This window comes from Rhynchophorus ferrugineus, unplaced genomic scaffold, assembly GCF_030347505.1.
Source record: "Rhynchophorus ferrugineus isolate W39M unplaced genomic scaffold, kcgeb_rfMv2 rfM10, whole genome shotgun sequence".
Lineage (NCBI taxonomy): Eukaryota > Metazoa > Arthropoda > Insecta > Coleoptera > Curculionidae > Rhynchophorus > Rhynchophorus ferrugineus.
The window spans coordinates 31,478,010-31,622,188 of record NW_027472589.1 but is presented as its reverse complement, the minus strand read 5'-3'; the positions used below and the strand labels follow the sequence as shown (position 1 = coordinate 31,622,188).

At 33.4% G+C, this 144,179-nt stretch overlaps 1 protein-coding gene across 1 annotated transcript; it reads left to right on the top strand.

Moving 5' to 3' along the window:
* Window positions 1–27,309: 27,309 nt before the first annotated feature.
* acj6 (abnormal chemosensory protein 6) lies at window positions 27,310–140,089 on the top strand. The gene is made up of 6 exons (XM_076415619.1): window positions 27,310–27,821; window positions 87,338–87,394; window positions 109,636–109,791; window positions 135,407–135,575; window positions 135,638–135,776; window positions 139,523–140,089. The coding sequence occupies exons 1-6, from the start codon at window positions 27,672–27,674 to the stop codon at window positions 139,968–139,970; spliced, it is 1,119 nt and encodes a 372-aa protein (XP_076271734.1). The 5' UTR covers window positions 27,310–27,671; the 3' UTR covers window positions 139,971–140,089.
* The last annotated feature ends 4,090 nt before the right edge of the window (window positions 140,090–144,179 follow it).

The following is a 144,179-nucleotide window of genomic DNA, read 5'->3' as shown; positions in this document are numbered from 1 at the left end:
GGATGCCATAACCTTGCCAGCCAACTGTTGCGTTTTCCCATCCTTTGGAGCGGGTTCATCGTGTGCAGTTCACTCGGATGACTGTCGATTGGACTTCGGAGTGAAATCATGGAGCCATGTTTCATCCATTATAAAATATCAACGCAAAAACTCGGGTTTATTACGCTTGATCATCTTCAAACACTGCTCTGAATCATCAATTCGTTGTTTTTGGTTAAAAGTGAGCTCGCGCGGCAACCACTTTGCACAGAGCTTTCGCATATCCAAATATTGGTGAATGGTATGATGTACACGTTTAGTTGATATCTTTAGAGTGTCTGCTGTTTCATTCAATTTCAATTTACGGTCATTCAAAATCATTTTGTGGATTTTTTAAATGTTTTCCTCGGTAGCAATCTCTTTTGGGCGTCCACTGCGTTCACCGCCTTCGGTGCTCATTTCACCACGTCTAAATTTAGCATACCAATCCTTATTGGTCGCCATCATGAAAATATTACCCACAGTTTACGATATTGTTTAATAACAATAAATTATAACTTGCCTCAATAGATTTTTTTCTGTTGAACAAGTAAATACAATATTAGCAGACTCAGTCTTAGTATATTTTCAGTATGAAGAAACAAGAAAATAGAAATTTTAACACATATTTAAATGATAGCACTAAGGAAATATGAAACAGGGAAAAAGACGCTATAGACAATTTTGATTATATTTTCCGGGAGATATGCTTTGTTCTCAATTAGCTTGCAGCTTTTTTATATTTTCATTTTATATTTCAAATTTGATCGGTCAATAGAATGTGACGTATATCAGGGGTTAGTCTCGATCATAGATAAATAGAGAATTAACTTCATAGGAAATTTTGGTCAAATGTTTCGCGACGTCTCACATGTAGATGTTGGATTCGCTATGCTAAGATTCGCGACGAGATCTGATTGGTTCATTTCGTTCTACAGTTTGTTTATTTTGTACGCCATTTTCAATGTATCCTATATAGACAACACTGTGGTTTGATTTCATTAGATTATTATATAAAATAATTATTATTTTATTTTATTAGTATATGCAAGTCGTTAGTTGAAATACATTCTCGTTCTAGGAAGTGTTGTGTGCCTGAATGCACAGATAGCGAGGAAATGCATCATCGTTTTCCGTTAAAAAATACCCGGCAATCTTTAAGAAATGAGTAGAAAACATAAAAGATCTTAAACTGGTTGGGTTAAACATGAAACAGATTTATGATCGTTACCGTGTCAGATATTTCTGTGATACATTTAAACTTTTCTTTAAGTACTTATGAATAATTTAGTGATGTCGAAAATAATACCACAAGCCCAGAATATGTACAAATGAAAGTGGATCAAAATCAAAATTATATAGAAGGTAAATTGAAGAAGTCAGTCATATTTCTGTTTATAATTGTTACCATTAATTCATAAAATGTCTTGCTTTATTTGCAGTGCTCCTATTTCCATCGTTGCAGGCCTACAACCATGGCGTTCGAAGCAAGTATCATCGGCATTTGAACAAACTGCAGAAGATAATGGTAAAGTTTGTATTCATTCAGCCAGTATCCCCCTTTCTGTTCATTTTTACCGTTAATTACTTGACTCTATAACTTCAGTCCAGATCTTCCTATAAGAGCAAAGAAAGTTTTACGTTGTACCGTGTACATCTCAGGTTATTTAGTAAAACTTTTGAAAAAAGAAATTAAGTGTGATATACAATTATGGATAGAGCCACAAATTGAGTCTGATTCTATACAGGCAAGACAATATCTCGTTCCCCAGACTCCAAAATTAGTGTCTTATTATACTGTCAGTAAGTCTTTGAACTATGTCTTATTTTATTCAGCAAGTTTGCCACGCCGATAATATAACAAATTTTGTGTCAAATGTTTAAAAAACTTTTGAGTAAAACAGGTGAACAGAATAATAAGAGGGAAAAACTCAAAGTTTGCTTTCAGTATAAGAAAACAAAAAGACAGAACTCTGATAGATCCTATTAAATTGATGGCGTTAAACAAATATGAAAAAGAAAAATGACGTAAGAGATAATTTTGATTTGCAAGGCACCAACGTTTTTTGCTTACGGTTTGATATATATGTATATAATATTTATATTTTATAAATATATTTATTTGTATATTATATTTATTTATTTTTAAATATTATATTTATATTTAATTGAATTTTATTTAATAAATTGATTTTAAGAAAAAATTGTATTTTATTTGAATTTCATTGGTCAATTAAACATGACGTCAAGGATGTCACGTGCTAAACATTACTAATGAGCCAATGAAAAGCCCTCACAGTAAAATATTTTTCATACAGGTGACTAATGGAGATTTAAATTGACCAATCAAGTTACATGAATGGTTCATTATGGCGCCCTCTGGATGTTGGGCAAAGCAAAACTTTGCGTCAGAGTTCCCTATTGAGTTGCATCTCTATTACTTTAAGGTCTCAATCAACGAAAAACATAATATTTTTTTACAGGTGTTTGTAATGGTAAATTAAAACTAACTAATGAAACGTCTTCCTGTTGAGACCACGCAAAACAATTCTGAAATTATAGGTAATAAGTTAACACTCTGTACATTACTCTATGGTTGAAACTTTAAAATTAATTTATAGGTAAAATTTTTATGAGAATATCTGAATTTTTGCAATATTAATATGAGCCAATCAAACTGTCCGACGAAAATGAGCAAACAAGCACCGGAAATATCCGAAATCGGTCACCAAACCAACCGAAACTTAAGTCCTTCATATTTATAAACGCCGGAACATTCGCGGAGACCGATTTTGATTTTCTTACGAAGCTCCGTCAAAAATATCTCCATGGGCGTACCGCCTTCCGTTCCTACGCGGACATATCTAACTTCGACGCTCTTCAATCAAAATCGGATTTTGACCGGTGCGACCCATCAAAAATGGATGATTATGCGGCTAGAATACCGATTTGTCAATGTATTTCTCATGTTCGACGTAATAATTGATGCTGATGAAAAGTCATTTTGGATCGGCCATTAGATATTTAACGGGAACAAATAATAGTCTGGTGACTTGTGCTATTAATGATGCACGCTTACTAATAACGGACGGATGAATTATTACCGGAATAAAATTAATCGAATTATTTATTATGCTTCGGGTCTCAAGGGTGTGGTAAGCGTTGTTTATCTTTTGAAGCAAACTGCAAGCATATTTTGTTGTGTGTGCGTGGTAAACAAACAGTAAATCGTTAATGATCGCTATTTTCATCAGTGTAGTCGTTTATATTAAAAACTTGAGCACATTGTCTATGCCGCACTACTGAATATGTTTCTATTGGAATTTTTAAGATAACATTTAAATTCTAGATGGGAAACATAAATCCTTTGAGGATCTAATGTTCGACCTATTATTTAGCATATTTCTGAATACACTGTTCTTCACAAATTGCTTTTGTTAGTCGCTATTGCTGGTCTTAGAAACAGTACGTCTATCAATATATTCAGCTGACGTCGGTAGACATCTTTGTTTTTAATTAATCTCCCAGAACGTCAACAAACTGTCCGTCGGCAATAAGTATTATTATATGATTTTTGTTATATAATATAACTATCCTGACATGTAGTAGATCACTTCAGTAAGTGCTAGTCTAACTTATTCTAAAGTCTATCCTAACTTATTCTAAAAACCATTCTAGCTTATTCGAGAGATTATTAAATCTCACTCTATGTGTCTATTAATCAGTTCGTATGGCAGTTTGCGTTTGAGCCTACGCACTTCACTGTTATCCCATTCGGATGCACTAATAGATTTTCAGAGTACTTCGCACTAACACTCCGAATTACAATACTTTATTCTGAAACCTATGGAGGATATCAATGTTAGGTTTGCTAGTAGTATCCCACAGTTCAATATCATAGGTCCAAATGGGCCTAAGTATTGACTTATAGAGCAAAACCTTGTTATCTAATGATAATTTAGATTTACGTCCTATCAGTCAGTATATTTGGTTTAGTTTAAGCTCAAGCTGTTTTCGATTTGTAACTATATGTTTTTTTTTTCATGTCAAACGTCGATCGAAATGTATTCCCAGATATTTAACGTTGTCTGCTTGCGGAAGTTCATGATTATTCAATTTTACTGAAGGACATGTTCTTCTACAAAGGGTGGAAGTCACATGGGTAGATTTTGTCTCATTTGCTTTGATACGCCACGTTTTCAACCACAATTCGACTTTGTTAAGATGGAGTTGGAGGTTTCTTCTGGCTGATATTGGATCCTCGTGTCATCACAATCGCTGTATCGTCTGCATATGTTGCAACAGTAGTGTTTCTTGAGGTCAGTAGGTCGGCTGTGTACAATAGATATAACAATGGGCCAAGAACATTGCCCTGGGAAACACCCGAATATATTAGGTGTAGGTCAGTGTATTCGTCACTCTGTTTGATAATAGGTAGACATCTGCAGCAATACTTTGGATGAATACCTGTCCATGACATTTTGCGCTTGGGATTGTCATAGAAGATGTACTTTTCAACGCCATTCATCATATACAACAGAAAACTATTTTATATTTTTACCTGGCTCTAATTTCATCGCCTAAAATACGAGGGAGAAACAGTTTGAAATGGTATTTTCAGTTAATTTGTGTGAGATCACGTCTCCCTCCTTTTGGATTTTTCCCAGTACATGGAATTTTCTCAAAATAGGTAATCCATGAACTGTTAAGCTATGTGAAAGTTCTTTGAGAGTTTGAGCGGGGTTTTCCCATGCCCTTCTTTGTCATTGACATCAATATTACCATTTAGTTCTTGAGCTTATGAAGCAGCATCACCATACATTTCTGGAAAGGTTTGATGAGCTTTGGCAGTAGATCTTTTCAAATTAAACAACAAAAATAATGGATGAGAAAATGCAATTTTGAGAGTTCCATGTTTGTATCGTATACACACTGAATAATTCACTATTACCAAAATGGAAAACTATTGATTTATGTAGGGACATGTAAAAGCCATCGAATTTAACAGTTGTTAAAAGACTATTTCATATTTTCAATAATAAATATCGCTGATGAAAATACATGAGCTTACAACAATTATAGTTGTAAGCTTCAAATTATACCAAATTTAATCATCAGTTACTTTTGTAACATTCGACTGCTTCCATCAACTATTAGTAGTGCTTTAAGTTTAAGTAAAATCATACATGAATCTTCATGACAGAAATTCATTTAACTTATTTTGTCTTGAATACAAGTTACATAGCCCTCGCGATAGTTTGCTAGGGAAGCATGATGGAAAGGTAGGTTTGTGGTCAAGTGGTAGTGGTGTCAGGGGTGGCGATGTTAAACTATAACTAGAAAACATAGACGTTGTAGGCTTTTTGATGCCAAACAGTGAGTAGATATGCTGTTGTAAATAGTATTGTATCGGTTGGCGCAGTGGTAAAGGCGACTGAACGTTGCTCATACTGTTGCGATAGTCGCGTCTTCGAATCCTGCTAGGGCGTGTTTGTAAATTCATATTTGTAATTGTTTAACATTTGTGCTTGTTCTTAGGCAAAAGTGCAAAATCCGACAAGAAAAATGATCCCAGTCACGCCAGTAACTAGGCTGGTTAAGATCGAATGTCTTCTGGGATGCCTTCTAAATTGGGCACTCGCCAGTCGGTAGACTTAATGCCGAGGACCGCGGTTCGGAGTCCAAGTTAAACAAGCCAAACCAGCCCAAGTCTAGTTCATATAAGTCCTAGTTGGTAAAAAAGAGACTCTCAAAAATTATATTTAAAAAAATAGTATTGTATATTTTTTAAATATAAAGATATAAAGTCTATTCAGAGATAAGAAAAATATTTCAATAAAATGACAAATAAAAGTAAAGTTTAATAAAATAGTAACTTGACATGAAAAGTCTAACTGAAATGTTTGATTCTGTATAATATTTACAACAAATTACTTGAAGGTGAATAATTTTAGCACGTTTGTTCTACAACTAATATCAGTTATAATTAGATGTAAAAATAAGCCTCTTACATTCAGTATAAGATGCCTCGATGTCACATATTATTTTCTACGACTATCAGACTTTCACCAACTTTTATTTTAGTTCTATTAACTGAATATGGGCCATAAGATAATACAATATTGATAGTTTAATCTAAAAATAATTATAATACTTCCAAATAGCTTTCAAACAACTTAGCAGTTGATTAATTAAGTGTTTACAGACGTTAACCTGTAATGTGAATGAATCAAAAAGGAGGGAAAATTGCTGCCATACGAATTGAATGAAAATATATTTCAACTTCGCGGTTCCATCACTTGTAAAGCAAGAAAAGGAAGACTTCGGGCTGGAAATCCACATGGATACCGAAGCTGAATATTCATGGTCAAATCTTGCTGTGCCAACCAAACATATTGTGAAATCAGAAAGGTGTGGTGTGTTATCATCAACTAAAACCGAATGAAACTGTTACTGAATATGTTTATTGGCGATAATTGAGGAAATTCAAATAGATAATGTTGCATAAAAGGCACAAAACATGTTATAAGAATTGTGGGGAATATAATGATGTAGCTGTAGCAGATGCAGAGCCTTCTGATTGTCACTTTAGGTGCAAATGGTTTTTAAATGCTGAAGAAAATTGATCATTGATTCAAGAGCTGTCAAATCAACATATTTACTTCCATAGGACATTGTTGCCATGTTGCCAGTCGGTCTTCAGCTTCTGTCAAAAAATATATTTTTTATTGGATCAACTATATAAAAATAGATATGTTAAAATGTTCTACTAGACCTTACTCCTTCGGACTATCACTTGTTTCAATTAATAACTCATACTTAGCGGTTTGATATTTCTCGTCTTTTGATGAGGATGTCTTCAACATGAAATCCATATATATGATGGAGAAAATTCGTAACTGACCATGGGCAATATTAAATAAAACACATGGCTCAATTTATCTGAACAATACTATTTCGAAAATGCTCAAAACTTATTTATTCTGTGGTAGATATTCTTGGACACTAGATTCTTCTAGTCTCACAAAAATAGTTCCCGAATAGTTCGACGCCACTGTTAGTTCGGCGAGCGAATCGCAAGTTGGCAACAGCGTCCGGTAAATGCTTAATGTTCGGATAAAAGTTAGTTGGCGGAGAAATTAAGCGTTTGACATAACAAATCACGGGCCAGGCGACCGGTTGAAACAATTAAATATTTGAGAGGGTGCCGTTGCGGCCGGGTCAAGCAGCCCGCTTAATAATTGAACCGTTCGGCTTTTAACACGGCGAACTTCTGCTCTTTTATTCAGGAGGAGGGCTTCTCTAAACGTGGACCTGACACTTCGCAAGCGGATTGATGGCCACGCCAAAGGGAGATGCAACGACGTCGACGTCGACGCTTCACTTTTGCCGTTCGACTGCTTTTTTCCCGTCCGACCGACCCGTCACCCCTCTCCGAGTGCTTTTTTCCGATTTTGTTTTGTTTCTCGATCGTACTTTTTTCCGGTTAATTATTCAGTGTTATAATTAGGACGTCGGGCAACGGAGACGAATCAGACGACGGACTGTCTTTTTGTAGTACATTTTATCTATGAATCGAATAAAAACATAATATTACATATACTAGTGATAGTTGTGTGATCGAATTTTGATCACAATTCTTAACATATGGGTTTAAATTTCCCGGGCGTAACAAAAATAACGCGTTTTTTCTTCAAAATTGGCTTTATTCATCGACGTAATCTCCATCAAGAGCCACCATCACTTTTGTAGAACGATTTATGTTTTGCCTCAAAATAGGCCTCGGTTTCGCGATAACCTCTACATTCGAGCGAAATTTCTTACCCGTGAGCATATTTTTGAGCTCTACGAACAGCCAGTATTGGCTGGGAGCAAAGTCTGGCGAATACAGTAGATGTTGGAGCAATTCGAAGTTCAAGTCATGTAGTTTTGATATTGTTTTGATTGATATGTGATACTGTGCGTTGTCTGTTGTGCTATTTCGTTCTTCAAACTCCTCAATAATGCAATACAATAATCACTGTAGATCACTGTAGATGGTATTTCCCTTGTCAATATAGTCGATGAATGAATTACACCACGCATATCCCAACGTACTGAGGCCATAACCTTTCCAGCCGATTGTTGTGTTTTCGGGCGCTTTGGATGAGGTTCGTCAGGTGCTGTCCACTCCGATGACGATCAGTTTGGTTACGGAGTGACGTGATGCATCCATATTTCATCCATTGTTACATCGACGCAAAAATTCCAGTTTGTTACGTTTTAAAATGGCCAAACACTGCTCAGAATCATCAACACGTTCTTGTTTTTGGTCAACAGTAAGCAAACGCGGCACCTATTTTGAAAATAGCTTTCTCATATTCAAATGCTCATGCAATATAAAACCGACATTTTCTTTTGAAATCTTTCCGATGTTAGCTAACTAATGCTACAATTACATTTGAAGTCAGCAATAGAGCGGAGGCCTAATAACACTTTTCAAGTTATTTCTTCGAGTGGCCGGTATTTCTTCCCCTCAAGAAGCAGTATGAAATTAAAACATGAAATTGTATTTGATCCATTGCCTTGAAAATAACAAAAGTAGTGTCTTAGCACAATAATTTACAAACTTATGAATAGAATATCAAGTATCATATATAAGATTATTTTCAGACCTTTAAGAACTTCAGCTAGTTTATAGTTATATTCAGGTAGGTCTCATCTAAAATATATATTGCAAAACAAATAAGTACAGGCTGATTAACAGAATAATTTCTTTTCCCGAATTTTTAAATAAAGTTGCATCGTTCTTTGCTTCAATCCACACTTCAATCTCAGCTTCGATCTCGCAGATAGCTCAAACCTATGGCTTTTGTTTATTTACTGCTTTCTACTTTGTCTTAAACCCTACGTGAGAACTAACCATTAACCAACAAATGAGTAACAATATGTTATAACTGTTAATATTCTTTGCAACATTCATTTTAACTATTGATCCACAAATTAACGTATTTATTACCACCATTATACAGTTAGTGTTTTGTTAGTGTACTTATCAGAAATTAACATTACACACAATTAGAAATTACAGAAAAATCTTAACAACCTTTAAAATTACATCTATTACAATATACAGTATGTTTCCAGAAACATCAATTACTATCAGTCCTTAAGTAAGAAGAATTTTTCTTAGTTGTTCTCTGTTAACCAGACATCAAACTAAATCAAAAGCTGATTTCGGAATTCTAAATATTTTACACGCAAACAGGACAGCCGATTCCTGTTCTCGAATTTTGTTAATTTATGTTGGGATGAAATTTTCGCATATATAGGGATTTTTCTTTCACAACTATCCCATAAATCCTTTATTTTACCTTCCAATAAAGCGGCCATATTAATTTATTTTCCTTACAAAAAATGTAATATATAATATAACATGATCATAGTATTCTCAATCTTAATTATTATTATTCTCTTTTGTCCAAACTTGCCATAACTCTTTAATAGTTCCAACAATATGGGAATAACTGAGTATAACTAAACCAAAGTGTAAATAACACTGATTAAAATGAAACAACCTTGTTTAATAATGTTTTAACATACTCATTGTTTTAAAATATTTTATGTCACTGATCTGACGGCTATTCCTGTTTGTCTGATTTTGGCGTATTTCATTTTAATTACAAAATTATTTTATTTTAATTGATTATATACATTTCACTGGAAATCACCGAGTTTTCAGAAAAGCCATACCTGTATCATTTCTATCACCATCTATAACATCTTCGTGGTATTCTGTGATGTGAAGTATATCGGAAAGAAGTATTTAAAAAAAATTATAGTCGCTCTCGACACTATTGTTCTATTTAGCGACTTTCAACACACTCACTTAATTTTTATGAACATTAAACTCTTTTTAACGATCTTTAGCCCTAGGGGGATTCTAACAGCTAACATGATATTGGTCAAGGAGTTTGTAGTATATTGAATACTATATCTAAAAGCAGTTGAGGGTTTATTAACTTTCAGTTAAATATGCTTCATAACTTTTATGGGAATATGTTCAGATTCCAGAGATTCTCAACGTGAATACTAGTGTATATAGTCGATAACGAGTGAAAAATCAATAAAAATTAATACGTTCACAAACGTATACATTGGGCCTAAAACCCCCTTGTTCTTCACGATTTCTTTGAAGTCTCATTTCAAGCATTATATATATATATATATATATATATATATATATATATATATATATATTCTCCATCCAACTGCTATTTGCTTTGGCTAATGTAATATCATTTAGTGGATAAACAGGATAAACTATTGAGCGATATACCAACGTAGAAATTTCAAGAAATTTTTGAAAAGTCAAGATAAAATCTCAAAAAACAATAGACAACAATTTGAAACTTGTGAATAAGTAACATTTTATGCCTGAGAATCCGTTACGGTAAATTATAAATTAAGGAAACCGAATTGTTTAATATCGATCGATAAAATCAATCTGGCCCGGTTACTTATCGCCTCTTTCTCCACCAGCCGACGTCATAAACCGCATAACCTCAATTGCCGATATCACGTCAAACTAAAACCAATTTCCTTCCGCATCTACGCCCCCAAAATCCAATACAATCGTAGTAAATTCGACGAGAACGGCAACTGCAACTGCTCGGAAACTTCCCGTTATTATTTTTATGGGCGCCATCCCGTGCCTTTCTCCCCCTCAGCCCCTCCTTCAGCCCACCGCTCATACACACACACGTACACGGCCGCCGTAAAGCGATGTTCAGCAATCTTAATACAAGTGTATACGTTGGAGAAATAAATACGTCGTAGGGTAGAGGGACCGGCTTTTGATATTTCGTCCCGTCGCGGGAGACGGGGAGGGTAGAACAAGCGACTTTTAAGGGGCGTGGGGGGCGCCGGAGAGTTCCCTTAAGATACGCCGCGTGAGAAAGCCGTTACCCGGCGTGTATGTGTGTATTTTTATTTCGAATTGAGATAGAGAAAGAATGAGGGGGATGGGTGATACGCAATTGGTACGTTTGTTGATGGAAATCGTACAATTTGCAGCATACATATAGGGTGTTGGTTGAGAACTTTTATATTTTAACAGATCAATTGAAAAGTCCCCGGCTTACTATAGTAAAACACATATTTTTGGCAATTTTTTTTTATTCAACTTAATTCCCTTCAAGAGTGATACACTGATTATAGGGACCCTCCACCTTTTTGATACCATTTTTGTAGTACGATTTGTCTTTTGCTTCAAAATAGGCCTCAGCGAGCATTCTTTTGAGATCTGCGAACAGGAAATAGTCGCTGGGGGCCAGATCTGGAGAATACGGTGGATGAGGAAGCAATTCGAAGCCCAATTCATCGCCGTTTTCGCCCTTCAGACGGTCCAATAAAGCTATGTAATTATAGTAGTAGTCGCTGTTGATGGTCCTTCCTTTTTCAGGGTAGGCAATGAACATTATTCCATGCGCATCCCAAAATACAGACGCCATAACCTTGCCTGTTGCGTTTTCCCACGTTTTTGGAGTAGGTTCATCGTGTGCAGTCCATGACTGTCGATTGGACTTCGGAGTGAAATGATGGAGCCATGTTTCATCCATTGCCATATATCGACGGAAAAACTAGATTTTATTACGCTTGATCATCTTCAAACACTGCTCTGAATCATCAACTCGTTGTTGTTTTTGGTCAAAAGTGAGTTCGCGCGGCACCCACTTTGCACAAACCTTTCTCATACCCAAATAGTCGTGAATTATATGATGTACACGTTCAGTTGATGTCTTTAGAGTGTCTACTATTTCACTCAATTTCAATTTACGGCCATTCAAAATCATTTTGTGGCTTCTTAAAATATTTTCATCGGTAACAACCTCTTTTGGCCGTCCACTGCATTCACCGTCTTCGGTGCTTATTTCACCATGTCTAAACTTAGTATACCAATCCTTCATGGTTGATTTTTCTGGGACAGTGTTTGGAAACTCGGTATCAAGCCAAGTTTTTGCTTCAACTGTATTTTTTCGCTTCAAAAAGCTGTATTTTATCAATAGTCGAAATTCCTTTTTATCCATTTTTTCACAATAACAAAAGTTGTTTCACTCAATATGCTATAATTTACAAACTAACCATCCGACAGCTTTCAAATTTATACACGCATCTTTTTAGGGTTAAGGCTAACTAAAAAACACATTGATTTAATTCTGGTAGCGCCATCTATGTGTAAGGCCGGGGACTTTTAAATTGACCTGTTAAATTCGGACTGCACCACGACTGTTTATTTGGAGTGATGAGGATCGAGGAGCCGTGTGAATGATTGAACATTGAATCATCATCAGACAGTGTTGGCTACTGGTTGAAGTAATAATATATAGGCTATTCAAAATAGCAGCGAACTGACGTCAGCAAGTGTTTCAATGTTTTACCTGCCGCATTTCATAAATTCGTTTCAGAATCAGACACTATTTTCTTTCTCATTTTATTCTGGTTTTTATTAGTCCGGTTGTTAAACGTCTGCACAATTCTTCAAACTATTAATTATATTAACTACAGGTCATAAACTGGCAAACGTTGTTTTAACACTTTGCATATTTTGATACACTTAAAATCGCTGCCTAGTATTACTCGGACTGAAAATGCCGGAGTCAGACAGAACATATTAACGTCTCTAATCAGTTACTTTGAACAGGAACGAAATGATAGGGTACTCTTTTGGTAGTAAAATTTGTTAGAGAGGTAAGCATTTTTACTACTAAATATTAATTTGCTCCTATTTCTATGGAAAATATATTTTAGCATGTTGCAACTACATTGAATATTAGTATGGGCACGGTCACCGAAATGTATCAAAAAATTAAAAGTATAATCTAGGATTCATCGAAAATAAGCGGGTGACGAATCAAGATCAGCTTGATGTAATGAGTAGTTTTTTCAATATAAACATAATTTAATACAATTATTTCAGAGGAAACTGTTAGTCTGAAAAGCATCCATAGACAGCTCTTTCAGGTATGTGGGACATCTGTTCATATATTGTCGGGTAATATAGGATTTAGTAAGTGGTGGGTGTAATTAGTTACACACTAAAGGTATGAAATTAATAATATACGATAACTGTAGGACATTTTATTGTAGAGTGTCAAAGACTTATGTGCATAAATATGTGTAATTTTTCAGAATGTACATGAGTATTGGGTTAGAATATGTGAGGAGAGAAATGGCTAATGCATTAGAGGATGCAGCGATTAAATCTAGTTTTATCAAGGAAGATGTATACAGGTATTAATAGAACAAGTTAAGCAAAAATATATTGATGTGAAAATAAATAAGCTATTAAAATAAAAAAAAAACTATTTTGTGACAGTTTAATTAATTTTATTTTAAGTTCTTCTATAATATATGCATTAGATGCACTATAATGTTAAAAAAAAAATATATTATAAGAGTACTTTTGTTTCATTATTTTATTTTGATTAGAATCTTGTTGTTTGTTAAAGCCAAAATAAAATTCAGATATGTGTTACTGTTTTATTGAATGGACTATACGCATTTGAAATACAAATACACATTTTGTATGTGTAATTCAATTATTCTAAACTATGTAATTTGTAATTGCTATATCAATTACCTGACGCTGGGGTAGTTTGTAGTCAGTATTTCAAATGTTTATGGTTTCAAAGTACATTCAAGTATTCAACTATGTGTTATGACTCTTTTTAAAGGACTTTGTTATAGTGGTAGTTATGGAATGCAATTTCTGGTATGGAGCTAAAGGTCTCCAACGGACCTAAATCAGGTGAATAGGGCAGTTCTAGAATGATATAAGAAGAAGGTTGGTGAAAAATACACGAATCACTAATGTTATAGAAGAAGGCGCATTATCGCAATCACATTTTTATGAAAAAAAAACATCCCCCGTTGAGGGTTGTAACAAAATTGCAACAAAACAGCAAAATTAAATAACAATGAACAACTCTACTACGTTTTTCTAGTAGTATATGTAAGTGTATTAATCATATATTATTCAATTAGTGGGAGATAATCATCAAAAATAGCTCCAGTCGGTCTATTATTCACGTTTTATTGCCCGTACACGACGGTCTCTGTTACGTAATGACGGTTTGCTGCCAGAGCCTGATTCTGCTATGTAAATTAGAAGGCCGTTACGTATATTTAGCGCGATTGAAGACTGGAAATAATATGTATGACATAAAATGGTTTTATACCTCGTGAATAATTCAGCGCTCATCGGAAATGGGACGCGGAACAGGCCGGAAATTGTTCTAAACCGAGCTCGCATTTCACGGATAAATAAAACTAAAATAATGTAAATATTGTAAGAATTTCCCGAAAACTTATCGCTAGTTCGCTTAGTTATGTCGGATAAGGTTTGTAGCTGATAATAATAAACACAACAAAAATATAATCCAATTTGGTGCAGTCGTACTGAAGTTATCTCAATAAAAATTTATTTTAAATAAGACAATGAATATGTCCCCGGCCTGACACATAGATGGCGCCACTAGAATTAAATCCATATGTTTTTTAGTTAGCCTTAACCCTCAAAAGATGCGTGTATAAATTTGACAGCTGTCGGATGATTAGTTTGTGAATTATAGCATATTGAGTGAAACAACTTTTGTTTTTGTGAAAAAATGGATAAAAAGGAATTTCGCGTGTTGATAAATATTGCTTTTTGAAGGGAAAAATACAGTTGACGTAAAAACTTGATTTGATGCCGAGTTTTCGAACACTGCCCGACTAAAATCAACTATCAAGGATTGGTATGTTAAGTTTAGACGTGGTGAAATAAGCACCGAAGACGGTGAACGCAGTGGATGTGCAAAAGAGGTTGTTACCGACAAAAACATTAAAAAAATCCACAAAATGTTTTTGAATGACCGTTAATTGAAATTGAATGAAATAGCAGACACTTTAAAGATATCAAATGAACGTAAACATCATATCATTAACGAATATTTGGGTATGAGAAAGTTCTGTGCAAAGTGGATGCCGCGCGATCTCACTTTTGACCAAAAACAACAACGAGTTGATGATTCGGAGCAGTGTTTGAAGATGATCAAGCGTAATATACCCGATTTTTTGCATCGATATGTGACAATAGATGAAACATGGCTCCATCATTTCACTCCGAAGTCCGATTGGCAGTCATCCGAGTGGACTGCACAGAATGAACCCGACCCAAGGCGAGGGAAAACGCAACAGTCGACCGGCAAAGTTATGCCGTCTGTATTTCGGGATGCGCATGGAATAATTTTCATTGACTATTTTGATAAAGGAAGTACAATCAACAGTCACTATTACATAGCGTTATTGGACCGTTTGAAGGAAGAAATCGCTGGAAAACGGCCACGTTAAAAGAAATGAAAATGCTGCTTCACCAAGACTATGTACCGTGTCAAAAATCCATAAATTGGGCTTAGAATTGCCTCCTCATCCTCCGAATTCTCCAGGTCTGATCCCCAGCGACTGTTTCCAGTTCTCAGATCTCAAGAGAATGCTCGCCGAGAAGAAATTCTCGTTGAATGAAGAGGTGATCGACGAAACTGAGGCCTATTTTGAAGCAAAGGACAAATCTTACTACAAAAGCGGTATCGAAAAGTTGTAGGGTCGCTATAATCAGTGTATCACCCTTGAAGGCAATTATGTTGAATAAAAAAACTAGTTTTGCCAAAAAATATGTTTTACTATGGTAGGCCGGGTATTTTTCAATTGTGTTACAAGTCTATCTATCTGTCGTTGCTAATTGTTAATATAATCGACCCTCCTCTCCCCCCGCTCGGGATTCACCTGAGTTGGCAGTCCCTCACCCGTCACCTTCATCCCGGATACATAATTGATATTGGAAATAGTGTAGCACTGTCTCCATCCACGGAAAGCCGGAAACCCAAAGGGAAATCCGGCTAAGTGACAGGATAATGGAACGATTGGTGTGAGCACGTCAGCGATTTTAAATCAGCGTTACAAGTAATTATTTCTGTCTAACTATCGGGCGGTACAGGTGTCCCAGAGGGCGTGCATGTCGGCGGCTGTCGTGTCTGTTCGCGGACGCTCCAAGGACGTCTCGGGAGAGGTCTACGCTTCATCCGACGCTACATTTTATCACATCGTGGTTTCGTCGACTAATTAATCATCCACAGTCCGCGATATTCAGGCTCGTCTTTCCGTTTTGTTTCGCTTCATTAGTATTTTTTCAAATCTGCTGTAACGTCAACGATAACGTGCGTTTAGCACGTTTCTTTAGATCTAATAATATAGTCTAGTCAAAATAACAGGGAGCTCACGCCATCAAGATGTTTAATGTATGGCCTGCCGTAATTTGTAAATTTGTTATAGAATTAGACAATATTTTCCTTCTCATTTTATTCTAGTTGTTAAAATACTTAAAAAAATTTAACCGACTTAAAAAAATAGATAAGAAACTCACTCAAAAGTAAAAAACAATCGAACTTATATTTTTAACACAGAGAAAAACATTTTAAAATAAAATATTTACATAATAATAGTTGTAATAATTAAATAAAAATGAACAAAAACCTTATTTAATCTATCTACATCCCCGTATTTTATATACATATACACACAATTTAGCTTCAGACCTTGGGGTCCGCTACCTAGCCACTAGCCTATCTAGGCTTTAAGAAGAAAATAAAAGAACTGGACTTGAAATATATGAAAATGTATTGGCTAATTGGAAGAAAATCACAATTGTCAGTAACTAGATAATAAATTGCTATTATATAAGCAAATACTGAAACCTATATGGACATAAGGAGTGCAAAGAGTAACATATACAAAATACAATTTTTGAGAACAAAGTCCTGAGAAGTATTGCGGGCACACCCAAATACCACAGGACTGACTACCTACATCAAGACCTTCAGATATCCACAGTCAGTTAAGAAATCAAGAGAAGACAAAGGGAGCATGAAGAAAGACTCCATTCTAAAGAGAATATTAAAGTATTGCAACTTTTAAATACCACCAGAGCAGGACACAGACTCAAAAGAATTAAACCATCTGATCTTGTGTAGTGTTGTGTAGTGAGGTGCATATGATAAAAAACACAGCAGTGACATCTATAAACATTATTTTACCAGAGACTGAGATGGCGCCGATGGGCCCTCCTTGTTATATACCTAGATATAAGTTATCATAAAGATAAATTGTAGATTAGTTGGAAACGACTATTAATAATGTAATAATTAAATAATAATTTTAAAAATTATAGAAAAGAAACCATCCTCATACGTAGTGGATGACGAATCAAGATCAGCTTGATGTTAGCTCTATCAGAGATCAAATATATGAAATGTATTAAAACAGTGAGTAGTTTTTCAATATAAACATAATTTAATAAAATCATTTCAGAGCAAACTGTAAGTCTGGAAAGTATCCGTAGAAAGCTTAGAGATACGCAGGCTCTTTCAGGGATGTAAAAGAGCTATATAAGTGTGACAGATTTATGTGACATATTTGTGTGTAATTCCCAGATATGTGTCCAGAATAAATGGCAAATACATTAGGGAGAAAGCAGTGATTAAATTTAGTTTTATCAGGAAAGATGTATACAGGTATTAACAGAACAAACTAAGGAGAAATAAAGTTTTTTTTTACTCTTTGTGATTCCACAATCTGCCCTATAGGCAATAAGTATTCCTTATGTCTGTATTATATTTACATGGCATGCAGAAAATCACTTCATTAAGCGATCTTCTGTATAAAATATTATCCTAATTAATTAGTCTCACGCTAAAGCTTATTCTAAAGTTTATATACGTCCAGTAATCAGATCAGGTGGTGTTAAGCGTTTTAGTCTACGCACTTTACTATCACGTCGCATATTTAGCTGATTAGCGAGTACATTGGGATGCACTGACACTCTTTCGAAGTACTTCACACAAACACGTTGGATTACACTCGTTATAGGTTCTAGAGGAATATCGCGTTGTCTCGCAAAATGACTTTACAAGAATATACTGTACCGAAATAAACAAAAATTACGTGTAAAAGGTAAATTTACTCCCTAATGAAACTAAAATATATTACTTATATATAAATTTGGTAATTAGGTGGATTAGGCCTTCAGGGGATTCTATAGGTTGTTTAGAAAACAGTTAAATGTAAATATAATAAAATACAATACTAACCTAAGTTATATTGTGATAGATTAATTAATTTTAGGTTAAGTCGTTCGATAAATATACATTGGATAATGTTAAAATAAATTATATTTTAATAATAAATCATATTTTATAACATTTCTGTTTCATTATTTTATTTATATTAGAAGGTTATGATATAGCTAAAATAAACTTAAATTCGTAAAATGTCAAAGTTAGGTGCGGCAATATTGCGTCTTTTTGACGTCATAAATTGAGATGACATGACTTCACAGCTACTTTGAATACAGTATATATTGCATAAAGACAAATTGTAGATTAGTTGCAAACGAATAGTAATAATGTAATAATTAAATAATAATTTTAAAAAATTATAGAAGAGAAACCATCCTCATACGTAGTGGATGACGAATGAAGATCAGCTTGATGTTAGCTCTATCAGAGATCAAATATATGAAATGTATTAAAACAGTGAGTAGTTTTTCAATATAAACATAATTTAATAACATTATTTTAGAGCAAACTGTAAGTCTGGAAAGTATCCGTAGAAAGCTTAGAGATACGCAGGCTCTTTCAGGGATGTAAAAGAGCTATATAAGTGTGAAAGATTTATGTGCACATATTTGTGTGTAATTCTCAGATATGTGTCCAGAATATATGGCAAATGCATTAGGGAGAAAGCAGTGATTAAATTTAGTTTTATCAAGAAAGATGTATACAGGTATTAACAGAACAAACTAAGGAGAAAAAAAGTTCTTTTTTACTCTTTGTGATTCCACAATCTGCCCTATAGGCAATAAGTATTCCTTATGTCTGTATTATATTTACATGGCATGCAGAAAATCACTTCATTAAGCGATCTTCTGTATAAAATATTATCCTAATTAATTAGTCTCACGCTAAAGCTTATTCTAAAGTTTATATATGTCCAGTAATCAGATCAGGTGATGTTAAGCGTTATAGTCTACGCACTTTACTATCACGTCGCATATTTAGCTGATTAGCGAGTACATTGGGGTACACTGACACTCTTTCGAAGTACTTCACACAAACACGTTGAATTACACTCGTTATAGGTTCTAGAGGAATATCGCGTTGTCTCGCAAAATGACTTTACAAGAATATACTGTACCGAAGTAAACAAAAATTACGTGTAAAAGGTAAATTTACTCCCTAATGAAACTAAAATATATTACTTATATATACGTTTGGTAATTAGGTGGATTAGGCCTTCAGGGGATTCTATAGGTTGTTTAGAAAACAGTTAAATGTAAATATAATAAAATACAATACTAACCTAAGTTATATTGTGATAGATTAATTAATTTTAGGTTAAGTCGTTCGATAAATATACATTGGATAATGTTAAAATAAATTATATTTTAATAATAAATCATATTTTATAACATTTCTGTTTCATTATTTTATTTATATTAGAAGGTTATGATATAGCTAAAATAAACTTAAATTCGTAAAATGTCAAAGTTAGGTGCGGCAATATTGCGTCTTTTTGACGTCATAAATTGAGATGACATGACTTCACAGCTACTTTGAATACAGTATATATTGCATAAAGACAAATTGTAGATTAGTTGCAAACGAATAGTAATAATGTAATAATTAAATAATAATTTTAAAAAATTATAGAAGAGAAACCATCCTCATACGTAGTGGATGACGAATGAAGATCAGCTTGATGTTAGCTCTATCAGAGATCAAATATATGAAATGTATTAAAACAGTGAGTAGTTTTTCAATATAAACATAATTTAATAACATTATTTTAGAGCAAACTGTAAGTCTGGAAAGTATCCGTAGAAAGCTTAGAGATACGCAGGCTCTTTCAGGGATGTAAAAGAGCTATATAAGTGTGAAAGATTTATGTGCACATATTTGTGTGTAATTCTCAGATATGTGTCCAGAATATATGGCAAATGCATTAGGGAGAAAGCAGTGATTAAATTTAGTTTTATCAAGAAAGATGTATACAGGTATTAACAGAACAAACTAAGGAGAAAAAAAGTTCTTTTTTACTCTTTGTGATTCCACAATCTGCCCTATAGGCAATAAGTATTCCTTATGTCTGTATTATATTTACATGGCATGCAGAAAATCACTTCATTAAGCGATCTTCTGTATAAAATATTATCCTAATTAATTAGTCTCACGCTAAAGCTTATTCTAAAGTTTATATATGTCCAGTAATCAGATCAGGTGATGTTAAGCGTTATAGTCTACGCACTTTACTATCACGTCGCATATTTAGCTGATTAGCGAGTACATTGGGGTACACTGACACTCTTTCGAAGTACTTCACACAAACACGTTGAATTACACTCGTTATAGGTTCTAGAGGAATATCGCGTTGTCTCGCAAAATGACTTTACAAGAATATACTGTACCGAAGTAAACAAAAATTACGTGTAAAAGGTAAATTTACTCCCTAATGAAACTAAAATATATTACTTATATATAAATTTGGTAATTAGGTGGATTAGGCCTTCAGGGGATTCTATAGGTTGTTTAGAAAATAGTTAAATGCAAATATAATAAAATACAATCTTAGTCTAAGTTATATTGTGATAGATTAATTAATTTTAGGTTAAGTCGTTCGATAAATATACATTGGATAATGTTAAAATAAATTATATTTTAATAATAAATCATATTTTATAACATTTCTGTTTCATTGTTTTATTTATATCAGAATGTTATGATATAACTAAAATAAACTTAAATTCGTAAAATGTCAAAGTTATGTGCGGCAACATTGCGTCTTTTTGACGTCATAAATTGAGATGACGTTCACTGCTACTTTGGATACGCTATATAGTGCATGGTGTTCATATTATTTTGTCTATCACACATTTCCTGTACAGGTTTTTTTTTAATATGGTTAAAACATTATTAAAACTCGATAAGGGCCTATACCCCGACGCCCTCTCAACCCCGCGGCGGCGAACGCGTCAGGGGCGCAAACGTTTCACCTAATTACCCGCAGACATCGTTCCTGTTTAAAATTTCAGAGCGCTAAATTAAAAAAAGGCAGCCAAAACAAACAAATCTCCGCCATAATAAGGTCGGATTTTTAACGAGGTTTTTTCTGCCGTGTCGGGGCTTCCCCCCTCACGACCGCTCGCTATCGATACGGTGGCCCGGAGCCGTCGAACGGGCGGCGGGCCTTGATTAACGTGGCGCCCCCCGCGGCACTATTTGTCATTAGCTCGCTGTTTCTGTTTGCTAATCGCAGATGGCGGTTGGAGCTCCGGGCCGCGGGCATCCGTCCTCGTCCACCTCCTGTTGCCGTCGAACGTCCCTCTCGCGTCCCCCTAGCGCCGCGGTAGGCACCCCGTCGGCCTCCCCCCGCGGGCGGTCTTAACGTGGTTATAGTTTGGATGTGATAGCGGGTCGGTCATGTGAAGTCGCTGAAATCGCGGCTCACTTGTTCGATATACCCTTATTTAACAAGGGTGATGGTTAAAGATTAGTTTATTTTACCCCATCAACCAAACCGTAGAAGTGTTTTTCTAAATGGATAAGCGAATATAAGATTTGTATTTTCAGTTAAAAAAATATAATAAGATAATTCAAGTATTAACAGATCAATTGAAAAGTCGCCGGCCTTTGACCAAAAACAACGACGAGTTGATGATTCGGAGCAGTGTTTGAAGATGATCAAGCGTAAAAAACTCGAGTTTTTGCGTCGATATGTGACAATGAATGAAACATGGCTCCATCGTTTCACTCCGAAGTCCAATCGACAGTTATTTGAGTGGACTGCACACGATGAACCCGCTCCAAAGCGTGGGAAAACGGCACAGTCGGCTGCCAAGCTTATGGCGTCTGTATTTTGGGATGCGAATGGAATAATTTTCATTGACTACCTTGAGAAAGGAAGGACCGTCAATAGCGTGTATTACATAGCGTTATTGGACCGTTTGATGGACGAAAACGGCCACATTTTAAGAAAATGAAAGTTCTGCTTCACCCAAACAATGAAAACGATGGTAAAAATCCGTGAATTGGGCTTCGAATTGCTTCCTCATCCACCGTATTCTGCAGATCTGGCCGCTAGCGACTATTTCCTAGTCTCAGATCTCAAAAGAATGCTCGCTGAAATGTTTATTTTGAAGGACAAATCGTACTACAAAAATGGTATCGAAAAGTTGGATGATCGCTATAATCAGTGTATCACCCTTGAATGGAATTATGTTGAATAAAAAAAACTAATTTTGCCAAAAAAATGTGTTGTTGAATTGACCTGTTGAATAGAAAAAAGGTGGTTCATTCGCTCGGTGGTCGAAACGATAGGACGGTCCTCTTGCTGTTGGGTTTGTCGCGGGTTCTATTCCTGCTAGGGCCTGGTCATAAATTTATGCTTATGATCATTTATAATTGTCCTAATTAACAATGTTTGTAATTGTCCAAAAGGCAGGAGTGCAAAATCCGACAAGAAAAATAATCCAAGTCACGCCAGTAACCAGGCTGGATAAGACCGGATGTCTTCGGGGATTATCTCTAAGGTGGTTACTCGCCAGGTGGTAGTCTTAATGCTGAGACCGTGGTTCGGAGCCTACGTTAAGTTGTAGGTCCAGTCCAGATAAATACTAGTTGGTAAAAAGGAGACTTTAAAATGTAAAAAAAATCGTAAAACTTTTTTTCTTATTTTAATGTTATTCATTATTGTGTCAAATAAATTAAAATGAAAAAACGGATATAAGAGCTGTAAGCAATGACTTTTAGTTCGCACAATTTCCTCTAACGTCGACATAATTGGTTCAACCATCTTTAGAAATGCATAGGCAATCAACTAATTAATCGGATTTACTGGAGCCAGATTTGCCAGAGTTAAATTGAGAAAAACTTACAAAAATTTGTGATTCTACAGGGAAACTTAATTTCTTCTTCTTCATATCTCCAAAATGAAATCAGATATCTGCAAATACGAGGGAAATTCGCAACAGGTGCATTTCAGGGTTCAATATAGGTGAAAATAAGACAAATTAAAAATATAAGGAGTTACTTATTATCTTACAGAACTAATTTATAACTAAGGAATTTGCTTAATCCATTAAACACTTTTATAAACTTACGGTGATGGTGCTCTGTCAAATTCCATTTGTCGGTTTTGGTTTGGTTGATTTAATGGTTATAATTTTGATGTTAATGGAAAAGGATGGCCTGGAGGATCAAACATTTTTGAAAACTTTTACATTTCGGTTACGGTTTTTGGCATATTGAAGTTGTGAAAAATATACTGTTGCAGCTGAAATGCGAAATCCTATAGCACCCAGTACACACCTGAGATAGCACCTTCTGATTACTACTTGTTCGGATCGATGTAGCATTGCTTGCCCCACACCTAGTTTTTCGAAAGGCTGAAGGAGAATGAAAATATTGTTCTTGCGATACGGTATCGCCAAGTCGGTCTTCATCGTACTTTCTACAAATAAAAGTGTCTATGGAAGTATAATTATAGTGTGATCAAATGCTTGGTCTCCAAATATCTATTTCAAACTTTTCTCACGTTCTTGAAATCATAACCATTTTCCGAAAGTTAACAGCATTATTTGCATGTTGAACCAGATTATTCTACTGTGAGTGTAAATATGTAACGTTTACATTATCTTAAATTTATTAATTTATTAATTACTTATAGATTTTTAATAATTTTTGAAGGATATTTTTGACGTTTTTAATATCAACATTAAATTCTTTTATGACGATAATATTTTTTATTATTTTATTAAATACTGACTATAGTATGAGCTGCAATGCAATGTAAAAGAAATAATATTATTTGTTTTATAATCTGTTTATTGAACTGATTTTGAAACGAAGTTTTCTTGGGTTAAAACTGCAAGTATGTTAACTCAGATGACATATCTGTTGGAACCATTCGGTTATATATTGGCAATGATACATAATATCTTTTTTATTTTAATTTAAACAGTTATAAAATATATAATACCGGCAACATTTTTGACATAGGTTCCTTATTCATAACTTAATATAACTTAATAATTAAATAAACCGAAAAACTAATTCGCGATTTATTTTATTTAAAATACTTTTATTTACTTTAGCATTTTGTAATTTGTTTAATTTATAATTAATATAGAAATGACAACTAAAACTCCTCTAACTAAACTTTTATTTTATGTTTTATTTTAATACAATAATAGCATATCTAAAATCTGAATTAATAATATAAGTACATAATAAGTTACTGCTGTACAAGCAAATACTAAATCCTATATGGACCTATGGAATTCAGTTACGGGGATGTCCTGAATGAAGAAATATCAGCATAATAGTCAGTATTCTTTAGAAAAATCTTGAGAAGAATTCAGGATGCACGTAGATACTATAGGAGAAATTTCGTGAACCGAAACATTAGCATTACAGTTGCCATAGCCGAAATTAAAAGATTCATGACAAGACAAGGCTCCACTACCATTTTAATACCGATGGGTTGCAACTATTGAATAAAACTGAACCAGGACGCGACTCAGATTCGCGAAAGAGAACGAAATCATCTGATCATGTGTATATTTACAGTGAAGTGAAGAACTAAATGATAACACTAAAAAGTGGTACTAAATTTTATTTTATTCTATTAGATTTAAATCAGTGTAGAAACACATTCTCAGTCAGTCGACAACGCCTTATAAAACAATCAGTATTTTATTAATACAGTGTTTGATTAAATTCGGTTCTTCTTACGTTAGTTAATGACCTGCGCGTTTCGGTGTCATTATAGAATTTTACTAATATTGATGACCGTTTGATTGCAAGACGGAATCTAGTGAAAGTATAATAATTAAATTACCTGTAAAAGTGTCATAATTTTTTGATTAATTACATATTACATTAGATATTCTTAGTGCAAAATTAATTTAATACAATTAATTTATTACTACTGTTCTGTTGTACTTGAGTTAATATAAAAGAGATTTCCTGCGTGTCGACCAGTATCTGTATTGTTTCCACGTCGCTGTGATTTAGAAACCTTATTTCATGTTTTAAGCCGAAATCTTGGATCTCTTCTTCTAACCATTTGACTTTGAGGTCATCGTGCACCTCTTCGTTGGTTACGTAGCGATACGCATTGGTAGATTAATCGTAGAACTTTGTTTTGGGTGGGTTGGATTACTAGTTGGTTTGATCTCTAGTGCAATCCTACATTTGTACCCCATAGGTCCAAATTGGCCTTAGGATTGACTAATAAAGCAATCTCTTTGATTTTAGGTCAAGTTGAGAGTATCTTCCGACTAACCGGTGCAGTTGCTTGACTTTGAATCTAATCTACTCTGCTTTTTGTCTAACATGATGTTTCCAGATTAACCTACCGTCGAGATATATTTCGAGATATTTGGCTGATTCTGCTTGAGTAATCGGGCATCCGTCAAGTGATATAATTATGGTTTTGTTATTTCGACGCAACGCAAAATTAACATCGACAGATTAGGGGCTATAAAGCTCTATTTTCCTGTCTCTAGCCCATTTGTAGATCTTGTAGACGGCTACTTGTACTTTTTCTACAGACCTAGATGGAGATAAATCTTTTGCTATAATCACTGTGTCGTCCGCAAATGTTCCAAGTACATGTATCATAATGAGTAGGATAACAAGTTCAATAGATCGGTGTATATTAAAATATATTTCTTATTAAGTTTAAAATAATTGGTTGTGTTGCTTATGTTGCTGCAAAATTTATTTATTATTAAGAAACATAGTCTTGAAAATGTTTAACTTTGTATTTTTGTGTGTACTTTGTAAATGCTATATTTATATTTTTATGTGTGTATAAATTACTTAGTTGTCCCTTTAAATTGCGGTATTATTGGATGATGATCAATTTCACCTCTAAAATTTTAGTAAATTAAATAAAAATCAATTCAAACAATTATCAAACTCCTTAATACCATTATATTTAATAATGAATACATTAAAAATATTTAAAACCAATACATATTATGTTATAAATAAACAACAAAAACAATTATATGGAACAAACAAGGGAGAAAATATACCTGATTTATGAATGTATAAATTAATAACTACGCCATTTAAACTGCGATTATTTTATTTAAATATTATATCTATTAAATTACTAATTAATGTAATAATATAATTTGTACACAAAGGCTTTTTAATACTTTGTTGTTGAAACACTTTTATAATACAACGGTATATGATAACCAACTTGTTTTTGTCTTAAGTTCTTCTGCATTGCTTGTATCTATCATTTCACTTATACTGTTATTTAGATAATATTCTTTGTTAATTTTTGCTATATTCATTTATACTTTCTTTTCTTATTTGATTTATTATTTCATAACCTTAACGAAAACAATTTTTATTTTAATAACTAAATTAAATATTTCTTAAACCGTTACTTTCATTTAAATTATTTATAAACAGATTCTTTAATTATTAATTTTACATATATTTTAGTTGTTAGATTGTAAATACCTGGTATTTAATATTAATTTTTGATAAATTGGTTAATAAAATAGTATATCATGAAAAATCACGGTAAATAATATGCAGGGTGTTTTTATATTTTTAAAATAGATACATAGTTTATTCAAATTTTATAAATATTATAAGGGTTTTATTATTACTTGCCTTAATTATTTTAATCATATTAATATACGGTCATTAAAAATCTATATCCTTTCACTAATAATTATACTGCTAAACATTTATTGAATCAATTAACATTAATATATTAACAATTATTTAATTAAAATGGACTAATTTTATTCAGAATTTCCCATTTTTCTTCGCGAATATATTTATAATTATGTAGATTATGAAATTAACACACAAAAGGAATTGTTTTTCTAAAATAATCGGGATTACATATCAGAATCGATTTCCTGTTATGAATGTGTGTAGAAGAAACAGTGGCTCAAATTCGAATCAGATTTAACCATTCATTCATCCGTCCTTTTATTTACCCCTTTCGATAACTATTCAAAAATCCATACGCCATCCAAAATGCCACTAATTTGTCGGAGGCGAATGCGGCTTCAAAGGGCGGGCATCCCGAGTCGGCGCCTGCGCCCCCACGTCACCCTCGCACAACGGCCCTCGCAACTCCAATGGCAGCCGCGTCAGTCGACGATCAGGCCTGCCCGCGCCGCCACATCCCCACCGAACGGTCGCGATCGCTTGATCCAGCCTCAAGCCAACAAGCCAGCCCCCCTGAGCGCTCCGATCAACGCACGACCCTGATCAAACCTGGCCGCTGGTCCCTCCGACCAGATCCTGTCGTCGGACCGGCGTTATGAACGCTGTTGCTGTCATAGACCGCGCCAGATCCGCGACCAGTGACCGATCACGTCCCACGCGCTCACGTGACCACTTTCAGTGATCCGATCTCGTCGTCGAATGTTTCCGTCTGTGACTGGATAAGTTGGTGATCTTCCGAGACTCTGAGAACGATATCGGTGGTGCGTACGGAACAGTTTTTGAGACTGAAGCGAGACAGAGCGGGAAGCGAACATGTATTCGCCCGATAAAATGATGGGTACCAAGGCGCCCACGGGCCTACACGGTCCCATAACGTCTTCAGGAGCTTGCTTCGCGGGTCGCTATTCTCCTACGTACAGAAGCCCCGATCCGATGCCCAGAAGATGTATGCCAAATCCGTCGGTAAGATATCTCCATGAACTTTATTGTATGATATTGTATAAGGAAAAATATATCAACATTTATCCTAAGATATCATTACGAAAATCACAATTAACTTAATCTAATTATTTATATTCTTATAGAAATATTTTTCATATAATTAATAATTTTAAGTCACTTGTTTTTATACAACAATCTCAATAAAGCTATAAAAATATCTTACCAAAATCACAATTAACTTAATTCTTATAGAATTATTTTAAATATAATTATTAAGTTTAAACCATTTATTTTGTTTCTTCCAATAGAGTTACGGTAAATCTATAAAACATACCTATAATTTTAATAAAATAAATTAACTAAAAATCGAACGTCTTAATACCATTATTTACTTCACTATTGAAAAGCAATTATATTAAAAGTACTTCTAAAATACAAATACATATTATTTTATTAATAAACACTACAAACAAGATGCAGAACAAACACGTGAGTACTTTCTGGTCCATTTAAATGGTGAATATATTATTAGAATATTATATCTATTAAATTACTAATTAATATAATAAAATAAATGATATTTAAATCCTTTTTAATACTTTAGTACTGTTATATATTCTTGCATAATGTAATGGTATGTGGTAACCGTCTTGTTTTTGTATTAAGTTCTTCTGCATTTGTTATATCTAGCTTTTCAGCTATAATATTTTACTTTTATTTAAATATTTCTTATTGTTATTATAGTCTAAAATTGTTTACAATATGTTATCCAATTTCACCTCAAAAACTTTAATAAATTAAATGAAAATTAACTCAACCAATCATCAAACTTCTTAATACCATTCGTAATTTAATAATTATTATATTAAAAACATTTAAAAAACAATACATATTATTTTATAAATAAACAAAAAACAATGATAAGAAATAAACAAGTTAGAAAATGTACTTGATTTATGTATATATAAATTACTTACCACACCATTTAAATTACGATTATTTTATTGGAATGTTATATCTATTAAATTACTAATTAATATAATAAAATAATTTGTATACAAACGCTTTTTAATACTTTAGTGTAATTGAAACCCTTTCATAATACAACGGTATATGATAACCATCTTCTTTTTGTCTTAAGTTTTTCTGCATTGCTTGTATCTATCATTTCACTTATACTGTTACTTAGATAATATTTCTTGTTAATTTTTACTATTTTTATTTACACTTTCTATTCCTATTTGATTTATTATTTCATAACGTTAACAAAATAATTATTATATTAATATCTAAATTAAATATTTCTTGAACCATTATTTTCATTTAAATTATTGACGAACAGATTCTTTAATTATTAATATGACATACATTTTAGTTATTAGATTGTAAATACCTGGTATTTACTACTAATTTGATAAATTGGTTAATGAATATAACATATCATGAGAAATCACGGTAAATAATATACACGGTGTTTTTATATTTTTAAAACATAGTTTATTCAAATTTTATAAACATTATAAGGGTTTTATTATTACATGCCTAAATTATTTTATTCATATTAATATACGGTCATTAATAATTTTAGTGGTAAACATTTATTAAATCAATTAATATTAAAATATTATTATTTATTGAATTAAAATGAACTAGTTTTAATCAAAACAATGAAATTGAGAAAGTTTCATGAATGGTTACGTCAACTGCTCTATTTACTAATTTTATTTTGAATATACACGGGCAAAATATTTTAGTATTCTGCGTATTATAAATTTAATATCGTTTCCAAAACCGTTCTTTGACTTTAATATAAGTTATATAACATACATTTATAGCTTGTTATTAATAACATAACATAACATAACATATAATAACTGTTAGCAGTACATATAATATCATGAAAATTAGAGTAGATTGTAGAAATACGTTTTTTTCGCGTTACTATTACCTAGTAATCAGAATTAAAAAGGAACTAATTATGGGTAATAAGGTGAATATTGTAACAATTTATTCTGCGTCGATGCTTTTTATCAGTTTTGTGAGAATATCCGCTGTTTAGTAAACCAAATTAAATACAATTTTAAGAGTTAGAACTACTTATATATACACTCACATATTAGTAAATTGTAATATAATATATTTAATATAAAATTTTTTGTGTAAGATATATTGCTTTATATTTTTGCTTGTTTTCAAATAATTATACTTATTAATACATTTAAAGATATTTATAGTTAGTTATAGTAATTTGTATTCATATATTTTTGTATTTTGTATAGTTTATCAAATGGTTTGAAATTAAATATATTAAATTGAATTTTTACAGTAATTTGATATCAGAAATTGACCAAATAGATCAAGCTCTGACCATCTGTCATAAAGCAAGCTCTTAAAAGTTACAGCAATTATTTCTAAAAAAGAAAGATTGATAAGTGTATGATTTGAAGTCAGGAAGTATCTTTAAAAAAAACTTGGAGTGTAGTGATGGTTAGAATATACTTTGAAAGACTTCGTGTGTTAGAAGAAGATATATTTTTGAAATATTTTTGTATAATATACCATTATATAGTGAAAATTATCATTGTTTATTGAAATTATTCAAAATTTTCAATTCACAAGAATAAAGTCATAGAAAAAGCTTCACATAGACAGGATAGGGGTCGGAATAAGTGATAATCTAAAGGGACAATGTCCGATGAATACGGAGAGTGGAAATACAGTGTTTCTCATGTCATTTAGATCCTTGTTGATTGTATTCCATAATGGTTAGCTGAGACCTTTCTATTTCAATTTATAACAAACTGTCATGACGATTTAGTTGGGTGTAAAATTTTCTCCGTTTTTTTTGTACCATCGGAATTTTGAGAGACTTTGTAGAAAAACGGATAACTGAAACAGGATAAAGCAACCTTACCATAAGTTTCTAGAAGTTCTTGATGGGCTACAGCAGCAGATTACAAATCAAAGATCAAAAGTAATGAATTAAAATCATACATTACAACCAGAATGTTTACAGTCAAACAAGAAGAAGCTTACTCTACAATAAAAGAAGTTAAAGCAGGTGTACCACAAGGAAGTGTACTGGGACCAATGCTTTATCTACTTTACACTTGTGATATACCACAAATAGAAAATATCACGATGGTTACATTTGCTGATGATACTGCGATTATAGCTGTCGGACACAATAGTGAAGAAGCCTCACGAAAATTACAACAGGCAAGTGACAATGTAAATAATTGGACACAAGCTCGGAAAACAAGAATTAATGAAACTAAATCTGTACATGTACAGCTCACCTATAAACAGACCGTACAAGCACCAATAACATTAAATAACACTATCATTCCATATAGCAACAACGCTAAATATCTCGGAATGAATCTCGATGCAAAACTTCGTTAGAAGGAACATATTAAGAAGAAAATAAAAGAACTGGAATTGAAATATAAAAAAATGTAATTATCAGTGCATAATAAATTACTATTATATAAGCAAATACTGAAACCTATATGGACATACGGAATTCAGTTATGGGGATGTTCTGCAATGATTAACATAAGTAAAATACAACCTTTCAGAACAAAGTCCTGAGAGGTATTGTGGATGCACCCAAATACTATAGGACTGATTACCTACATCGAGACCTTCAGATACCCACAGTCAGTCAAAAAATCAAGAGAATTGCAAAGGGGCATGAGGAAAGACTCCATTCTCATACGAATATCGAAATATTGCAACTTTTGGATACCACCAGAATAGGACTCAGACTCAAAAGAATCAAACCATCTGATCTTGTATAGTGTGCATTATTTCACCAGAGACTGAGTTAGGGCCGATGGGTCCTCTTAGTATCTGGGTAGTTATATACCTAGATTAAGTTATCTTAAAGACAAATTGTAGGTTAGATGGAAACGACTAGTAACAATGTATTAATTAAATAATAAAAAAAAGTAATGAATATCGAAAATGTTATTTACATGGATATGGTTGATCAAAATATATGCAAGCACCTAATAAATATAAATTTATTAATATTAATTATACATTAATAATGAACCATTCATGACCTACCACTTTTCTACAGTAAATTTACCTCTTACTTTAAGTTCTGGATGTTTCCTCTCTGTAACTTGTTCATAATGGCATTTTATTTTGTTGAACGTAAGATACTTGTTCGTATTTTCAAAATCCATTAAAAAAATACTCGAAAGGAGTCGGTGTTCTGATCTCCTAACATACATATCTAAAAAAACAAGAAAATATTCCAACGTTAAAACAACTGATTGTAAATCGATCGAATTCGCATTTAAATAATTGAACAAAAGAATCAACGTTGGCCTGTTTTGTTTCCATTACGCGTTAAACGAGAAAGTAAAAGCGGCCGGCGCTATTGCATTAATAATATTGTTTATGTTTTTGCTTTAAAATAATTCTTGCTAATTTATTAATGAAATTTCGGCTAATTTTAGCGACCTTTTTTACCGGCAAAAAGTGTCGATTCGCGAGACCGTTGGATTGTTATAATCCTATTTTCAGCCAGATCTATTGTTATTGTTATTACGATTACGGTAATTACGGTAATTTATTCATATAAACGTAATCTTATGAAGGCTAATTATCGTTAGGTTTTCGCTTTTGTTTGCCAACTTTTGATACGTTTGTCATGTATTTTGTTAGCATTAACAGGTCATTTTGTTAACAATGCACAACAATGAAAATATTTCGACCTTAAAATCAGATTTTTTATCATATTATTTAATTGTCCTTAGTGATTTCGACAAAGTGCCCAGCGGGTAATTAGTTTTTCTTATGATAACTATTGTATACATTTTTTAATAACATCTTTATTAGATACGCTTAGTACAATCTTAATTTACAATGAATTTATTACTATTTTTCCTATGTACTTGGATGAATTAACAAGCAAGACGAGTTATAATTATTTATTAATTATTAACTTATAGCTATAGTTTACACTAAAAATACACACTAAATGTTTACACAAGTTCGTATGGTTTTGTTCGTTTCAATCTCCTGACATCCTGCGCGCTGTCCATCAGTTGTATTGCTTCCACGTTAGTATGATTTAGTAATATTCTTTCGTGTTTTAAGGCGAAATCCGGCACAACTTCGCAAATCCATTTGATTTCCAGGTCATCGTGCAGTTCTTCATTGGTTACATAGCGATAAGCATTGGTAATCAATCGAAGAACCTTATTTTGACAGCGCTGTATGACTAACTGATTTGAATTTTTAATGCAACTCCATATTTGCACCCCATAGGTCTAAATTGGCTTTATAATTGTATTGTAGATCAACCTCTTTGATTTTAGATTAAGTTGAGAGTATCTTCCGACTAACCAGTATAGTTGTTTTATTTTGGTTCTAATGTGTTTTGCTTTTTGTCTAACGTGATGTTTCTAATTTAATCTACCGTCAAGATGGATTCCAAGGTATTTAGCTGATTCTGCTTGAGGAATCGGGCATCCATTGAGTGATGTAATTAAGTTTTTATTATTTCGCCTTAATGCAAAATTAACGTGGACAGATTTGGAGCTATTAAGTTGAATTTTCCAATCTTTTGTCCATTTATAGATTTTGTTGACTGCCACTTGCACTTTTTCTATTGCCCTAGGCAGAGATATATCTTTTGCCATATTAACTGTGTCGTCAACAAAGGTTCCAAGAAGTGTTTCTTTTGTTGTTGGAATGTCAGCAGCGTAGAGCAGATACAGGAGGGGTCCTAAGACGCTACGTTGTGGAACTCCAGCCGAGATATTTTTAAATGTCGAGAACGCCATTTCGTGCGATTGTATGCATGACAAGTAGAAAATAATTCCATTTCATATGTGCTTTCCGGTGTAAAATATTTTAAAGTAGTAATATATAGTGGTTGTTGGGTAGATATTCAACCCTATCTATATAAAATAAGCCTTATTTTTAGCAAAAAATCTTGAAACCAATGCGGACTTATAGTGTTCAACTGTTTGGGGCTGCACCAGCTAAAGAAATATTGTGATACTCCGTGTTACATTCATAACGATAATCTGCGTAAGGACCTGAAGGTAGAACGTGTCGATAACGTTATCAAGAATTATGCCGAAATACATGAATAGAGGTGTCTACGTCATAGAGGTCCATCAGTACGTCATTTTTGAGGTTCTCCAGCTCCTGGATAATGATGGTTTAGTCAGCAGATTAAAGAGATTAAATCCATTTGATATAGTTCAGTGAAGTGAGGTTCTCCAGCTCCTAGATAATGATGGTCTAGCCACCAGATTAAGGAGATTAAATCCATTTGATATAGTCCAGTGAAGTTATTAGTAACATAAAACTCAATGCACATTAAAAACAGTGACATACATGTTAAACCTAAAGGGGTTGATCGTTGAATAATAAAATCGTTTCTTTGTGCTTATTTTAACAGAGTAGTAAATTAGGATAATAACAAATAGCTTGCTGGTATTAATTTACTAGGTTGCTATGATAAATACTAATAAAAATACTCTTACTCTGAAGTCTATATATGTCCATTAATCAGGTCTGATCTAAGTATTGATTTGTGCAACAATGTCTTGTTATTTTGCCTGCGGTTCTTTCGCCCAATATTTAGTTACAAATATAAATCATGAAAATAAGTCCTTATATACAACAGGCAGTTTATTTCTTGAACAACAATTTTTGAACATTTCAATCCAAGTATTTGATGTATATATATATATATATATATATATATATATATATATATATATATATATATATATATATATATATATTAATTATGTTGAAGATATTGCTGAAGTTCTGAAATGAGTACGGAAGTGTTAAAAATGCTTATATTAAAATAGAATCCAATAAATTGTGATTAAAAATAATTTTCGCCACTCTATTACTATAATTGTGAAGCCAATTAATTAATTTATGCTAATTTTATTTTATTATAAAAATGAGATGCTGGATTACAAAACTTGTACACTAATGGTGCGAAAAGAAAACGAACTATATAATTTACTATTTATTATGTAGAAAGCTAAAAGATATAAAATATGTATCGCCAATAAACAAAATAGAAAATGTATAGTAAAATATTCCATTTTATTTATCCAAGGAACAACCAAAATGATGCGTTTCTCCGGATGAACGTGCACCAAAGGAGGTCAAGTTTTGTCTGTCTGCCAAAAACGTCATAGCCACAGTGTTTTATAATTACCAATTATCTTGAAAAAGGTAAAAGAATCAATCAGATTTTGGAGATATTTCATATCGACTAGAAGCAAAAACGACCACATTGTGTGAAGACAATAATGTTGTTCTATCAAAACAATGCACAGGTACACACGTGTGAATGCTGTGTGAATGTCAAAAATACATAAATCGGGCTACGAACTACTAACCTATCCGACATATTCGCCAGATTTAGTCCAAGCATCCGTTTCCTGTTTCCTAAGCAAATAATTGGGTAGTAACAGATTTGGGCAGCATCTTGAGTGCCTCGAGAAAACCAATCATTTGGAAGGAATTAAGAAAATGGAAAAACGCTTGACTAGAGTCTCCTCTTTACCAACTAGGGTTTATCTGGACAGAACCTAATGTTTCACGTGGACTCTGAACCATGGTGCTTGACATTAAGCCCACAGAGTGACGAGTGACCAACTTGGGATCATCCCAGAAGACATCCGGTTAGCCTGACGAACATAAATTTACGACCATGTCGCAGCAGGATCCGATATATCGCCTTGACTACTTTGCCAACAAAGCCTGTTTGATTTAAATGCCAGATGCTATATCAGATATTTCTCTTTTGACTATCACTTGTTGCAGTCGATAACCTGGAAAAATCACAACTTAATGTTTTCATTTTTGAACAGTGGATAATACTATGAACAAATTTTAACCCCACACACATTGATTTCGTAATTAATTGCGTAACAAGTACGCCCCTGCTTCCGACTGCGTTACATGACGGTGCCATAATATTTTCTTTTGGGGTAAAACTGTAAATATCAATAAGCAAAAAGGGGTTTCGATAGGAAACGTATCTGAACATTTGGGGAGCCACGATTGCCACTTCAAATATGAGTAATTGATAATCGATCTCCGATGTTACGAAATGATTTCGTTCCGAAAGGTCTCGGCAGGCCGCAGGACAGCGTGGCGCTCACGAAAAAAAAATCAATCTATCTTCCGTGTACGGTTCTAATTCCCATTGTACGAGGACAGTGTGATAAGTCCGGTTTTTTTTGAATGTGTTAACGCTTATAATATATTTTTAATTTATAACATTGTTACTAGTCGTTGCCGACTAATCCACAATTAGTTTTTACAATAATGTGAATCTACGTTTATATCAAGTGGGACTCTTTGGCCCTTAGTCTCTGGAGTAATAATATGTATGTATTAACACTGATGTTTTTCCTTCCAGCGAAATTTTGCGTCAAGTTTCATTCTGAGATACGTAACGCTGTTGCTATATGGAATGATATTATTTATTATAATTGGTGGTTGAACCGTCTAATTATAAGCGAACTTCATATGCACAGATTTACTTTCGTTAACTTATATTCCAGGTTTGGCCCCATTTGTTTATATTTTCATTTGTTTATTGTCACAGCAAGAAGCGCAGTATCAGAAAATATAGCCATCGTCATATTTTTCAGCTATGGTATATCACATGTGTAGAATTAAAGCATTGGCCCCAGTACACTTCCTTTTGGTACACCTGCTTTAGCTTCTTTTATTATAGAGTAAGCCTCCTTTTATTTGACTATAAACGTTCTGGCTGCAATGAAAGATTTTAATATTTCAATATATTGTTTTGGTAACCACCTTATCGAAGGCTTGTGCTACCTACATCCAACAATATAACTGATACCACTTGACTTTCATAGTCCTTTTAAATTACGTTTGTTATTCTCTGCACCAGGTGTTGTTGATAATTGTTGAATGTCTCAATGTTAATAAACCCAAACAAATCATAGTGATACCTTTAGTGTCATCTTAGAAGACTTAGATGACATGTAGGCAAATATATATGTTAATAAAAATTAATTATCTGTGACAGGACATTTTTATTATCCCAAAACTCCATTAGTATTGAAACAAATTATTATGATACAAATTACATTATCGTTCTGCACTTTGATGAGAGTTCTCGAGTTTCTTACGAAGTATCCAACATCACAAGTGAGTTAAAGATGCATTTTTTTAAAATTTAATATAAATGTATTAAATATTTTCTCTTGATATGTTTATTTGATATAATATATTTTTAATAATATGAATAATTTTACATTAATGTGCATACATTATAATTTTAAGGTTTTAGTTGTTTTCAAAGGCAAAAATTAGTTTATACTGTGGGTGTTATTATTGACAGGTAGTTCTGGAGATTATTATTTGTGAACCGTTCTATGAGGATTTTAAAATATACCACCGATTAGATTAGAATAATGACGATTAAAATACACACATTAATAGATTAACTGCCAAGAAACTCGAGAACTCTCAACAATTTGCAGAACGATAATGTAATTTGTTTTAGTTAAACACGGTTTTGGGATAATATAAATGTCCTGTCACTAATAATTAATTTTTACTAATATTTAATTTGTCTACATGTTATCTAAGTCTTCTAAGATGACACGACTGCTACTTCTTCTATTCTACGATGAGATGACAAGAGTATTAATATGATTTGTTTGGTTTACTAACACTGAGACATTTAACAATAATCGACAACATCAAGAGGTCAAGTATCAGTTATTTTCTTGGATGTAAGTAGCACAATTCTTCGATATGTGGCTACCAAATCAATATATTGAAATATCAAAATCTTTCATTGCAGCCAGAATGTTCAAAGACAAATAAAAAGAAGCTTACTCTACAATAACGAAAGAAAGAAGAAAAATAACGAAAAGAACCATTACCAAATAACATGCAAACCAAATACTATTCAGTCCTAGTATAAGTACTCTTCTATAAATAATTACAACAGAGCAAATGTGAACAATATAGTAAGACAATAAGGGCGCTACAATAAAGACATAAATATTAAAAGAGATATGTTTATTAGAAGAGAGATGAGAACTGTACGCGTTGGTACCGAGGAATGTGTCCTCGATATTCGAAATGCGTCCTTTTGTAATCGGCGCCAAGGGTGGAAAGGGTAGCTAGTTCGGCCAAACTGACAAGACCATTCATGAGTCGCTAACAATATGTATATATATATATATATATATATATATATATATATATATATATATATATATATTATAAGTTGAAAATAATACATGTTAAAAGATATCATGATGTAAAAGTTTGTACAATTCCCTCGTTAACAACCATTCATTAATTTTGGTCTTCCCACGAAAATGACCGCGCCTCTTCGTCCCATCCACTATCCACCAATATCGTCTAATAACAGTTGACTGTGCGGCACGCTTAAAACAGACATATAATCAGCTGGCAGCACTTGTCGCCTTTCCCACGGTGCTCCACTGTCGCCAACCTATTATTAATGCACCGTTAACGGATGATTATATTCCTGGTGGTCGCAACCCCCCGTCCGCCTCACCTCCCGTACCCCGCACGGGGGCACGGTCATCGGGGGAGGCATCGGAGTTCCGTGGTGGTAGAGCGAGCGGCTCGAAATTTTTGCGTATCGCTCGCTTCTTTAACAATGCATGCGCAAAGTTCGATGCAGTCCGTCGATGACGGAGACCGCTAATTTATCGGGGAACAGCCGCCAGAGGGCGCTCGAATTAAGAATTCCGTAACTAATAACGTAGCCTTTAATTTGGAATTGTAAACTTCGCTAAAGGGTTTCGAATTACGGGAATGTGTGTATGTACTTGGCGGCGTATAAATATGTATGGGCATTTTTTTTCGATCTCATTTCCTCTTGTTCGCCTCTGTTCTGCGCTATGGCAATCTGCGTCAGAACAATAAACCACCGTGTTTTCCATCTTCCAAACTGTTCGTTTATTGTATTTTTCTTCAAATGGAGAGCTTCAGTCTGTAGGCGCAGCTCCCATTCTCCTACATCAATATATTGCTGAGGTTGGGGATATCGCACCTCTTGAGCATTGTGCGTTGTTGTCCTCTTATTCTACTCAGCACCAATAGAAGCTCGTTGTGTACGATGCCTCTGATAGTCTATCCTAACAGGTCAATTCAAAAGTCCCCGGCCTGACACATAGATGGCGCTATTAGAATTAAATCCATATGTTCTTAGTTAACCCTAAGTGAAAACACGCGTGTATAAATTTGACAGTTGTCGGATCAATAGTTTGTGAATTATATCATTTTGAGTGAAGCTTTTGTTACTGTTAAAAATGGATAAAAAGGCATTTCGCGTGTTGATAAAATATTTCTTTTTGAAGGGAAAACATACAGTTGAAGCATAAACTTGGCTTGATGACGAGTTTTCGGACACTGCCCCAGGAATATCAACCATCAAGGATTGGTATCCTAAGTTTAGACGTTGTGAAACGAGCACCGAAGACGGTGAACGCAATGGACACCCAAAACAGAATTACCGACGGAAGCATTTGAAAAATCTACAAAATGATTTAGAATGACCGTAAATCGAAACTAAATGAAACAACAGACGCTCTAAGGATATCAACTGAACATGTACATCATATCATTCACGAATATTTGGGTATGAGTAAGCTCTGTGCAAACTGGGTGCCGCGCGAGCTCATTTTTGACCAAAAACAACGATGAGTTGATGATTCGGAGCAATGTTTGAAGAAGATCAAACGTAAAAAACCCGAGTGGAACATGGCTTCATCATTTCACTCCGAAGTCCAATCGACAGTCATCCGAGTGAACTGCACACGATGAACCCGCTCCAAAGCGTGGGAAAATGCAACAGTTGGCTGGCAAGGTTATGGCGTTTGTATTTTGGGATGCGCATGGAATAATTTTCATTGAGTACCTTTAAAAAGGAAGGATCATCAACAGCGACTATTACATAGCGTTGGACCGTTTGAAGCACCAAATCGCCGAATAACGGACGCATTTGAAGAAAAAGAAAGTGCTGCTTCACCAAGACAATGCACCGTAAAAAGTTGAAGGGTCGCTATAATTAGTGTATCACTCGTGAAGCAAATTATGTTGAATAAAAAAATCAATTTTGCCAAAAGAATGTGTTTCATTATGGTAGGCCGGGGACTTTTCAATTGACCTGTTACTTCAAAAAATGCGTTATCTAACTGTAAAAAGTCAAGTTTAGATTTCGCCGAATACAAAAACCGATAAATTATAACTAAAGTGCACGTCACCGTTTATCCCGTGGGAAGGGGGCCGTTCGACGACCTGAAAATCCGCGCCGAACGCCATCTGAAACCGACCGATTATAATAAAAGTGTGTCAACGGCTGAGAAAACGGGCCTGCATCATTGATGGACCACCTGAGCGCGAGCTCCGGCCTCATGCATTACTTACCGGATCCAGTTAGCGGTCCGGGATCCCCCCACCCCTCACCGTACCCGCGTTCCGTACCGTTCCGCGCGTCGGGACGCGATTTATATTACTTTTTGAGCCGCCGTCGCCTTTAAGAGTTTTGATTTTGCCTCGATTTTTTACGGTCTCTTTGTTTTATGGAGGTTTATTCGATGTTTCACTGTTTCTATCGAATGATAATGTTGCTAGTAAAGATTAAACTTATCGACATTATCTATACCTGTGTAAAATTATCTATATGAACGTTTGCGTATGTGCAAAACGTAATGTGTGTATTTTTAGAACAATTTTTATTAAGCAAGCAAAAATATTATTAGAGCATCATAAAATTTGTATCTATACTGCTGATATCCCAACAACAAAATAAACATTACTTGGAACACGACATAGTTAACCACCACCTTACCACGACATAGTTAACATGGCAAAGACGTCAACAATATCTATGAATGAGTTAGATAATGGCAAATACAGCTTTATACAAATATAGCTCTAAATCTGTCCATCCTAATTTTGCGGCGATATGACCAAAAATACTTACATCACTTGACCGATGTCCGATTCCTGAAGCAGAATCAGCTAAATACCTCGAAATATGTTACATCTCGATGGTATGGACAAAAAGCAGAGCAGATTAGACTCGAAGTCAAGCAACTGTACTGGTTAGCCGGAATATACTCTCAACTTGACACAAAATCAAAGAGATTGGTTTATCATTTAAATCACAAAGCCAATTTAGACCTATGGGGTGCAGATATGGGTTTACACTAAAATATCAAACCAACTAGTAATCCAATGCACCCAAAACAAAGTTCTACGATTAATTACCAATTTTTATCGCTACGTAATCAACGAAGACCTGCACGATTATCTTGAATTCAAATAGATATATGAAGTGATCCAAGATTGTGCTTTAAATTTAAAATAAGATTGCTAAATCACAGCAAAGTGGAAGCAATATGGCTATTGGATAACACGCAAGAAATCCGAAGATTGGAGCGATCCAAACCACACGAACTTGTATTAGTGTATAAGTGTATTCTTAACTTTAGCTTAAGTAATTTAGTTTGTTTTTTTTTTAATGTCCTAATCCCGTATTCGTCTTGCTTGTTAATAGTGCAAGTAAAACAGAATAGTAGTAATAAATTAAATTAAGAATGAACTAAACATATGCAATGTAAGATATAATTAATGATAAAAAAATTAATATCACCTGATTACTTAGATAATTTCGAAAAACATAGTTTTGAAAGTAATTCACAGGCTGTAGGAAGCTAGTGATGAAGAAATATTAATAAATTACAGTTTCTACAATAAAATCCCTAGAAGTTAATTGACAGATCCTGTATATAGCAAAATTATATTATCTATCACTAATTATCTAACTATAAATATCTACTAAAAATATTAGGTTCTAATAAGTCGATTAGCGATATCAATTGATGAAAATAAATGTTAACATAAAAAACGGTAATCATAGAATACTCAAAATTACCCATAATGCTCCCGTCCATCGTACAATAAAGTAATCGACACTTTAAACAATTCTACCATCAGATCTCATCTGGAAGCCCTATACCAGTCCCGTCCTAAATATGTGTTGCGAGACTGATATCCATACACTGAAAACAAGACATAAACTCCTTTTGATAGATATGCCAGTCCATGAAATACAAATCGCCACTCTTCCAATACATTTGTTATTTATTAGTTATTCTTTCCTTCTCAGTCTGATCCTTTTATCGCAGAGAAACATCGCGACTATACCACAAATTTTCATATTATAACAACACCTCCAACTATGCTTCATGGATTTATAGATTCACGTGCCATTTGAAATCCCTCTTCCTAAAAATCGGTCCTAAATATCACAAGAATTCGTAAATTAGAGAATTTTTTAGCAGCATCTACAGAAAGAAATACCCTGGATAGATAACAGAAAGAAGACTACTGCCGACTGAATGAAAGTCACTTTAGTTTATCTATAATCACCAATCTTCTAATGGCAAAGCTCTTCGCTCTTGATACAGATGTTAATTTTATTTTTGGTAGCTTCTTTGATTCTTTCTACACAGGAATAACTAACGGAAGGACCCTCTTACATGTCTTTAGGATTGTTCCCGCAAATAGTCACATTCACTTTTCACATTTCCCCTGTCTTTGGGAAACTAGACCACTTGAATTAGGACCTGCTAGATGAAAACAAATTGTGGGATACTAAGAAGATCTACTACGAAAGTTCGTAAAAATCAGATATCCTTCAGTAAATATAATCTATGTTGAAGGACCTTAGACTGGGACATTGCAAACTTACATACGAGTGGCTACTAAATAATGTATCTATTATTATAATAGTATATCTGTTATTGTAATAGATCCTAAAAGGACGACTTTAAACTTAATTATGATATTGCTCCGTTTATTACTCAATTGTCAAATTTAGTTTCAACAAGTGAGTGAAGTGGTGATTTTAATGAAAATGGGATATAACGACATGAAAGTTAATTGTTTGCCAGACTTATTGAATGAAACCCCATCTTTTACTCTCAAAAAACTCTCAGCAGTTGACAAATTATCCAGCCGTTTGTGTGCGATGCGATAAACCTAAGAGGATAAGAATTGACTGAAAACGCCATTTCGAGTAATTTCAACATCGCCCTTTCATTGCTTGCTTGGCAAAAATGCATATTTTCTGTGGTATTGTTATATAAAGTTCTACTATGAGAATCCCAAGCTTAAAAAGTTATGAAATGAAGAAACGCCGAATATTTATGGCCATAAAGCTTTCCTACACGTATATTATGATAAGCAAGGTATAATGTATTAGTAAATGAACACGTTTAACGACATATTGTAGCATAACTGATCAGCGAATAACAGACGCAAAATAATCCCCTTGCATGTCAACGTTCGTTCACACGTGTAAAATTTGTAAATAATACACGGTTACAGCTCAAATACGAACCTTCTGTACCATCTGATTACTACTTGTTTAGATTGATGCAGCACGGTTTGGCTAGCACAAAGTTACGAATTATCATCAACCCTCTAAGCAAAGAAAGATTGTTCTTTCATGACCTGTACTGTATGTTAGAATCTTAACATTCTAAATTACCATACAATCAATGTTACCAACTGTATAATATAGGAAATAAGGAACCGAAAACTATATCCAAATTAAGGAAAAAAACATCCGTTCTTTAGAGGACTGTTATTATAGATTGCCGACAGAGCTGAACTCCTTCATTATCATATTGTGACTTCTTGATTTTTTTTCCCGTTCTCAATAGAAATAGACCGAACGAAACCGACGCCGCGGAAACAAATTTAGATTACATGACTGATATAATTTGAGAGTAAGCGAGTTTTCCGTTTCTTCGTGGACGCGTATGGATAATAGATCATGATCGATAACGTTGTTTGTGGCCGGGAAGTTGGGTAAAACGCTGGTGTTTACATTTCTATTAGATAGAAACTCTAATAATAGTTAATGTCAAATGGATTTGTTTTCTTTTAATGTTCGAAATAAATATTGCACAATAAGCTAGAATTAGGGATGCCGAAAAGATATCGATATTTTTTTCAGAAAATATCGATATTTTTCCATACTTCCTCAAAATAAATTAAATACAATTATTAATAAACCTTTAAATTTGGTACTTAATTTTAAATGCTCATTATCAAAGGTTCTAAAAATATCAGTGCTTTAAAATATTTGGAGAAGATATATTTTTTTTAGGCGAATATTTCACTATTTTTATTTTTTCTTAAAAATATCGATATCTTTTTTTGTAAAATATCGATATTTATATACTTGGTGCAAAAAATATATCGATTTTCTTCTTTATACTTTATAACATTGCTATTTATTTACTTTACTAGGAATAACGTTTAGTTATTTCTGCAAAAAATCGATTTGAGGGAATAAGCGATGTTTGAAATAGTGACATTTTAAATGCGCGCTAAAACGCTAACAATCTGCGCGTTTTTTTAGTTGTTTTTGTTGCACTGAAACGTTTCTATAAGTACAGGCGTTAAGGATGTCGGTCAGTATTTGATTTCTATGTGATTACTATCTTGCCTCTAGCGTATTTGGCATATAAAACTCTCTTTTTCACTTCGTCAGTTTTTCAAGTTCGTTAAATGGCCTTTTGAGTGCTTTGGTTCATTTAACTTGTAATTCGTTTGAGTAAATTAATTAGTGTAAAGTAAGTATTTCATTATGTCATAAAAAAATTAACTTAAATCGTCAGTTGTGAGCAACCAGGCCACAGAATGAATGAGCAACAAAATAAAAGGCATCCAGCAGCAGTCCACTAAGAGAGCTAAGGAAAAGGTGACGAATAAATAAAGAATTATTGTATAGACTATGCTTATCAATCAAGAAAATATCTCCGAAGAGTACGAGGGTCACTATTTATATTTCGGGAATAGGAAAAAAAACAAATAGTTAAGCTGCGAATATCTTTTTATTATTTTTAAAAGTACTCTTAACTTTTGCATACGCTTCAACTAATTTTCAAAGCATTTATTCCATTCTGAATGAGGTATTTTCAAAACATGATTTTTGAACGCTTCAATAGCTTCTTCGGGCGATTAAAGTCGTTGACCACGCAGTTTATGGATGAACCACAAATTCGATGTTTTGAGTGCTGCAATAGTATCTTGTTTGAGCCGATGTGTGAGAACTCGCATTGTCTTGATGAAGAATAATCCGGTGTCTCTTGTTTGTTTTTCTTATCTCACCGAAGACTTCTTGCAAACAAATTGTTGTGTACCAATCAGAATTTACTGTTCTACGATCCTCTATATGCACTGTTGCTTTTTTCGGGCTCATACGAATATATTCATGATTCGTCACCTGTCACGATTTTATAAACGTCGAAGTACCGCGATTGAATTTCTTAAGCATTTCTTTGCATCAATCGACGCGAGCCTTTTTTTTGAGCGATTGTCAAATTGTGTGAGATCCAACGGGAATACAACTTTCATTCAATCAATTACATGAACTTTCGTTCATGTAAAATCGCATATATGCTGGTGAAACTAATGCTTAGGGATGCCTCAATCTCACAATAGGTGACATGACGATCTTGCTTAATCATTTCGCACACAGTATCGATGTTTTCTGACAAAACACCGAATGATACCGAACTACGACCACGATTGAATTCACTCACTGGCTTCATCGCCAAAAGTCAAATTAAGCTGATTCATAATGATGACTGATTCATTCTTGTGATAATCCACGTCGATAATCGTCGCACGAAATAGTTCACGATTCAGTTCCATTTTTTGCTGAGACGAAACTTTCAACTAAATATAAAATAAACAAATAGCGTCTGTGGGATAAAATTTTCTGAGTACGCATATCGTCAAAAATGTCAAACTTTACGATGGAACCGTTGGATGGACTCACATGACAACAGTGTTGCCAATTCCCGGATTGTAGCTTAATATATATCATAGTGTATTAATAGTTATGTTGGTGTATGTTTTATATATATATATATATATATATATATATATATATATATAAATATCAACAACAGTTACCTCATAAAGTATTAGAATCGGTCGGCCAAACCGTGCCATAAAAGCTTCGAAGAAAAAAAATATGGGAAGTAAAAAAAGGGCGATCAAAACAAGGTTTATAAGTCATAACGTTTATTGGGAGTGGGGCTATACGGTTCCCCGAAGGAGGAGGGCCGAAACGTAGAACGATCCGGTAAATTTTCCTTGATAAAAGTAAAGTATGGTCCCATAAATTTCGCAATGACCAATGTCCGACATATAGTGGCCATAAATTCATTTAACAACTTTAGTGGTTCTTGGCCGCGGCAATTTATCGTACCTTTGGGAGGCCACCCAGCGAATTTACTGTCAGTGGTAAATTTGTTCTAAGTAGTTACTTTAACTATTACTGGTTTGCGTTTAGTGCGCCTGGAGTTTCGCTGCACAGTCGCATATTCGATAACTAATTTTACGGCTCTAGAACTGTTTATTCTTGATTATCGCTATAAATATGGTAAGCAGCATGAAATAAAATAATAATGAAATAGTCAAATGTAAAAATTAAATATCAGAAAATATATTATATCATCCTTTCTATAATTTCTCAAATTATATTGAGACTTACTGTTTCAAAAAAAAATTCGAAAAGTTAAAATGTATTAATATATTCACCAATTCATGTACTTATTTCATTATTCAGTTTCTTATTCTTATTCTTATTTTTTTGCATTTTGAACGACGTTTGGTATGGAAAAAACATATAGTGACAAAACGCAAACAGCTTGGACTTAAACTAAACCAAATGTATTGGCTGATAGGGCGTAAATCTAAATTATCCTTAGATAACAAGGTTTTACTGTATAAGTCAATACTGATGAACTTATGGCATTGAACTGTGGGGTACTACTAAGAAATGTAATATAGATTTCCTCCAGAGGTTCCAGAATAATATGCTGCCAGTCATTGTCGATGCCCCATATTACATCTCCATCAAACTGATTTAGAGCGATATCCTCTTAGAACCGACAACGAGTGTAATTCGAAGTGTTACTTCGAAGTAGTTTGAAAGACTATTAGTGCATCCCAATGCACTGGCTACACAGTTAACAGTGCACGATGACAGTGAATTGCGTATGCTCAAACGCAAACTGCCATACGAACTGATTAATAGACACATAGAGTGAGATTTAATAATCTCTAGAATAATCTCTAGAATAGGCTTTAAATTAAGTTACAATAGTATCTATATTAATATTTACATTATATGTTGTACAGCACATCACTTGCTGAAGTGATCTTCTATATGTCAGGATGGTCATATTATTGTATTCTTATAACTATAGTTATATAGATTTATTCTTAGATGTAGCACAAGCCTTCGATGAAATTGGGCATGAAGGCCTTGTTCATAAACTACAGAAAATGTTACCAAAACAACGTACCGAACTGCTAAAATCGCACATTACAGTTTAGGGTTAAACAAGAACAAGCTTACTCTGCAATAAAAGAAGCTAAAGCAGGTGTACCACAAGGAAGTGTACTGAGGCCGATGTTTTATCTACTCTTTGTGATATACCACATATAGAAAATATTACGATGTCTACATTTGCTGATCATACTGCGATTATAACTTTCAGAGATAATGGTGAAGAAACTACACGAAAATTACAACAGGCCAGTGACAATATAAATAATTGGACACAAGCTTGGGGAATAAAAATTAACGAAAGTAAATCCATGCATAGGCAGTTCAGCTAGAATCAGACCATACAAGCACCAATATCATTAAATAATACTATCATTCCATATAGAAACAACGCTGAATATCTCGGAATGAATCTTGATACAAAACTTCGCTGGAAGGAACACATGAAGATGAAAAGAAAGGAACTGGAATTGAAATATAGGAAAATGTATTGGTTAATTGGAAGAAAATAATAATTATCAGTACATAATAAACTGCTATTATAAGCAAATAACCTATATGGACATATGGTATATTTTAAATGAGGACATCCACAAAGATGTAAGGCTACCAACGGTTTGCGAAAAAATATTAAGAAAGCTTGTTTTGAATAAAAACGATATAGCTAAATCATACGGGAATATTATGGTTTACCAGTGGGAGGGTCGTTCATCAAACTCTAGTTGGTTTGTGTCTTGAATGTTAGATATGAACTTGAAGAATAATATTAAGGAAACATTATTATTGGAGATAATAAGTAATTGTAACATGTGTTTATGTGCGTATCTTTAACGCTCGAAAATTCTAAATCCTAGATCAGTACAAAAAAACGCTATTTAACGAAATCAATTTCTTGGACTAACACATGGTTTGAACCACATAAAAGTACCTACAGTCATTTCGAAGAGATCCCACATACTGGAAGACGACGTGGAAATTCTATTTTTATCACTGATCGATAAGCCTTCCTCCGCTTGGGATTGACGGGTGGTGGTAAGTGGGAAGGACGCGTGGCCGAGGGGGGTGGGGGGATGTCGGTCGAAATTAAAAGCAATTTTTTAATTGAAACGTTCGAGAAAAGTTCGGCCGCCGCCCGTCCCGTCATATTCGAATTTCGGGCGGAGATCCGAGAACTTTTTCGACGGCGAAACTTTTTAATTAATAGACGAAAACGACTTGTTAATTATTCACCGGGAAAGTTGGTGAAACAATTTGATCTACAAAGGATTTCGGTTTGATTTTTTTCGACGAATCTTTTGTCGAAAGAGTCTCCGTTTGTTGCGAGTTGGGGGATGAATTTTTCAATACGCTTCAGCGACAAACTTATTTCCATGACGGGGATGGAATAGTTACCGGGTTACCTGGAGAACTTTTTTAATAATAGGGTTTCAGTATCACGAGAGTCCGGTAAAAACGACCATTTTTTGAACATAATTTTAACGATTTAAGTTCAATGCTTGTTAATTAATATTTAAATGGTCCGTAACTAATCTACATATAAAAATGAATTACTGTTCGACAGTTTCGTAAAAACTCGAAAATATCTACACCGATTTGGCTGATATTGGTTTTGAGATATTTGTGGAAGCCCAAGGAAGGTTTATGAAATGAGAAAATATGAAATAATAGAGAGGAAAATAGTAAAAACAACAATTTTCGTTTCCCATAAAAAGCGTTATCAATAGTTTCACAGTCACAAAGGAATAACATTTTTCTCAATTGTCAAGTATGTATGGGTGCATTCTAAATTGTATTTTGTGTTTAAAAATGTTGAATAGTGATTAAAACTGCCAGTCACTATTATCCAACCGAGATTGGAATATATAATGTATTAAACATTGATCATATTTTCTGAGTATTGAGCCTTTAATAATTTACCACGATTTATATTTCAAACAAATGTAGGTCTTTCTTAATTCAATAACGTGAAAAATAATGACGTACATGTCAAATACAACGATATAAGTAGATTTCGAACCCTGTACTAATTGCGGTCGAGTAAACATTTACCAAGAGTTGAACTGCAATATGTAGTGATTGTTTATTGTAAAGCATATTTTATAAATATATTTCACATATGGTAACAAATGTAGTATGTGTTTACTTTTATAATAATAAAAGTTAATAAATGTTAATAAACAATGCCAAACATTAGGCGAATTGACTTCAGTCTAAGTCAGTGTGACTGAGGTCTGAGGTAGTGGTATTGCCCACCAAAAAAAATATCGATATTTTGATATTTAAAAAAATATCGATATATCGGAGGAAAAAAATATCGATATTTTTTCTGCAATAAGTATACAAATTATTTTTTATTCTTTTTTATAGAAAATATATCGATATTTTTTCTAAATCCCTACTTTGAAGTCGTAGAAACCAATTAAAATGTGCGACGAGCTAACTCACATGCTAACCACACTGATGATCAAGGACAGATGAAATATTTTTAACAAAAAAATTGAACCGACTTCAAAACATAAATAAGGAACTCACTAAACTTGGGTTCGATTTGCCCTCCCCCATAAACCACAACAAATACTGAAAATAATAAAAAAAGAATTTTGAATAGCGGTCCTTAATTGACTGAGATACCGGCGAACATACATTTAAAAAAATACAATCGAACATAGGACCTCCTCCCTTTTCGAAGTCGGTTAAAAATAGTCGTAGTGGTGTATCACAATTGCGTTTAGGAGTGACTTGAAATGACATAAAACAAGATGACGTAGAAGTAGATGATACGAAGTTCACCACGTCATCTAGTGTTTGGATAATTATTTAGTTTTTGAGTTGAAACATATACGAGGAATGAACATGACTTAAGTAATCACAATAATCACAAAACTATTGATTTACAATAACAATATAAAATGGAGAGATATTAAAAATAAAACACAAATCACAACAATTCTCCATATTAAGTCAAACACCAGTCAAAACCACCTGACGATTCTATTTTCTCGAAATTATTTGTATCATTTATAAATATTTCATAGCTATAAATCTAATTTCCCTACCAATACCACAAATACTTCAAATTTAACACTTGATTCGTTTATATTGGGATTCTTTGTATCAAACAATGACTTATAATCAGTTCAGTTTCGAAATATTGAAACTTCCTTGCAAATCTTGAATTTTGCCTACAATCAACAATTAAGGAGATTTAGTTTAAAAATCCACAAATAGGCCTATTTTACCTTTAAATATAACATATTCTATTATTGGAAAAATTGGTTATTATATATTAATGAAACGATTTTCCATAATTTTTTACAATTTTCTCCTAACATTCTGGTAACATGGTGATACTGAGTGAAAGAAGATTATTATTACTGCCGTTTTTTTGCAACAATGCGTCGTTCAACCGAAGTCTTCTTCTTTATCTGGGAAGCAATGAAACCGCAGTGTTGCGGATGTTTTCCCCAATTTTCTGTCCACCTGTTTCACCAAGTGATAAGCCGTCTGAAAGTTCCTTGAGAATTTGTGATGGGTTTTCATCGAAAAAGCCTTGTAATTCATTGTCTGTCGGGAACTATGGTCTTATCGAACGTTCCCCACGGCGATCTGTTATAGTTCATCCGTAATATGAAACGTGTTTAAACTTGTTCGGTTTAGTTTACGTTCGGTACTTGCAAAGTGGGAGGCCCTGGCACGGGATACGGTATTGGGCCGCGTTTTGATTAGTTTAGTTTTATGCTTGGACCCATATATCAACGGACGGTTTTTGTTGTTATCAGACAGATTGTATAGGCTGTTTTTTAATTATTTGGAGAATAAACTGCTGTAAAGTAAAGTGTATTGAACTTTTATTCTGTTAAATTTACATATATACGAATAATTCTATAATAGTATGGTTGAAACAGTTAAATGTAGACAAATATTAACACTATCGAATTTAATAGCTGGGTTAGTTTTCAGTAATTGATATCGATAACTATTCAAACACATTTTTTTGTAAATTAATTACATCTTATATTACATTTTTTATTAATATATATATATATATATATATATATATATATATATATATATATATATATATATATATATATATATATATATATATATATATATATATATATATATATATATTGTTGTTATCAGGCAGATTGTTTATGCTGTTTTTTAATTATTTGGAGAATAAACTGCTGTAAAGTAAAGTGTATTGAACTTTTATTCTGTTGAGTTTACATATATACGAATAACTCTATAATAGTATGGTTGAAACAGTTAAATGTAGACAAATATTAACACTATCGAATTTAATAGCTGGGTTAGTTTTCAGTAATTGATATCGATAACTATTCAAACACATTTTTTTGTAAATTAATTACATCTTATATTACATTTTTTATTAATATATATATATATATATATATATATATATATATATATATATATATATATTGTTGTTATCAGGCAGATTGTTTATGCTGTTTTTTAATTATTTGGAGAATAAACTGCTGTAAAGTAAAGTGTATTGAACTTTTATTCTGTTAAGTTTACATATATACGAATAATTCTATAATAATATGGTTGAAACAGTTAAATGTAGACAAATATTAACACTATCGAATTTAATAGTTGGGTTAGTTTTCAGTAATTGATATCGAAGTTCAAAATACATATAAATCTAATAAATATGCTTAGTATAATCTTAAGTTTGGATATGTCTACCGAATGAAAAGTAAATAAATTCTTGACAGGTTCCTTTCTTTCGAACACGACATGTTTTAAGATCTTAAAGAGTGGTAATGAAAATAAAATACTGACATTATACGATACGAGATTTAGCGCCGAAGAATATCCAAAATCCTGTAGGAGCAACAATAGCGTATTGATGAACGCCAGCTATGGATTAATGATAATGAATATGATTTTAAGCAACTATTCAAACACATTCAAACACAGTTTAGACTACCATCAAGGTATATTCCGAGGTATTTGGCTGATTTTGCTTGAGGAATAGAACATCCGTCAAGTGATTATTATGTTTTTGTCATTTCGCAGCAATGCAAAATTGACATGGACATATTTGGAGCTATTACGATGTATTTTTCAGTCTCTAATCCATTTGTAGATCTTGTTGACTGCTACTTGTACTTTTTCTACGGTAGGCGATATATCCTTTGCCATTATAACTGTGTCGTCAGCAAATGTTCCAAGTACTGTTTCTGTAGTTGTTGGGATATCAGAAGTACAGAGCAGATATAGGAGTGGTCCCAAGACACTACCATTGTTGAACTCCAACTGATATAGGTTTAATTGTTGAAAAGTAATTGAAAAAAAAGGGTTTTTGCAAGAAATTTTCTTTCTGATTCGAAAAGAGATGATTCAAAAGTCGCCGATAATTCCGTGGTAGCAGTTTGCTCAGTTTACCCAGTCAAAAACTTGTGACACTTCCAGGAATATTGTAGGGCAGAATTTTTTCTTCAAACGCCTTTTCACCAATTGCTAATACTGTGATTTCGAAACCTAAACTGGAAATTTAGTATTTCTATAAATGGTTTAATACTTTTAAACAGCAAATACTCAAGACTGACTTTGTTATTTACACTTCAGTAGAATGACGGGGTTTAACATATAGAAAAACTATCTGATACAATATAACAACGCTATATACACTAACTAGCGACCCGCCCCGGCTTCGCACGGGTGCAATGCTGATACTAAATTAAATACACTACAGAAAAAATATGAACCTTGTATATAAAAACATAGCGGCCCGCTCCGACTTTGCACGGGCATAAAATATATATGCCTATGTCACTCAATGAAAACATGATTAAAATCGATCCAGTATTTTTGGTTCATTCATTACTGCCCTTGGCCTGCACGCATTAAATTTGGAGTAAAACAATTCCTCTTCCCCTATACTTACTATGAAGATTTCCTGCTATCTTTGGAATATCTAAATTCATACAATTTTTATTACATTACACATTTTTAAACGCAAATTTTAAATTTGTAATATCTCCGAAAATATTTGTTTAATTTACATGCTGTAAGGAACCATATTGATCTATATTAATTGCACACTGTATTTAAGGTACTTAATTCGATAAGGATTAATGCCGTATTGCTTAAAATAGCTTCGTAAATAAGCCATTTTCTCACGTAAAAAGTAAACAACAAAAATGGTTAATGTGGGTTATCCCTAAAAGATAAACATATACCATCCCGGACTTTTTTGTAGACTTTTTTATGGTGTACAATACTGTAGTACATTAATTTGATCTAACTCGTAGGGTTAGGCAGCGTTTTTGCTAATTGCTAAATAAGCCTGAAAAAATAGGTTAATTTACGACATCACGTTAGAAACCTCTAAAATTAGCAATGTTGCCTTAGTATATTATGCATGTATTATACATATAAACCTTCCTCTTGAATCACTCTATCTATTGAAAAAAACCGCATCAAAATCCGTTGCGTAGTTTTAAAGATTTAAGCGCACATAGGGATATAGGGACAGAAAAGGCGACTTTGTTTTTTACTATGTAGTAATTTATATAAATCCCTAAAAATTAACTCACACACCTAGTTTAACAATTGTATAAACTGTACATTAATAATAAATCTGCACGATATCCGTTATTGTGTTATCCTCAATACCAATAACAACAAACCCCCCAACCAAACATGTAAAGTGTTTTATTTTTTAAGATTAATATATTAACAAACAGCCGGCAGGACAGCCGTCATCCTGCTCCACCACCGCCGGCTCTATTTATCATAAATAATATTGAATACATTTAAAACGAATTCCCCGATGATTAACTTGATTACGGTGCGGCTATATACCCCGGGCTGCCCGCAAACTAACTAAATATAGAAACTTTTAATATGGAAACCATACGACAATGTATGAAAAGCGACCACAAATGGCCGGCTAATTATTAATAGGCCCAAACGAGCGGAACTAACAAATATTATTCTGCCGCCGCGTAGCCACGGCAGAGCAAAGGGGGACTCGGACACCGGGACGGTGAAAAAAGGCCATCCGCAAGCCCCGGCCCGATAGATAGATTTAAAATACACCCCCCGGTCGTGGAATAATTAATGGAGATGGGCGGGTTTTTTCCAGGAGGGTGATCTCGATAGAGAATGCTTGTAATTTTGAATTAGTCACGGAGGGAGAAAAACTGTTTTAAGTAGACGCTTTAATGCCCGCGTTACATTATAACCTGCTGGTTTTTGGAGTGAATTTTATTGTCCAAATAAACGGTGCATCGCTGTTTAAATAGCATTTAAGTTGCAATTAATCTTCCGTATATTCTTCCGTGGAATAACGTATGAAAAATAGGAATTGGTTATTTTTTAAAACTTATTTATTAAATTGTTACTAGTCGTTATTATAAAGGCAAAATGTAGGTTAATTTGCCTTTACAATAACTTAAATCTAGGTATACAACAGGTTAATTGAAAAGTCCCCGGCCTACCATAGTAAAATACATTTTTATTGTTAAAATTAGTTTTTTTTTATTAACATAATTTCATAATTCCCTTCAACGGTGATACACTGATTATAGCGACACTGCAATTTTTTGATGCCATTTCTGTAGTACGATTTGTCCTTTGCGTCACAATAGGCCTCAGTTTCGTCGATCGTTTCTTCATTCGACGAAAATGTCTTTCCGGTGAGCATTCTTTTAAGATCTGAGAACAGGAAATAGTCGCTGGGGGGCAGATCTGGAGAATACGTTAGATAAGGAAGCAATTCGAAGCCCAATTCATGGATTTTTGCCATTGTATTCACTGACTTGTGACACGGTGCATTGTCTTGGTGAAGCAGCACATTCCTTTTCTTCAAATGCGACCTTTTCTCGGCGATTTCGTCCTTCAAACGGTCCAATGACACTATTTAATAGTTGTTGTTGATGGTCATTCCTTTTTCAAGGTAGTCAATAAACATTATTCTATGCGAATCTCAAAATACAGACGCCATAAACTTGCTAGCCGACTGTTGCGTTCTCCCACGCTTTGGAGCGGTTTCATCGTGTGCAGTCCATTCGGATGACTGTCAATTGGACTTCGGTATGAAACGATGAAGCCATGTTTCATCCATTATCACGCATCGCTCAAAAACTAAGTTCATTACGCTTGATCATCTTCAAACACTGCTCCGAATCATCAACTCGTCGTTGTTTTTGGTCAAAAGTGAGCTCGCGCGGCATCCACTTTGCACAGAGCTTTCTCATACCCAAATATTCGCGAATGATATGATGGACACGTTCAGTTGATATCTTCAGAGTATCTGCTGTTTCGTTCAATTTCAATTTACATTCATTCAAAATCATTTTGTGGATTTTTTAAATGTTTTCGTCGGTAACAATCTCTCCACTGCGTTCACCGTCTTCGGTGCTCATTTCACACCAATTCTTGATGGTTGATATTCCTGGGGCGGTGTCCGGAAACTCGGCATCAAGCCAAGTTTTTGCTTCAACTGTATTTATCCCTTGAAAAAGCAATATTTTATCAACACGTGAAATTGTTTTTTATCAATTTTTTTCACAATAACAAAAGTTGTTTCACTCAAAATGCTATAATTCACAAATTAATGATCCAACAGCTGTCAAATTTATACACGCATCTTTTGAGGGTTAGGGTTAACTAAAAAACATATGGATTTAATTCTGGTAGTGCCATCTATGTGCCCATCGGCCCTATCTTAATTTCTGGTGAAATAATGTCCATGTATTAACACTGCTGTTTTCCTATTAAATGTACCTTATTGCAGTACACTACAGAAGATCAAACAGGAGAGTCTTTTGAGTCTGCGTCTGTGTTTTGATTTCCTGTGTGACAGTCGGTACCTGAAGTTCTCGGTGCAAGTAATCAGTTTTCTGCTATCTAGAAGCACCTACAATATTTCTCAGGGCTTTGTTCTGGAAAACTTGTACTGTATCTATATTACTTTTCGCGGAACATACTTGCTTGTGAAACAGTGATTTATTGTGCAATGATCACAGTAATTTTCATCCAATTAGCCAATACATTTTCCTATATATGATTTCTATTCTTTTCTGTTCTTATTTACATGTTCCTTCCAATTGTTAAGAGTAAATTAGTGGTTGGTCTAGAAGACCAGTTTAATAATAAATAAATTTCAAAAAATTTCTTCCAGCGAAGTTTTTAATCAAGATTCATTCCGAGATACTTAACGTTAATGCTATATGGAATCATAGTATCATTTATTGTTATTGGTGCTTGTGTGGTCGGATTATGCGTAGAATGTACGTACACAAATTCTCTTTCGTTAATATGTATTTTCCAGGTTTGAGTATAATTATTTATATTGTAACTGTTCTGTTGTAATTTTGATGTGGTTTTTTTGCTACGTCTCCGTCAACAAGTGTCATCAGCAAAGATAGTCTTTGTAATATTTTCCATCTGTGGTACATCACATGTGTAGAGTAAGTAAAGAATTGGCTCCAATACCCTTCCTTGTGGCACTCCTAATAACATACCTCCTTACCCTCCTAATAAATTATTTCCGAGCGATTAGATGCGATGGTAAAGGTCGAAGAAAATGGGGAAACGACTGCTATACGAATTAACTAAAAATTATACTTCAAACTGTTTCATTCAGATAAATAAAGAAGTTTTCTGCAGCGTATTGTGACTAGCGATGAAATGTATATCTAGTAGGACAATGGGAAGCGCAAAAAGTCATGTGTTAGTCCAGGAGAGCCAATCGGATTCACATCGAATTAGAATATTCACGGCCATAAAATTTTGGCTCTGCATAATGATTTATGCTGAAGAAGCTCAAAAATAGATCATTGATTAAACATCTATCAATGAATAAACATATTTTCAAAATTGCGCAGCTTCTTGCAACAGCAATCGATTTAACCATTTAATTTGATTATTCATGCTGATCAAAAGCTTGCTGGATATATATGTAAAGGTTCAGTACTACCAATGTAAATGAAGTGGTATTTGTTATAATCCAAAAGTCAATTTTAAATTGTATGCTGCTACTGTATCCCGAAATTTGCAAATATTCTTGTGATTTTATCAACCGAAAACACTTCAAAGTTATGGCAATTAACGTCCAATAAATAAATACAGAAAACTATACAATGAATTTATGTAGATTAATGATTTGGTTCAGAAATTATGTTATCGTGTAGTTACCATTACCAAATCTTAGCTAGAATAATTTCCTGTTTTACACATTGCTTCCCACATAGATATCAAATTCTTTATATCCTCACAGAAAACAAGGTAACAATAACGTTGTATATACACAAGCATCATGTAGTTAAATATATTAAAAACATCGGTTACACATTTTCCATTTCTACTTTTTAGTCTGTATAAGGTATAAAAATATAAAAAAGAAGTGACTACTAGTATATAGATGTAAATAACATAAGAGTAAAAATTAGCAAAATTTTAATATCAAATAATGAATTGTCGAAAAATATACTTCGCTTTTTCTAAACGAAGTTATTCATATAAATTGTAAACCCTAACCAATGACATACATCATTTATCAAGCTGTTTTGATGGACGATTTTATGCAACAAAGCTTCTAAGTTCATCTCACACAACTTTTAGTGAAAATATGAGTATGATCTAGCGTTGTTGCGATAGAAGACAATGATTTTCTTGTTAATGAATTCTAGTTGTTGTTTTTTTTTAATCGTCTGCTTTTAATCGTTCTTTTTGTAGCGACTTGGAAAACATCTTTATCTTATATTTATAACAAACCTTTTCCTATTCTTACCAATTTTAATCATTCGTTTTCACGAAACCAAAATTGGACACACTCCATTTTTTCGCTGTTAAATCATGTAGAACATATGTATCGAGCTTCTTTGACAGCTTTACCCAACGTAAATTAATAAAAATTAAGCATTCAATCATAAAAACTAGTGATTAACAAATACATTATAACGATATATCCGTTCAAACTGTTCGTAATCGTTATTTGAATGACATCCACTAGGCAAAAAATCATTCCGTGATCTCGACGACAACACCGTCATGCACTAATGGCCGCGTATGGTATGACGACCATATGGTCAGTATGAAATTAGAGCAATCAAACAATATTATTGCTCATTAAGGTGCGTGAGGTAGATACTGACATGATATAATTGTAGCCAACATACATTTTTTGTTATAATTTTGTTTCATATGGTATTTAATTTTGATATATTTCTAAATTCTACTTTCTCTATTCGTTGCTATACATGACCGTTAGTTATATTTGCAAAAACTAAATAAGAACAAGATTGTGTATGTATTATGTATTATAAAGTAATTAAAATATTATATATATATATATATATATATATATATATATATATATATATATATATAATGAATTGATTAAAGAAAAAAAAGAAAATCATTGTCTTCTATCGCAACAACGCTAGACCACACTCATATTTCCCCATAAAAGTTGTTGAGAGATGAACTTAGAAACTTTGATGCATAATGTCGTTCGTCAAAACGGCTTGATAAATTATGCGCCATTAATTTGGGTATATTAATAAATTCATTTCGAAAAAACCAAACAACCTTTTGGAATATTCATTATTTGGTTTTAAAATGTTGCCAATTTTTAATTGTATGTTATTTCAATCTATATTAGTTGTGGTAACATTTATTTTTGTTGATAAATGATTGAATTCGGACATGTACATATATATTTTGGACAGATTAAAAAGAAAAGAAGGAATAGGGGTAACCGGCCTTTTTAATATATTTAACTACATGATGTTTATGGATATACAACGCTATTATTACTATGTTGCCTGCCTTGTTGTATTACATCATCGTTTACGGTTATATTTTGCAAATAGACTTATTTTTTAAGGAAGACGAATTGAAACAAACAAATAATATAAACAAAATGTGAATTATCTTAATTCTGAATCATTCATCATTCATCTATACCAGTTCGTTGTATAATTTTCTTTATTTATTTAATCGGCTTTTAACTGGATCTCGTGCCTTAACGTTGAAGTGATTTCGATGGATTAAATCCGGAAAAAATGTGCATATTTCAGGATGCAGTAGAATCGATGAGTGTTGCCAACTCTCATTATTTCATTAGCAATATTCTCCGATCGATAAATAAATAAGATCTTCACTCTGAAATTGACTATTGATTTTAACAAATAAAACTTCATTTACATTTTCAGTATTGAATCTTCACATACATCCAGCGAGCTTTTGGTCAGTATAAATAAACTCAATAGATCAATTGTCGTTGCAAATACAATTTTTTTATCTTGAAACTATTTTTATTGGTCCCGCATAAAAAAGACAATGTTTAATAATGTATAACCAAACATAGATCTATTTTTGCACCACTTCAACCCAACTATGCTGCATTAATCTGAATGAAGGAAAGCACGTTGGGCATAGAAATTCTAATTCAAGCTGCAACAGTGTAATCTTCACAACTACTGCAAAGGGAAGCTAAACTTTGTCATGTAAAGAATATTTTCATGCTCTTCATCAGCTAGTGTTGATCTTTTTTTTAGAACAATACGTCATGTGGTTTTAGCAGATCGTAAGACACTACAGTTTGTTAATCCCTCCACCATATGAGGTACAAGACTTCCAGTCATATAACTTTCACGCTCCGTTGAATAACATGTCCACTAGTCTGTATCACTCACTACCCACTCACAAATAAATGTCATAGGTATATATGAATATGTCATACTTTTTACAATGATCACAGTACCGGAATGTTTAATAAACAAATATTCTAGTTGAAGATTAAACTTTAATTTAAGTTCAATTTGGAGAAGATATGTGCTGACGAGGGGACTTCAACATATAAATAAAGTTTATAAATAATTTATAAATCAAGTTCTAGGCGCGTATGTGATTAGAGTTAAGCGTTAAGAGTTATATAATTGGTTTAAGTAATTTATTAACATCGAGAAGTCGTTCTCTTTCTTTGAATTTGAACGAAACTTTACACATATACTTTTTATAAAAGCATCAACAGTGTCAACAAGAATAGTTTAAAAACTGAAAATATAGGGCAAAATAATTTATTGATGATGATCTTTAAGAGGAATTTTTTTCTTAAGAGAAATATGTTTAATTATCAGTCTAATTCTCTTTTATATCGTTTTTCTTTACGGTGGACAATGACAGATAAAACACTCGGAGATAAAATTCGGTGTGATGTGTTGTAGCGTGATCTGACGAAGGAGGTGTTTAAATTATAAGGGTTCTATTAGAATAGAACTGGGCTGACTGTATTGTATGTACAGTCGTTGCTGAAACAAATTGCTCTATAACCTAAACTACTACTACTAAAAAACCAATCTTCTTTGCTGTAAAATAATATACTTTTTGTGCAAAAAAAAATAGTTTTAAAATAAAATCAAACAACTCAATAAGTTTTTACATATTATTAACTACTTCTTAACACTTCAATTTTATTAGGATTTATTATTTAAATTACATACCATTAATATATTTGATTCATGAATATTTGGATATTTTTGTCGAATGAAAGGTTTATAATTTCACTGAAAAGCTCCGAAAAACTCCTGTAAAAATACCAAAATAACAGGAATGAAAAAAAAAACCGGAATCCAGATAATATCAGAAAGCATATAGCTTGAAGAAGCACAAAACATGTAAAGGCAAAAACAATAAGCATCAATAGTGTCAACAAGAATAGTTTAAAAACTGAAAATATAGGGCAAAATAATTTATTGATGGTGATCTTTAAGAGGAATTTTTTTCTATAAATAAGAGAAATATATTTAATTATCAGTCCGTATTCTTCTATTTAGTCAATGTTTTTAAATTTCTAATTCTCTTTTATATCGTTTTTCTTTACGGTGGTCAATGACAGAAAAAACACTAAAAATTCGGTGTGGTGTCTTGTAGCATGATCTGACGAAGGAGGTATTTAAATTATAAGGGCTCTATTAATACAATAGAACTTGGCTGACTGTACAGTCGTTCAAATAAATTTCTCTACAACTTAAACTACTACTACTAAACAACCAATCTTCTTTGCTTTAAAATAATATATCTTTCGTGTAAAATAAACAATTTTAAAATAAAATCAAATAACTCAATAAGTTTTTACATATTATTAACCACTTATTAACAATTCGGATTTTATTAGGAATAAATTACATACCATTAATATATTTGATTCATGAATGTTTGGATATTTTTGTCGAATGAAAGCTTTATAATTACACTGAAAAGCTCCGAAAAATTCCTGTAAAAATACCAAAATAACAGGAATGAAAAAAAAAACAGAATCCAGATAAAATCAGAAAGCATATATATAATAACAGAAGCTAGTAGGCAAGAAAATCGAACAATAGCCGTAAAATGGATCCGGAAAAATGTAAAAGAATGAAGGTGATAAGAGGAAACAAAGGCTTGAAGAAGCACAGAACATGCAAAGGCAAAAACAATTAAAAGGCCGAAAGACACAAGAAAGATGCTAAAAAGTGGGCAAAAAAATAGAATGCATGTTGCATTATACTGATTTTCAAGTGTTATATCTGTATAGTGGATGTTACAGTATATATATATATATATATATATATATATATATATATATATGAATAACATTATGTTAAAGTTTATACCTAAAATAACCAGACTGGGTATATTCTAACCAATCGATAGACTTGTGTCCAACACATGTGGGCAAGAGCCCTTCTTATGTAGTAGTAAATAGAAGTAGTATCATAAATTAATAAATTATAATGAAACAAATATGTTTAGAACAAATATTATAAACTGAAAGTGAGGAATTATTGTCATGTCCAACAAGTATTAAATGATCAAAGTTAAAATGGTCGAATAATATTTTATAGATAATAAAAAGAGACAGTAGTTCATAATTAATAAGTACCCCAGCTATAGAAAAAAAGACGAAAACGCACCATATGTTAAGTATGTTAATACACGAGACACATCACGAACAAATCAAAATATACCTGTAGCTTCTGGTGGGGTGGTCGGAACACGAGAGACCATCGAGGGGGCCGAGCGGAGACTCGAAGAACAGGTGCGTAACAAACGCAGAATACTACGGGGTGTTAAACCGAAATCTGTGGATGCGGCCATATGTCCTCGTATTTCCACTCGGGTGACGGCCCCTCTGACCGGCCCCCTCGATATTTATCCGTTTTATTCATTAGGGCGCTTCTGTATATTTTAAAAACATATTAGGTGGGCGCGTGCTGAATAAGGATCTCGTTGGACGGTGATTATATGGTGATTGTATAAGCAAGATCGCTACACGGATATACATAATGTCGAGTTCAGTGGAGCATTGTTTGGTTGATGACATTTATTATGTTCGGTCGTTTTTTTTTCAGTGATATATGTGAACTACAGGAATCAATGAAACTAGTGTTATTATTTCAAATAGTTTTAATTTTTTTTAATCAAATATAAGATTGGACGAAATATAAGATGGATTTTAAGCTATTTCTTGTTATTATTCAATGAAACCATGATATAGTGCGCTTGGAAAGTAAAAATCCATGGAACATTTTACATGTAAAGGTAGCATTAGCGAAAATGGACAACCCAAAATGTTATTTTGGTTATATTTTGCTGTTTTTCTTCCAAAGGGTGAAAAATGCGGCACAGGCTCGAAGAGAATTGTTACATTATAAGCAGTACTTAACTGAACGAGTGCGAGTTTTGATTTCAATGATTTAACAGTGGTAATTTTGATGCTGATGACAAAGAACGACGTGAAAGGCCAAATAAGTACAAAGACAATTAATTGTAAGATTGGACGACAATTGTTTTTAGACGTTTACATGCGATACAAAAGATTCAAACGAAAGGGAAATGGCTACCTCAGGAAATAAATCAAAATGCCATTTCGAACTCTTTTAATATTATGATATTGAGGGATATTGGGAGTATGCCTGGTTACACGCCATACATAAAAAAGTTTTTTAAGACGTATTGTGATTGATGGTGAAAAGTATCTATATCTCGTTTAATAAAACACTGAAGTCACGTCATCTAAATTAATCAAAACGCCTGAATGTTTCAGCATTAACTCTTGTTTCTTGTTTATTTTTGCTCTGATGTAACGAATTTATAATCCCATTAAAATAATGAAACAAAAATGCTATCAAATACAATTGATTTTAACAATACAGTATATCTAATGCATATATTTTCGAATGACTTACAAGTACAATTATTTATACAGTTATAATAGTTTGTAGGTTAGGGTTCTGTTTTGTTATATCTACATTAAACTCTTTTTAACGGCACCTATAAAGTAAAGTTCTGGACGTGCTTTTATGCCTAATCTACCTAATTAACAATTGAATATCCAAGTACAGTATTTTACTTTCATTGGAGATCATATTTACCTTTAGTTTAGTTCTTGTTTCCTTCGGTGAAATTTTTCCTTGTAAAGTCATTTAATATCACTGTATTTGTCCTTAGTTTATTTTGGTACTTCATGTATACATCTTTCTTGATAAAACTAGATTTAATTACTGCACTCTCCCTAACACATTTGTGATATCTGTAAAACAGTTAGTATTCTCTCTCTCCTTATACATTTTGAATGGTTTACGTTCTTTTTTAGACTTGATCCTAGTGTTCCTGTCTAATGTTAGATCAAAATATGTTTAGGTTCCAATAAGAACTAATTTCATTCTGGTTCTTTTACTTTTTCCTAATATGTAAACTAATTATATATAGATATATATAACATGAGTGTTGTATCATATTTCTTGACTATAAGAATATATATATTTCCTTATATATATATATATATATATATATATATATATATATATATATATATATATATATATATATATATATATTATATATATAAGGAAATGAACTGGTACACATTGTCACAATTGGCACAACCTTAAGATGTATTGTATTACGAGTTGCTAAAACTGAATGAAACTGTAATTGCCACTGTCTACTGAGGTCATTTGAGCAAACTGAACGCTCTGTTGTTGCAAAAAGTTTCGTAATACTGAGTAACAGACACAGAGTCACCTTTCCTGACAACATTCAGCCATATTTTGGCTGGCACACGGTTTCAAAAAAGCTGATTAAGTGATAAAAGTAATTAAGTGGTTCGATGATTAGATGGCTGATAGACCAGCATCGTTCCGTAGACACGGCATTGCTATGTTGCCAAAAAAATGGAAAAATATTTCTCGATTATAAGAATATATCATAACAAAATCACAAATTGAGTGGTATAGTCATCATTTTATAGAATATTATATGTAACATACAAACTAATTAACTTAATAAAATTATATTTTAAAAGTTGTTATATTACTATGTAGTTCCGTGGGAACTGAGGTGACAAAATAATACTGTCCAACGTCAAAATAATGCCCGAAAAGCTAAAATATAATTTCGAGATATGAAATTAGTACTTTCGAAGAACCCGCGATGATGGAAGGGAGAGGCGCGCGGAGGGGAAGAGACCGGGAAAAAACGGGACCCAGAGACGGTAGCCGGAGCTTTTGCTCGGCAGCGGGGTCTCAAACTTCAAGAAAAGACTTAAAAACAACGTGAGAATTGCTTTAAAAATTCATGTTCTCAATTAAAAGCTGAAGGGGTTGCGATAAAGTAGACGGCTTGGCCCGAACAGGACCGTATTCGGATAATATCTCGATATATTTTTGTAATCATTTTATTTTGCGATGTTTTGTAATAATTATTATTTATTCTACAGATTTTTTATAGATGTAAGAAATACTTCTTCTTCTGATAGTGAAGTAACATTTCCAATATACACATGTTTACGACATCTTTCCACTACAATTCAGGAAGCACTCAAACATTTGCGATTCTGTAAATACCTCTTGTGTATGAGATGGATATTGATTCCATGATTCCTTCAATTGTTCATCTCCAATTATATTCTTGATGCCGGACATTACCTACGTACGGTATCAGATGAAGCATCCACACAAATACACCTTCTCGAGAACAAAATTCGGCATTTTTTATAACTTAACTTACTTTTTGTTAACTGTTCATTATATATTTCTCGATCACTGATTTATCCAATTAAAAATAACTTAAATAAGAATAATTTTATTAAAAGTATAGCCATCTGTCCTACAAGAGCTCGAATTTCTTCATAAATGAATCGTTTTAGTATACTCGTCTAATCTCAGAACTATAAAACTAAACTCAAGCAGTTGCAGAAGTAAATAAAGTTTTGTTAAATAAAGCTTGGCGTTGATAGAAGTACAGTTGATTCACGGCCGCAAAAATGCTTAAAATTAGTAGTATAGAGATTATTAGAGTATCTCTTAAATGTCACATGTAACACATACTTTTTTCTTTAGTAGCTATATTCGAAATTGAAATGACTCTTTGATAAATTCAAAAGACACAGTGTGCATTGAATTTTCAAAAAAAAAATCGTTCAATTAATACATAGCTTAAGTTTTGTCACTTTCTATATTTTCCTCCCATGTTATTCTATCCAATTCGTAGGCAACATCGATAAATACGGTAAAATTTTAAAAAAATTATTTCACTGTTTAGGTTTTACTGATCCCAAACCATTTTAAATCTTATATTCTGGAGATTTATTATTATTGATTATTTTAATTGTTTTTATAATGCTATGCGATACTAAAGAGAACTGAAACAAAAGTAAGAACAAGGAATTATATTTATGTCAGCATAATAATCAAGACAACATAATTTTTCATATTCTTGCTATGCCTTCCATCAAGCTTAAGTTTCTAAAAAATTGGATAGCTGAATAAATCTCGAGAAAAGAAGTGTACACTTAATGTTTGCATTTTTATTTTTGCGGTACTATGAGGTTCTTTACATAGAAAATATCCAGCTGCTTTAGGTAATTCTAAGTTGATGTTTCACCTAATTATTAAGAAAGATTTAACATTAAATTATTGCAATATTGTATTAATATATTTTACGGATATATTTTTTAAGCGTCGTGGAACACAAAGAAAAAGAGACTACAACGATTGTTAGACAGTCCAAAGGTATTTGCTGAACTTTACGTTTTTACAATCAGTGTAAGAATAAACTAAAAACCTTTGGAGGATACCCAAAATTAAACTCCATACTGTTGTTTAATTAATACCACTGATTTAAAACCGGAAAATAATAGGATGCGGTCCTGGTTTCTAGCTCTCCACTCGAATATTCGCCTCCTCCTCCAGATGTATTCGTTCGTTTGCCATTCCCTTTATTCGTGTAGCTGAAGCAGCAAATTTTGATTGTTATTAAGGAAATTATGCTTTAAATTAGAATACTTTAATCAATGTACGTTCCGCTTCATCTTTATGGCTCTCTCGCGAAGATAAATCGACCGGAAACGCGGCGCCGTCGGAAGAGAATCCGATGTTCCCGCGTTGTTTTGACGAAACTGTAGAAAAAGTGCTTTTCCTTAACAGAGGATTATTAAATAGTTTAAGTAGTTTATACAAAGTTGCATCTTAAATATATATATGTATATATATATATATATATATATATATATATATATATATATATATATATACTGCTCTTTTCTATACAATTAAGTCAATTCCAAGAAATCAACAATCGACGGTGTGATCATAAAACAAGTGTGTTAGACTTTTATTTCAATTTTTTTCAAAGCTTACTTAATTAAAAAGGTATTATATTAGTTAAAAACTATGTTATAGAATAATAAATAACCAAAATTAAATAATAAGAACTTTTTAAAATTAAAATTAATTTTTTTTTCTTAATTCATTGTCATTGTCATTCATTGTGGTAGTTAAATTAAAATAGTATTCAAGCAAAATAAAAAAAATTATTTTAACGTTTCACGTTTTTGTTATATTTAGAATATATTTTCGTTCGATAACTTTGAACCGGTTTTCATCTTAAAATAATATTGTGAAATTCCTCGCAAATAAACATTTTTTGACAACAATACAGAAAAATGTACTTATATATTTATATAATGGATGGATGATGAATTTATAATGGACGGAAACTTCAGTTACTTCCTGCTACTTATATAAAGTATGCCATTTAAATAATCTTATATTTTACATACTTTAATTAACACAATACAATGTATCAAAAATATTGATAAATTGTTAATAAAAACACAAATTTTGTATTATTAATTGAAACGATATATTTCATCGCCTTTAGCATCGCTTAGCAGTATGCTTTAGGTACTATTCGAAATAATATTCCTATGCCAATGAATAATTCGACTGTGAAACTATTTCAATTCGCATTTTCAGGTTCAAATTCTTCTCTTTTATCTCATTTATCTATCTCTGGGATACCATAGGTGGTTTAGAAAAGAGTTCAATGTAAATAAAATAAAATAACCTTAACCTACACATTTTTGTGGCTGTTTAATTAACTGTAGTTTGACTTCTTCGATAATATGTGCATTAGATGTACTATAACGTAAAAATAAATTATATTTTACAACATTTTTGTTTCATTATTTCATTTATATTACAATGTTGCTATATATCAAAGCTGAAACAAACTATACTGTGTAAAATATCAACGTTAAAGGCGGTAACATTCCACCGTTTCATCGTCATAAATTGAGATGACGTGAGTTCACTGCTACTTTGAATAGATTATAGTTAATGATTATTTTGTAGCCGTGTATTTATATCAATAGATTATCAATGTTTTTATGTAAAATATTTTTAAGGTTTTGTATAATTGCTTCTGTTGTACGCATAACTGGATGTACTATACTCAATATTTCACCATCATGAAACAGTTTATTGTACTTAATTAAAGTGCCAAGAACTTTGAATAAAGCAAACGTAGTAGTCTTCACGTACCAGAAGACTGTATTTGAAAAATATATTTAGTTGCACATTTAGTTATGCCTTTATTGTTATATTTTGGTCTATGTTAATGCAGTGATACGTGAATAACCTGGGGTTATGTTAGAAAATATCTTTCAACTTTGCTTTCTTAAGATAGAATGATTTAATTGTTTTGAGTCTATTTCCTCATTGAGTTTTATCCAACAGTTGATTTCCTGGGCAACAGCCGGAAGATTTCAATATAAATAATGATTCCTGAATTCAATGAATGGTGGTTTATAGTACCTATTGAAACGTACATATTGCTTTTGTTATTAAGAGCGAACGTTCGTTGAGCGTGTATCCGTATTTTTCAACGGCGGCAGCGATTATATTGTACATACCTACCGTCCATACCGCATTCGTGGATTCCATTCATTTCTTTTGATGTTACCGACACTCTCACCGACGGTTGGCCGTCGTCAAACCGTCCAAACAGAACTAAAAATATCCCAATAAACCCATTCGTTGTCTTTCGTTGGCCCGGTCTGTACGCAACATTAGGATCCCGTTCTGAAAACCTTTTTTGTGTTGATTATAGTTGAACAGCCACTTATTATATATGTATATTTGGGATTATTCTTCCTTTCTTGCAAATCCATTTCTTATGTTGTAAATGACAGATGTCGTTCAAGTTTCGCGTCAATATAGAGAACAGCATATTTTATCGTATCTTTAACAAAGCTTTTCAAATGATCAATTAACAATAACTTTTTGACAGAATTTGATAGATATTAATTGGTAAATTAATCTCATGTCACAAAAAAACTGATTTACTTTATGACAGGCAAGTCAAAGTTGCCACAAAGAAAGACACGCTTTACTAATGATAATTATTCTGTTACGCAAAATTAAATAAAAATTATTTCACTGTTTAGGTTTTACTGATCCCAAACCATTTTAAATCTTATATTCTGGATATTTACTATTATTGATTATTTTAATTGTTTTTTATAATGCTATGCGATACTAAAGAGAACTGAAACAAAGGTAAGAACAAGGAATTATATTTATGTCAGCTTAATAATCAAGACAACATAATTTTTCATATTCTTGGTATGCCTTCCATCAAGCTTAAGTTTCTAAAAAATCGGATAGCTGAATAAATCTCGAGAAAAGAAGTGTACACTTAATGTTTGCACTTTTATTATTGCGGTACTATGACGTTCTTTACATAGAAAATATCCAGCTGCTTTAGGTAATTCTAAGTTGATTTTTCACTTAATTATTAAGAAAAATTTAACATTAATTTATTACAATATTGTATTAATGCATTTTACGGATATATAATTTACTTTTTGACAGAATTTGATAGACATTAATTGGTAAATTAATCTGATGTCACAAAAAAACTGATTTGCTTTATGACAGACAAGTCAAAGTTGCCACAAAGAAAGACAGGCTTTACTAATGATAATTATTCTGTTACGTAAAATTAAAAAAAAATTATTTCACTGCTTAGGTTTTACTGATCCCAAACCATTTTAAATCTTATATTCTGGAGATTTATTATTATTGATTATTTTAATTGCTTTTTATAATGCTATGCGATACTAAAGAGAACAGAAACAAAGGTAAGATCAAGGAATTATATTTATGTCAGCTTAGTAATCAAGACAACATAATTTTCATATTCTTGGTATGCCTTCCATCAAGCTTAAGTTTCTAAAAAATCGGATAGCTGAATAAATCTCGGGAAAAGAAGTGTACACTTAATGTTTGCACTTTTATTTTTGCGGTAGCATGACGTTCTTTACATAGAAAATATCCAGCTGCTTTAGGTAATTCTAAGTTGATTTTTCACTTAATTATTAAGAAAAATTTACCATTAAATTATTACAATATTGTATTAATGCATTTTACGGATATATTATTTACTTTTTGACAGAATTTGATAGACATTAATTGGTAAATTAATCTGATGTCACAAAAAAACTGATTTACTTTATGACAGACAAGTCAAAGTTCCCACAAAGAAAGACACGCTTTACTAATGATAATTATTCTGTTACGTCTCCGCACATAATCTAATAAACCTTAACAAGCTTTTCCCAACATCCAAACACCTCCCCGCAGACGGAAACGTCAATTTCCTTCGACGACAATTTACGATTGGGGCCGTGACGGAGTCGCGTGGCGCAGACGATGGCTGCGGCGCCCCCCTCTGCCGGAAAAAGGAAATTCGAAAACGAGATGCACGTGACCGAAACCACTCGACTAATAACTCCCTTCCGACTGATTAAATTATAAGTGCCGCGAAAATTGAATGGGATTTTTAAGAGATAACGCGGAACAATTTGTCAGTGGTTGTATATATGTACCAGATTGTTAAGTAAGGCGCCTTTCCAGCTTTTCATCTGTACATTTTCCTCATCCATGTAAAACAATTGTAATTGTTGAATATAACTTCGCTCAATTTTTTTTATTAATCTTCTAGGACGTCAACAATCTTCAATTATATAATATAACTATCCTGTCATATAGAAGATCACCTCAGTAAGTGATCTACTGTACAACTTCTAACCTAAATCTTATTCTAGATACTATTCTAACTTACTTTAAAGTCTATCCTAACTTATTCTAAGGCATATCCTAACTTATTCTAGATACTATTATATCTCACTCTATGTGTCTATTAATTAGTTCATATGGAAGTTTGTGATTGAACCTACGCACTTCACTGTCATCGCGCACATTTAACTGTTTGGCGAGTGCATTGGGATGCACTAATAATCTTTCAGAACACTACGAATTACACTCGTTGTGGGTTTTATGGGGATATCGCGCTGAATATGTTTATTAGACACGTAATATGGGGCATCGACGATGACTAGCAACACTTTATTCTGGAACCTCTAGAGGACTTCTACGTTAAATTTACTAGTAGTACCCCACAGTTCAATACCATAGGTCCAAAAGGGTCTGAGTATTGACTAATACAGCAAAACCTTGTTATCTAATGATAATTTAGATTTATGCACTTACGCATCAGCCAGTACATTAGGTTTAGTTTAACCCCAAGTTGTTCGCGTTTTGACACTATATGTTTTTTCCATGTCAAACGTCTATCGAAATGCATTCCCAGATATTCAACGTTGTCTGCTTGCGGAAGTTCATGATTATTCACTTTTACTCAGGGACATGTTCTTCTACAAAGGGTGAATGTCACATGGGTAGATTTTGTCTCATTTGCTTTGATACGCAACCACAATTCGACTTTGTTAAGATGAAGTTGGAGGTTCCTTGTGGCTGATATTGAATCCTCGTGTGATGATAAAACCGGTGTATCGTCAGCATATGTTGCAACAGTAGTGTTTCTTGCGGTCGGTAGGTCATCTGTATACAATAGATATAACAATGGGTCAAGAACACCGCCCCGCGGAAGACCCGAATATATTGGGTGTAGGTCAGTGTATTCGTCACCCTGTGTGACAATAAAATGTCTGTCTGTGAGGTACGATTTCAGCAGTTAAAAGTGCGTTTGGGGCAAGAGTTTTTTCAATTAAACATGCAGTATAGTGTGCAACACCTTGTCGAAGGCCTGAGAAATATCGAGAAATGCAGCGGAGCAATATTTTTTATCGTTTAAGTTTTTGTTAATTTGGTTGACTAATCTAGGTCGCTCAATTTGAATGTGTGGCGATCGCCACGACCCTTTAGACCACCACGTTTTCATCAACAAGTACAAAGGTTGGCAACGCCGGTGGATTGATACCATGCAGTGCCAGGGTATAAAAGACCATCACGACGACGTCTCGCTCTCTTCTCTTTTCTCCATCCCCCTGTAATAGTACCACTTCCACAGCGCTACCGTACTTCCTCTATCTAACCTAATATCCTGTTAATTCTCCCGTCGACCACATGTATCACTTAATATCGAAATAAACAAGTGATTATTAAACCAGTGTTATTCAGTTCTCGTTCAAATTCCTTCCAAAAATAGTAGTGAGTGTTCTGACAAATAATCGCAGCGGCAGCCACACATTCCGACCGACTGACCGACCCGACGAACATTCCTACAAATTATTATCACTTATTTCGTTCTTCAACGAAATCTCGTAAAAAAAACAGGAAAATAATCTGAGTTTATTATTTCATTAGTTTGAGAGGCGAAGTACTAGGTCCGTACTAGTCATTAGCCTCTTGTTTTGAATCACGATTGTAGACCTAGGTGTCATAGATATTACTTAAGAGCATGTTATATTTTTGCTCAATTAGTCATACCTAGAATTGTAGTAATAGATTAGAGTATTGCAAGATATAATATACTTTTTGGACAACATTAAATCAAACACTTGAGGAAGCAGCCATATTGTATCTTCTTGATAAATCGACTATCAAGACCCAGTTATTTTGTGTATGAAACTTTGTGTAACATTGACGATATGAAGAGTAGGTATTTAATGATTTTAATGCAAACTATCACTAAAACTACTGTTAAATTCGATGGTTTGAATAAAATAATAAGTATTCTAGTCAATATTATTCAGTGTATACATAATATAAATAATAAAAGCTTTCTGTTGCGTCTTGTGATTGGTGATGAAACTTGAATGATTACCGCTATTCTAAGCAAAACTACTACTAGTAAACTAAAAATCAATAATAATATAAAATAAAGTTTATATATCTCAATTTTTTAAAAATGAATTATATATTATTTAAGAGCTATGATTAATAATAATAACTAAAAATATATAAATATAGCGACCTGGTGGTTATGAACGAGATATAGTTGATTTGACATTTAAAAATACTGAAAGATAATAATGAAGTTCAAATTTTGAAGGTCCATTGTATTGACTTGATATAGCGATGAAACATACGTTACTTCAAAAATAATATTGAGACACATGTAGAATAGATGTAGATTGCTCTATATCATATATCATATCATTCATCAATATCACAGTTGTAGTGTTAAGATTTATTTGTTACTGATATTTGAAGGATATATATTATTTGGTTCATTGAGGAATGACAAGGAAATGACCTGATCAGCTTTAAAAAATTTCAAAACATGTGTAATTAGGTGCTTAAATTAAACAAAATTATCATGAAAAGTTTCTATTGTAAATTTGTAAAAATTTGTATAAAATTACAGGAATTACAAAAAAATAATGTAATCAGTTTTCTGCTACAATATTTACTAGGCATTACGAGCAGCATTTAATCTTTTCGCTAGTAGTTGTTTTAATAGAAATCCCGTCAAAAAATTGGGATAAATTACCAATAATAAAGTATCTAATTTTTAACAGATATAACACTCAGCTTACAAGAATAAAGCCCTAAAAAGGAAGCTGAGAGTCAATATCACAAAGGAAGTGAAGAAAATAAATACATGATTTCTTACTAAGCAAGAAATACAGAAAAATACATAAGAAAATTGAATGATTCTTTAATAATCTTCAAGACTTCTTACATACCATATATTTAGTATAAGACAAATAGTGGACAAAATTCAACCCAAAAAAAAACTCAGATATTTATAGCTTTTATTGATTTACAAAAAGCCTTTAGCAAAGCAACAGGAGAAACACTATGTGTTATAATAGAACAAAGAAGTGTAAGTAAAATTACTAGAAGAGTTCAAGGAATATACGAGATGCGAACATTGCAGACAAGTTAAAAACATTAAAAACAGAAGCAGTACTAATATAAGGCGGAAATGTATGCCCAACCCTGTTTATAATATTAATGGTTGAAATAAAAAAGAAAAGAAAAGAAAAACTTGATCGGAAGGAATATAACACGAAGAGAATATGGAATGATAATGAATAAAAGTGATATATCTATGAATGGTACATAATCTAACTCAAAACCAGTTCATGTTATTTGGTTCATTTCAATCAACTCATTACCTGTGTGTTCCCCATTAACTGTACTACTTTTACATCATTATGATTTAGTGAGCTTTTTTCATGTGTTAGGGCACCATCTTGGATATATTCGTCAGTCATTCTGTAGTTTTTTGTTGGTTACGTAGCAATAATCATTGGTAATTGATCGAAGAAATATGTTTTGGTTGGTCCGGTATTTTAGTGCAACCCCATATTAGCATCCCATAGATCCAATAGGGCTTTATGATTGACTAATAAACCAATCTCTTTGATTTTCGATCAAGTTTGGAGTGTCCTACAACTAACCAGTACTGTTCTTTGACGTTGAGTATGGTCTGATTTGCTTTCTGTCACGGGTGATGTTGATAAACAAATGTTAAGAAAAATAACGAGAAAATTGGACGTTTTATTTAATAATCTCCAATACTATTTTAACAAAACGCGCGTTCCTGAAGTTATTTTTGAAGAAAAAAATCTGATCGATACGTAGAAGAAGAGTTCTCGTCTTCGTGAATGACACTAATTGAAGGGGTCGCCGAGTTCGGAAACTGAATAATTCCCGCGAAAGGCGGCGAGAAGAGACAGCCTGTCAAACCCGCGTCACCCATTTAAGATCCGTCGCTGCCTCGGTCCCTGCCACCTTGGTCGTGAAGCGACGCGGCTCTTTCAACAAATCTGTTCGATTCTGGTATAGTCCAGTCATACAACTCAAAAAAGAGGATCAACCTCGGAATGAGAGATAATAATCTGTAACTCCGTATACACCTATATTTTGACATTCTAAATGTTGTCTCCAAAGTATCATAAAATCTTGTGTCCGCGTCTTGAGATAACAAGGGTCAAAGGTCACCAAAATCTCTTTCTTGCATATATCTCGCTTGCTACGAGTTTAATTCTATTTACACTTGTTATGAATGTTATAGGAAATCAAGTACTCTTTGTTACCTTTGGACCTTTGTTTTCTTATACATTCAATCATTGTATTTAACTAATTACCACTAAATAATTATAACCATTTACAGCACAGTGCAAGAGCAGTTATTAAAAATACATAATTAAGAATAATTTTAATTTTTATCAATTCTACTAAATTAGAAGCTCTTAAAATAACTACAGATGCAGAGTTTCTTATCATAGGAAAAGTCATTGAAGAATCGCAACGTCAAATGACTGCCGTAGTAATAGGACAAGATATAGATTTTTAGACGTACCCAAAAACATCAACAAGAACATTTCTTTAAAACACTTTCCTCTCTCCTCCAAATGTTTTAATATATATATCATTGTTCTAAAAAATATATTCGATTCTTGCACATATTTTAAAAAGGGAACAAAATCTTCACCAGAACACTAGAGTACCTTCCTCTTTTATCAACTATTAGACTATATTACTATATTGGATCAATTAGCTCAAGTATTTTAACAAAAATAACCCTGTATAAATATGATATGAAAATGGAATACACAGTTTGTTGGCAATATGTAATACTCCGAAATCCGACGACAGTATCGATCATCTTCGATACACACTATTCGGCAAGTCAACAAAGCTCTATAAACCCATGAAGTTATCCAGTCTTATACCAACGAGAGCAGCAGCTCAACAGCACATCAACCGTGTATATTATCAAATTTAAACTTGGCTAGGAAATGATTTAGACTCCAATAATGGGGTTAGGTACTACAAAATGAATTCCTGGAATGGATCATGACTGTTATTACCAGCTCCAGATGTATTACTAAACACAATATTTTGCAACTGCTAGAATTTACAAAATGTTGTTATAGTACCCGCCGTACTCTTCAGACCTTGCTCCGCCCGACTATCAACTTTACGTATAAATGGGACACGCGCTTGAGGAACAGCAATTTCAAAGAAGCCCTTGACAAGACGCTAATAAAAAGAGTGTAAAGACAACAAAAGTTGATAGAAAAAGGTAAAAGTTAGAATAACATTTGATTAGGTTTTCTAAATCATAATATTATTTAATAATTCAGTACATATATATTGTTCTTCATACTAGAGAGAAAAAGATCACAACAAGTGGTCGGCGAAGGCTGTGATTAAGGATTGACTTGCAAAACATACATTAAGTTATAAGGATACCATGTGAAAGAGTGAAGTATTTGAAGATTTTCATTGATGGGTCTTTTGACACTACTTTGAATGTCGAAATAAAGATTTGTACGGACTTACAGCTTATTATCTCTCAACCCGAGGTGAGATATCCTGATACGACTGGACTAGTAGCCGCGGATGGCTGGGAACGCGTGTGTTTTGGGTCCGCGCGACGGCAGCGGGGCTAAAATGGCGGCGGCGGCCGCCGAAGGAAGTGACGTTTCCGATCGATACGGGCGGCCGGCCGATTGGTCGGTGGCGGCGGTGGGGGCGGGGCCCGCGTCGGTTTAATAGCTCGGTTTTGTCCCTTTCCGTGATTTTCTTTGTCGTTTGCTGGGGACGTCCGTCGCGTTCCTTTTTTTCGGGAACGTCGCTTTGATGTGTAGACAATGGGTAAGATGGCCCGACTCGTTAAATACCGCTGTTCGATCTGGCGGTACTTTATTTTAAACCTATATTAAAAATTACCACTGCATATATTTGTATATCATTATTTTTTATTTAAGTGATCACATCGTATCCTGATTTTTGTTGGATGGTCTTCAAGCTCTTCGTTGGGGTAATCTACTAATCTTGGGTCCAACCAATAAGGCGTTTCCTTGATAGGGTCTTGTTTAAAGAGTGTCATGTAGTTTTTGGGTTTCCCCGATATCTTAAACCAATAAAGGGATATGGGATGCTCTAAATAAATGAATAAAAAGAGAGGATACTGGAAAAGATGAGAGCTTAAAACAAAGGCACATATTGGCTTAAAAAGTAGCAAATTCATAATAACCTAAACTAATACTAAAATCGTACCGCTAAAAATGTCCACGGTCTCAGTATATACCTATTATTTATCTTTTCGGTCTTATCACATTCTAATTGGCCCATATCAACTTAACATACAAATATCTATAATATAATAAAAACATCGTAGCATAAAAATGTCCGACCTAAAAACCCTGGGGAAACCAAACAATGTTATCAGTCCGCAAATAAGAAAATGAAAAGGGCTTCTGAGTGCTTTCCAACCACAAGGAACTTTCAATTACTACTACTCTACCTTCAGGACTAATCGTCAAACGCATAGTCCAGAAAATATTTCAAATGCTCTCCGATGTACATCTGCGGACTCGATGGTAACGATTTTTCGTTAACATACTTTATAAACAGGAGAATCACAAATCAGTGGTTTGCATAGAAAGCAGAAATAAAAGTCAACGACGGTAAATCAGTGCGCATTGAATTCTTCTACAACTAAACTGATCATATATCAATAAATATAAATAATACTATTAGTCGATACAGTAACAACGTTAAACAACTTGGAATGAATCGTGATGCAAACCTTTATTGGATAAAGCATATCAAAAGAAAAGACGAAAATAGCTCGAATTAAAATGCAAAAAAATTAATAAGTTGTTGCTGTACAAGCAAATACTAAAACCTATATGGACCTATGGAATGGAGATGCTCTACTAGAACTAATATCAACGTAATACAAGTATTTCAAAATAAAGTACTGTGAAGTGTTGTATATGTCCAGATACTATACTAATAGTGGCCAATTGCCATAGAGGAAATTATGTGAAAGCATTGAAAAGTGTTAGCTTTAATTTTTTTGAACTTTTATTAGAAATAAATTAAAAGCAAATGGGACTTCTTAGACAAGTACGTAGTTTTAGCTACTGTAGAGACAAGTTGACAGTCTATATTAATTTACAGTAGTATACTGAATAATAAAATTAACATACAACATATAGCATTTTGTCAGTCAATTTGTCAGCAATATTGTCATATCAATTTTATTTCCAATGTGGTTTAGTTATATTAGTGAAATTCCGTTAATTTTAATTTGAATATTTACTTACATTTATTTGTTGTACTTTTATTAAAACAAAATGCTACATCTTCGAAGAAGAGGAAATATTGATCCACCTACACATAATGCAGAAACAGTCCGTAACTATCGGTAAAATAGAACTGCAGGAGAACATTGATTGATAATGTAAATTTTAGAGACCCGATTACAAAAACGCGTGTGGATGAAAATAGAGAACAATATAAGGAATGTTTTCGAGCTGATAGATTGAGACAACGAGAGCTACGTGATATTCGAATATGACACAGAAATACACTAGTCGCCACATTCAAGTACAAATGTACTAAATCAATTGGTCTCTGCTGCGTATCAGGGAAAACTTCATTTCCATTATTAAATACTCCACCAGAACCATCGAAAGAGAGAGAAAGAGAGAGGGAGAGAGAGAGAGAGAGAGAGAGAGAGAGAGAGAGAGAGAGAGAGAGAGAGAGAATTTCTCCTAGAAATGGAGAAACTTTGGAGACGTTTCGCAAAATCAATTGTTCCAGTTGTTCAATACCGTTTCCAATAGGTTACAAAACTGTAACTAACTTATAATTACTAAACTAGACAAAGTAACATGTGGAGAGAACACAGGAAGAGAGAATGTACCAGTTGTTAATGAAGTTGCAAAGATGGATATATATATATATATATATATATATATATATATACATATATATGCATATATATATATATATGTAGGAATGTTCGTCGGGTCGGTCAGGCGGTCGAAATGTGTGGCTGCCGCTGCGATTATTTGTCAGAATAGTCACTACTATTTTTGGAAGGAATTTGCACGAGAACTGAAAACCACTGGTTTAATAATCACTTGTTTAGTTCGATATTGAGTGATACATGTGGTCGACGGGAGAATTGATAGGATATTAGGTTAGGTAGAGGAAGTACGGTAGCGCTGTGGAAGTGGTACTATTACAAGGGGATGGAGAAAAGAGAACAGAGCGAGACGTCGTCGTAATGGTCTTTTATACCCTGGAACTGCATGATACCAATCCACCGGCGTTGCCAACCTTTGTACTTGTTGATATATATATATATATATATATATATATATATATATATATATATATATATATATATATATATATATATATATATATATATATATATATATATATATATATATACATAAATATACAACGCAAATAACACGGTGCAAAAAATCCAAGACAAACATCGTTATTACCATTGATATTTTGGAAAGGAAAAGATGGATTATCATTTAAAAGAAGTCCAGTGACAGGTACATCATATAATTTCTTCTACAAGTAATTTATTTGCAAATTATTAATCTTTTTATTGTTCATGCATAGAAATTAACAGAAAAGTTAGCGCGATGAACTTCTACGCATACTGATTGATGAACTGTGCCATTCAAAAGTACAAAATTCTAGGATTCTATTTCGTCGATATTATCAAACTGAAACTGAACGATTATTATACATTATGATTAATTTTAAAGACTAGACATATTTGCTAGAATCAGTAACGTATGTGGAACAACTGGTACTGGTCATTGTTGCATTACTTGGTGTAATTCATTAAATAACTTTCGGAACACTGATTCCCATAGGGTCAAATACATAAGTCGTTCTTAAGGATAGTAATGATTCACGAGACTGACCTTAATTAGTTCTTGGGTATTCACTATCTTTCATTAAATAAAAGTAATTTGTTTCTTAACTACATATATTATATTTATGTTTACAGTTACAAAACAACACCCAAACTATCTTCGATCATACGGATCGATCTTATTTGATAAACTTAACTGTGATGTTAACAGATACATGCGAACCTCTTGGTACTCTACTCTAAAAGTATACTGCAACTGCCAATCACCTTTTCTAGGACCCAATAGCTACTTATAAGTTTCCTTTTTCCTTTTCCAAATAAGCTAGAGGCTAGGCAGCGGCAACAAATCTATCAGAGAGATCTAAAATACAGTCATAAACTTATGAAAAGGCAGATATTATAAAAATGGTATCTGACATCCTGAACAATCATCATAAAATGGTAGTTTGAGTCATATGCAAGAATATATTCAAGACGCCATGACTTTTGTGCGTGCATACCAGTCTTCCAGATGTATTCATCACATTTTTTTTTGCAATGTAAACTGGGATGAGAGCAAAATTTATTTGTTGTCAGATCAAAAGCAATACATCGCCATGATATCAATGCATGTGTATTCAGACTAAAATTAAAATAGCTGATAAGTTTGACTACACATCACAGGAGGCCTAATCTACTTGACTAATATTTGTATATCCAAGTAATGTATTTTACTTTCATTAGAGAACATATTTTTATGCTTATCCCTTCTTTCCTTCGAAGAAGTATTGCGTTGTCCAGTTATTTTGATATCATTGTATCTTTTTGTTTCTTCTGTTACTTCCTGTGTACACCATTCTTGATGAAATTAATCATTGAATTCTTCCTAATGTATTTACCTTCCACAAAACAGGTTAGTATTTATCATCTCCTCAGATGTTCTAACCTAATGTTCATATTTAATTCTGAACAATTACATACATATCAATGCACAAAAATCGTCCACACTTACAATACAACTTCCTACAGTTATCGTATATTAACTATATATTCACCTTTAGTTCTTTCCACTGTTAGCACTCTTTCTTGGAATGCAAGAATATATTCAAGACGCCATGACTTTTGTGCGTGCAGACCAGTCTTCCAGATGTATTCATCACATTTTTTCTGCAATGTAAACTGGGATGAGAGCAAAATTTATTTGTTGTCAGATCAAAAGCAATACATCGTCATGATATCACTGCATGTGTATTCAGACTAAAATTAAAATAGCTGATAAGTTTGACTACACATCACTTGGTGTGAAAAATGACAGGACAACGTCTGTTGGGTCTGCTAGTACCCATATAAATATATAGTCTATCCAAAGAAGTTGTGAACATAAGTCATCTCAATTTATGACGTCGTTAAAATAATGAAACAAAAATGTCATTAAATATAATTTATTTAATCATTATGGTACATCTTATGTATATATTTTTCCTCCCCACCTATGAGGTAGAGTTCTAGGCGTATTGTTTTTACGTAGTGGTATCCTCTGGAGGCCTAATCTACTTGATTAACATTTGTATATCCAAGTAATGTATTTTACTTTCATTACAGAACATATTTTTATGCTTATCTCTTATTTCCTTCGATGAAGTATTTCGTTGTCCAGTTATTTTGATATCACTGTATCTTTTTGTTTCTTCTGTTACTTCCTGTGTACACCATTCTTGATGAAATTAATCACTGAATTCTTCCTAATGTATTTACCTTCTACAAAACAGGTTAGTATTTATCATCTCCTCAGATATTCTAACCTAATGTTCATATTTAATTCTGAACAATTACATACATATCAATGCACAAAAATCGTCCACACTTACAATACAACTTCCTACAGTTATCGTATATTAATTATATACTCCCCTTTAGTTCTTTCCACTATTAACACTCTTTCTTGGAAATTGTTCGTATTGAGTCATAATCCCACATTCAGACTCATTGTTTTACGGGTTCGAATGTATCAGACAGCATTCTATCTCTTTTTAACTGGAATAAAATGAGAAGGAAAATATTATCTTATTCTAAAAGGAATTTACAAACTGCAGCAAGTAATATATTAAAAATTTTGATGACGTATGTTCAAAACTTCTTCGGATAGACTATGTTTCCTTAAGATCATTATCATTTTAATCTTATTGGGCAGTTGATGACACGGCAAAACAATGCTGCATCCAATTAGCACCGCTTAAAATTTCTAAGGCATCCAAACAGAGAACAATCGAACCCGGGGCCAAAGACGCGATCGTCCGTCTCCCCGAACGAGTAGGGAACCGTATCCCGACGGGTCCCGAGACGGCTCCGGCCGATTCCCGACACGTGCGCGATACTTTCCGGGCAACCGGTCGAAACACGTGTCGCGGAGTGGCATGAATACAATTTCAGCTCCATCTAATTAACCGGTTACGTAGTGGCGCGTGATCTTGACGCAGCGAGCGAGACGGAGGCACGTAGCGTGAGCGACGAAGAGGGAGACGGAGAGGAGGAACATCGTCGTCGCTTTGCCCCGAGGGATTTATGATAATTTAATGATGATTGCCTGTCGTGTTATAACGGTTTGATTGAATCTCTTGGAAGTTGTCGGTGTAATACGTACGGAAATACGGCGAGGATTTGTCGAATAATGCGCAGAACTTAAAATCTGGAACAGTTTCTTTTTTATAGCGATTACGATAGCCCAAATTTGGAGTTTTCTTCACCATTTATGCGGAAAAGTGTAAATAAATATGGTTTAGAGTCTGTAAAAATGAAGATGCTCGATTTAGGGAACCGTGTCCCGACGGTATCTTGGTACACATCTAGACTGACGCCTAATCTGAAAGGGACACATACATGCTAAACGAAAACAACTCAGATTTCAAGTGTATCAAAGATATTGCTTCATCACGCTCAAAATCTTAAGTTGTTGGTGTAATATGTATGGAAATACGGCAAATATTTGTCGAATAATGTGCAGACATTAAAATATGGAACAGTTCCTTTTTTTATGGCATTTTATGATCTTGGTACACATCTAGACTAACGCCTAATCTGAAAGAGACACATACATGCTAAACGAAAACAACTTATATTTCAAGTGTATCAAAGATATTGCTTCATCACGCTCAAATTCGGAAGTTGTTGATGTAATATGTATGGAAATACGGAAAAGATTTGTCGAATAATGTGCAGATATTAAAATATGGAACAGTTCCTTTTTTTATGGCGTTTTATGATCTTGGTACACATCTAGACTGACGCCTAATCTGAAAGAGACACATACATGCTAAACGAAAACAACTCAGATTTCAAGTGTATCAAAGATATTGCTTCATCACGCTCAAAATCTTAAGTTGTTGGTGTAATATGTATGGAAATACGGCAAATATTTGTCGAATAATGTGCAGACATTAAAATATGGAACAGTTCCTTTTTTTATGGCATTTTATGATCTTGGTACACATCTAGACTAACGCCTAATCTGAAAGAGACACATACATGCTAAACGAAAACAACTTATATTTCAAGTGTATCAAAGATATTGCTTCATCACGCTCAAATTCGGAAGTTGTTGATGTAATATGTATGGAAATACGGAAAAGATTTGTCGAATAATGTGCAGATATTAAAATATGGAACAGTTCCTTTTTTTATGGCGTTTTATGATCTTGGTACACATCTAGACTGACGCCTAATCTGAAAGAGACACATACATGCTAAACGAAAACAACTCAGATTTCAAGTGTATCAAAGATATTGCTTCATCACGCTCAAAATCTTAAGTTGTTGGTGTAATATGTATGGAAATACGGCAAATATTTGTCGAATAATGTGCAGACATTAAAATATGGAACAGTTCCTTTTTTTATGGCATTTTATGATCTTGGTACACATCTAGACTAACGCCTAATCTGAAAGAGACACATACATGCTAAACGAAAACAACTTATATTTCAAGTGTATCAAAGATATTGCTTCATCACGCTCAAATTCGGAAGTTGTTGATGTAATATGTATGGAAATACGGAAAAGATTTGTCGAATAATGTGCAGATATTAAAATATGGAACAGTTCCTTTTTTTATGGCATTTTATGATCTTGGTACACATCTAGACTAACGCCTAATCTGAAAGAGACACATACATGCTAAACGAAAACAACTTATATTTCAAGTGTATCAAAGATATTGCTTCATCACGTTCAAATTCGGAAGTTGTTGGTGTAATATGTATGGAAATACGGCAAAGATTTGTCGAATAATGTGCAGACATTAAAATATGGAACAGTTTCTTTTTTTATGGCGATTTCGATGGTCCATACTTGGAGTTTTCCTCGCCATTTATGGGGTAAAGTGTCAGTAATGTAAAGAAATACGATTTGGAGACTCATTTAGGCCTATTTGATCATATGAAATCCAACTATGGGGCACTGCTAGTAAGTCTAATATATCCATCATTCAATGGTTCCAAATCAAAGTATTGCGTGCCATTGTTGATACAGAGCGATATCTCTTTAGAATCCCTAAAGGGTACTATTCAAAGTGTTAAGTAGTTTGAAAGAGTTTAAGTGCACTCCAACGTGCTTGCTGATCAGTAAAATGTGTGATATGATAATGATGTGCGTAGGCTAAAACATTTAACGCTATCCGATCTGATGAATTGTAGACTCTAGAATAAGATGTTTTACACAGGGAATCACTTAATGAAGTGTTTTTCTGCATGTCATGTTTATAATAATCACATCAAAGTAATAATTTTAAAAATCGAATAATATTCCAAAAATAACGAAAGTTTTAAAGTTACAGTTCGTAAGTTTCGTAGAAAATATGGCTGGAATATTGATTTAGCATCGTTGACTATAAAAACACTGAAACATTAAACAATAATGGATCGATTGCTGGTGCTAAACCTATCAATTACAAGACCATCAAATGCTAATCACAATCAGTGCATGATAAAAACGGAGGACGATTAATTTGGTGTCATGTTCAAGAAAAGCTTTATGACTTAAAAGCTTAAAAAGTTTAATTACAGAAGAACTGTCGCCTACCGACACTATTCAGAGAAGAAAATGTATACTCTAAATCATATTATTTGGTAGAATTAGAGATTTAGGACATATTTTAACCACAAATCACCAGCAATATAACCTCTAGTATAGTAAAAAGGGACATTCAAACACTGCACCTTCATTTACACAAAATAGTCTTTGCCATTTCTAAAAAACAGTTTCAATAAAACTACGAAGGCCATTTCGCAGATATGTTCTTACATAATCCAAAATAATTAAAAAAGATGCAACAAAAAACATACATAATACAAAGCAACCTTATTAAACAATTTAAAGATATCCTATTGAATGATTGTATGCTTTTTCTTTTAACATGACCTTTTTATTATATTTTTTATTGTATGAATGCAGAAATAAAATAAGAGAAGAGTCTTGAAAAACATATCTTAAAAAAGACAGAACAATTATAGGCGAATATTACTCCAACCTTCTTGACTAGCAGGATTTCAAAATTCATCAGAAGAATCCTGCTTCTAGAAGAAAACATGCAAAACCAAGATTATAATTTAGAATTTTTATAATTTAAACTTAGTTTCAGAAGTTCTGTTCCGTTCCGTCTCAATTGAAGAAACTAATATCTGGCAAGCACTTCGTATTCAATGAAGAGCTGATAGAGCCGTAAATAAATATTTTGACAGCCTTCCAGGCCCACTTGCGGGAGTCATGAGCATGTCATGCGGAACCTATGCTAAAGAGACGACAGACGGTCAGATAAACCGAACTGTGTACTGTGTATAATATGTATATTTTTAATTATATTTAGGTTATATATAGTATAATGTGATTTATATATAAATGAGTTCCATTTATTTTATATTGATTTAGTTTAGAAATATTATTTGATATAAACAATACCCATTGTTTTTAAAAATATTGTAAACAATATGATCGATATTTAAAGGGCGCTATATATATTTTAAATTAATTTGAGTTAGTATACTTAACTAAAACTCAAATTTTAATTTTATAACTAAATTATTCTAAATTTTGCAATATATTCACAAAATCTTGAATTTATTGTACAATATGAATCGTTGGCTAAAAATTGTTGAAAACATTATGATTCTAAACGATCAAATCTTAGTTATAAGTGATTAAATATTATTTATGTTATCAATATTGATACGTTTGTTAAGAACAGAAACTATCAGAAAAAAATATCTCTACATATATTTCTAAATTAAGACAATTGGTATATTGTAAATTATTAAATTTCAACTAAGAACTCCCAGAACTGTTTAATTAAAATTGAAATGTGGCCGGTTAAAAATAATCAATATTTAAGGTTATAAAGAACATAAGCCTGATAAATATCCTGATGTACCAATTAACATAACAGGTCAATTGAAAAGTCTCCGGCCTGACACATAGATGGCGCTACTAGAAATAAATCCATACGATTTTTACTTAGCCCTAACCTTCTAAAGATGCGTGTAGAAATTTGACAGCTATCGGACCATGACTTTGTAAATTATAGCATTTTAAGTGAAGCAACTTTTGTTATTGTGAAAAAAATGAATGAAAAGGAATTTCAGAATACAGTTGAAGCAGAAACTTGGCTTCATACCGAGTTTCGCAATACTGCCCCAGGAAAATCAACAATTAAAGATAGATATACTAAGTTGGTGAAATGAGCACAGAACAAGACGGAGAACGCAGTGGACGCTCAAAAGAGGTTGTTATTGATGAAACCATTCAAAAAATCCACAAAGTGATTTTGAATGGCAGTAAATTGAAATTGAATGAAATAGCAGATACTCTAAAGATATCAACTAAACGTGTACATCATATCATTCACGAATATTTGGGTATGAGAAAGCTCTGTGCAAAATGGGTGACGCGTGAGCTCACTTTTGACCAAAAACAATGACGAGTTGATGATTCGGAGCAGTATTTGAAGATTATCAAGCGTAATAAGACCAAGTTTTTGCATCGATATGTGACAATGGATGACTCTGAAGTCCAATCGACAGTCATCCGAGTAGACTGCACATTATGAACCCGCTCCAAAGCGTGGGAAAACGCAACAGTCGGCTGGCAAGGTTATGGCGTCTGTATTTTGGGATGCGCATGGAATAATTTTCATTGACTACTTTGAAAAAGGAAGGATCATCAACAACGGCTATTATATAGTATTATTAAACCGTTTGAAGGACATAATCGCCGAAAACGGCCAAATTTGAAGAAAAAGAAAGTGCTACTTCACCAAGACAATGCACCGTGATAAAAATCCATGAAATGGGCTTAGAATTGCTTCTACATCCACCGTATTCCAGATCTGGCCCCTAGCGACTATTTCCTGTTATCAGATCTCAAAAGAATGCTCACTGGGAAGATATTTTCGTCGAATGAAGAGATGATCGCCGAAACTGAGGCCTATTTTGAAGCAAAGGACAAATCGTACTATAAAAATGGTATCCAAAAAGTTGGAGGGTGGCTATAATCAGTGTATCACCCTTGAAGGCTATTACGTTGAATAAGGAAAACTTATTTTGCCAAAAAAATGTGTTTTACTATGGTAGGTCGGAAACTTTTAAATTGACCAGTTATGGTCAAGTTTTCTTTACCATTTTCAATATTTATTTCAACGAAACCATGTTAACTTGAACGAGATATTGGAACTTCGCTATAAAATTATTCATTGAAAACAGAATTCATCCGCATTCTATTCCACCGTCCTCAGGACATCAATTGAAACGAATCCGATGATATCTGGACTCACTGTCTAAACCGTAACGCAACAGTGTACATGTAATTTTCCTTTTTTCAGAGTCGAATTCTCGAAGACGCTTCCATAATGTGCAACTCCTGGTCGCCCAGACATAATGTGAGTCAATTTCCAGTCATTTTGAACGCTTTCCAACGATCTGCTTATTGTTAGTACCCTAGTTATTAAATTTACCTATCATTTCGTAGAGTTGCCTGATCGATGAAGTCGAAACAGATTTGTCTTACAAAGTATCAGTAATATAGTCATTGCATGAATTCGCTATTATTGTAACCTGTGTTCAGATGTATTTATAACTAGGTACCCTACCTGGGCAAACGAAGAAAACAAGGATAAAGTGACGAAGTAAATTTTATATTTCGGTAATCGTTAACATTTAACAGCTAAAGTTGCTTTTAGCTGTTAAATGTTGATCAAATAATCTCCAGTCCTTTAATTCTGTTAATATTTTTGTATATCTACTGTCTTCTGTCCTACTTACTCAATCATTGTTTATTCATAAATTTTTAACTGAAGATGTTCAGTTATTCATGCAATATTTTTAATATTTTCTTTCATACAAACTTTGTCTTGACAATTGCAAGTACAACAAAAAAGAATTATCCAAATAGGTGCGACTATTCTGAAGTGATGCCCTTATATATATTCATCAGTTGATTTTTTTGACATAAAGTTACTTCATATATACACTATGCACCTATGAAATTGAGAAAATTGTTAATGGTGCAAGTTTTACGAATATGTGATAATATTATTATTATAATCGGAGTTTTTGGCGAGTAAAAGCATTTAAAATACGTATATAACTTCATCAAACCTCATCATTAGAACTTCTTGTACATCTTGACAACATTTACTCTACACTAGTGATTTGTCTAATCTGAAGGCCATTAAAATAACAATTGCCACATACGCTGATGAAACTCTACTAACTAAGAACATTGAGAGAACAATAAATTTAGTACAAACAGCTGTCAATTACATTACTGAGTCAACTAAGAAATGACAAATGGCAAAATTTGAATGCAACGAAGTTTACACATGTGGATTTCATATGCAAAAGATAAACCATCTACAAGTGAAAAGAGCATGTTAAAAAGCAACAGCCAGAACTTTGCATGAAGTTAAAAAATGCCGTGGTCGGACAATAATCTGAATTGATACTATAAAATAAACTTTTATAATAGGAGCATATCTTAAAGTCAAATAAAACTAACATTAACACGATTCAAAGTTAGCAAAACAAAGTTCTCCGTAGAATTCTTAACACTCCATGGTACAATAGAGTTGAGGACAACTAAAAAGGCTTAATTAAGGGTACCAAAAGTCAGTGAAGAAGATGAAACGAAAAAAAAGTATCAAAAGAAATTGTGTGGTCACAAAAATGTCGAAGTTTCACAAATGCTCGACAACAGTGGGACTGAGAGGGAGGTTGAAGCGACAAAACCCTTTCAACTAATATGGTTGTGTGTGAAAACTACGCCGTGGTTTATAGCCATCAAAAGTTAATTAAGTTTAGATCTTAGATTAGAACAATATGCATGAAAAAAATACTAAATACTTATTGTTAATTAGTTATATATGTATGCCATGTACTTTTAAATAAAAAAAACCTTGGCAAAATTTCTTTAATTATATTTCGATTCAAATGATGTCCTTATAGTTGGATGCTATATAATGTGCTTCCAAATAGTTCGAAATCTTTGGATACAAGCAATAAGATGTACACAGAGTACAGGAATGAAAGAAGTAATAGTAAATCTGTAAACACATTTTCTTCAGTGTTTTTCAGTAAATTCACTAATCATTTGAAGGCTTTTTGACCATATCATTATCATATTATTTTCATCACTGCATTACTATTATCAGAGTTAACACCCGTGAAAGATAGATTAGATCTTTTTCTGAGCTAATGATGGATTTCCATATATGTTCATACCTTTATTTTTTGATAATAATCCTTAGTAACCGAATTCTGGACTATCAGTTTGGATTCAGAAGAAAACTGGACAATCGATTAGGTCCATAAAATATCGAACATTATTTAAGGTTTGCTTTTGATGAAAATTACGTGTCGTGTAATTTTCCTGAACATAATACAAGTTTTTATGCCAAATAAAATGCTTTTAAAGTAATAGAGATATTAAAATCTTATATCTCCAACAAATTTTTCAGAATTAAACAAAAATTTGTAGTTAAATAAAACAACTATAAGCAGGAGTGCGTCTAGTAAGTCCTGGTACATATTCTATAATTGCTCTGTGCTAGACAAGAAGCATTTCCAAATAAACTTAAAAGCGCTAGCAATGAAATAATAATGAATGTATGCCTAGCAAGTTTACCAAAAAAAGACCAAAAATACAACACGAAGATGTAGTCATATCAAAAACTGACGATATTTAAAGGTTCTCTTAGAATAAGCGAGTAAGTAAGTCTTATAGCGAGTATAAATTATTTGACGCCATTTTTCAAAATCAACCACAAATAGTTTCTATTTCTGGATAAAAAGGCATCACTTCTGCATCACTACATATGATATTAAGTGTTCAAAAATTCTCTTTGCTTAGTTATTTCAAATTTCTAATAACAAAACATTTAAAAAATATCTGACATCTCTATATTCAGTTATAGCTGGGCTTATAATCAGAAAGTCGAAAAACCTTGGATGTTGTTTATTGTTATCAAAAAAATATTATTTGGGTATTATGCATACTTTGCTTGAAGAAATTCGTCTCCAAAATCGAAAATTATTGGTTAATAACTGTTAGTCTCTAATGTGCATTCTGAGTCAAGAACTCGCAACTTTATTTTGTTAAAAATTCAACTTACATCATTCTGTGAACGCTCTATTTAGTTGTGACTATTGCCCAAACTTTCAATAACTTGGGATTCACTTCAATTTCACCTAGTTTGAATTTGTTAATATATAGGCACTGATTTTAACAATTAAATTAAACATTTATGTAATTTTATAAAACAATGAACATACTGGTCACAAATATTAACAATATCAGGTTGAAAGTTGAAAATAATTAGCTTCCTTTTAAAAAATCTCCGATATCATATACGAGACGTAGTTTTCCGAGCTTTATGGGGATTTCATTCAACGTCCTTCATGCGAATATATGTGCTATCGGTCCATGCATAGTTGGTATTCTCCGCTTGATCGCAGTAAGTCATGTAACGGTGCCAGATATATTCAAATATACGACGTTTCGAATAAAACATACATATATTTCCTTTACGATGTGAACAGGCGTCAGTTTTTCGCGATGCAAGTTGATCGGTATCATTCCTGAACCGACATATTTCCAGACATTCACCCTCACTGTGCCGCTGTGTTTCTAGTAGGGGAAACATGAACAACAGCGTGATAAATTAATGGTTTATGTTTTTGAAATTGCCACTTAATAATAATTTAATTCAAATTTATATTATAACACATTTTTATAAAGTTATATTTCAATTATTTTATAGTAATAATGATCGACCACAGGGCCAAAATTGGACCACAATTTATTAAGTTAGTCATAATTCTTTCACAACAGACTAAAGGATATAATTTAAAAATTAACAAGTTAATTGAAAAGTCCCCGGCCTGACACATAAATGGCGCTACTAAAATTAAGTCCATATGTTTTTAGTTAGCCCTAACCCTTAAAAGATGTGTGTATAAATTTTGTAGCTGTCGGATCATTAGTTTGTGAATTATAGCATTTTGAGTGAAGCAAATTTTGTTATTGTGAAAAAAAGGAGAAAAAGGAATTTCCCGTGTTGATAAAATATTGATTTTTGAAGGGAAAAAATACAGTTGAAGCAAAAACTTGGCCTAATGCCGAGTTTCCGGACAATGCCCCAGAAAAATCAACCATCAAGGATTAGTATGCTAAGTTTAGACGTGGTGAAATAAGCACCGAAGACGGTGAACGCAGTGGACGCCCAAAAGAGGTTGTTACCGACGAAAACATTAAAAAAATCTACAAAATGATTTTGAACGAGCGTAAATTGCAATTGAATGAAATAGCAGATACTTTAAAGGTCTCAACTGAACGTTTACATCATGTCATTCACGAATATTTTATTATGAGAAAGCTATGTGCAAAGTGAGTGCCGTGCGAGCTCACTTTTGACCAAACACAACAACGAATTGATGATTCCTAGCAGTGTTTGAAGATGATCAAGCGTAATAAAGCCAAGTTTTTGCATCGATATGTGATAATGGATGAAGCACGACTCCATCATTTCTCTCCGAAGTCCAATAAGGGTCGCTATAATCAGCGTATCACCCCTGAAGGGAATTATGTTGAATAAAAAAACTAATTTTGCTAGAAAAATGTGTTTTACTATAGTAGGCCGGGGACTTTTCAATTGACCTGTTATTTCAGTTAAAACTCAAAGTTACGTAAAGCGGATTGAAGGTGCTCAAGGACCTCTAGCCATGAAATATTAGAATTAGGAAACATCCATGCTTTGGAAAACACTGTAAGTTAGTCTAAGGTAGATTGAAGTTACTGTAAACCAACTTAGACTACTGGAATTGGGGTAGAAGTTTGCAGTTCTGGTGTAACCATTGCAATACCATTAAATAATCGGATGAAAACAGCCCAACATCGTCAAAATATGATTGTTTCTCTTGAACAATAAAGTAATGGAATATAAAATATTTCTTCATCTACTGTATTCACCAGATCTTTTCTCCAGTGATTGTTATTAGTGTATAGATGTCAAATGGTTGCTTCAAGAAAATATTTCTCCAATAAAACTTTAACAGGAAAACAATGGCCTAATTCAAAAACATATTGGACCAATTTTAGTCCCAAATAATCAACTTGATAGTATCGTCATCAAGGTTACGTCTGCTGCTACAATCGCACGTTGATATAATAATCACAGGAGGAAGATTTCACTTATGTTATGGGCTGTTTAGAAATAACGCGAACTTCAACAGAAAACAACCATCTCAATCATATAGTCTTCAGGGTAGATCTTCTGGGATGATATCTATGTGAAACCTTTCACTAATCAGTAAACTTAATGCCGTAAACCTTGGTTTAGATATCCAGCCTAGACAAATCATTGTCAGTAAAAAAGCTAAAACTCTAATATGTATTCACAAAAAATTGTTCAAAACTGTTCATTTTGTTTACTGTTGTGCTAGCACTAGTTTTTTCAATGTTGTCAACACAAATTCATCCGGTATCAATCCAGATGTTATATTAATGATGTAGGACACACTAAATGAGTCAATGTATCAAACTTTAAAAGACCAATTCTTCCGACAATCCAAATTCATAAAATGTATTATCTCCCTGTTGTTTTTTCGGCGATTTTTGAGGATGAATTACCTCAGAAGATTTATGTCGTGTTTTCGAAACCTCCCTCCAGAAAAAAGAATGGTTTATTCTATCCCATATTACATCAACAATTACTTAACAAAAGTCACCCCCGCAATGCAACTGTCTACGTAATCCTCATTCTCCGACATAATAATCTCCGTAATTTCGCAGTAGGCCGCGGGCAGAGAACTCGCCTAAAACAACCGAACGACCGACCGACCGCCGCGCCCCGCACCTCTCCACCGCCGCGACCGAGCGAAAGGGAAAAGACAAATGAGGGTTGCGGGCCTAACCTTTAAATAAAACCGGGCACTTGTGATAAATCTACCGGCGCTACCCCTGCGAAACTAACGAGTAGGCGATGGAATTACCGCGATTATCACTTGTCACGGCCGCCATAACTCTTCATCCGTTTCAAGGTAGACTGAATGCAAGTAACAAGACCGATCGTCAGGGATTTGTCATCGTGGATGTCGTCGGCGGTGTGTCGACTAGAGGGCAGATACTCTAATTGCTTTCAAGATGACGACTTGATTCATATTAGATGATTGGGAAAATTGAGTACACATATTATTGAAATTGTGTTTAAAAAGATGTTTATTGATAATAATTGGTACAACAGATATTAATCAAAATATTTTCTATCACATTCTATAACTATATCGGAAGAACGATGTTATTCTCAGTATTTTAAAGTCGCGTATCAGCAAAGCCATGCTGCATCAATCGAAAAATGTAATAATCAGAAGGGACTATGTCTGGCTAGATCGCTGAGTACACCAGAACTTCTACCTATTTGAGCGTCAACAGTATATACGTCTGTCTTTCCTCTGATTTTTTTTTATCTACACGTCTTTCAATATATTTAATTGCATCACGTTAGACAAAAAGCAAAAGACATTACAACCGAAATAAAACAAATATACTGGTTAGTCGGACGATACTCTCAACTTCAACTAAAATCAAAGAGGTTGATCTATAATACAATTAGAAAGTCAATTTGGACCTATGGGGTGCAAATATGGGGCTGCACTACAAAATCAAATCAACTAGTCATACGACGCTGTCAAAACAAGGTTCTTCGATTGATTACCAATGCCTATCGGTATGTAACTAATGAAGAACTGCAAATAAGTAATAATCAGAAGGGACTATGTCTGGCTAGATCGCTGAGTACACCAGAACTTCTACCTATTTGAGCGTCAACAGTATATACGTCTGTCTTTCCTCTGATTTTTTTTTTATCTACACGTCTTTCAATATATTTAATTGCATCACGTTAGACAAAAAGCAAAACATATTAGAACCAAAATAAAACAACTATACTGGTTAGTCGGACGATACTCTCAACTTAATCTAAAATCAAAGAGGTTGATCTATAATACAATTAGAAAGCCAATTTGGACCTATGGAGTGCAAATATGGGGTTGCACTAAAAAATCAAATCAACTAGTCATACGACGCTGTCAAAACAAGGTTCTTCGATTGATTACCAATGCCTATCGGTATGTAACTAATGAAGAACTGCAAATAAGTAATAATCAGAAGGGACTATGTCTGGCTAGATCGCTGAGTACACCAGAACTTCTACCTATTTGAGTGTCAACAGTATATATTTCTGTCTTTCCTCTGTATTTTTTTTTTCATTTACACGTCTTTCAATATATTGCATCTCGTTAGACAAAAAGCAAAACACATTAGAACCAAAATAAAACAACTATACTGGTTAGTCTAAAATCAAATAGGTTGATCTATAATACAATTATAAAGCCAAATTGGACCTATGGAGTGCAAATATGGGGTTGCACTAAAAATTCAAATCAACTAGTCATACAACGCTGTCAAAACAAGATTCTTCAATTGATTACCAATGCCTATCGCTATGTAACTAATGAAGAACTGCAAACAAGTAATAATCAGAAGGTACTATGTCTGGCTAGATCGCTGAGTACACCAGAACTTCTACCTATTTGAGTGTCAACAGTATATACTTCTGTCTTTCCTCTGTATTTTTTTTCATCTACACGTCTTTCAATATATTGCATCTCGTTAGACAAAAAGCAAAACACATTACAACCAAAATAAAACAAATATACTGGTTATTCGGACGATACTCTCAACTTGATCTAAAATCAAAGAGGTTGATCTATAATACAATTATAAAGCCAATTTGGACCTATGGGGTGCAAATATGGGGTTGCACTAAAAAATCAAATCAACTAGTCATACGACGCTGTAAAAACAAGGTTCTTCGATTGATTACCAATGCCTATCGCAATGAAGAACTGCACGATGACCTGGAACTCAAATGGATTTGCGAAGTTATCCAAGATTTCGCCTTGAAACACGAAAGAAGATTACTAAATCATACTAAGGTGGAAGCAATACAACTGCTGGACAGCGCGCAGGATGTCAGGAGACTGAAACGAACAAAATCACACGAACTTACATAAATTGTATACATTTAGTGTAAACTATAGCTATAAGTTAATATAATTATTTTATAATTGAGGAATACATACTGATGTACTTTCTCGCACTCGTCTTGCTTGTTAATTAATCCAAGTACATAGGAAAAGAAGTAATAAATTAATTGTAAATTAAGATTGTACTAAGCGTATCTAATAAAGATGTTATAAAAAATATTGAATTAACATATCTGCATATACATTTGCAGTAACAGTTTCACTTGGTTATAGTAGCGCTTAATATCCCACATCTTGCTGACCCCACTACCAGCACAGCAAGACTTATTTAGAGTTTATGATATGGCTCAGTGAATGGAGGTAAAACAAAATAAAACAGTGGCGTTTACATTATGTGACCGTTATTTATTGAAGTAATATAAAAATGGGAAAGTAGTAGAAAAAAGGATGGCAGCGGTGTTACCTGGTGACGAGACTTGGGCAATCGATGGTGAAACGTCTAAACCAAACGATGGTCGGTTACTGAATGATTGGAAATACCCTTCAATAACATCCCAGATAAACATCTGGGGGTTGCCGCAAGCTATTCGTTATCGGGTTCTAGTTGGCGCTGCTGGCACCCCGCCCGTGTTCAACGTCTGGGATTATATTTCTGGGTATTTTGTATACAGTTAATCCACGAGGTAATATTCAACATGCCCCAAGGTCGCCACACTTATATAAATGTTACGTTTTTTTTTTCTAGTCCAAATTTCATCGTCAGTCACAATGAACTACAAAGAACACTTTTGCTTTTTTATCTGGCAAGCAATGTTGAAACAGTTCGTGTGATAGCCATTTTTCCTCTTTTGGATCACACCCATTACATGTAAACGGGCGAAAATAGTTGATTATAATCTAAAATAGGATACGTTACTCCACAGTCATCTCTGGGTTTGGCGCATGAGCACTATCCACATAAATAGCAATAAACCATAGAAAAAACCATATTGTCTTCCTTTTCTAATGGCGGTACATTATTTTCGAGTCGGTCGAGTCAAAACAACAACAAAAATTAGAATATTTAGATTTTGTATTACATTAATTATTCTATAGTAATAATAATTAAATTGTTGTGTTAAACTTGATGGTTTAACATACGTTGGTTTTAGAATGTGGAAGAACGAGGGTCAGTGCAGAATGTAAGGTTATATTTGTAAAAGTTATAAAATCCAAGCAGCATTAATTTTATTTATAGTGGGATTGTTAGCTGCCAAATTTATAACACGGTATTCAACGGAATTCAGTTAAGTCAAGTGCAGGAGTTCAAGTATTTGGGATCAGTAGCACAGGGGAAAGAAAATGGTAACGACCGCTGAAGTAGTAAGGCGAATCGACCAAGCTAGGATAGGATCTTGCTTTTTTAAGATGGTGCATATGAAAAAGAGGAAATATTGCAATCAAGACTAAAATCCGTCTCTTTCAAACGCTTATTTTATCCTTTTACGACGGTTAATCAAATATAAATGGTAATTTTACTCTTTAGCTTAGCACGTAATTCCGATCTAGATGATCCGATGCTCGAGTATTCTTTGGTTTATGAGGAGGAGAAAACCGGTGTGTGTAGCAGCTGTGCTCGGTTCTGCCCGCAGTATAGCTATGAATGAATGCGAGGTACCTTCGTCTATTGCATAACGCATCATCATTAAGTTTTTAACCAATGAAGGCTTTAAACCATCGAAAATTTTCACTTGTTTGAAGGCACAGTTTGGGTATACTACACTGTCTCAGAATCGAATGTATACGTGGGAAATGAAAGCCATGATCTACGCCCACGGATACGACTCACAAATGACAACATCCGTGCTGTTCGAGAGTTTATTATTCTTCTCTATCAACGAACAGTGAATGCGGCTGTATATTCTGAGTTGCTATAATCGACCAAAAATCGAAGCAAACGACGGGGTATGCCCAGACATCATCAATGTTCATCAGCAACGCCAAGCCACAGACCGTAGTTTTGAAAAGGAATAAATTGGAGAAAATGCGCTGGGAAACCCTCGAGCACCCTCCTTATAGTCCTGTCTTGTCACCTTGTCATTATATTTTGTTTGCGCCCTTGAAAGAATCAAAAAAGCAAAAGTTCTGAAAACAATGAAGTGATGAGTATGTGCGCAATTTGCTTTAACTCGCCCTCATACGTTTTATGAAGAAGGAATATTCAAGCTTCCAAATCGGTGGCAAAAGTGTGTAGAGCACAGAGCTGACTACATTAAAATATGTTAAATGTTGAATTTGTGTATACCATTGATCAATAAATATATTTTACAAAATTACCGTTTATATTTGATTCCCCCTTGTATATGACTCTAAGAATTGGACACTGTTGCAGTCTAACATCTGTAAGCTTGAGGTCTTTTAAATTAGGTACTTATAGCAAAATTTATATGGTTTAGATGAGTCTGTATAATAGTAAGTGCATGAATTCCTCACATGCTTCTGTGGCGAAATCTACCTTTTGGGTTGAAGATGGTTGTTGGTTGTTGAGACAGCAAACAGTTCCAAAAGCAACATATCGCTTGAAAATTAGATATAGTTTGATGATGATGATAACCTCTATACCTCATTTTTACCAGCACTGATTTTTTTGCATAATTACTATTTTAGGGTTTATTATATGGCTCGGTGAATTGAGGTAAAACGAAATGAAACAGTGTGATCGTTATTTATTGATGTAAATGAGGCTTGGGCAGTCGATGGTGGCACGTTTGAACTAAACTATGTTCAGACACTGAATGAATGGAAGTACCCTTCAATAACCTCCCAGATAAACGTCTCGGGGTTGCCAGATATGTTGGTGCTGTTGGAACCCCACTCGTGTTCAGCATTTCAGATTATATTTCTGGGTATTTTGTATTGTAGACCGTATTGTATTCCACCATGTAAAATTCGACATGCCCCAAGATCGCTACACTATCATCTAACGTGAAGTGGTGATAGGATTGTTGAAAACGGCAAAAAAATCTAGACCGGGAACTTATCATCCTACGTATAATATAAACAATCACCGAAACATTCCATATATAGCATGTAGTACAAATAAAATTTAACGCCATTAAAATATTCAAGACCCGTATGAAAAATTACCGGTTACCAAAGAACGCGGTGTCGATATAATCAACAGGTGCGAAGGTATCTATAATAAATCAACACCATTAATACTTACCGACTCATAATACACTTAATATGAATCTATCCATGAATAAATTATCGTAGAACTATCGCATTACCATCGAACAGGCGTTAAAAGTCGGGTGGCAGTTTAAAAATTAAAGTTTCGAAACAGGACGATGATTGTTCGTTCGGATCGGGACGTTCGAGATTCGACTACTTCCGATATACCCGATTCCGTTCATCGATACACGTACGGGGAAGCGACACGGAGCGATGCCCGTTTTATTTTGATGGATGACACGGTGCGATATAGGATTCGGATAAAATTATGCGGCGCTTTGTCGTTCATATCCGTTAACCAATCAACCTCTATTACGTATGTTTGTTCGTACGTATTAACTTAAATTGAACGATCATTTGTCATAGTATAATAATATTGACTATTTTAAAGAATATTATGTCTCGATACACATTTCTCAGTAAGATCCGTAGAAAGAGAGTGGCGACGTTGAAAGTTCCAAGGGTTTAATGTTCCATTTATTATTATGCCCGTTAAAATGAATGTAACAGTGGAAAAAAATCGACAATTGATTAGATAGCAAAGCATATAACTGTATTGAGAATTAATTATTGAATAAAAGTATGAATATAGATAATTGTGGTTATCTGATGCTAGACTGACTCATAAATAATAAGAAATATATGAAAAAAACTGAGAGGGTATATTCATTCAAAAAATCAACGGGGAAGAACCGCACACCACAGATGAAGGTAAAAGAAAAAAGTCAACTACAGAATTCAAGAGTGCACTTAGAAAGAAGACCAAAACTAAAGGCATACACTAAAAGAAGTTCAAAGAATAAAAGAGACATTTGATAGGCATATCGCTTATTATTTAGTCCGTCATATACGGAGCAAAGAAATAATTGAAGGGTATAAAGGACGAACGAAGAGCGGTTTTTAACCACAGAATAACTAATACTGTTTTTATAACTTAAAAATGGAAATTTTCTGTGTTTTGTGGTTTATAACCTGTAGTTAACATAATTAATATTTTGAAGAATTTTGCAGAGGTTTGACAATCGGACGACTTCTCCCGGCCCATTCTGTTACATCTTCGAATTTGTCAGGCAGCACTCGATCTAAAATGATAAGGAAAATATCGTCTGACTTTAAAACGAATTTACATTTTTGGACTGGCAATATACTAATCATATTAATAACTGTTTTGAATAGACTATATATCTCCCATAGAACCCATTACTGAACATTTACACGTAATTCGCTCTGATTGGTGTTCAATTTTTGGCGAATTGCTCTATTTTCCAATGATATTTTTATTAAAGATATCTGAAAGATAAATGAGTAAAATCGTTAATTATATTTGTGAAACTGTAATAGTTATTTCCCAAAATACCGCTTTTATAATATTTGCATTTTTATAGCTTTATGGCGGTATTTTGATCTCTGGCTTATTTGAGATATGGAAAAAGCGTTAAAATTGACCATTAGTTAGATGAGAAGGTGATTGGCAAATCGAATATATGTTCGGAGAGGGCGTGACATACATGCCACCTCAAATAGGTCGAACGGAAACTTAAATTCACTAAATCCACAACTGAAGTAACTCGTCAATCAAAACCTAAAAATCGAGATATAAAGAAGAAGATATATATTCAAATTAAAGATAGCCTTGGTTCACTTAAATTGTAAAATGTAAAGTGTTTCATGAAATCGCAAGAAAGTCTAGCTGAAATCGTCAGCTGTGGGCAACCAGGGCGCAAATTGAATTGGCAACAATAAACAAATAAAAGGGCTCTAACGGCAGTTTGCTATAAGAATGGTCGTAGCAGTTCTCCAGCAACGAAGGGAGAACTAGTTAGTTAGTTTTTATTTAACAATTTTATCGAATAAATTCTGTAGTTTGTCCAGAGGGTAATAAGAATTTGTTAAAGAGGAACATCGCGTTATATCACTACATTTGAAACATCGTACGGCACAAATATGAAAATAAATGTATCCTTATAAATTATAAGGTTCTGTGACGGTTAATTACTATTATCATCCCAATTTAAACAGTCACAGAAATTTAAATTACGACTTGGAAAATAAAAAGTTCCCCGGTACTCTTATTCATTTATCGAAGATTGTAAATCGCGCTAATTTAAAGTTTTATACTGAACTCTATCGGTAATATCTCCAGGTCGTCATCTAAAACGCCCGCTAAAATTTTACGCGAACCCTCCTGGGCGCGAAAGAGATAAATGGGAAATCATTTGGTCCCCACTAAAAGCAAAAATATGTTAATCTCCCATCAGGAATCGGTTAAAATACAAGCGATAAAATACTCGGCAGGCACAAAAGGAATTAGGCTTTTTAAACATAAAGCTTAAAATTTTAGATATCGCCGAAACGGCCCCCCTTCCTCCCCACCGTCCCCCCGGGCGGCTGGGGTGAGTCGGAAAGTACAAAAACATCGCACAGGGGTTGCTTGAGTTAGTTCTTACGGTTCATTTATAATTCATGGCGCCCCAACAGTCCCGGCAATGCCGCCCCGCTAACCTCCCTGCGCCCCCCTTCACCGCCGGTCCCTCCATCGCCGTGGCCGCCCATCCCCGGTCCCCACTTGTTAGACAGCCGTGCGCCGTCACTGAGCCATTGGCGGCGTTCGAGAGGGGGACACGACGGGGTTATTATTCCGGCCGTAACGCTGATGGGGAAAGGGTGAAATTTCGCTCGTTTATTGGATTTGGATTAAAGGTCGATTAGACAACGAGGGGTCGTGGAGAGATTATTCACTATTACGTCGTATTGTTGACGATGAAGTCAGCTAATTGATTCCGGATGTATTATTTTCTATCGGTTTTCCGCCGAAGTAGCGCATTAACAATATTTGATTTACGCGGTAATAGTTCGTTAATTATGAGGAGGGTTCGCTAACCAATAACAATAACAAAGCATCAAGAAAAGTTCCTAAGAGTTGAAGGTAATTTTCGTTCACTAAGCTTTAGCATTATCACCGGAAACATTCGACAAAGACTTTAATCGTTTTAAATAGATACAATTTCCTTGTAGGAAAACTGAAAGATAAGTTACCAAAGCATAATATATAACTAATAATGAAAATACTGTAGCAAAACTAACTAAAACTATATATAAACACTACTCTATTGAAACGTAATATATTGTGTCATAATTTTAAACGGTATATTTCGTTAATGATCAAGAGGGTTTATTAAGCAATAATAATAATAAAAATAATAATAATAATAGTAGCAAAACGTCAAGAAAAGTTTCTAACAGTTGAAGATAATTTTCATTCAGTAAGCTTTAGCATTATCACCGGAAACATTCGACAAAGACTTCAATTGTTTTAAATAGATACAATTTCCTTGTAGGAAAACTGAAAGATAAGTTACCAAAACATAATATATAACTAAGAATGAAAATACTGTAACAAAACTAAATAAAACTATATGTAAACACTACTCTATTGAAACGTAATATATTGTGTCATAATTTTAAACGGTAATATTTCGTTAATGATCAAGAGGGTTTACTAAGCAATAATAATAATAAAAATAATAATAATAATAATAGCAAAACGTCAAGAAAAGTTTCTAACAGTTGAAGATAATTTTCATTCAGTAAGCTTTAGCATTATCACCGGAAACATTCGGCAAAGACTTCAATCGTTTTAAATAGATACAATTTCCTTGTAGGAAAACTGAAAGATGATTTACCAAACCATAATATATAACTAAGAATGAAAATACTGTAGCAAAACTAACTAAAACTATATATAAACACTACTCCATTGAAACGTAATATATTGTGTCATAATTTTAAACGGTAATATTTCGTTAATGATCAAGAGGGTTTACTAAGCAATAATAATAATAAAAATAATAATAATAATAATAGCAAAACGTCAAGAAAAGTTTCTAACAGTTGAAGATAATTTTCATTCAGTAAGCTTTAGCATTATCACCGGAAACATTCGACAAAGACTTCAATCGTTTTAAGTAGATACAATTTCCTTGTAGGAAAACCGAAAGATGAATTACCAAACCATAATATATAACTAAGAATGAAAATACTGTAACAAAATTAACTAAAATTATATATAAATTCTACTCTATAAAAATACAATATTGTGTTATAATTTTAAATTAATTCGTTAACAACTTTTCGACATTTGCAGACACAAAAATACGGAAACTGTATTTTTATATAAGACTAGCTCATTAAATCCTTAAATTCAAAATGGTAATAGAGATTAATTTAAAATACTAATGTACTGAATGCACGCAATACCCCTGGATACTTCTTTTAATCCATTTTTCCGTTTTCTAAGAATATCACATCCACACATCCTGATGGATAAGAAGATAATTCAAAGTTTTAAGGTATGAGTCAATAATAAGAATTTGCTTGCTACTACAGCATATTTCAAAATATTCATCCATAAATTTTCAATCACAAAGTTTAAGTTTAATGATAAGTTTTATCATTTAAATTGTCAATAAATTCTCTATATACTTTATGGTAACTGTGTAGGTTAAAAAGTTCTTTAATTTTCTTTTTTACAAACCTTGTCAAATATATTGTGCACTGTTCTAAAATTTTAACTATCGCTTTCATGACAGTACAAAATAATTATTATTTATTTTATATCGCCAGAATAGAATTAAAACAATTACAAATTATAAAAAGATTCAGTAAATCAAAACAGAATCATATGGGATAAGAAGAAATGAAATGCGATTAGCCATAGTCACGCCGGTAACCAGACCGGGTAAGACCGGATAACTTATGGGATAATCTCTATGATGTTTGGAGCCCATACTAAGCAATCGGTCCAGTCCAAATAATCTCTAGTTGGTTGTAAAATATAAAAAATGTTAATAAAAACCTTTATATATAACTCATTATTCTGTACTGTTGTTCAATTGTACTTGCATGAAAACACAAGGAAGATAAGTGTGGTATAGACTTATCAGTATGTATTGCACTAATTAAAATTAAATTAGAAAACTGAAACTTAAAATAAGACTAACACTATATATATTGGTGCAGTTTGGATCCCTTGAATCCTCTGATTTTCTGCGCATTACCCAGTAGTTGTATTACTTCTACATGATTTACTAACATTATTTCATGTTTTATGGCACAATCTTCGATAACTTTGTAAATCCAATAATGATCACGTGTCTTGGTTGGTTGCTTAGCAATAAGCGTTGGTGATTAACCGAAGAACTTTGTTTTAACAGCATTGGATTACTGGTCGGTTCGATGTTTTAGTTCAATCCAATATTTGCACCCCGTAAGCCTTAATAAGCTTTATAGTTGACTGATTAACACAATCAGGGTATGGTTCTTTGATTTTTAGTAGAGCTGAGAGTATCTTCTCACTAACTAGAACAGTTCAATGATTTTGAGTTTAATCTGCGTGGTCTTTTGGTCTAACGTGGTGTAAAATCACCAAATAACTATTATTTTATTTAATTTACAAAATACAAGAATCATGCAATATTATAAGAAATACAATCAGCATTTAGAATATTATTCAAGTAAGAGAAGTCATAATATTTAAACACATCGTCAATTGATATCACTATTCTGTTTTGAATCATACTTCTCAGACAAAAAAACACAAATTTATAAGCCAAACCAAATAAAAAAAAAGATTCATCTCACTAATAATGAAAAACACGTACATATAAAAGTACATACAAGTCGGTCTAAGAGACCTGTTGAAAAAGATTTTTTTACCATTTACTATGACTGAAAACTCGTCATAAAGGGTTCCAAAAAATCATAAATAATTTACAGGCGCTTCTTTCGATGTTATGGGGAAAAACTTCTATTAAATATTAAAAAAGAGAGAAAGGGGGATGGGAAGACAAACACATATAGATACGCAGATGGGTTAGAGTTTAAAAAAGAGGATATCTACTCTAAAATATCAGGTGTATATGATGAAAGGCCGTGGATACTACAGACGCATATAAAAAATTATATATAAATATATTAATATATATATATATATATATATATATATATATATATAAATGATCAGTAATAATAATGATCAACAGTTACCTCATAAAGTCATAAAGAGTCCCTAAGAGTGTGACTCAAAAGACATTTATCGAAAAAAACTTGGTTGAATATATATTAATCAAAATATTTTCTTTAAATATTATGGCCACAAATATTCTGCTTCACTGTCGATGTAGATGATTCTCTCGGACTAACCCATGGCTATCTGCGCTTAGGATTCTCATAGTAGATCAACATTTCACCGCCAGCCATAATATGCCACCTAAAAGTTGCAATGAAACCCCAATGTTGTACGTTTCAAAATTGCATTATATATATAAATATATATATATATATATATATATATATATATATATATATATATATATATATAATGATCAACAGTTACCTCATAAAGTCATAAAGAGTCCCTAAGAGTGTGACTCAAAAGACATTTATCGAAAAAAACTTGGTTGAATATATATTAATCGAAATATTTTCTTTAAATATTATGGCCACAAATATTCTGCTTCACTATCGATGTAGATGACTCTCTCGGACTAACCCATGGCTTTCTGCGCTCAGGATTCTCGTAGTAGATCAACCTTTCACCGCCAGTCATAATATGCCACCTAAAAGTTGCAATGAAACCCCAATGTTGTACGTTTCAAATGTACTTGTGTTTGTATGTACTTTTTAACAATTGTATAAAATATGCTGTGAAATACAACTCTTAATATTATATAAATTAGAAAGTTGTCAATAAGCAATCAGAGAAATTTTTAAGCACAAGACTATACCATAACTATACAGTAAAATACATATAATTACAAAAAAATAAAAGGATCAAACCAGAAATACTGAAAAATAGGGACAATTATTTTATAAAAGAATGAATTATGTTCACAGTAACCTTGAATAGACTATACAAGGAAAATAAACGAAGCAAACGTCAGAAAGGAGTTCAAAGGAACGCTATGCAGATACATTAATTGTTAAAAACATTCAAAAAACTCTCAAGCTCTTAATGAATGAAACGAAATTAAAACACACACAAACATACACATTAAAAAGACATTTGTTAATAAAAATTGGTACTATACGTTTTAGTCAAAATATTTGTCGTCATTTTCATCTTTTTGCGTTCTTCCAACTTTTACTCCTCTTTCTAGCAACAATTTCACACTCCTTCAGCATTTCGAAACCGTGTGCCAGCTACACTAATCTGAGTAAGTGGTAATCAGAAGGTACTACATGCAGCAGAACTTCCCAATCGATTTGCAAGACTGTATCTTTCACAACTCAACTCAACACAACTCTTTTGCAACGTGCGGCCCAGCGGTGTCATGGACAAGGAGAGCTTTGGGCTCTTACTCAACCTTGCTGGTATTTGTTCAACAATACGTAGTTTAATTCATTCACTTGACTTCGCTAGATATCTGCTATAACAGTTTGATTCGGTTTCATGAATATTCTGCTTCGGCTTCTATATGAACGTCTCTCCTGAAAAAAACTGATGACTTTTTGTGTGTGGAATTGTTGTGATCTAGTCGTATTTTTCATCATCAGACACAATGCTTTTCTTATTGCCTGACAAGCAGTAACACTGCAATGATGAAAGTGTCGAAAATGTTTTATATTTTTTAGGTAATTCGTGTGGTAGCCATTTCCCCATCAACTGTTAAGCTGTTTTAAAGTTCTTTGACGTTTCGGCTAGAATTTTCTTCGAAAAAATCTTGTTAATGATTTTTCTGAAATATTTTTGTTACCATGTAGTACTGATTTATAGAAATAACAATACTGATATAAAACTATAAAAACGTATTTAAATGTTGTTATTGTTGTTTATAAAGATCATAAGCTCGCTTGATTTGATACTTACTTTTATTTATTTAGCGTCGCTAATGAACCATCGAGTGGAAGCGCTTTTAATACGTGAAAAGGACTGAAAATTACTTGAAACATCCCTTTGCGTGACGCGTCCGCTATTAGGGTAAACATTATGGATTCATTATGGTAATTTTTATTTCTGTCAAGACGATTTTCCGTGGGAAAAAACGACCGACAAATCGACTGCTCCACTTTCATGGAAACATCAACCGTACAAATACACGACACAGAAAGATTTTAAACTACACGCTTTCGCCATGGCTGACGGGGCCCTGCTTACGGACGTGGGGAAAAAAGCGAAATTGTAGATTATTTTTATCGTGTTTGGTCGGAAAAAAGTAGTTGTTGACTGTGTTCTGACTTTTTTACATATGCTCACATGATGGCGGGTGATGTTTTATTCTTTTCTATAAAATAATTTAGTTTTTTCTTAATAGATTACATTCTTTTTCTTTTTTATTTAATAATCTTCTTTAACGTCAACAATCTGTCCGTGGGCAAGTATTATTATATGATTTCTGTTATTTAATATAACCATCCTGAAATGTAGAAAATCACATCAATAAGTGACCTGCTGTAAAACTTATAATCTAAATCTTAATCTAGATATGTCACTCACTGGGTCTATTAATTAGTTCGTCACGCGCATTTAACTATTTGGCGAGTGCATTGGGATGCATTAATAGTCTTTCAGAATACACTAACAGTCCAAATCACACTCGTTATGGGTTTTATGGGGATATCACTCTGAGTCAGATTGTTGGACACGTATTATGGGGCATTGAAGTTCAATTGACATTGACGCAACACTCTATTTTGGAACCTCCGGAAGATCTCTATGTTAGTTTTGCTAGTAGTACCCCACATTTCAATACCATTTACCCAAATGGGCCTAAGTATTGACTTATTGTTTGTCTAATGATAATAATTTAGATTTACGCCCTATCAGCCAGTAGAGTTGGTTTAGTTTAACTATTTGAGTTTTGTCACTATATGTTTTTCCATGTCAAACGTCGATTGAAATGTATTCCTAGATATTTAAGTTTGTTTGCTTGCGGAAGTTCATGATTATTAAATTTTACTGATGGACAAGTTCTTCTACAAAACGTGAATGTGACATGGGTAGTGTTTTGCTCATTTGCTTTGATACGCCACGTTTTCAACCACAATTCGACTTTGTTAAGATGAAGTTGGAGGTTTCTTGTGGCTGATAATGGATCCTCCTGTGATGATAAAACCGCTGTATCGTCAGCATATGTTGCAACAGTAGTGTTTCTTGAGGTCGGTAGATCAGCTGTATACAATAGATATAGGCTAAGAACACTGCCCTGTGCAACATCCGAATATATTGAGTGTAGGCCAGTCTGTGAGGTACGATTTGGGCAGTTCAAAGTGCGTATGAGGCAAAAGCTTTTTCAATGGAACATGCAGTCCAAAGTGCTACACCTTGTCGAAGGCCTGATAATTATCGAGAAATGCAGAGGAGCAATATTATTTATCGTTTAAGTTTTTGTTAATTTGGTTGACTAATCTATGTATTTGTTCTATTGTTCTGTGTTTATTACCGAAGCCAAATTGATGGTCTGGAATAGATAACATTCAATTAATCAATTAATTCGTCGATCACCTCTCCATTTGACGAAAATTTCTTCCCAGCGAGATTTAAGAATAGGGAATAGAAGCCGAAGGCTAGATCTGGAGAATACAGTGGATGAGGAAGCAATTCGAAGGCCCAATCATGGATTTTTGACACAGTGCATCGTCTTGGTGAAGCAGCACTTTCTTTTTCTTCTAATGCGTCTGTTTCTCGGCGATTTCGTCCTTCAAATGGTCCAAGAACTCTATGTAATAGTCGCTGTTGATAGTCCTTCTTTTTCTAAGGTAGTCAATGAAAACGTTTCCATGCGCATCCCAAAATAAAGACGCCATAACCTTGCCGGCCGACTGTTGCGTTTTCCCACGTTTTGAAGCGGGTTCAACGTGTACAGTCCACTCGGATGACTGTTGATTGGTCTTTGGAGTGAAATTATGAAGCCATGTTTTATCCATTGTCACATATCGATGCAAAAATTCGGGTTTATTACGCTTGATCATCTTCAAACACTGCTCCAAATCATCAACTCGTCGTTGTTTTTTGTTAAAAATGAACTCGCGCGGCATTCACTTTGCACAGAGTTTTTTCATACCCAAATATTCTTGAATGATATGATGTAGACGTTCAGTTGATATCTTTAGAGTGTCTGCTATTTCATTCAATTTCAATTTACGGTCATTCACAATCATTTTGTGGACTTTTTTAATGTTTTCTTCGGCAACAATCTCTTTTGGGCGTCCATTGTGTTCACCGTCTTCTGTGCTCATTTCACCACGTCGAAACTTAGCATACCAATCCGTGATAGTTGATTTTCCGCGGGCAGTGTCCGGAAACTCGGCATCAAGCCAAGTTTTTGCTTCAACTGTATTTCAAAAAGCAATATTTTGTCAACACGCAAAATGCCTTTTTATCCATTTTTTTCACAATAACAAAAGTTGATTCACTCAAAATGCTATACACCAACTAATGATCCGACAGGTGTCAAATTTATACACGCACCTTTTGAGGATTAGGGCCAACTAGAACACATATGGATTTAATTCCAGTAGCGCCATCTATGTTTCAAGCCGGGGACCTCTCAATTGACCTCTTAATCTTTTAAAACAGTAGCTGTCATATTTATTTATTACAAGCTCTAATTTTATATAATATTGTGGAACATCACCATTACAGATAGCTCATCTTTAATTTGTTTTCTATGGCTTTCGTTAGAGGACGAAATCGCTTTAATTGCTCGCCAGCGATGAGTTCTTAAGGAATTTTTCCACTTGTACTTGGATAAATTGCCAATGGATCACTATCCACGTGGAACTGGCTCGATACTGATGATATATCGGGATATTAATATTGTGCCTTTGTCTTGAATCTATACTGAGAACATTAATCCAAAAAATTATCTCCGTAACATCCGCACAGAAAATAAAAAGTATACATTTTCACCAAGTGACAATACTTGTACAGATTTGTTCTGCACACGTTACAAAACAATACCAGTACCCATGGCTTGTCAGTGTTTACTACTGTAAAACTAAAATACTCCAAACAGACATCAGTGTATTGGTCATGACTTCTCTAGGTTTACCAAGCGTATAAAATCGACAAATGTAACAAAACCACTTTGAATCGACATTGCAACGTTGCCTCTGCATTTTCACACGCTCAAAAGCACAAACAACGATGTTTACGTCGATGTTAACGTAGGCAACGTCGTCAGCTGACAGCCGTTATTAGAGTACAGCGCTGCCACTACGCGCGATTTCGAAAACTGGGATCAATCTTAACATATCGATTGAATGATTTAACAATTACCTAATAATATATTCTAGTTGATACATTTTTAATTAGCGAACTCACAGCTGAAATATTTAACAAAACTTAATCGTATTTTTTTTACAGGGAGACATATTCTCTGGACTAAACGATGGACTGATCAGCAGAGCCGAGGCCCTGGCGGCAGTGGATATCAAGCACCAGAGTTCCGGTGGTCCTGGCGGTCTCCCACAGCTCAAACACGACATGATGTATCATCACAGCATGACAGCACCTCCTCCGGTTAGTAGACAACATCAAGTAAGTTTAGAGTTAGTCGATGGCTCGACACTGATTACCGATCAGCTATCATTGAGTTTAAATAGTATTGTTGGATCAGTGTTGAACTACGTAGAGTATTTTTACGACTGTTTAGAATGTACTGAGTCGAATTCACATCGTTCTTTTATTAAAACTAATATTTACATGTTAAAACAATATAGCTTTTTATTATAAACACTTAAACTGATATTATATAGGTACTTGAAAACTTAGCAGTTGAACAATGAACTGTTTTCAGATGTGTATAAACTCACAATAACCAACATAGGGATATTATTCATTGTCAAACTAAAAAAAATAACACTATTCTGTAATATATTGTAACTGACGATGAAAAGTGGATCTACTACGATAATATCAAGTGGTTAGCTCAGAAAATGCATTAACATCGACAACGAAGCAAAAAGTCAACGGCTATAAAATGTTGCTGTCTAAACATAGCGCCTCTTGATTACCACTTATACAGATCGATGCAGAATGACTTAAAATGCTGAGAAATTGAGAAAATTTGTCGATCCTTGGATCGCTGTCAAGCCAGCAATATTTCTTCGACATGGTACCGTCATCTTGGCAGAAATATATGAAAATATTATAGAAGATATATTTTTTATAACATCTTTATTAGATACGCTTAGTACAATCTTAATTTACAATTAATTTATTACTACTTTTCCTATGTACTTGGATTAATTAACAAGCAAGACGAGTGCGAGAAAATACATCAATATGTATCAATCATAAAATTATTATATTATATATTAAAATATCATAAAATTATAATTAGTTATTAATTATTAACTTATTTCTATAGTTTACACTAAATGTATACACTTTATATAAGTTCATATGGTTTTGTTCGTTTCAATCTCCTGACATCCTGCGCGCTGTCCAGCAGTTGTATTGCTTCCACGTTAGTATGATTTAGTAATCTTCTTTCGTATTTCAAGGCGAAATCTTGGATAACTTCGCAAATCCATTTGATCTCTAGTTCATCGTGCTTCGTTGGTTACATAGCGATAAGCATTGGTGATTAATCGAAGAATCTTGTTTTGACAGCGCTGTATGACTAACTGATTTGAATTTTTAGTGCAACCCCATATTTGCACCACATAGGTACAAATTGGCTTTATAATTGTATTATAGATCAACCTCTTTGATTTTAGATCAAGTTGAGAGTATCTTTCGACTAACCAATATAGTTGTTTTATTTTAGTTCTAGTGTTTGATTTTTGTCTAACGTGATGTTTCCAGTTTGTAGAAGATATATGAAAATATTTTTATTAAATTAACATCATTCTTGATTAAAAAAATCATCATAAAAAATTCAGAAATACAAAAATTAAGAGATGTATTGTTGGCAAAATAATACATTTGCATCTAGTTTTTAACTTTATTGTTATCAGATTTTGTTTCATTATGGACAATTGCTTCAACATGTATGAAACCAATATCTTGCAAATATACATCTTTGAATGTAATTTTACGTAAGACTTCCACATTTACCGAGTATTTAACATTTATTTTATTTTAAATCGACTTTACAAAGTTGTTTCTGTATTCTTGTTTGAGCCTACGCACTTGGCGAGTATATTGGGATGCACTAATAGTCTTTCAGAGTAGTTCGCACCTATCACTCCGATCACACTCGTTATGGGTTCTATGAGAATATCGCGCTGAATCAGTTTGTTGGACACGTGATATGGGGCATCGACGAGGACCCACAACACTTTATTCTGGAACCTCACAGTTTAATACCATAGATCAAAATAAGCCTAAAACTTATACAGAAAAGTAAAAAAATCATTTGATAATGCTCAAACAGCTTTTTTCTTGCGTACCTATATAATTAAGGCGAAAAATTATTTAAGAAAGAGTCGGACTGTTCTAACATAGATTTGGCTAGTTTAGATTACTATTGAGGATGATTTTTCACCGACTTCAAAAAAAGAGGGGGTTCTATGTTCGGTTGTATATTTTACATACATACATGTTCACTGATTTCTTCGTCAATTGTGGACCGGTTTTCAAATTTCTTTTTTTATTCGAAAGAGTGTCGAGCCCTCTCATTATAAAAATAATAATATGATCAATATGTATCATATATGCAAAATTAAATTACGGCCAACACAAATCTAATTTGTTACTCGTACCGACTTAAAAATGATCAGTTGGTAGTACTTAAAATAATATTATAAATAGATAATAAATAGGTTTAGCTAGGTATTAAGCTAAATAATGGTGTATATAAAGCAGAATATAAAATACGTGTAGTAGATAGGTTAAAAAACGTTTTTGTATATTTTTAGTTAGTTACTACAACGATTATTATATACATATTTTGTTTTAGAGCGTCTTTTTTGTGTTAAAAATCTAAGTTTGGTAATTTTTTACATTTTATTTTATTATTATCAGCAAATATGTAATTAGTAAAATATATATATTTGTACAACTAAATAGGTTACGTCCAGATATGGATGTTGCCATTATTTTATTAACTTTGCTTTCACATGTTTGAGCAAAATCCAATACATATATTTTCATTCAACTGTAGTTTTTTGTTCTAATCGAGGACACGAACCCTTAAAACTACTTCACGACCCGTGAAATTATGTGCAATTAGTAGGAACGATACTCGCCCGAAAATAAAAATGAAGCAAACCCTTAAAGCTCACGACATATGGGCCCACCGGAGACCCATTCTCCGACAGTAACGAGCTATCTTGGCTAAACAATCTAAAGGCTAAAACAATGATGTGGGCAAACAATTGGTCGACGGAAAAACAACAATAGAAACGCAAATACGCGGCAGGTTACTAGAGGGAGAGAGAGACACGGCGATACGGAAAGTCGTGTCGGTGAAACGACTGCAAAACAGTAACATTTGACAAACGGTCTTAGATAAACATAGAGAAAGGGGGGAGGCCCTGCTAGACATTTCCCTCGGGGTACCGGTGTTCCAGAGGGGCTGCCCGCGTACATTACACCACGTCAAATGACCACTTTACACCATTGCCAGTTGTAATGATGATATAGTGTACAATGGGGACGAATGATTCAGTGAAATATCGTCGTATAGACTTGTTCGGAATGTTGGATCGAGGAGATATATATCTCTTCCTTGTCGAGGTACAAATCACCGTTAAGGTAGACTGAATCATGCCGGTAATTATTTTCAGGGTGCCTCATTAAAAGTATTTTATTATACTTTTTTAAACACAACCCAAATGGTGAAATATCATGAGACTTTTCAAATAAAACCAGAATTGGTATGAACGAAACACTCAATCAAAAAAGAAGGGCGTATGCTTTTAAAAATACTAGGATAATACATGTATGAACCTAATATTTCAACAATCCTTGTATTTAGTCACAATAAAGATGTGCAGTAACATTTTTATTCTGTTTTAGGAGTTCGTAATTCACTGCACATTTCTAATCCTACCATGTATAAACATAAGACTTTATGGCTATAGCTCCTGTTGTAGTTCTATCGACAAAACTCGTTTTCATTCCATATTCCAAAAAACTACAGTTTCCACAGATTTTTCAAGTAATCTTCCAAAATAGCTCTTGGGACTAAAGATAACTTTACTGCTCTTTTATAACCCTTTTATTTCATTCGTACAGCTGCAGCATCCTTTTTAATTGCTACAGGATTCCACAGCATCCATTTCCAATAAAGAAAAATATTAGATAAATATAGAAAACAAATGAGGACAAACATTATTATCTTTTTGCAGTTCTACAGACGACATTCATCGAACAAAAGTTGTAACAATATAAATGATTTTTCTATTTATGATTTTCACCAAGAAACCACTTGTAAAGCTTTCTTCTGCACGCATTATAAAACAATTTTGGTACCCATGACCAAACCAAACCAAAATCTTGCAAATATACATCTTTGAATGTAATTTGTACGTAAGACTTTTCCACATTTACCGAGTATATGACATTTATTTTATTTTAAATCGAGTTTACAACGTTGTTTCTGTATTCTTTACATTTGACGAAGCACAATAACAGCGCAAAAACAAGCTCGAAATGATGTTTGAAGCAACATTGTCAGCTCACAGCCGTTATAGTATAGTACTGCCACCATTCATGAATTCGAAAACTACAGTGGGTGGCCAAATTATTACGGACAATATTAAGATCATTTAATTGTCTAGTTTAATTGGATTTCTCTAACAAATTATTAGATGGAGGTCTCTTATATATTTTTTATTCGTACCTGTAATTTATTCGGCAGATAAAAACTACAAACAAATGCAAAACAATTTTATAATCTTCGTTTTATTGATTTTAATATTATTAAAAAAAAAGAATTAACTTTAATATTTAGTGATGCCACCCTTTGTTGTATTAAGAGCTTTTAGGCATCGGGATATGCTCTCAATACACGTTTTCGCATCTTCCCGAAGTTTGGAGTTGTGATGCCATTATCTGATATTTTCAATTAACTGCTGCTTGATGGTAATCATTTCTTTGCCTTTTTGGAATTCCTTGCCCAAGGCAAAACATTGATTTTTTTTCACCAAATATGCAGTAATATTTGTGGCTTTGCGACAAGGTGAAGAATCATGTATAAAGTGTAGTTGTCATCATGAGAAAATCATTCATTGATCTGCGGCAGTAACCGGATTTATAGTACTCGCTCGTATTGGTCTTGTTTTGTTGTCCCTTTTACAATATATAGACATCCCATACCTTTGGCTGAGCTAATCGGCCATAGTATGACAGTAACTGAGTGTTTAACACTCTCTACAAGGCAATCGGCGTGGATGTATTGACCAAGGAGTCGTCTTACAAAATTACAACTGTCAATCAAAATTTGGAAGGTTAATTTGTCGGAAAAGCACGCACAGTGATAAATTAATAGAATGAATACTAGAAAATCGTCATTGACCAATTGTATTGTTAACAAAAGTTATACTTATTCGACTGCGGTCTGCAACAGTCATATTTAGATGTTGTCTGTTTTATTCTGAGGGTTAGACGTGCTATTTTGGAAGATCGCCGTCCTAATAGATTATCTTTAAGCAACCGCTTCCCCACTGTTCACTCTGAGATCTTTTTTATTCGTCTTTTATTATCGTAGTCAAATGAGCAAAGCTCTTTTTGTGATTTTCGAAGCAGATGTTTCTGATTCTACGATCGATACCAGGTGTGATGATCCTTTTTGTCACTTTTACTATACGATTTGACTCAACAAGCTTTTTATTATCAATTTTGATTTTAATTCTATCGACGACAGACTTTGAAACTCGGGCAGTAGCTGCTATCTCTGCCTGGGAATGAGAGGTGTGCAGTAACAATGTTTATATATTTCCACATTTTCTTGTAGACCGATCCAAAGCTTTACTCATCCTGAAATGTTGAATATTTGTGGTAATCGCGTCGAAACATTAATAAAATATAAATTCGTAAACAAACATAGCAAAAGTATTATTATACTGAGTATTACTAACCATTAGATTATTTTAGACACAAAAATCCTTTAAAAGTAATAAAATTACAATATCTAGACAATACAGCAACATTAATACAAGGCGCGTTTCAACGGGCAAAGACTGAATGAGAAGAAACATCACACAACTGAAAATGATGCACGTATACCGGGTTGCTACTTCACAGAAACAACAATAATGATACTAGTACCTATTTAAGATAAAATAACCCTTTAAAGGCAACATAATTTATTCAAACAAATATAATAAAATATAAATTACATAAACTCGAGTACTGTCCCTAATCAGTTGCGTGCCATTGTTGATGCTCCGTACTATATTTCAAATAAAGTGATACAACGCGATATTCCTCTAGAACCAATGAGTGTAATTCAACGTGTTTGTGTGAAGTACTTCGAAAGAGTGTCAGTGCATCCCATTGTACTCGCTAATCAGCTAAATATGCGACGTGATAGTGAAGTACGTAGACTAAAACGTTTAACACCATCTGATCTGATTGCTGGACATACGTAGACTTTAGAATAAGCTTTAGAATAAGGCTAATTAATTAAGATAATATTTTATACAGAAGATCGCTTAATGAAGTGATTTTCTGCATGCCATGTAAATATAATATAGACATAAGAAATGTTTATTGCCTATAGGGCAGATTGTGGCATCACAAAGATTAAAAAAAATCTGCTCTTGTCCAAAAGTTGACTCGAATTTCTAAACTTGTGTAATATCTGTATATTTCGATGATAGTCATTCACAGTACTGAGCTTAGTAAACAAAAATTTACACCACAATTAAAGTTGATATTATCAATATTATCGTTGTTAACATAATCTAACCTTTAATACCGTTCCATATCGGCCTTTTTTGTTCGAAATTATAATATTTCATCGTTGCAGCGCGTTACAGTTAATATATCGCGTGCATAATTAATTCTATTCAGATTTCGCATTGAATAATTGAACTGATTGGGTATTTTTAAACTAGAAAGTTAATCATAATTTACTCGGCCTGTCATTATTCGCCCATAAATTATTCCGAACGGCTTTATGATTTTGTTCCTATTTAGTTATTACGTATTTATTTTGTTTATTCGGCCAGGAAAACCCGAAATTATGGGCGAAACCGCGTTATTTCGAATAAAAAAAAATAAAATAAAGGGCATAAAGGGAAATTCGCGCCGAAAAGAATTAATGCGGCTTCTAAATCGGATCACGTGTTGGTTGTTTGGTGATTAAATCATATTAATAGTTAAATACAAAAAAAAACAAGCCCTCGTTGTAGTTTCGGGTTATAAATTAAATTAATATTTAAATGATTCAAAAGAGATGGTGTTGCTGTATATTAAAAATCGCTTAGGATGTATTACAACCAACTTCATGTTGAAGCCTAACGGACCGGCTTTACATCTCAGTATATATCATACATTCTTCGAAGTGTGAAGAACACCATTTTCCAGTATATGGAGAAGGTTTGAATTTGTACCTAGTAAATCGTTTTTGCGGGATGTTTTATTTTTTTCCCTTTAGTTTGGAGAAAAGACGGCAAATAATGTTAAGTGAAGCTTCATGCTCTGTCGATTTTAACATATGTATACTGGTTTAAGGATCTGAAGGCATTAATGGATAAAACCATCAATGGGGATCACTATAGACTAAAATTGATGAGTCTAAGCCAAGCACTGTGCAAAAAACGACCGGAATACGAGCAAAAACTCAATAAGGTTCTTCAGCATAACTACTCTGGACCATATATTGTAAAACCGGTAAAAACATACTTAGGAACATTAAAGTGCTACACCACTCGCCGTATTCTCCAGACCTTATTCCTTCTAATTACTATTTAATCGGACATATGAGTGGTGACCTCTCTGAGTAGCGCCTCTCAGTATTTAACAGAATAAGTAATAAAACAAATCGAAAATTTAAATAACATAAATAGAGTTGCTTCAAAAATTATGTAAGTGCATTAAACCCGAAAGCAAACAAAAATTACTCGCCATGGAAAGCAACTCAGAGATTTAGAAAACCAATTATTAGAATACCGCCAAATCACTACATAGTATAAAACAAAGTCGCCTTTTCTGTCCCTATATCCCTATGTGCGCTTAAATCTTTAAAACTACGCAACGGATTTTGATGCGGTTTTTTTCAATAGATAAAGTGATTCAAGAGGAAGGTTTATATGTATAATACATGCATAATATACTAAGGCAACATTGCTAATTTTAGAGGTTTCTAACGTGATGTCGTAAATTAACCTATTTTTTTAGGCTTATTAGGCAATTAGCAAAAACGCTGCCTAAGCCTACGAGTTAGATCAAATTAATGTACTACAGTATTGTACACCATAAAAAGGTCTACAAAAAAGTCAGCGATGGTATATGTTTATCTTTTAGGGATAACCCACATTAACCATTTTTATTGTTTACTTTTTACGTGAGAAAATGGCTTATTTACGAAGCTATTTTAAGCAATACGGCATTAATCCTTATCGAATTAAGTACCTTAAATACAGTGTGCAATTAATATAGATCAATATGGTTCCTTACAGCATGTAAATTAAACAAATATTTTCGGAGATATTACAAATTTAAAATTTGCGTTTAAAAATGTGTAATGTAATAAAAATTGTATGAATTTAGATATTCCAAAGATAGCAGGAAATCTTCATAGTAAGTATAGGGGAAGAGGAATTGTTTTACTCCAAATTTAATGCGTGCAGGCCAAGGGCGGTAATGAATGAACCAAAAATACTGGATCGATTTTAATCATGTTTTCATTGAGTGACATAGGCATATATATTTTATGCCCGTGCAAAGTCGGAGCGGGCCGCTATGTTTTTATATACAACGTTCATATTTTTTCTGTAGTTTATTTAATTTAGTATCAGCATTGCACCCGTGCGAAGCCGGGGCAGGTCGCTAGTATAAATATATAAAAATGACCAAAATTAATCAGTTCGACACAACGATGAAAAATCTGAATTATTCGCAAAACATTTAGCTAGCGCATTCCAGCCGAATGACATAGAATCTACGATAGATATAAATCCTGTTTATCAGCCCGATATCAGCTGTAAATCTGACTTCTCCAATGGACGTTGCCATAGAAATGTACAGCGATCCCAATCTTAAAAGGCTCCTGGAATTGATGACATATTACATGGTTTGTTAAAAGAGCTGCCACGAAAAGCAATATTCATGTTGGTATACACTTTCAATGCCTGTTTGAAACTGAATTATGTTCAGGAATGTCTTAAGGTTGTTTGAATAATTATTCTTAAAAAGTCTGACAGACAGGCAGAACGAGTTGGATCTTATAGGACTATTTCGGTGCTACCTGCGATATCAAAATTATTTGAGAAACTGCTGTTAATGCGCATTAAACTATTTATAGTAATACCAGATTTCCAGTTTGGATTTCGAAATCACCAGTCTAGAATCGGTCAAGTGTTGTTGAAAAGGTATTCGAAGAGAAGAAATACTGCCCTGTAATATTCCTGAACGTCTCACAAGCTTTCGAACGGGTATAGCACTTGGGGTTAATATAGAAAATAAGCAAATTGCTACCGTGGAACCACTGTCAACTGCTGGAATCATATTTTTTCGAAAGAAAATTCAGAGTCTCCTATAAAGGGGCATTCTCAACACTTAAACCTATTTCGGCTGAAGTTCCACAGGATAGTGTCTTGGGATCGCTCCTATATCTGCTTTATACTGCAGATATCCCAACAACAAAAGAAACGGTACTTGGAACATTTGTCGACGACAAAGTAATCATGTCAAAAGGTGTATCTCTATCTAAGGCCATAGAAAAAGTACAAGTAGCGGTCAACAAGATTTACAAATGGACTAGAGACCGAAAAATACATCTTAATAGCTCCAAATCTATCCAAGTGAGTTTTGCGTGGCGGCGAAATGACAAAGACCTAATTATATCACTTGACAGATGCTCGATTCCTCAAGAAGAATCAACCAAATACCTCGGAATATATCTAGATGGTAGGTTGAACTGGAAACATCACGTTAGACAAAAAGCAGAGCAGATTATACTCAACGTCAAGTAACTGTACTGGTTAGCCGGAAGAAACACTCAACTTGACCTAAAACCAAAGAGATCAGATAATCATAAAGCCAATTTAGACCTATGGATTACAAATATGAGGTTTAAAGTAATTTTAGTAGATTGGTTTTATTTTAATTTGGGAAATACATTAATCCAGTACTCACTTTGCTGGTATATCAATGCAAGTATAACAGAACAATAGTAATAAATTAATTATAAATCAAGATTGTAAGCATATCTAAGATGTAACTAATAAAAAAAATATGAATATACAAAAAATGGGTCGATCCGTGGATTGCCACAAAATCTAACATAAAAACTGGAAACTATAAAGTATTGTTATCGATTATATAACCAAATAAATATTAAGCCCGTATTTAAAGGCCTTATTTTAATTTTTATAGAATATTGTACTCCTATGTGCGTTTTTACGACGCTACGAATTAATCCAAGGCCTAAAACTAACATTATTAACAACAACAATCCTATATTCAACTCGCCAATCAATAAGACGTTCTTTTTATATAGTTATTTCACGAATACCATCCAAACGTCACCTTTACCTTTCCCCTACTCACGATCAAAACTTCTAATAAGGATTATCTTTTTTTATTTCGACAAGTTCTTGGTGTTATTTCGTCGCTTTCGGACTATCATTAAATGTAATTTCATTTCGATTGATAACCTGTAATTGGATGCCAAAATTTCCTTCTTTCACGACTTAATGTCTTTATATACCGTACAATTGACGGAGATTATACAATAATTTGGTGAAGGTATTACTTATTACGGTCGAAAAACTAGTACTTTTTATTCAAATTCGACACGATTTTCCGATATAGTGTTTCGTAATAGGGCTAGTTTCCTTATTACCTATAAATAACGAAACATCGTTTCAGTGTTACCGTATTATTAGAGAATTGTTAGAAATCTAAGAACTTGTTCTTCTATATACTATAATCAAAATATAATAAGGTGTAAAATCGGAATTCTTCCAATTGGACTAAATTGTTGGGGGTTAAATTGCTGTCTTCCATGGGACCATAGAACAAGTGCACAGACTTATAAACAAAATAAACACTAACCTAAATGCCAAAAGATATTGTTCGGCTGCTTTTCTAGATATATCTCTCTAGATAAAGAAACTTCTCCCTCATCCGGACTATCAATTACTAAAATCGTATCTCACTGATAGATATTTCATTGTAAATCAAAGCGATGAACATACCGAATTATATCCCATATATTCAGGAGTTCCGCAAGGTAGTGTACTGGGTCCAGTACTGTATCTTCTGTATACGGTCGATCTGCCAACCACAAAAATAATTACTGTGGCAACATACGCAGATGACATAGCAATCTTGGCATCTCATTAAGATCCAGTCACAGCATCAATAAACCTACAAACCCAACTGGATCAAATACAATTATGGTTGAAGACATGGCTCATTAAAATCAATGAAAAAATCCACCCATGAATCCTTTATCCTGCGTAGAAGAACATGTCCACCAGTGAATATCAATCGTCGTCAACTCCCCCAAGCAGAGCAAGTTAAATATCTTGGTATGCACTTAGATCGACGCCTAACCTGGAAGAAGCACATACTCTTTAAACGAAAACAACTTCGACTAAAATAATATCAAATATATTGGCTCATTGGGCGCAAATCCAAGTTATCATTAGAGAACAAGGTGTTGCTGTATGAGTCTATACTCAAGCATATATTTGGTCATATGGAATTCAACTATGGAGCACCGTTAGCAAATCTAATAGATCCATCATTTAACGGTTCCAATATTGCAAGTGTTGCGTGCCATTGTTGATGATCCGTACTATATTTCAAGTAAAGTGATACAACGAGATATTCCTCTAGAACCTATAACTAGTGTAATTCAACGTGTTTGTGTGAAATACTTCCAAAGAGTGTCAGTGCATCCCAATGTACTCGCTAATCAACTAAATATGCGACGTGATAGTGAAGTGCGTAGACTAAAACGTTTAACACCACCTGATCTGATTAGTGGACATACGTAGCCTTTAGAATAAGCCTTAGAATAAAACTAATTAATTAAGATAATATTTTATACAGAAGATCGCTTACTGAAGTGATTTTCTGCATGCCATATAAATATAATATAGACATAAGAAATACTTATTGCCTATAGGGCAGATTGTGGAATCACAAAAAGAAAAAAAATTATTTTGAATTGCTCTATTCACCTGATTTAGCTCTATTGACCTTTTGGGTATTCTTGAAACTCAAAAACCTGCTTCGAAGCTAGAGTTTTTAGTTGGCTGATAAAAAGAAACAAATTTGGAAAAACTATGTTTGTTCTAGTGACAATTTTGATACTAGGACTATAATTCTTCAAGGCCTTTCAGACAGCTCAACGGTTGATGAATTAATTGTTTTTAATCGTTTACAAGCGTTGGGAAAGATCCAAAGGAAGGCAAAATAACTACCGCTCTAATTGACTAAAATTATATTGCTTGCCAGGCAAAAAGATAAGTTTTCTGAGGCGTATTGTGATTGTAAATGAAAAGTAGATATAATACAAGAATCTCAAGTAAAAAAGTCAAAAATTAGTCCAGGAAAGCTATCCACATCGACACTGAAGCAAAATATTCATGGCCATAAAGTATTGCGGTGTATATGGCGAGATTAGCATGATGTAGTATTTTACGAGCTTCTAAAACCGAATGAAAATATTCCTGCGTGTTTCAACAAACGTTCATTTAAAAAACTGGATGACATAGGGTAGCAAAAAAGAAGAATTATAGCGAGTAACAGACACAAAGTCGTCCTCTTACATGACAAAGCTTGACCATGCGCTGTGAGAGATACAATGACAATTACCCTACTGTCGATTCAAGGTCTATTCAAAGTTAATTTGTACATACGTCATTTACATTTTTGACGTCAAAACGTCGTAATGTTGCCGCATCAGCTCTGAGTTTTAGTTTAGTTTTGACATACAACAAAATTCTAGTTTAAAAAAATTAATGAAATAAAAATGTTATCAAACATATATATTTTATTTTAACATTATATTACATCTAATGGATATATTATCAAAGGATTTAAAATTATAATTAAGAACGCAGGTTTAATAGTTGTTTGTGGAATGATTGAGATATGAAGTGCTTGACTTCTGGAGTGTCAGTTTCCCTATGAATTTGATTTTTTCTGACAAATCATGGAGCGTTTAATATTCTCCTGAGGAGCTTATTTTGGAAAACTTGAAGCCGTTTGACCTGGTTGGATGATGGGAAGTCTGTTAGAAGGGCAGATCAGAGAAGATAGCAGGTTTGCTATCTCCGAACCTTTTTGGATTGCTTTCTGGATTTGCCTTTCTCCCTGTACACGAATTCTAGTTTTTCCATTATATTTATCCAATTTTAGCATGGTCTTTTACCGAAAACTACACTACGAAATAATAAATAGCACCATTTGTTTGCACCAAAAAAAAACAACAAAAAAACTGACGTTATTAATTATTGCAGCAGGAAAATGCGTCCACACTCGCACAAAGCCGGAAAAAAACAGGATACCAGCCGATAATTTTTATGCAACGGGCCTAATTTAAATTTCTGGAACAGCAAACACGGTTCTATTTTTTTTTGTTTCGTCGAACATAAACAGCCAGAGGCCAGCGGACCAGTAAAAAATATGGAAACAACCGAAAAAACAAGCGGCTGGGGTGAGAGAAGGGGGGCGAGGGCGAGGGAGAGAGGAGACTGTATTTTTTCCGCAATCGTAGTTTGAAATGCGTGAGCCGAAATTACGATCCAATCATGGCACACTGGAATATGGTGACTATAAAATGGTGTAGTAAAGTTGAATTTTGTTTTATGGACATACGCCGCGGTATGAGTGTGTATGTGTGTGCGTGTTTTTTTGTGGTGCCGCTGTAACGTTTTTATGCGATATATACATGTCGATATATGGGCGGAATGATGGCGTATTGCTTTCTATGCTAATAAAAATGGCGATCGAAGCTCTGTCCTGCTTTGCCTGGAATCACAATACAAAACCGTATTAGATATTACTAAAAAGTATCGATTTACTGTTTGAATCGATAAACTAGCATAACAATAACTATTTTCAATTAATAGGAGTCAATATCACTAGATAAGTCTTCTGCCTTTTTGCTAAATTACTTAGTTATTATTACGGTCAAGAAATACGGTAGATTACCATATTTTTGGTAAAATGGTGCAAAAGTCAGCTTTAAAAAGCACATCAAATTATCAAATATATGTTATTTTTACTCCAGTTTAATCAAATTTGACACTTAGTGTGAAACAGGTCTCTTGAACTGTAATTAAATTATCAACTTACATCATTTTGCGGATTTCTAGAATTATCTTATTAACTTCTTTATATCTACTGAGATAAATTCCTATAATTTTAATGAACCAAAACATTCAGTATCATTGAAAACACCTTTCATAATGTTTAAATTCAATATACCACTCATAGATTTTCCTTACAAGAAAACCAAAAAGTTTATTTTAGAGACTGTTTGGTTCATAAGTAATATCCATAAATCATATTTTTAGCAATTTTTAAGATCAGACGGGATATTTATTTAAAAGTTATATTAGGTACTTGCATGTATTCTAACCATTCTCCTCTTCGAACGGAATTTATTAAGAAAAACATGTATAAGATATTTTAATCAAATTTTATAAAATTTTTCATAATTTTCCGGATCTTAGCATGGCGATACCGTATCAAAACTTAAGAATCTCGTAGTTTTGACAGTGACTCAATAAGCTGTCTGAATGTACTGTGAGAGTTTGAGCTGGATTTCTCTCCAATCAATTTTGCCTCAAGCTGATGGCAGTACTTAAAATAACACTAATAACGTTTGACATTGTAAATTAATATACAATTAAAATTATTAACAGTTGATAGATGGTACCTGTAAATAAATTGAAATATAGAAAGATAAAAAATATGAATTTATGGAAATTTCTTAAATAGCAATAGAAAATAACGAATTTAAAATATGATCGAGAGAATCTTTGGCAAAAAACACCAAGACAACTTGCACCGTCTCACAAGTCAGTGAAAACGATGGCAAAAATCCATGAATTGGGATTAGAATTGCTTCCTCATCTACAGTATTCTCCAGATCTGGCCCCCAGCGACTATTTCATGTGCTCATATATCAAAACAATGCTCACTGGGAAAAATGTTCGTCGAATGAAGAGGTGATTGCTGAAACTGAGGCCTATTTTGAAGTAAAGTACAAATCGTACTACAAAAATGGTATCGAAAAGTTGGAGGGTCGCTGTAGTCAGTGTATTACCCTTGAAGGGAATTATGTTCAGACAGAGCAAAGCTGGATACAATAAAAAGTAATAATAATTATGAACTAATTAATAAATTTAATAATAAGTTTGAACCAAAACTATTGAAACAAATTATGTCGTAAAATCGTCTCCTCTCCACATATTTGAGGAAAATCTATATGAACTAATACAAATCCGACTTTAAACACATCCATATCACCCTAAAAACATAAAAAGTCCCTAAAATCTGTTTAAAAAACTGTCACCGTATCAACGAGACAGAAAAGTTCGATTCCTGCGAAATCGACCCGATATCGTAATAAAAAATTTCACGCCTTAATTTAAAGCACCCCCGAGACGACGTTTAACGGCCGGCGGGTGAGGGTTTTTTACTTTATATTACGGGTTTCGACACAATTTTCGCGCGACAATACGGCCAACTGTTTCGGCAAGAAAACAAAGCATCGCCCGCCCCTACCATAAAACTTAATTCGCCAAATAGCCTCGTAAATTTCCCGTATAAATATTCAATTTTTATCCCTTCCCGTGGTTTTTGAAATTGTTTATTGCTAATTGTTCATAGAAAATATAAAGATTTTTTTTATATTATTATTCTCTTAGCATTCCACGATCTGTCCGATGGGTAATAAGCGTTTCATCACTACATAGTATAAAACAAAGTCGCCTTTTCTGTCCCTATATCCCTATGTGCGCTTAAATCTTTAAAACTACGCAACGGATTTTGATGCGGTTTTTTTCAATAGATAGAGTGATTCAAGAGGAAGGTTTATATGTATAATACATGCATAATATACTAAGGCAACATTGCTAATTTCAGAGGTTTCTAACGTGATGTCGTAAATTAACCTATTTTTTTAGGCTTATTTAGCAATTAGCAAAAACGCTGCCTAACCCTACGAGTTAGATCAAATTAATGTACTACAGTATTGTACACCATAAAAAGGTCTACAAAAAAGTCCGCGATGGTATATGTTTATCTTTTAGGGATAACCCACATTAACCATTTTTATTGTTTACTTTTTACGTGAGAAAATGGCTTATTTACGAAGCTATTTTAAGCAATACGGCATTAATCCTTATCGAATTAAGTACCTTAAATACAGTGTGCAATAAATATAGATCAATATGGTTCCTTACAGCATGTAAATTAAACAAATATTTTCGGAGATATTACAAATTTAAAATTTGCGTTTAAAAATGTGTAATGTAATAAAAATTGTATGAATTTAGATATTCCAAAGATAGCAGGAAATCTTCATAGTAAGTATAGGGGAAGAGGAATTGTTTTACTCCAAATTTAATGCGTGCAGGCCAAGGGCAGTAATGAATGAACCAAAAATACTGGATCGATTTTAATCATGTTTTCATTGAGTGACATAGGCATATATATTTTATGCCCGTGCAAAGTCGGAGCGGGCCGCTATGTTTTTATATACAACGTTCATATTTTTTCTGTAGTGTATTTAATTTAGTATCAGCATTGCACCCGTGCGAAGCCGGGGCGGGTCGCTAGTATATTATAAAATGACATGTAGAAAATCGCCTCAATAAATGATCTTCTATGCGAGATGGTGGTAAAAGTTTCAGCCAACACACTTCACTGACGAGTGCATTCGGGTGCACTGACACTCTTTAGTAGCACTTTACAACGGCACTTTGGATCACACTCGTTATGACTTCCAGGAGGATATCGTGCTGAATTAGAATTATATTCAAATCTCTGAAGAATCTATATAGGCCTAAGAATTTTCTTGTATAGCAATATCTTATTATCCAAAGATAATTTAGATTTACGCCCTATAAGTCAATAAATATGGATCAGTTTAATCCCAAATTGTTTACGCTTTATTACTATATGTTTCTTTCAAGTTAAGCGTCGATCGTCGATCGATAAGATTGCAGGAATTCATGGTTATTAAAATTTACCGGAGGACAAGTTCTTCTACGCAGGGTAAACGTCACTTCACTAGATTTATTTTCAACGCCATATTTTCAATTACAAATGGGTTTTGTTGACATGAAGTTGGATGTTCCTTGTGGCTGATATTGGATCCTTGTAAAGGCTGTTTCATTACAGACATTTCTTCCCTTTAATCACCAGACTCAACCCCTCTAGAGAGCAACACAGGAGCTCTTGTTAGAGATTCCATGCAGTTTGTAGTAGCTTATCGCAGGTTTTACACCGATATACACCTCCGGGGATAGATTGCCTTCATGGCGACTGTCGATGTCTTCATGAGGAGTCTACCAAGGGATAATTCTGACTCTAGCTATATTAGCACCCAATTTAATCAACATAAAACTGAGAAATATCCTGAACACCTTCTTATATTCTCGGACGGCTCCAAGAGCAATGACTACGTGGGGGCATCATTTACATGGGTGATGTCGGAAAAAAATTCAGGCTTCCCGTTTCATCGAGTCTATTGACGGCTGAACTGTTTTCCATGGTATAGAGCCCTGACCTCAGTACAAGATGTTCAAGACTAACGATTAGTTATCGCCTCCGATTCAGTGAGCTCCTTAATGTGTCTCCAACCATTCCTACCTCTATACCCGCTAGGAGAGCTTATCTGTGAACTGATCTCTAAATCGGAAAAAAGTGGCAAAGCAATCACCTTTATGTGGCTCCCTTCTCACTCTGGGATCATTGAAAATGAAAGGGCGCATTACTTAGCCAAGAAAATGGACAGAGCACTTACTGAAAACTTCTTCTTCTCAAGTAGAGATATAAAGTACCACTCTACTAGGATCTTTAGACATTTAGACCAACTCAAATGGGATCTAACAGAAAACAACAAGCTTTGGGAGGTAAAGAAAGAGTATTATCAGGGCCTTAACACCACTAACATCAGCAGACGCAACTTAAGCTTATTCTCGCGTCTCAGAATTGGTCACTGCAAACTGACCCGTGACTTTCTCATTAAGGGAATAACTCCACCACTGTGCGTCGAATATAGTTTCCTCAGGGTCCATCAAGCAAGAAGATTGGTCAACCTGGGAGAGACGGTGGATCAGTGTCTGGACTGGAGAAGCTGGCCAAGCTGATTAATTTTCTAACCGTAACAGGGCTACTACTATAAACATGATAACATGTTCGTTTAAATTTTTTGTATCTTGTATCCTTATCACTGTCATGGGTTATGCGACCATTATACTGTCGCATTCATATATCCATGTATCTATATGCTTTTAGAGGTTTTGCTTGTCATCGTGCAACATACCTGTAATAACATTATATACCTTGACTGATACTGTAAATGTATTGTATATTTTATTCCTGTAAATGGACCCTAAATAGTCCCGAAGGCTAATCGTTCTATAATATACAAATAAATAAATAAAAATGGATTCTTATGAGATGATAAAATAAAAATATGCATACATTCTAACCAATAGTTCAGAGAATTGGCCAATATTTCATAAAATGTTCGTTATATCTCCATATTTATTGTATCGCGTTCAAAATACACCTCTTACGGCAAAATACCCTTATGCCAAGGAATAATCCAGTTATTTTATCCAATATGTTCCATAATCGTGTACTGTCGACTGAAAATTGGCGCCCAAACTAGTAATATTAGCTTTGAGAAAAGAAAGAGTAGACCAAAGACCTGTCAGATGGTTTTCCAATAATATATATTGAGTTCAAGATGTAGTGTACCACGAGCTACTAAAACCGAACCGAAACTGTAAGTGAAAATATTCATCGGCGTTAGTTGAAGAAACCGAACGACAAATTGTTGCAAAAAGGGTCAGTAATCATGAGTAACAGAAGCAAAGTAATCTTGCTTTGACATTTATATGACATCTCTCAGCCACACGTTGCAGGATATGTAAGTTGCTTGATTTAGTGTCAAAATGTGTAATCCACTTATATTATTTGGCCTAGCGAATGAAATATAAATATCAGAAAGGTGTGAAATATTATGAGCTACAGAAAATATTTGTCTCAAATGCGATATTTAAAGGAAATTCGACACGTGACTCTCCAAGATCGTACTAGAATTAAAGTAATCCATTCAAGAAGCAACAGTCAACAAAATAATGAGCGCAGGATCCGATTGTTTGGACATGTCTGTCGAATAAAAGGTGAATGAATCCCTCAAAGACTTTTGTCGCGAAGTTGTCTTTAGGGTGTAGGATACAGCGAACAGCTCTGAAAAAGACATGATTAGCCGAAAAACGACCGCATTTGAAGAAAAAGAAAGTGCTGCTTCACCAAGACAATGCACCGTGTCACAAGTCAGTGAAAACGATGGCAAAAATCCATCCACCGTATTCTCCAGATCTGACCCCCAGCGACTCATTCTATTCTCAGATCTCAAAAGAATGCTCGTTGGGAAGAAATTTTCGTCGAACGAAGAGGTGATCGCCGAAACTGAGGCCTATTTTGAAGCAAAGGACAAATCGTACTACAAAAATGGTATCGAAAAGTTGGAGGGTCGCTATAATCAGTGTATCACCCTTGAAGAGAATTAGGTTGAATAAAAGAAACTAATTTTGCCAAAAAAATGCTCGCTGGGAAGAAATTTTCGTCGAACGAAGAGGTGATCGCCGAAACTGAGGCCTATTTTGAAGCAAAGGACAAATCGTACTACAAAAATGGTATCGAAAAGTTGGAGGGTCGCTATAATCAGTGTATCACCCTTGAAGAGAATTAGGTTGAATAAAAGAAAGTAATTTTGGCAAAAAAATGCTCGCTGGGAAGAAATTTTCATCGAACGAAGAGGTGATCGTCGAAACTGAAGCCTATTTTGAAGCAAAGGATAAATCGTACTACAAAAATGGTATCGAAAAGTTGGAGGATCGCTATAATCAGTGTATCACCCTTGAAGAGAATTAGGGTGAATAAAAGAAACTAATTTTGCCAAAAAAATGCTCGCTGGGAAGAAATTTTCGTCGAACGAAGAGGTAATCGACGAAACTGGGGCCTATTTTGAAGCAAACGACAAATCGTACTACAAAAATGGTATCGAAAAGTTGGAGGGTCGTTATTATCAGTGTATCACCCTTGAAGGGAATTATGTTGAATAAAAAAAACTAATTTTGCCAAAAAAATGCTCGCTGGGAAGAAATTTTCGTCGAACGAAGAGGTGATGGCCGAAACTGAGGCCTATTTTGAAGCAAATGAAAAATCGTACTACAAAAATGGTATCGAAAAGTTGGAGGGTCGCTATAATCAGTGTATCACCCTTGAAGAGAAATAGGTTGAATAAAAGAAACTAATTTTGCCAAAAAAATGCTCGCTGGGAAGAAATTTTCGTCGAACGAAGAGGTGATCGCCGAAACTGAGGCCTATTTTGAAGCAAATGACAAATCGTACTACAAAAATAGTGTCGAAAAGTTGGAGGGTCGCTATAATCAGTGTATCACCCCTGAACAGAATTAGGTTGAATAAAAGAAACTAATTTTGCCAAAAAAATGCTCGCTGGGAAGAAATTTTCGTCGAACGAAGAGGTGATCGCCGAAACTGAGGCCTATTTTGAAGCAAAGGACAAATCGTACTACAAAAATGGTATCGAAAAGTTGGAGGGTCGCAATAATCAGTGTATCACCCTTGAAGGGCATTATGTTGAATAAATAAAACTAATTTTGCAAAAAAGAATGCTCAAAAAAAACAAAGTTTATTTCAAAAATAATAATGAAGAGTTTTACACTTTAAACAACAATTGTTACAATACAATACAATGGTTAAGCAAGACTTAAACTACACGGATATGTACGATATAGAGGAATAGACGAGACTGAAGTTCTTAAACAACAGTCTTTACAAAGGAATAAGCGAGACTTGTTATGCTTAAACACGTACAATACAAAGGAATGGGCGAGACTAAAATCTAGGCATCCTGCTTTTACATTTATAGTAAAAATATGATGTGTTAGCTATTCTTAGGTCTAAAGGTTAGTAAGGCGTTTGAGTGGACATAAATGACCATATAACTGGCCGGGGACTTTTCAATTGACCTGTTATACGTGATAAATAACCAGAACCTACTTTTTTCCAAAACAGAACATACGTTAAATTAACTTAATTTTAACTATATACTATGTTATATAGAGTCTTGTGATTGTTTACATAGTCAGCCACATTGTATGTATCGACACGACACATCACCATCACAGAAACAAATAAACCATTTAATTTAAAGAAAATACCACGCCTAACCTTTCGTTTGAAGCCAATTAGCGATACCCGGATAGCGAGTGGTTGTAACAAGAAGGCAGACAGCGAAATTAGGCATATCAAAGCACAATATTCGTTATTTATTCAACGGTCTCGGATCTATCATACTATCAACAAAAACGAACGAAACGAGAGCCCGGTTAAAAATATCGTACATTTCGGATTGATTAAATTGTGCAATAGATTTAAAGGATTTAATATTTGATGATGGCAACACTGGGTGATAATATTTATTAAATGGAGACAGGCCTTCGTGTGTTGTTCTGTGTCGCTCTTTGTATCGCTGACGTTATAATCTCGACTCATATCACTCTTAACCCCCGACAAATGTTTTACATAAAAACTTTATATTTATATTAATTAAAATTGTTACAAGATAAACAATTCTTCAATTGACCAATGAATTCAATTGAAATGAGAGATTTTGATGGGTAGAGAAACAATTCGATTTATTGATTATTGATCCATAATTTTGAAAAACGTAAATGACGAAAAATGTGGCAAAAAAACAGAACACCTGAAAATAAAAATATTTTAAACAATATAACCCAAAAACTGAAAAGGGAAATACTGGAAATTAACAACAAAACCATAAATGACTATCTGAGAAATTTAACAGATGATAAAGAAACTGATTACTCGCTCTGGAAAGTCACAAAATATCTAAAGCGCTCATGTCTACACAGTTCACCTATAAGAGACTTATGTGGGAACTAAGCACGTGATAATCACCAAAAAGCAGAAGCATTTGCTGAATATCTAGAAAAAGCTTTCAAACCAAACGAAACTAATACTGAACATAATTTGCCGGACATAGAAGCTGAAAATTCGATGATTGAATTAGTCACACCCAAAGAGTTAACCAAAGTTATTAAAACTGACATTAACCCCAGGAAATCACCAGGCTACTATTTAATAACAGGAGGATTACTGCAAAAACTACCAAGAAAGGAAATTATAAAACTCATGCTTGATCAATCAAACTTGATCAATACAGCATTTAGATTAAAACATGTCCCAAAACCTGGGAAGTCACCAAACGAAATAAGAGCCTATAAACCTATATCACTGCTGCCAGTAATATCTAAGGTTTTTGAAAAAGTCCTGTTGAAACGAATAAAACTGATCATAGAGAGAAAAAACCTAATACCAACACACCAGTTTGGGTTAACAAGCACTCAATAATTGACCAAGTCCACAGAATAAGAGATGTTACTGAAAAAGCTTACGAAAGTAAAAGAGTATGCTCAGCTATATTGTTATATGTAACACAAGCCTTCGATAAGGTTTGGCATGAAGGCCTTGTTAATAAACTACAGAAAATACTGCCAAAACAACACACCGAACTGTTAAAATCATACATTACAATCAGAATGTTTAGAGTCAAACAAGAAGAAACTTACTCTGCAATAAAAGAAGCTAAAGCAGGTGTACCACAAGGACGTGTACTGGGATCAATGCCTTATCTACTCTACAGTTGTGATATACCACAAATGGAAAATATTACGACTGCTACATTTGCTGATAATACTGCGATTATAGCTGTCGGACACAATAGTGAAGAAGCCTCACGAAAATTACAACAGGCAAGTGACAATATAAATAATTGGACACAAGTTTGTAAAATAAGAATTAATGAAAGTAAATCTGTACATATGCAGTTCACCTTTAAACAGACCGTACAAGCACCCATAACATTAAATAACACTATCATTCCATATAGCAACAACGCTAAATATCTCGTAATGAATCTTGATCCAAAACTTCGCTGGAAGGAACATATAAAGAAGAAAAGAAAAGAACTTGAACTGAAATATAGGAAAATATACTGGCTAATTGGAAGAAAATCACAATTATCAGTACATAATAAATCGCTATTATATAAGCAAATATTGAAACCTATATGGACATACGGAGTTCAATTATGGGGATGTTCTGCAAAGAGTAACATAAACAAAATACAAATTTTTCAGAACAAAGTCCTGAGAGGTATTGTGGGTGCACCCAAATATTATAGGACTGATTACCTACATCGAGACCTTCAGATACCCACACTCAGTCAAGAAATCAAGAGAATTGCAAGGGGGCATGAGGAAAGACTCCATTCTCATACGAATATTGAAATGTTGTAATTATTGGATACCACCAGAACAGGACACAGACTCAAAAGAATCAAACCATCTGACCTTGTGTAGTGTTGTGTAGTGAGGTGCATATATTAAAAAAATTCAGCAGTGATATGTATAAACATTATTTCACCAGAGACTGAGTTAGGGTCGATGGGTTCTCCTAGTTATATACCTAGATTTAAGTTATTATAAAAACAAATTGTAGGTTAGATAGAAACGACTAGTAACAATATTAATTAAATAATAAAAAAAATCCATAATTTACCATAGGGATCACAAGAAAAATATGAAGAAAAAGTTACTAGATAATTGTAGTTAGTATCTAACATTCACTCCTACCATGTCCTCTTCAAACAAAAATAAGTTCATTACAATTCATGGAATTCTTAAAAACTGATTTAATAATCAATTTCTCAATATTTAATTGATAATTAATCCATAAAACGTTTATATTTATATTAAACGGAGCTTTTTCAAAAAAAAAACTTTTGTTTTGAAAGTAGGTCTCAGTTTTGGTAAACACATCTTCATATGAACCCTATTATCTTCGAGTCGGCAAAATGTTGGAGTACTGACTGGAGTTCAGATTTAACAGTTTTATAGGTGGAGAAGCAATTCATCATTCATCACAATTCATTGAACTCTCATTCTCTCAGCAACTTCTCTATCTTAAGACTATAAAATGCGATTCCAATACGACATGTCAACTCATATGATAATATTTTTACTTCAGATGCGTTGTAGTGGACTCATTTTCCATATGTCATTACTATCCTATACCACAGAATACTGTTAAATATCTCAGGATGTTCAGACTCATTGGTACACATAATTTAAATACAGAATAATTATTGATTTCTACAATAAAGATTATCCATAAAGCTTGAACCTACTAACTGGCTTTAACAATACTTTCCTTATCCAACCATTAATATATACTCAACACAAAAAATATTTCATTTATTCATTGTTTAGAAAATAACAAAAGTTATTCGTTGAACTGAAACCAGTGCAACATATATGATATCAATTGATGCTTGAACAGGCTGCGTTAGGGCAGTGATCAAGGCGTCAGGACGGTTCTCATACTGCTGAGATAGTCGCGGGATCGAATTCTGCTGAGGCATGGATGTACTTTGTGTTTGTAATTGTAATTGTAAATGTCTTTATAGCCAACAGTGGAAAATCCGACAAAGAATGAGTACGCCAGTAATCAGGCTGGGAAAGACCGGAAATCTTCTGGGATCGTTTCTATGTTAGTCTCGACTCATATTACTCTTAACCCCCGACAAATATTTTATATGAAAACCTTCATATTTATGTTAATTAGAATTGTTACAAGAAAAACAATTCTTCAATGTTTATCCAATTATTCAATACCGTTTTATAGAAGAATTTGTCTTTGATATGGAGAGTTTGATGGGTATAGAAACAATTCGATATATTACTTTATCCATCATTTACCACGAGGGTCTTAAGAAAAATATGAAGAAAAAATTACTAGATAATTGTAGTTAATAACTAACATTCACTCCTACCATTTTCTCTTCGAAAAGAACGAAAAAAAATTCATTACAATTCACAGAATTCTTAAAAACTAATTTAATAATCAATTTCTCAAAATTTAATTGATAATTAATTCATAAAACGCTTACATTTATATTTTTTCAAGCTTTTCCAAAAAAAAACTTTTATTCTGAAAATAGGCCACAGTTTTGGTAATCTCATCTTCATATCAACCAAATTATCTTCCCTTAAACAACTTTTTAAGGTCTATAAAATCCTAGTACTGACTGTTATTCATCACAATTCATCAAACTTTTATTGTTTAGAAAATAACAAAAGTTATTATTGAACAGAAACCAATGCAACATATATATCAATTGATGCTTGAACCGGCTTCATTAGGGCAGTGGTCAAGGCGACATGACGGTCCTCATACTGTTGCGATAGTCGCGGGTTCGAATCCTGCTGGGGCATTGATTTACTTTGTGTTTGTAATTGTAATTGTAAATGTAGTTATGGCTATCAGTGGAAAATCCGACAAGGAATGACCATCCCGGACCGGATGTCTTCTGGGATGGCTTCTAAGTTGGTCACTGGCCAGTCGGTAGGGTTAATGCCGAGGACCGTGGTTTGGAACCAGTCCAGATATACCCTTCCTGGAAAAGGAAATTTTAGAATATTAAAAACAAATGATGCTTGAAGATTAATATGCCATTAAATTTTAACATAACCTTTTAAAATAATTAGTAATTCCAAATACTCAAATTTGGTTCAAAGCATTTTGTTTTGATATTTCTATTAAAACATTAAGTAATTCGCGAGAAATATGAATGAATAAATTGATGCGTTGCATATATCGATATCAAGACCAAAAAATTTCATACAAATTGTTGTTTCAGATGAGTCACATGGATGGTCTAGAGATGTTAGATCCCATTTCATCGTCATCGATGACCACACTGACGCCCATGTCAGAAACACCCACACACATGCACTCGGCCTACGGGACTAACCACTTTATGAACCACCACCACCACGGAGGTCCCTTATCCGGACATGGGGCACCAGGTCGGTCAAACAAGAGATGATAAAAAGGCGTCACGCCATTAACGTAATTTTTTGTCGTGCAGGTCATCATCCAGGACACGGAGGACATCCGGGAGCACACCATCCGTCGGCGATGGCGGCCGCTGCTGCAGCTGCCGCTGTTGCCGGTCTTCATCCAGACGCGGACACAGACCCCAGAGAACTGGAAGCTTTCGCAGAAAGGTATAAATTGTATTATGTTGTTCTGGATGGATTAGATATTGTTATAAATTATTTCTTAAATATAAGACTCCAAACTGATTTTTATTTAGTTATTACAACGATTATTGGGTACATATTTTATTTTAAAACGTTTTTTGTTGTGTTAAAAGTTTAAATTTGATTATTTGATTTTGATTTGTTAAAAATATTTCATTTTTCTCCTTTTAGTGTTAGATATTTACTCAATATATTACGCAGTTATTTAATCAATGTTGCAATGGGTAGGCCAAGTAAAGATGCAGCCCGTATGAGGAAAAATAGGAATAAAGAAACAATTATTGAAATTAAGGAACACTTCAGGCCCCCGAGTTCGCTCCTTAGCCTTGGTGATTTGACAAATGTTCTAACAACAAAAAAAAATTGTTGCTAAACGTTTTAACCATTACATCATAGTAGCAGTAGGGTACGATATTTTTTGTATTATTTAACAATATTAATTGTATTGTTTGTGCTTAAAATGCAAACTGAATGGCTTCTGCATTGACCGATTTTTCGTCACATCAGCTCAGCAATGATAAAAAACGTTTTACGTGCCTTTCAAATTTGAGCGTTTCCCTCGATTTCCCCCTCCTACCCCAACAGATCCTGATTTGATTGCAATGGGACCACCTCGGAAGGTCGCTCTTTCAAATAGAAAAATAACTTTGAAAATCGGCCCGCAATTGACGGAGAAATCGGCGAACATACATTAAAAAAAAAATCGAAAATTTTCGAAATTCCTTAGGTAATAACTCAAGCAGAACTAAAACAGGGCAGAAGTTTAAACCCAATCATGTTCATAATATTAATAGATAAAATAATAGAAATGTTAAATAGGCAAAAGAGGACATATAACATAGTATATAGGTATAAAAATTTGAAAAACATTTAAATATCGGTAGATGCCTTTACAGATGATGTAATGAAAACAATTGATAGAAAAATACCTATCAAAGTACCTACAGAAAATCTTAAAAAGATGGAAAATGATACTGAGGAGAAAAGGGAATGGTAATGAATAAAATCAAGACGATGAGCATGGTAATGGGAGAGCCAAAAGTAATAGTTTTCTAAACTAACGATGTAGGGATAGAACAAGTAAATAATTTAAATATCTGGATATAGAAATCGAAAGTAGTAGAAGCCAGGAAAAGGAATGTCAGAAATGGAAAAAACATGGTTTTGTACTGGACTATAAATAGCAAATTCATTAATAAAAAAAATAAATATCAAGCAAAACTAAAATGGAAATGCCCATACCGCCCCTAAAATTCGGATGTTAAACGTGGAAATTATCAAGGAGACATCACAAGAGTGATGCGTGGCAAAGACTAGGATTAGAAGCAAAAAAATGAAAATACCTCAATATTCAATCAGTGAGATGAGAGACATCCCTCAAGGAAGCAAATATGAAGAGGAAAAAAATCAGAGAGGGACCTAAACATAACACAATACTTAAAAACATAAAGGGTGAGGTAGAGGGTATAAATCAGTAAGCCATGGTACAGATATACCAAGAAAGTATTGTAAAGGAAGGAGGGAGAAAGCAGGAGGAAAAGTCCAAAAAGAGAGATTTTGAATGCTAAAATTAAGAGATTAATTCATTAAAAGACCTGAGAAAAATTGTGGAATAAATTGAAGAATAGTATACTGCCATTACAATTTTTATGAATAATATATGATTATGTATTTTCCCATAATTGAAAGTTAAAAATAATTCTATATTATTATTTCCTTTCCTATACGACTACACTGCGTTAAACACTACAGTTCACAACAAAACAACATTTAATTAACATATAATAAACCATCTATTTTTGAAAGCACAAAAACAACATGAACAATCAGGAATAGTTGGTAAGGACACCAAAAAATGTAAAATATCAAGGTATACCTCAGGGAAATCATTAATTAACTGAAAGAAACCTTAAATAACTTAAACAATGTCAGCAATATTGTGTATATCACATGAGAGGAAGTTCTACATCCCTCAAACAGCTGCATACCTCTAAGCTTTCTATGTATACTTTTTAGACCAACAGTTTCCTCTGAATTTAACATATATTCAGATAATGACATATACATTTCATATATTATATCTTTTCCGGTGAATCCAAGATGCAGCTGCAAAACGCTTAAAAATATGGGCAGTAGAATCCGCAGCGAATTTTGCTGGCAAGAAGGGGACCGCCATTATCTCGTTCCTGTTCGATGTAATTGCCTAAAGACGTAATAGGTTCTATCTGGCTTCAGCATTTTAAATCATAGTAATAATAAGAAGCGATTTAAAATTTATCATAACAAACAAAGCGTTAAAACAACGTTTGCCGGTTTATTATCTATAGTTATTATAGTGAATATGTTGAAGAAGTTTGTAGACTCTTCACAACCGAACAGGTTGAGCTCTTTTTAACTCGAATAATGATTCTTAGACGAATTTACAAAATGCGACAGACAATACATTAAACATATTGATGGCGTAAATTCACTGTTATTTTGATATATACAATTTTTTAAATTAATCTCCTAGAAAGCGAACAACCTGCCCGTGTGGAATAAGTATTATTATATGATTTCAGTTATATAATATAACTACTACTTCAGTAAGTCATCTACTGTACAACTTATAATCTAAATCATATTCTAGATACTATTCTAACTTATTTTAAAGTATATACTAACTTATTCAAAAAACTATTCTAGCTTATTCTAGAGATTATTAAACCTCACTCTATGTGTCTATTATTCAGTTCGTATGACAGTTTGCGTTTCAGCCTACGCAGTTCACTGTCATCGCGTTGTCAACCGTTTGGCGAGTGCATTGGGATTCACTAATAATCTTTCAGAGTACTTCGCACTAACACACCGAATCACACTTGTTATGGGTTCTATGCACATATCACGCTGAATCAGTTTGTTTTACACGTAATATGGGGCGTCGACGATGACTCGCAACACTTTATTCTGGAACCTCTGGAGAATATATATGTTAGATTTGCTAGTGGTAGACCACAGTTCAATATCATAGATCTAAATGGGCTTAACACCCTGTATTGATACTTGGGCTTAAGTAGATTTAAGCCCTATCAACCAATACATTTGGTTTAGTTTAAGCCCAAGCTGTTTGCGTTTTGTAACCATATATTTTTTCAATGTCAAACGTCGATCGAAATGCATTCCAAGATATTTAACGTTGTCTGCCTGCGGAGTTTCATGATTATTCAATTTTACTGAGGGATATGTTCTTCGACAAAGGGTGAATGTCACATGGGTAGATTTTGTCTCATTTGCTTTAATACGCCACATTTTCAACCACAATTCGACTTTGTTAAGATGAAGTTGGAGGTTTCTTGTGACTGATATTGGATCCTCCTGTGATGATTAAACCGCTGTATCGTCAGCATATGTTGCAACAGTAGTGTTTCTTGAGGTCGGTAGGTCAGCTGTATACATACGATATAACAATGGACCAAAAAAACTGCATTGCGGAACACTCGAATATATTGGGTGTAGGTCACTATATTCGTCACCCTGTTTGACAATAAAATGTCTGTCTGTGGGGTACAATTTCAGCAATTGAAAGTAAGTATGGGGTATAGACTATATATAACTTTTGTTCCGTAATCTCAACGAAAACAAACGTTTTAAACCTTTCAACGACCTGTAATGTGTCATAGTTCGTGTACCAAATTCAATCATCTTACACCTCCGTTTTTCTTTTGTTTCAGATTCAAACAAAGACGCATCAAACTGGGCGTGACCCAGGCGGACGTCGGCAAAGCCCTGGCCAATCTGAAATTACCGGGAGTCGGAGCCCTATCCCAGTCGACAATCTGTCGTTTCGAGTCTCTAACGCTATCCCACAACAACATGATTGCCCTGAAACCGATACTGCAAGCGTGGCTGGAGGAGGCCGAGGCCCAGGCGAAGAACAAACGACGGGATCCGGACGCGCCCAGCGTGTTACCGGCCGGCGAGAAGAAACGCAAGCGGACCTCCATAGCGGCGCCGGAGAAACGCAGCCTAGAGGCCTATTTCGCCGTTCAACCGCGTCCCAGCGGCGAGAAGATCGCCGCCATCGCCGAGAAGCTCGACCTGAAGAAGAACGTGGTGCGCGTGTGGTTCTGCAACCAGCGACAGAAGCAGAAGAGGATGAAGTTCGCGGCGCAGCACTGACCGGAAGTCAACTTCGGCTTTTAGGTTACGTTCGGGTGATTATTTCTCTGTTCACGATCTCGGACCCTCTGGGACGGGATAACGATTTGAGTTTGGTCGATAACAGTGATTCGGGATGAGAGTTCTTGATGATTTTCGGGTGATCTCTCGCGTTGGTACGATAGCTCGGTTTCACCGTACAAAAAAACCTAAAATACTCTCTTATGTTCACGATATTTTCTTGAGAATATATTATCTAGCAACTACGGAGGCTGTGAGCTAACTATTTATTACATATTATTATGATATCGGACAAAAATCTTACTGAAAATTATTTAATACCCATAATATCTTGCTTCGGATGAAACAGTACGGTGCGACTGAAAATCATTAATATATCTCGACCTATTCTAAATACAGCGTATAGTTATTGCCTCACAATGTTCGGTTTGGATCGGCTTGAATCAGAAGTAATCGGCACACCTGGAATCGACTGGACATATTATTTGAGATGATAAAGCCTCGATGAACTAAAATATAGTCAATAATCGTTGATATATGCATTAAACAATGTACAGCAGTACAACAATACATACATATATATACATACATACATACATACATATATATATATATATATATATATATATATATATATATATATATATATATATATATATATATATTAAGATATAAGAAGTTGAATAGAGTATATATGAAGAATGTTGTCTGTTACAATTCATTTGGACCTAACATATCAAAATTCTAGTTCCTTATGTTTTTGCCCCTAAAACATGAAAAGTGTCGAATTAGTTGACTTCATATTGTTGTTCAGCATTTCATTCTAAGTGTTTTAGATTGATTTGTAATTTGAACTTGAACTACTTGAAGTTAATTAACCAATATTTTCTCAGTACAGTTCTAATAATTAATATTCCAATGGACCACAGTGAAATACAACCAACTTTAGCTGACGTTAATAAAAAAAAATTACACAAAAGAATAAAACTTTAATAGTGTTATTATCAAACAAAATTCTGAAAATGTAGCTTTTTTGCTGATGATAAAATACGGCCAATTTTATTATTATATTGTACAGTAAGAATATCAGTGCCGCAATGTAATGCATAAATATTAATATCAACATAATTTTGAATTATTCACAAAAGTAAAACATGAGTAATGCATTTCACACAATATATCGCTACCAAAATGAAATGAAAACTAAAATGAAACTAAACAACTAAAGTTATAAGACAATGTTAATTACGATATTTGATTAAATTATTTACGAATTATAGTAACATAAACAAAACATAAAAAGTCACAACTATAACTATATTTTACAACAAACATCTTTCACTCTAATTAAAATAAAATTAGCATTTTTGAAAATACTAAAATACTACAAACTAAAAACTTTGCTAGATACGACAATATTTTAGTTTAGTATTCACCACTGCAAGTTTACCTAAACTATAATCCTGGTCTGTTATTCCTGCAAAATTATTATTTATCTAGTTAGTTTATTCTTTAAACTAAATATATACAAGATATGGAAAGATCATATCAGTTCGTATCATCATACACCATATCATATTGATCTGTATGAAAAAATATTGACTATATTTTAAAATAACACATCATAAGCCTCGAAGAACTATGAATTACAGCTGATATTATGAATTATGTTGCTTCGCAGACCTATTATTATGCCGATTATTTCTGAATTTGTCCGAAACAAACCTGCTTTGATACGAGACTAACTATTTGTTTTCAACATACCACACGCCTGAAGAGTACGGTAGGTAAAACTTCAACCATTCTAGTCATAAACATCGCAGCTCTAGGGAAGACATATGAAGATGAAGAAGAAACCGAAAACATTCACGTGTCCGACTTCAAATCACCGGAAGTCCGACCTAAAGACATGTAACAATGCATTTATCATAAGATAGCTGTGATATAATGGCCAAAACTCGTATAGATATGAAAAAAAAAAGACATCTATTCTTGTATAACAATCTTTCTTTCTCCACCTCTAGTCGTTCTTTAAGTGGTTCTTCTCTAGTGTCAAGACGTACCTTCCTCCCCATCCCTGTTTCACCGCTCGTTGGTCGGTTAACGGACATTCAACGTTATCAACGGACATTTTGAAGATTAAACTTGACCTTTGTAGTTAATGTAAATTTCTTATAATATAGTACAATTTTTATACAAAAAAAAAGTCTCATGGAAATCGAATTTGCTACAAATTGTATATAGACTAGCGGTTAAGGATTTTATGAAATTTAGTGACTAAAACCTAAGGCCCAGAGACGGACTTTTGTTTTCTATTTCGAGGGAAGATAAACGGAGCACAGTATTATTAGGAAATTATCAGTATTTTCTTCTGACGTGATATTAGTTTTTATTTAAATCGCCTATTTATTTGAGAAGATAAAGTGCAATATTAATATGTTTAGTAATGTAAGGTGCGTAAGTCAAATTCGATGAAGATGGACGAAGGGTAATTGAGGTTTGGAGGCTCAAGATAACTTATATGTGGAATAATCCAAACTATTTATCACCTAAATAATATTTAAATAAATTAGATTAACATGGTTAGAAGTGTTTTCTATTTTATAAGGATTAGCCGAAGCAACAGTATTAATATTTTATGAATTTATATTGAGTATGTATCATAATAAGTAAAATAAATATCTAAAATCTAAGTATGTTAAATTGGCATTTTTAAAATATATAAATTACTACAAAAATTACAGCATAATCTAATGCTATAGTTTGTGTTAAAATCATTATTGTATAAACGTTCTTGTTTATCAAATGTCAACTGTCAGGGTCATTATTCTTGTTCTAAATTACTTTTCTATTTTTTAAAATCAAGTCTCTGCCAGCTCTTTAACAATAAATCTGCTATTTCTGGGCAGTAATAGAAACAAGATTGTTAACATAACATATTTTAACAACAAAGAAAAATAATATTGCTCATAAAATTATATTAATAGATTAGAATGTAAACTTATATATATTCGAAATATATTAATATACTGGATATTATATACCGATACTTATCACAACAAAAGCAAGAAAAAACATATTTGAAAATATAATCTGCCATATCTATTTCATAATGTGTATTTTCACCGAAAACCTAAAATTGGTATCTTTTAAATCATATAAAGTGTTACACAATTATTAGGTATTACTAGTAATACCATAGTTTGCTTTTTTAAATAATTCTGATATAGAAATTCTTGTTTTTCAAGTTGACTGCCCTTGTTCATAATTTTGATGAAGATACAATATATTGTTTAAATTTTATAAATAAACTCTTTTAAAACATATTCGTATCTGCATTCGTATATATTTACAACATTTTCAAATAAAATGTTTGTACAGTTTTTATCGCAAAGATGATAACATAACAGTTTCAAAAGCAATCCAACAAGAACAAGAATCAACTTGATTGTTCTATTTAATTATGTTTACAAAATATATAATTAATATTAAACTGTATAATACTGGGTATTTTCGAAATTTTTATCGCAATATTTACAAAAAAAAACTAAAATTTTAATACAGCAATAGTTATTTCATTTTTCATGCAAAACTATTATTTGCATAGCTAAATTATTCCCTAAATATTCAAGATGGATTCATATATGATATCAAAATATTCTAAGAAAATGAACACATATATTTCTAAAATTTCGGAAAAAAAGGCAACCTTATCTATACTTCAATGTATTTAAATTATAACAAAATTCAGATTTGCAGGCACTATGATAAAAGCACAGATATTAAAAATTAATTAATAAGTTCATATCAATTACATACTTTTAACCAACTACTTTAAACAAATGATATTAGACAAAAAAAAGTAATAGAATTTTTTAATTCATATCATATTAATATAACAATTTTAAGAATAATTTAGTTCTATAAAAAGGTATCTATTAATTTTATTTGAAAAACATTAGCTTATATAAAACATAACTAAATATATACATAATACCTTTAGAGATTTCTCAAATAAAAAAATATGAGCAATATTAGTGTATATCAGCTCTATCAGTCTCAATCAGTATTAACTATATATAACGTTAATTATAGTTTCATTTTTTCTTGTAAAAATAAAACTATTTCAAATACAATAAAAGAAAAAACATTTTGACAGTTTTACAGTATGACTTATTCAGTATTGAACATTGTTTAAATATATTTAGA

Bases quoted from the DNA above. Each gene is read 5' to 3' on its own strand.
- acj6 (XM_076415619.1), top strand. From the start codon at position 27,672: ATGTATTCGCCCGATAAAATGATGGGTACCAAGGCGCCCACGGGCCTA. The intron at 135,576-135,637 runs GTCGGTCAAACA...TTTGTCGTGCAG, and splicing joins ATCCGGACATGGGGCACCAG to GTCATCATCCAGGACACGGA. The intron at 135,777-139,522 runs GTATAAATTGTA...CTTTTGTTTCAG, and splicing joins CTGGAAGCTTTCGCAGAAAG to ATTCAAACAAAGACGCATCA.